The sequence below is a fragment of the Aptenodytes patagonicus genome, chromosome 2 (genome assembly GCF_965638725.1).
Source record: "Aptenodytes patagonicus chromosome 2, bAptPat1.pri.cur, whole genome shotgun sequence".
In the NCBI taxonomy this organism is placed as follows: domain Eukaryota; kingdom Metazoa; phylum Chordata; class Aves; order Sphenisciformes; family Spheniscidae; genus Aptenodytes; species Aptenodytes patagonicus.
This window is the reverse complement of record NC_134950.1, coordinates 143,836,220-143,958,115: the sequence shown is the minus strand read 5'-3', so window position 1 is coordinate 143,958,115 and position 121,896 is coordinate 143,836,220. Positions and strand designations below refer to the sequence as shown.

The 121,896-nt window shown below is 39.8% G+C and overlaps 1 protein-coding gene across 2 annotated transcripts; it reads right to left on the bottom strand.

The window, feature by feature from the left end:
• Nucleotides 1-304: 304 nt before the first annotated feature.
• On the bottom strand, nt 305-106,337 carry SLC25A13 (solute carrier family 25 member 13). 2 transcript variants are annotated; one of them, XM_076331463.1, is made up of 19 exons: nt 106,279-106,337; nt 103,898-103,912; nt 81,434-81,487; nt 77,263-77,405; nt 68,380-68,495; nt 51,858-51,997; nt 45,066-45,212; nt 43,355-43,493; nt 42,434-42,527; nt 42,173-42,257; nt 39,947-40,031; nt 39,329-39,487; nt 32,368-32,420; nt 31,233-31,313; nt 18,836-18,976; nt 6,439-6,577; nt 2,506-2,664; nt 2,335-2,425; nt 305-1,438 (listed from the first exon to the last, which is right to left on the bottom strand). In XM_076331463.1, the coding sequence occupies exons 1-19, from the start codon at nt 106,288-106,290 to the stop codon at nt 1,249-1,251; spliced, it is 2,043 nt and encodes a 680-aa protein (XP_076187578.1). In that variant the 5' UTR covers nt 106,291-106,337; the 3' UTR covers nt 305-1,248. The 2 variants fall into 2 exon arrangements, with proteins under 2 accessions (XP_076187578.1, XP_076187579.1); XM_076331464.1 differs by lacking the exon at nt 103,898-103,912 and having other exon boundaries at nt 106,279-106,330.
• Nucleotides 106,338-121,896: the final 15,559 nt, after the last annotated feature.

The window sequence follows — 121,896 nt, the reverse complement described above, 5'->3', positions numbered from 1 at the left end:
CTGGTTTTTGACTGAGGAAAAATTTCTTTTTTTCAGTGACATCTGCACCAACAGGTGTCTCTTCTACACAGGCGAATTCAGGTAACTTGTTCTCAAGCTGCAGGTGTTTTTACAGCCTACATGTCCAAATATTAGCTTTATCTTAACCTAACTTTATAACAGGAGTTGAACAAGACACTCGATGTACTACGCTATTTCCGTAACAGAATACCACGTGTGCATCTGTTTGAAAGGTTTATTTCTATCTTCATAAATACATAATTTTCTAAACACTGTGCAAGGCACCAAAAAATTAAGTAAAATCTTTTCTTTTAGAGTATTTTAATCTCTTTTGACTCAATGAAGTAAATAAGAATCTGAAACCAACTATTTGCCAATTACAAGCCAGCAGTTAAGGCAGGTACCATTGATACAGTGCATGAATTTTCTATTGCAGTCATTTAAACAAGCAGCGTTTTACTATAGAAGTGCATATACAAACTGAATTCCAAACACCAGCAACCCAAGATAGGCACCTAGTTATGAAATTTCCTTGTACGTGTAGTAGAATGCCAAAAGTTCTGCCATAAAGTGCAAAGACTATGGACAATAACACTTTCTTTTGAGCATTTTGATACCAGTAACATAATACAACGGCTAAACATTTATAAATGTGGTTTCCATTACAAAAACATGTTCCACATAAAAGCTTCATAATACAATCCAGAAACAGAATTTGTGCGTGTACATATTTAAAAAGTTGAAGCATACTGGCATACTTAGGTACCGGGTATATATTCGCTGACCTCTACAGACACGCACTAAGTTTATAACCAATTTACATGTACAGTCAAAATCATTCCGCTTTGAGCACCGTGATATCCACTGAGTTTTTCCATTTGAGTGACGATGTGCGACATCCGCCCTGGTAATCCGCAACCGAGCATTGCCTGTAAGATGATCTGGTTCACAGCTCTCACCCAGCCCTCCCCAATAAATGGAACCTAAAATTAGTGTCTTCCCAAGACAAGCACATGTCAGATGTGGACAAATACATTCATGGTCCCAAACTTAAAACAACTGGTAAGAATTTCACAGTGATCTGGTTAAGGAAGCACAAAGACAAATGATTACATTTAAGATGAAAATTGCCTTAAAACTCAAATGAAGCTAAACTGTTATATGTTGAGAAGCTAAAGGAACAAAGTATTAACCAATTAGAAAAGTGGCTCTTTCCCAACTAATAACAAAAAACCTACAGCAATAAACTTAGGGTCCTACTGCTGCAGCAGCCTTTGAGGTAGGTGGCGATGGCTTAAACCGAGGTAGGTAAAGTCCAAACTTGTTTTCAATCCCTGCAAAAGTGGCAACTGCCAATTTATAACCACCAACATGGTCAGGGTTAGGAGCAGGGAGCGTGATCCTAGATTTAGGAACTGGCTCTGATCCAGCTGGTTTTCTGCAAAATGATAAAAATAATAACTTAATTTCCATAGAGTAAAACCAGTATTCACAAAAATCTCCTCCATAAAGTGAGCTGAATGAGACATCTGAGTATACCTCCCAGTAACTAAATTAAATGCTACAATGTAATGAGAAATACCCTGTTTTAAAACCTTCTGCAACAGTCAAGAGCCTTCATGTTGATTGAGGACGGTCAAATCCAGATAAAATTTGTAGAGCATTAATCAAAACTGCAGTGTAGGGGAGCAGGGGTTTGTAAGTCTCTGCTGCAGTGCACAACCAATCCAGGAACCTAGCAGAGTTTAAGCAATTTTTGTGGTGGCTTTCAAACTACTGTCCCCAAAGCTTCGTAAATGGTCTGCAGCTGCTCCTGGGATCATGTTAAACAACAATATGCACATCCATCTGTATCGTCAACAAAGACAGGAGGCAGAGCTGAAGCTCCAACAAATAGGCTGGTGACACCTTTAGACTTGGTGACACCTATAGACTTCTTTGGATGGCAAATGCCCTGCCTAATCAGGGGCACAGCTCCTCCACCAAATTAATGGGGACTAATGCAGAGCGTATCCTGACCTGGCAGGCGTCACATTTCCCCTGCAGTTATATCCCCAGCCCATTATTTAGCTTCTCACTGTCTCCGTTTACACTAATACAGGTCCCCAGCTTGAAACATATAAAATGTGGTAACGTCTTGCTGTGAAACAGGTACTGGAGTATCATCCTAACCTCCACCAGTGTAGTGTGGCTTAAATAATATTTACAAAGCCTTTGCAACGTGTCCTCCGTAACAGCAAGACCCTGTCTCTGACATGTCAAGGAGCACCAAGACCCACACAGAACCAAGTGCAGCTTCAGGGTCCCAGACAGATTCAGACACCACATACTTACACTCCCCCGAAGTCCACGTAAAACCATCTCTGCAGTAGCTCGTAAGTCACCAGAGTTACACCAAACTGAGGAGAAGATCGAAATACACGAGCTTGAAAGAAAAGAAAAGAGTTCGTAAGTGACAAAAACCACAATTAGAAATCACGTAGTAATCAAAGCTCTTTCACACACCTCCTGCTCCTTTCCACAGAGCCTTTGGACCTTCCTCTCGAAGGATCTTCGCAAAGCAGTCTACAACGCCGCTGTAGGTGGTCTGTCCTGCCCGGGCTGCCACCTGTAGCCTTGTTTTGATCACATCCGCAGGGGTCACCAGAGAGGCTGCAGGCATACCTACACAACACAAAAATCATCAGGTGGGTACCACCGACTTGTCACATATGCTACACACCTTGTTCACCCAGGGGTAACCGTGCCTTTCATCCTTCTATCAGGAGAATCGAGCCACATTTGATTTAAGCAGAAGCTGAGAAGGAGAACAAGCAACAAGAGGCAGCTGTTGTGGACGTGGCTTCACGCAGAGAGAGCTTCTCCTAGAGGAACAACCGTATCCCATGCTTCCTGCCAAGCTGGGAGGCACGGGCTGGATTTTTTCAGCGCTAACCAGAAACTTGCATAGTTAAGAAGCACAAAGTTTTTGGAGGTGAGGTCGATCTTTCCCTTTCCTTTTCATGCCTCTCTGTGGTTCCTGGCATTCTGGTTGCACACTGTGCTAGAATAGCTTGTACACGCACCTCTCCCCCCCCCAATGCAGCAATGTCACTGAGAACCAGATAATGCCATGCACGCTCGGCAAGGCGTGAGAGCTAAGGTTTAAAAAAAGGGTCATTCTTCTCATTAGGAATGGCAGACTGCTCAGCTGCAAAGCCACAGATGACATCCTCAGCAGAACACTTGGAGGAAGATTTAAATTTACCCTGGCAGATAATCAACTGAAAGCAAAAAATACCAAATTACCAATGGGTGGTATTTCTAAAATCATTCGTATCCAAACTGGGGCTGCCCATGTTTAGAATTGAAAAAAAAAAAACCAACCCAACCCAAAAAAAAGCACCGAGACTGTACCCAGAAGACACTGTCTCTTATGGTTTTATTACTTTTCCGTTCTGCATCTGTTCCAAACCAACTTGGTCAGATGTAGATGCATAAATCTCCTTTGCTTTTTTTTTTAGGCTTAATAATTCTGTAACAACTTTTGTCCAAACCAACATGGTCTGGCTTCAAGCACCAGATCACCCTTCCTGCAGACTGCTCTGAGAGATGTAAGCGTGTGCGTATCACCAAAATAAGAACTCCTCCTCCTCTCCTGGACCCCCCAAAATAACACACAAGCTGAGTTTGCACAGTGGTCAGTCTGGCAGGCAAGTGCTAAAACCCGGTAAAGGTTTCTGAACTCCAGAAATGTTGAAATTCCTCTTTGCTTAGCCTTACCCACACCAGGATATTGGTTGAGTCTTCAGTTTAAAGCCGGACTTTTGTCCTTCAAAAGCCAACCAGTGTTTTCAAGGAAAACCAAAGGACATACTTAGAAACAATTCTGCTTACTCCACGTTGACTTCCATCTCCTTATCCCTCATTCCTTATTACCGAGGATATTTTGCAGTTAAAGATGTTTTTAATCCTGTTTTTAGGAGCTATGTGTACAGGACAAAAGACTTTACAGACAAATAAAAATTTACAGGTCGCTGCCGTGAGGAGCTTACAATTGAAATGAGACAAATGGCACAGCAGGAGCTGGCAATAAAAAAGAGGAGTGAGGGGAGGAGAAGGAAGTTCATGGAGGCAATAAGCGGATGGAGCAAATTAAGGAGAGATCCTGTAGCTGATATTAGAATCATCTCAGAAAATGCCGTGGCACAACAGGTTGAGACATCTGGTGAACAATGAAAATCAGAAGCAGATCAAGCTAGATGACATGCATGTTGCATGTGTCCCTAACAACAATGAGAAGGAAGAAAATATACCCAGCACAAGCAACACCCACTGGCAAAGGACGCAGGTGCGCATCTGAGCACAGCCAGCTTGAACATCCCAGCACCAGGGGGCTGTGGAAAGGTGGCGTTTCCCACACCCAGCCAGAGCTCGTGCACACGTCTGAAGTCCGATGACCACGTAAGATCCCCAGCCAGAGCAGAGACATCAGCCCAGAGACCGAGCCAGTGTTTCAGAGGTGGTGGGGTTTTTGTTTTGTCTTCCCCTTGACTTTCTTGTGGCAAAACAGCAGACACATATGCCCCCACCATGCTTTACTTGTACCCAATAAAAGAAATTCCTTGTTTTTGTAAACAGTACGATGAGTGTTAAATCTTTAGCAGTGTAATTTGCTCATGAGAGTTAACCTAGGATGGGATTCACAGGAAGCACTGGATAAAATTCACATTATAGCTAGTTTGGTAAGCCATATCAGCAACAATAAAGACTGCTTCTGTGCCTGAACTTCAAAGGGACGGTTATCTCAGTCTGCAATCACCTGACAATGGCTAGAAAGAGAAAAATAGGAAAATCTAAGAAATGACTTGGCTTAAAAATGCCAGCTTATGTTTCAAGTCTGTAAATATGATCTAAAGTTCAAAAATTGTTTTGTTCCATTAAAATGGGTGGGAAATAAGCTGGCTGTAAGCTCCTGTTGGGGGGCTTGGAGGCTGGCTCTGGTTTGGGGTGGGGGAGGGGAGAGGACAAGGTCTTTTTAAGCACCAGTCATTTGAACACAGCTGGTTTTCCTAGTGCCAGGTCGATTCCTCTGGACTATGAGCTACTGAATACTGAGCAAACCCAAAGATCTGAAGCTATATGCTTCAACAAGACAGACTAACTGATCTGCACCATCAGGCTTTGGCTATATCCTAAGCCCAGATACTGGCCACAAAAGGTCCCTGGCTCTTCAAGAGACACAGCCCTGTGTATAATCCTGACCAAGAACAGTCTCCCCAGGGAGAAGAAAGCTTAAAATCGAATGAGAAAACACAGCTAAACCACCAACCACCTATCTGTACTGGATTCATGCCACTCCATCATTTTTCTCACCCGGCACATCACAGCAGTCTGTCAGGGGCCACGCTGGAGGAAGAACTTGGCTGCAGCTCAGAGAGACCAAGCAGCCCCCAATGAACACGATGGAAATACCTGCTGATGGGAGCCCTCCTGCTTGCTACACACTCCCCCAAAGGTCTCGTTGCACGAATTTTCAAGCCCATTTTTTTCCTGAAGGGAAAACCTTGGACATAGCAGGAGCAGGACTCTCAAGCTGCCCTCTCCAGGAGGCAGCTACCAAATGGTGGTTCCCTTTGGGTGTAGAAGCTGGGTGCTGTGCCAGGGACCAGCTACGCAGCAGACACAAAGGCAAGCTAAGCCTACAAAGCCTTTTTCCTCCGTCTTTTTCCCTGAGGCTCTGGCATGCTCAAGTTAAACGCATCTGTGACAAGTTAAGCATGATTTGGCTCTCCTATCCACTATGTAGCAGACTAAAACAAGCAAGTGCTCAAGATCACGCTCAGCATCTCTGTCCTATCTGGATACAGTAGGAAGCAGCCACCTATAGCACAACAGAAAGGTTTTCAAGCTTTTCTGTTTTGTTTAATATAAAAAAAAGGTAATGGTAATATCCTTACAAAGCCAAGTAACTGCATGGGATACTGTGGGTAACAAGTAATGGTCATTTTGTCACAGGCTATGTCATTGTGTTCAGAGAGCTGTACTGCCAGCACGGCTTTTGGACTCCACATACCAAAATTAAAGATTCCTTTGATCATAAAGAATTTCACAAATGCCGTGATTTTATTTATAAACCATTTCAACAAAACTTTACCAGTCAGCCACAAACAAAAATGGCACAGGAACTTCACAAAGAAAGATGATATATGGTGACAAAACATCAGCACTTAAATCTTTCCCTTTGTTTTTCCTCCTGAATTTTGTGATTATACCAGGAACTTACAGTATCTTTATTTTTAACATTAGCTCACTCTACAGCATGGTAGCTTTCTGTTATTTGGGCATAAGGTTCCAAAATGCATATAGCTCTTCTGGGCTTTTCAAAGTTCTCACTGCCATAACTATTGCGCTGAAGGTGCAATACAGTGGCATGCAAAAAGAAATCTGGGCACTTACCAGCAATTGATCCAGCCAAGAGCAGACTTCCAGGGCTAACTCTCCCATCTTCATTTGCAAATGAAGCTTTCAAATGAGCATAACAGGGGAAGTAAATGGCAGAGAAGGGGATGTCACGCAAAAAACATGCCTTAGCACCCTGTGTTGAAAAAGAGAACAAAGTTTTGAGAATGAGCAAATTTAATGATGAACTATGAACACCAGAGAACAGAGCAACATCGTATTTTTTTTGTTTTGATGCAAAGGGCTTATAGAAAAAGCAATTCCTTCTCTCAAAATTTTGAGAGATCCATGTATTTCACCCTGCTGAGGAGTGTCTCTGTATTGTTTCTTGGTTCAGTAATTTCTGTCTGTGCTAGTTTTGGCTGGGGTAGAGTTAATTTCCTTGATAGTAGCTAGTATGGGGCTATGTTTTGGATTTGTGCTGGAAACAGTGTTGATAACACAGGGACACAGCCGGGACAGCTGACCTCAACTGACAAAAGGGATATTCCATACCATATGATGTCATGCTCAGCATATAAAGCTGGGGGAAGAAGAAGGAAGGGGGGGACGTTTGGAGTGATGGCGTTTGTCTTCCCAAGTAACCATTACGCGTGATGGAGCCCTGCTTTCCTGGAGATGGCTGAACACCTGCCTGCCGATGGGAAGGAGTGAATGGATTCCTTGTTTTGCTTTGCTTGCGTGCGCGGCTTTTGCTTTACCTGTTAAACTGTCTTTATCTCAACCCACGAGTTTTCTCACTTTTACTCTTCTGATTCTCTCCCGCATCCCACCGGGGGCAAGTGAGCGAGCGGCTGTGTGGGGCTTAGCTGCCAGCTAGGGTTAAACCACAACACTGTCATTGTATTTATCATGTCTACTTGTTCTCCCTCACTCCCTAGTACTGTATTTATTTGCTGGTAATAGAGAAAACATCGTATGTTGGAGTAAACTCTGATAACACCTTTTCAGAATTTTAAATAGTTGACATTGTAGCCATGTACCTGTAGTGGGAGTTTAGGATGTGTCTGAAGAAGACTGAGCCACAGGACAGGTCTGTCCCGTCTCATTCCCACTTACAATAAATACTTCAGGGAAAATCTATGCAGACATTGCAATTGATAATGCAACATAAATCGAGGGAAAGAGGGAAAGAGAGTAGGGCCATAACACTAACTCTTTCACAGAACAGTAACAGGATGATTTACCTGTGATTTTTGAAGTACAGGTGATCTGGGATACAGTTTGTTTCGAGTAAGTTTCAGCTCTTACTGTTAAATTTGCCTTGCTATCAATTTTCTAAGTGGTACAAACAGCCAACGAAGTTACCAGCAATATAGCTGGCTTCAAACCTAAGAGGGTGGCAAACAGGCAAGGAAAGTTTTGGGGTAGCAGCAAGCAATCAACTGTTTTTCAAGCAGGGGGAAAAGCCAAAAAGTCACTAGGGAAGGCAACCAAAATAAAATACCAAATAATATCCATTTTCCAACAGCAAAAGGGACTTGCGATCTGCCTTTCCTCAATATGGAGATCCAGAGGACACCAGAGCCTGAACATAGCAGGACTGAGACTGGCAGGAAGGCACAAACAGGAGGTGGCTTTGGAAAATGGCTAAAATCTTCCAAGCTTGAGAAAGAAATGGTTTGTGGATGAGCCTAAGCCTCTTCTCTTCGAAGCGAGGGTGGAGTTGTGGTGAAACTGTTCGAGGTTCATCCACGAGCCCTCCTGGGGTGCCCTTGTTACCGTACTTCTCTTGTACCAGGGCATGGCTCAGTGCCAGAATATTTCACAGGGGACATCTAATATCCACAGAATTTAATTAAATCTAATGATATGCCTGGACATATCTGTAAGCTTAGCTTGTACTAGAATAGCAGTTAAAATATAGTGCTTATCCAAGTTGGATGCTGGTTATCAAGCAAAGACGCAAGAGCTGCAAGGTGTCAGAGAAACTGAAAAGTTGCCTTTCAGTGAGGCAAGGCAGGGGCAGGCGAGCAGTGTGATGGCAAAACCAGGTCCTGCGAGCCAGTTCACAGGAGATGCTAGTAAGTGCAGTTTGCAGTCAGAGAATGCCTCCGAGAAAATAAAGATTTATCTAAAAACAGCCATCAGATCTTCTAGTCACTTTCTGTGTCACAGACTCAGTTACCGAGCACGGTGAGCACAACACGCTCTGCTCCAACCCCAGCTGCTTTCCACCACACTTTCTCAGCTTATTTCTTGACGTTTTCAGGCTGAGAACTGACCGCTTCCCCTGACAGTCCATTCGGAGGTTAGTGAGTCCTGCTGTTAAGACCCTTTGCCTTGCTGCTCAGCTGGACTTGTCTGATTTATGCTGCCAGTCGCTGGTTCTCGTTATGCCTTTCTAGATACACTAAGGAAAATGCCATAAAGGAACTCCAAGCGCTGCCGTTGCAGCTGCTCCGCTGTTCGCCCGCGCTGAATGGGGTTATCAGCCACGGAACAAAGCGATGCTGGGCTGGATTCTCCTCTCAAAATTGCCTGCAAATCCCATACACTTTACCTTGAGGGCACAGAGAAGGTGAATCTTTTGTATTCACGAGAGACACAAGAATTCTGGCCTCTCATGTGCAAGAGAAGCCCATTTTACAGTTTGCCTTTAATATTCACATAAAAAGGAAAGACTAGGGTTTTACCAAGTTCTGTATGAAAAAACAACTTTTTAATGATCAAATGTCTGTACTGTATTTACCTCACAGAAAAATTATGAAACTCACTAATGAAACATTCACAGACCAACATGGTTTCTTCAAAGATTTATTTTTAGAGCATGCTTTTCCTCAGAGCAAATCTCCTTGCTGCCTTCGCCCTCAGGGCACATTACTTTTATTTTCTTTGCAATGTTGCCATTAAACACTGCGCACATTTTTTCCTCCGCATTTTTTTCATACTCTGAAATATTTTAACATAGTTAAAATAACTTACAGAAATCAATAAACTCCAAATGCGAGCAACTCTTAACCCGAGCTGCTAATATTCCTCCCCCTTCATTAAGAGGCTCTTTTTCATGGGGCAGAAATGGCATATTGTTAATATCACTAATATACGTTCAGGTACGCAGAGAGGGAGGGATGTCCATCAACTTAGTTGGCTCAGCGTAAACAAAACCTGGATCAAAACTTGGATCCACTTTAATAATAACCCAGCTTGGCTCCGGTCCAGCATCGCAACAGTCTAAAGTTTCCCCCCATCGTTCCGTTTAAAGTCTGGGAAAGCATGTTTAAAAGCAGGCCTCATTTAACTTCAAGTTAATCATCCGCAACCAGCCTAGGCCAATTAGGAAGGCTTAGGGAGATTGGCCACAGTATCTTGAAAAGCAAAAGAAACATTTATTTTACTTCTTGCACCTTTTTGATGTGGACAACGTGCTGAAAGCCAAAAGGAGTTTTAATCAATCCCCAGAAAGCTGTAAGGATCATCCGCCCGAGTTTATTCTGGCAGCCAAGGTGCAGACCTGCCAGGCATGAAATTGTTGGGAGATCCTACACACCATAACATGCGCCTCCCTCACACAACAGCCAGTTGGCTCCCATCTTCAATCTCTTTAATAACCTTAAAGCTCTTAATCTCGGATAGTATCTCACTGAATAAACCAACTGAGGAAAAAAAACCCTGATTGTCAAAGATTCAGATAAATCAGCCCAAGTCAGTGCTGGGGCAGGTTCTTTAGCATGCTAATTCCTGCTTATACCAGCTCTACCTGCAAATAAGGCTCTAAACAAACTATTTCTACTACAAGGGGAGGGTAATTATACTGACAAAGGCACCTCTGTGTCGGGTTGGGCAGAAGGAGCCGGCAGGTCTGGGAGACGCAGGCTTAACCTAGTCTCCTGCAGTGAATGCACATTGTCTAGTGCAGGGGGAAAAATGCCAGACTGGGGGGACCTAGCAGCATTCAAGACAACAGTGGTGCACCTTGTCTGAGAGGGTTATTTAATGCTCCTGGCACCTGTACTTACAGCCACCCCCTCTTTTTCTCCTTTACAGGTTTAGAATTTATTTGGCATGTATAATTGTTATTTTGATCCTATAGCTACAAACAATAGGCAGCATGTCATTTCTTGATCATTTTGCATTCTTCTTGGGTTTTGCTACAGACTTAACCCTTTGGAATCAGAGCCCTAACAGCACCTAACAGGTTTTGTAATAGTCAGTCAAATATAACTGGCATTTGCTTTCAAGGGCTGTAATTTCTTCTACTGTAAAATGACATTGCCTTAAAAGCTGCTACAGGTTTTTATTCAGATATATTTATACCAACCAAAATATGAAACTGATTTAGCACATCGTTAGAAGAATAAAATGCTAATTTCAAATGCTGTGCCAGCAATTCAGATTCAGTTTGCAGACAAAAATTATAGCACTTCTTAGTTGGAAGGGCTTTTTTCTGGTTATTTTCAAAGAAAATTTCTGAAGAGCAGGTTCTCACACATGAGAACACAGTCACAAATAGGCATGGTGGAGGCAAATTAATGTAACTCAAAACTTTTACTACTCTGTTTCGTATGTTTATCATCCTGCTGTAAACCCACAACGTCAAGAGGTGAAATACCTCAGCTGTTATCAAAGAGACCAGGTGGGAGCTTGGTACACATCCTGTCACCTGAGATTACACTTTCCAGGTCAACACACCAGAAGCCTGTTTATGAAGTTGTCAAAAAAAAATGAAGAGACTTTTGGAAGCTTTTCTGACTAGTTTTGGAAATGTAAACTGTGTTGGCGATATCAGCCAAAGCACAAATCTGAGCTAAATACCTTCTAGTAATTGTAATCGTAAACATTACCACAACCAACGTATCCTTTCCTCAAAGAATCATTTACTACCGCATTATTTACCGTCTTCTTGGGATCACAGAGTAACTTTGTTGTGCAAAATTATGGAGTGGCACTGTCTATTATGCTGCAAAGCACTATTCAGAATGATTACTTATAAAAAGAGTAATATTTTATGAAACATTTTATGGCAGATATTATATGAATTTCTATGATGTACAAAATAAGTAGGTGTACTTACAATGTGTATTTACATAAGCGCTTTAAAGATGTCTTTTGAAACCAATAGAATATAAATTCAACTGACTTTAACGGGACTTTATGCATATTACTGTGTGAGACAGGCAGAAGACAGAAAATGTATTAGCTAATCTTGTACAATTACTTCAATATTCAACTGTGACCAGAAATTAAATAAAATCTATTAAAAATATTGAAAACCAGACATGTATCCTTTCCCATTTCTGCCAACATAAATGACATTTTGCGTTAGGTTAAATGATATTTTCCCTGACTGGGATATGTTGTCTCTATATTTTTAAGAATAGCTGTCATCTACAGAACATCTGTAGCTAAAGAAGAAGTTACTAGTCATAAGCTTCCATGCCCTGGTGCTTTCACAGCAACAATTACTGGCAGAAAGAAGACAAACAGAGGAAACAAATTCCTTCTGCAAAAGCGCTGTTATATGCCTCCCCAAAGGAGCAGCTGGGTTTTGAGAAGTACAATGTTTTAAAATACTTATTTACACAAGTAGTTCAGGATTTTAGACAAAGGCAGAAAAAATATTTGTTTTCTAGCTTTAAAGGACTACAGGGCTTCAACCCAGCAGTTAGCTTAACAAGCTGTATGTGTCAAATCTTTTTATTGCTGGAATTAACATGCATTTTATTTCTAAGATGCATATCATTACAGAATTGCTAGTATCTGAACACCCAGTGAAGGCGCAATGAGTCTGGGAGGAAGCTTTGACTTTAAATTATTGTACTTATTATGATGGACAATTAGTTGAAGTGAAAAAAAAGGTCTCTTCTTCCAGACTTACTGGTCTTTAGTCCTTTGGTGGGGAAGGAAGAGAAGGAGAGGAGATCTAAATTATCTGACCTGGACCTCTATGCACCGTGATAGCAATTTCCCCCCAAATAAAAACTTTTAGAGTTACAAAGGTACACTAAGATAATACTGATCTTCAAGGACAGTCTCCTCAAAGCACTAGGATGGTCCATTCCGCTGTGCAGAAGGCCGAGCAACCATGTCAGAAGGCCAGCATGGATGAACAGGGAACTCATGATTGAGCTCAAATGCAGAAAGTAAAAAGGAAGCAGAGGTGGGTATGGGCTATCCAGGAGAAGTACAGAACCACTGCTTGGGCATGCAGCAATTGAGTCAGAAAAGCCAAGGGTCACCTAGAGTTGGATCTAGTAAGGAATGTGAAGGGAGAGTAAAAGGGGCTTCTGTAAGAACATCAGCAGCAAAAGGACAACTAAATAAATTGTGAGGCTGTTGCTCAATGGAGGCAGGAAACCTAGTGACAAAGTACATGGAAAAGGCAGAGAAATTACTTTTGCCTTGCTTTTTACTAGTAAAATCTGCCCTAAGGCCTCTCAGCTCCATGAGCTTACCAGAAAAGTCTGCAGGAGCACAGCATTACCTACAGACAGAGCACTTAAGCCATCTGCACATACACAATCCATGAGACCAGAAGAGATACCTCCAATGGTGCCGAGATAGCTGGCTGATGTCGTTGTGAGGCTGTTATTACCTTCAAAAGGTCAAGTCAGTCAAGGGGGTTCTGATGGCTGGAAAAAGACAAACATCACACTCATCTTGAAGAAGAGCAAGAGGGAAGATCTGGGAAACTACAAGCTGTTTGGGCACACCTCTGTCCCTGGGAGGTTTATGGAGCAAATGCTCCTGGAAGCCATTTCCAAGCATATGAAGGGCAAGAGAGAGATTGGGAACAACCAATATGGATTTACCAAATCATGGCTGACCAACCTGTTTGCCAGACCTGTGGATGAGGGGACAGCAATGGATGTTGTACACCTTGACTATGAGCAAGGCTTTTGAGATGGTCTGCCATAGTATCTTCATGGCTAAATCAGTGGAACATGAGCTGTACTCTCAGCAGATCAGTGGATGATACTGAATCGGGGGAGTAGCTAGCGTGCTATAGGGCAAGGCTGCTATTCAGAGAGACCTTCACAGGATGGAGAAATAGGCTGACATGAACATCATGAAGTTCAACTCAGCAAATGCAAAGTCCTGCATCTGGATTGGAATAGCCCTATGCAGCAGTACAGGCTGAAGCTGAGTGGCCAGAAAGCAGCTTTGGAGAAAAAGTTTGGAGGGTACTGGTGGCCAAGTTGAGTATGGGTCAGCAATGCCTCTTTGCAGTGAAGACAGCCAGCCACACCCTGCGTTGTAGTAGCAAGGGTGCAAGGGAAGTGATTATTCCCCTTCACTCAGTACTGGTGAGACCGCATCAGGAGTCCTGTGTCCAGTTCTGGTCTCTCCAGTGCAAGAAAGACATTGCCACACTGGAGTGAGTCCAGTGCAGGGCCACCAAGTCAGTTGGGTAGCCCATGGTGTATGAGGAGAGGCCGAGGGAACTCAGTGTGCTCAACTCTGAGAAGACCAGGCTAGGGGGAGACCTTATTGCTCTCTTCAGCTACTTAAAGGGAGGGTGCAGGGAAGACAACTCTTCTTGGAGGTGCACAGTGGAAGGATTAGAGGCAATGGACAGAAGCTGGAACATGACCAATTCCAATCAGGCATTAGAAAAAGGGTGAGGGTTTTTTGGTTTTGTTTGTTTGTTTTAAACCATGAAGGTGGTCAAATACTGGGTCGGGTTGCCCTCATGACCTCCAGACTGGCTTTCAACACAAATTATTCTGATTCTAACATCACGTCTGCAAGCAGAGCTGAGCACAGAGCAGAGATCTCGGCAGAGTACTACTGTGAATTGTTTTGTGTCACTAGCACAGTAGAGCACCACGTTAACATGCCAATGAATGACCCAAAAGAATATTAATCTAACTAATACAGAAGGGCATCAAAACTACGCAACCCAGCTTCTCGGTGATCCTCAAATGGCTATTCATTTGGACTAGAATGCTGGGATAATTACGATCATAATCAATACAAGAGCCACTCAGCTGGATGCAAAAAGGGTTTACATAGTGTTTCCTTTGTTAATTTGTTGACATGAGACATAAGATTTATTTGTCTGTGCCTTGGTTTTCTCTGTTAATGCAAGACAGGAACACTGAAATTACCTATATCAGGGGTGTGTGGGCATTTTATTTTAAAGCCCACCGAAAGTGCTCCATAGGTAGAAATTAATACAAAATACAAGAATTCAAACAACAAGCAGTAGATCTTGTTAAGACATGCAGGAATTCGCCTCGTGAAGCTAAGACCGACATACGTAATTCTTCGCATCTGCTGGCTGCAGTTATAATTAATGAAAGTACATTCTTCCTCGCTGACTACTATATGGGACTCTTACAGATTTTCACCCGAATTTCAGCATAGAAGATTCACAGGAACTAAGCAGAGCATGCTGGATTGATCTATGGTGGTAAGAACAGCTTTCAAGATGATTTCTTTCTGAACTGGGAAAAGAGAATTTTCACTGCAGTCCTTGCAATGTGGTAAACGAAACAGCGCCAAAGCGGAGCAAGAGAAACAGAAAAGCCAGTGTGCAGCAGACTGGATGACCAGTCCTGATTTAAGAGGCTTATAACTTACAACACAGAAGTAAACTCACATTGAGGAGCAATGGAAACACTTCAGCTCTACTATGAGCTTGCAGACTGACTGGTAATGTTCTCATTCATCACAAAAAAACAACCGCTTAAAAATATCCGTGCTCCTATTTTGAAAAATTATCATTATGGTAATATTAGTTTCAAGTTAACATCATGTCTTCTGGGCTCCATTTTCCTGTTAAATATGTGATATCCCTCCATTTATTCTATCTCTGTAACAAGCCTATTTTCTCCACTGCTGGCAGCACAGACAAATCATTGATCTTTGCTCTCCATGGATTTCACTAGCCAACAGTTAGGTTGAGGGAATCCCTTTTCTTCCCATCTCAAAGCAAGACCTTTAAGGAAATTCTGTAAGCAACAGAGGATCCTGTCCCTCTGTACAGCTTCTTGTACCATCCTGCTCACTTGGCCTCAGCTAGACAGTGGCCATCTTCACCTCTTCCAGGGATGCAGACCTACAGGCACTTGATATCCATTAATCCAGACATCAGAAGTGAATTATTTGGGTGGTCAGTGGTGCAAACTGCTGTAGAAAACTGCAGTCAACCCTTCTTAGAGCAGTTTTACAAGAATTTCTAACAAGTCGAGTGGAAGAGGAGGAACATTATGGTCTTCAACCAAAACTGATGGAGTAGTTAATTTTTGTTGGTTTTGCTTTCTTTCGGCCACAAAAGAAAAAAAAAACAACAGAAAATAAATTCAGGCCATACCAAACAGAAAAAAAATGAAAACAAAAAATTTTGTTATCAACTATGAAATAAAATATTACATTTAAATTTTGAATTGTTAAACAACTTTTTAAAGAAAACTTAGGAAAAAAAAAGACATCCATTTATTTCAAATGAAAATTCCTGACAGAAAAAGTCTAGAATTTTGCTTTCAACACTTGCAAAAGAAAGTTAATCAGTTGGTCCTAAATCATGGCTAAGACAGACCAGTGTTCAAACAGCTGGAATACTTACCTGAAGGCACATTAAGCCTATAAACAAACTCCAAGATTCACAAATAAAACTGTTTTCTAAAACAAGTATCTATTCTTGTTCTTCTGCAGCAGTATGTATGGAGTCTTACTTAGATCTACTAAAATAAGCACATTCAGGGCTTGAGATACAAGCCTTGTGTCTTGGAGACACAAAAGAGAAAGCTAAAGCAAAGACTTAAGATGCAAATGAGTTGTTCATGTTATGAGTGAACAGCATGAAAAGTACTGAGATAGACACAAAATCCTCATTCCTGTTTTATAATTTTAAAGCTAATTTGACTCGTTAAGAGTACAAGCATTCCAAATGTACCAAGATATTTCAGTTATCATTTAGTAGAACATTTATTATTATTTGATGTTCACTTGGTCCTTATACTCACTAAATTAATTTATGAGAAGCACCACCAGAGAAGGTAGCAACTACCAAATCTAGTCTCGTCTGAAATTCATTTTAGACCATTGAGGTCTCTGGGTAGCATTTACTGGGGCTGGTCACTTTGATGCAATGAGTTATTAATCCCTGCCTGGCCTCACCAGCACTGCCAGCTTTAGCACAAGCATTCAGAAGACTGCTTTTGCCTCTAACACTGCTGTTCCACAAGCACCTCAAGGCAGTATAAAACTCCTCTGATACAGACTGAATAGCCATGAAGCTATTCCTCCCTTTGCCTGGGTACAAGCATTCTGAGGAGCTACAGAGTGAGCTGGTCTGGGTACAAAATAAACGAAGACGTAAGGAGGAGGAGGCTTTACTTTTAATGAGTTTCCTGTTCCAGATCATTATGTGGCTGCACCAACACTTTTGCTGGCATACGGGAGAGGGGGCAGATAGGATTGCCTTTTTTTTTTTGGCTATAGTGCCAAAGTGTTTGGTGGACAACAGCATAAACCTGCCCAATGACAGAGCTAGCCGTGACTAAGGGTGCACTTGGACATAAGACTTCTGGTGTGGCCTGCGCTCTGTTGGGTGGACGACTGTGATTGCCAGGTTAAATTCTCTAGTTTTGTCAAATCAGTCAAGTTTTTGTAGGCAATGAATCCAAATTGGACATACAAAAGGACATGAACTCAAGGAGCGGAGTGGAGGGGTGGAGAGAGACAGAAACAGAGACAACAGAAGAGTAGAAACAAAACAAAACCCTTCTGTGGCTTTTTTTGTGGAGGTACATGGGCTTAATGAATGAACCAACGAAACTGTGTAGCTTGTGATTAAGTAACTGCCTGTTTCAATGCAACATAGTGCTGTAACCAGCTCCTGTTCAGCCGTATTCCTTACACCAATATTCACCAAGTATCTACTCTAGAAAACAGAAACAATTCGTAATACAACCCAAGACATTAATGCCATTTAAGAATGGAAAAATGTAGCAAATTCTGCTCAGCCACCAAAAGCAGGTATTCAGGAAAAAAAAATCTAAAAAATGCTACCTTTAGTAAACTAGTTCATCCCTCTTTCTCGTTTTATGTTTTATTTTTACTAGTCCAAGTAAAAGTTAGTAGCTGCCCTCCATTCCTGCACAGCCTCAGGGATGCAGACTGTGCATGCAGATCCATGTTTTCAGTTGTAAATGTTGACCTGATCAACACCATAATGCCATTTACTAGGAGTTTACACAATAGCATCAGCTTCAGTCAAACACCTAAAAAATTAGCAACTCAATTTAAAGGGAAAAACAACTCCCCATTAAATCCCATTCAAACCTGCAACTTCTCTCCAGGCCAAAACATACATACATCTACTCGCAGGCAGGCTTCCTCTTTGTAATGTTAACAGAACAATTTAAAAGGATTGGATGCTTAAAAATGGAGATGGAATTTAAATATTGTGGAGAAGGGGGATGGGGCTTATTTGATGGTTTTTGAAGCATCTTCAATTTACAGTTCCACTGCTGTAAATAAGAAACAGAGGAATACTGCCTGCTGCACTGGAAATACTGGGACAAATGGGTAGTGTGAAAGCTTTCTCCCGAAAAGTAGGCTGCAGAATCTGAAGAAACACCACACAGTGCTCTGCAGTACATGGCATTCATTCCAGTTTTTGTTTCAATACTGTGTGTAATGGCTATCTCCAAGTACTCCAAGACCGTTCATACTCCCCCATATCTAGTCTCCTTCATCTAAAAGTAGAAGGTAGTATGTTAATCCTTTAAATTATTTGCAGCATGCATTCTATTAGATTCAACAGAAGATGTTTCTAATCCTGCTGCAGTCTAACATTAAACCTAACTTTACTTCTACATATTTACGTATCTATGTGAGGACAGTAACGTAGAAAGCAGAATTGTAGAGTTTGTAGTACACACCCACAAAAGCAGCTTTTTCTGATATTATTTGTGGCAATGTTCTTCTAAACTAGCAAGGGGAAGTTTGCTTTAGTAGTTTATTTTTATGCTGGGCTCCCACTGTCCCTATTTTTTCACTATTATCGTGTTGCAATTAATTCTCATCACCAGATTACCAATGACATCTGGGAAAGTTGCTGAATCAAACACAGAAGAGCAAAAGCACAGCTCCAAAACTGTAAGCTCTATATCATGAAGCAGATGAAAATAAGTTTATTTTTACACCAGGCAGAACATCAGGATTCACAAACTAATCCTCAATGAACAATACTTAAACCTGCTGAAGTGAGAAAAGAAATCTTAGTAAGATCCACAGGAACCACATGCTCAAAAACACGAGACAGTTTTTCCCTTAGTTAGAAATGCAAAATGAAGATATAATATCACGTAATAAGGAAGAATTTTTTTTAAAGTTCAATTACGTCCACCTATGAAAGTTTCTGAGAACAATGAAATGATGTTTTGATTTGAAATATTCATAATTGGCTTTTAATGCATGTATATATTAAAAAAAACCATACCTTGTAAAGACCAAAGAAGCCTAAGTCCCGTAATACAGTGAGAGCACTAACTCGTGGACCAGTAGTAATTTCTCCAGCCACCTGTAATCGAATCTTGACAATTTCCAGTGGATTGGTAAAAATCACTTGAGAACCTCCAGCCTGAAATTAAAAGTGGAAGGCAGTACATTAACCTGTTACATTATTTGCAGTGTACGTCCTGCTACATTTTTAATCCTGCTGCAGTCAGTTAAGCTATTAGCAGACAAGAGTTTTAGTATTAGTTAATAAACTGCAGCTCACAAGGTAAGAAACCTACCCGCCACGAGATGAGTGGTCAGGGAAAACAGAGGAAGCAGGTCAGCCACTGCAGGACACTGCAGTACATCAGACAGACACTAGCTCAATTCTTGCTGCAAGAATACATTCACCAACACCAATTTATGCAATACTGACAAGCCAAGAACATTGTAAAGCAAGTAATGAAGTGAAAAGAAGAATTAGTAACTAAGTAAAGAAACTGAGATGTGCATGCCAGTACTTAGGAAGTGAAAACATACTATTGAAGAGTAAAAGTCTGGCAGAAGCTTTTTCAATTTTGGCATGAGTTCTTAAAACAAAGAACACATGGATTCCAAAGACCAGAACTGCAGATACCTTTTGCATTTTTAAAACCCCACTGAACTACCAGTTTCAGTGCCATTAAATGCTGTTTGATTCAAGAGTCAGCTCCACATCATTTGTGCACCAGGTAATAAAGAAGGTCTACAGACCGAAGGATTCCATTACTCAAGAACTGCTAAATGTTTTAACATGTCAGTCTCCATTTGTTGGGAAGACATCACTCAACTAATTTTGAAAGTTAGTTTTAAAACACAACAGTGACAAGCATTTTAGACTCCCTGCTAGTTCTAGTAAAGTTCATCTCATTCACAATATGTACTGCAGGGCATAACCTTTCTGCTACACTGACAGATCCCGAGTTAAAAATTTGAAACAAGAAAAAAAAGGTAACATGAAGGTTACCTAAGTGTATTCAAAAAATACTCATTCAAACTCCATCTGGCCCAAATTCAACAGAGTGTCATTCTAACTTCTGTCAATTTCTTAATTATGTGGCACAACAGCTATGCCCCTCTCTAGGTTCTGAAATCACACAAACTATGCAAAGGGCAACCCTCACCCTCCCCACAACAGAACAAGAACTATTTTTTTCTAGAAGGTAATGACTAAAATGAAATCAGCTGCATTTAAAAGCACTTGCATCTAGCCATGTCTAGTATGTAAACACTATGTGCACATCTTTTTTAAATTATCCAAATGTTAAAAGAATTAATCATAGCTCAGATTAACTATCATTCAAAATAAAAAATATGCACAGTAATATGGTTTAAATAATGTGCTGAAGAAATGGCAAATCGCACGAACAACTATACTTGTCTACCACTTAGACTGAGCGTACACAGTGTGGTTACAAATTAAAGTCTTTACATAACCCCCAAAATATCCCAAATGTTTCCTATTTTGACCAGAAAAAGCATGCTCTTGTGTAACTCAACTGGTTTTGACTTTCAAATTGGCATAATTTAATTTAACTGCTTTTACCAAACCAGAATCCTGGTACATATAAAACTGCTATTCTTGTTGCCGTCAGAAATTAGACTGATAAATTATTTGGCACATACGTTGACTTCAGTTCTGCACTTAACTGAAACATATTAAGTAAGTAAGCATTCGAAACAAAAAATTGAGACAGTTTCTTTTACTTGTCTACTCATCTTGCAAAGTCTCAAAATAAAAAAAAAATCCTGGAAAGGTCTTTATGGTGAATATGTAATAAACATTTTGGTCTGTGTATTACAAATACAAAGCAATCCCACATGCCATCACACGTATTTTCTTCTTAAAAGGATAAAATCCTAATTGCAGGTGATAATATTCATTTGCAAGTTTGCTATACCACAGCCATCCTCTAAAACACACTACTTAAAAACTCATACCAACTGATCTATATTAGCACAAATAAACTACTTTGTCTCAGTATGATATTCTTGCAGTTAATTGTGCCATGACTCCATGGGAAGTGTTCCTTTAATTTTCACTATGGGAAAACCATATTAAAATTTAAAAGATGACAACAAAATTAAGTTTAATTTTATTATTATTATTATTGCACCAAAACACTGAACAATTTAAAAATCTATAAAAATGTTTATAAGTGAATGCCATATTTAAAGAAATCTGATTTTAAAGGAGAATAAAGGCAAATGATTTCTGAATTCAAACTAACGGGAAGTACTTCAGGTGCTAGCACATATAAATGTTTACGTTCGCATGTCCAACCTGGCTGCATCGTCACTTGCAGCATTAGATGTTTGTGGCTCTGGGTAAATCACATAAGACTTCCTCTGCTTCAGCTTGCTATTTGAAAAATGGGGATGCTATTGTTTACCCACTTCATACAATCAAGCTCATTGCATTCAAATTTTTAAAACACTGAGACCTGCATGTTTCTGGCATTACTAAAAAGACTATCGGTTTTGCTGCCCACAAAGGACGTCTGAAGAAAGACATTGGAAATTTCCAATGAAGCCTTTCCACAAAACTGTCTAGGTACTAGTCCAGAACTCCCTGAACAACCTTTGTCATCCTCTAAATTTGATCAAAGATATACTCAAAAAATCAAATGGTGAATAACTGAAAGCAATGAGCCCGACAATACCTGACAAAGGGTCTCAGTAGGAGGGTTTCTACCACCTGCCTGCTTTGCGATGGAGTGGAAGGCCAGTTTATCAACCAGTGCAGAGGCAGCTCTAGTGGTAACAAGTACAGTCGCCTGGTGGGGAGCTTTTATCGCCCTGTTATTTAACCATCTATGCTGGTAACTGCAGCTCCTTACTCTCAAAATGAGGGGAAAGCAAACTGGAGATGGCTACTATACTTTCTAATGAAATGATTTCTTGCTTGCCTAGTATTGGTAACTCCTATTGTGTTATTCATCATCACAGTATGCAAGTGTCTCATAAATATTAATGATATTTCCTCCCAGTGCTCCTGTGAGGAAAGTACAATGACTCCAGTTTTACAAGAAGGGGATTTGAGGTAAAGAGGTTAATTGTATGCCCAGTGTGTGCGTCCCCCTAGCTCAAACACACACAACTTCTAAGAGTCTCCAGATATCCTGATCTCCAAATCAGTAGCCTGAATCACAATAACATGGCTTCTGTCTTCTTTCTGAGTTTTTGCATAGTGAATGCAATGAAAGAAATCTCATTAATCTGGTTTTTTCCAGTCTCTTCAAGGTGCTAGTATAAACTGTTATGGAAAAAACAGACAAAACATGATCAGCACATCGTATCACCCTGCTCATTCATTCTGTTTGGCCAAAAGTTGAAGAACATTGCCTTCTTGTTTGCTAACTTTTGCAGTTGAAAGTGTAGCTCATCTCAAAATTTTAAAATATGCTCCCAAAGGTCAGAATTTGAAAACTATTTTTTTGGCCAGAATAAACACAGTTTAAGCTTAGGTTGCTCAAGCTTAATTATTTCTCCACTAAGTGTCACAAAAATCAACTTTATCAACTGTTTCATACAGATAGTCCCCAGTAATACCATTTTTTCTATACTGAAGTTACAAACTTGAATACCCTCAACTCTGAATTCCTTATCACCTCTTCCAATCCTTTTTTAAAGAAACAAATAATCTGACTGTAAAAGCAAATCTATTACTTTTCAGTTATTATCATAGGATTAAAATAAAACCTGCAATTTTGAGTTATTTATAGGAGTAGATACTTAGAGGTACTGCATAGATAATTATCTGTAAGAGCGCACATTATTCTGAAAGAATTTAACATTCGACCTAATCACAAGCACTTATGGTCTTGTTTGATGTAAAGCAAGAAAATAAAAGGTAAATACCTACGTCATCCAAGAACTCCTCATGCACACACAGCTTGAACTCTGCATGCCTATAAAATGTTCAATGTGCTTTAACACACGAACAGCTAGCTATGCATCCACACATGCGAATTTTTAAAAACAAGCTGGTTTTTTTTTCATTTTTGCAGTTCTTCAACTCTGCACTTGGTATGATATCACCCAACACCTCTCGATGGCAGTATAGTCTTGTGCAGTAATACAGTACTGTCTATCACATGCCTCCTTCTACTTTCCTACTTTACTGAACGGAAGGGAGAAGTAGAAATAGTTGAGGTATTTTTTTTTGTCCATGGGGAAATAAAACCCACTCTTGTAGTGAAAAAAAAATTAGTTTAATAACAACCACTTAACAACACTCCAGTTTAAGAAGTCAGAATGTTTTCTACTTCTTCACGTGTTCAAATTACCTTGTAATAAACTTTACCGGAAAATAAACAGATTTTCACCCCCGTCATTACACTAAGACAAGAAATTCCTGTTCTTTTTAATGTAACTGCATTTTGTGCCCTTATGAGATTAGATAAGAAATGAGCACACCAGACCCAACTCTCCTAGGGCATTCACATCTCCATTTGAAAGGTTCGGTGTAGGATCTGAAGAGAATACAGCTTGCAATTCAGGAAGAAAATTCTGTGTTTTCCATCCCAGAAGAAAGTACTAGATTCTTTTCCTTTCATTGCTACTGACCATCAACTGTTCTTGTGCCTCTAATTAACCTTATTACCTACTTCAAATCATAGCCTTTTTCCTGTTCTCAGCTATGAGCATTTAGGGTCAGTCAGCCTAGATCTTTCTTCTGCATCCCATACAACTTGTCACATATCATCTTTTCAGGTTTCATGGATGAAGAAAGGATTACTACTGCTATTAGAGTGTTAATATTTCCCAACAATATCACCCAGGGATAGCAATTATGGCAATTAATGGCAACCATTAAAATACATAAGCAACATATTATATAATTATCCAAAATCAACCTCTGCAAAAGAAATCGTCTACAATGTCTTGGTTACTCATTCAATTTACAAAAAGACAAACAGGTGCAAGTCCCAAAATTTTTAGTCAACTGTTTATCACATCCAGTCATACTGAATATCGTACGCTGTCCCAGGCCCTTACTCCTTGCCAGTTCCAGATGCAGCTTGTTTCCCCGTGCATTTGCTAGCATCCATTAATCCTAATTAAAGTCAAGGTTCCTAAAGTGCTGAGCATTGTACAGACACAAAATAAAGATTGTTCCCTGTCATTAAAAAAAAAGCTAAATTAAAAACGCACTCAAGGGATGCAAGAATGGATGAATTACCATCCTCATTGTATAATAAAGGGCAACTAAGGCATAGAACTATTAAATTATTTACCCCAAAATCACGTACTAACTCTACGACAGAACAAGGCTTAGAAGCCAGATTTACGGAGTGCCACTGCGGTGCTTCAAACTACCTCTAAAAGTCTTGGTGTTTGTATGGCAAAAGATCCCAAGAGCATCAGATGAATTGTGTTGAGTTGCTGCAGAGGTGATTTCACTACGGACTTGCCTGTTACCAGAAGAGCTACTGAGTAACAGACATCTGTCCAAAGTGACTGTTTTCCTTATAAATTTCAAAGGTGACAACCTTAATTATGCGATGCTGTATATCAAGGGCAAAGCATAGTGGGTTCTCAAAAGCTTGGTCCTGTGTTACTTTTTTTTGCGATAAAGCCAGGCTTCAAAAATCCAGACAAGCCTGCTCATGCTATTTTGTGTCCTCTCATCTGTGGTCCTATCTATACAGGACCCTGATAATGCTCTTTAGCAATGGGATTTCATATAGTAAATACCTTTTCTTCAGCTCATGAGGAGATTTCCTGAGCCCTCAATCATCTGCTTTTCACTACCCCAACCAGGCTAGCACAGAAACACTGTCATGCTGCTCAGGCAGAACTGTGTTTTTCTCCATCTAACCTTTCTTGTCTTCCAAGGACAGACTTCTCTTGGTCTGGCTAAGGTTTTGCTTTGGGCAGCTCGAACAGCGAACACTGCTAGAATCTCAGAGTCTTGTTAATGTCCAAACGTACATAAAATGTAAAGCAAACTCCTTCAAACGCTCACGTAAAAATGCTCATAAATAGAATTGCAATTAGTCTGAACAGAAGTACATTCCTGCTACTGCTTCAGACAGATTTCTAAGACTCGGATACAAGTTGTGACGATTTCCCTACAATAGTTTATTAATGACCTGGCTAAACAGAAACAAACAGGAGTATGGTTTGTTTATAAGCACTGACCAAGTCTGCAGTGGGGAAAAAATTAAAATTGTGGATTTGATATTTTCCACGTTACAGGTAATTCAGTTCTCAGAAGCCTAGCCAAAAAATCAAAGTGGAGCCTACTTGATTGGCATTATAAAAGCAATTAAGTTAGAGACCTGTCAAAGATGTTAACATTTGGCTCTGTCTGCTCTACTTGTCTATTTTGACTAGTTGTAGAATCATTTAATGATTTACAGACCTTTCAAGTCTTAAGGCATGATAGGTGTATTAAAACTGTGACCCATTATTTCTTGGTCACATCATAAATTACTGTGACATCATAAATATCTTCCTTTTTCTCACAGAAAGCTAGATTTTAATTCCTGATTTGAGTTTGAGGCTTTGTTTTTGGGTTGTTTTTTTTTAACCTGCACTGGTAAACACTAAAATATTTTACTGCCTGTAAAGAAGTAGTAATAGGAGAAAGGGATGTGTAATAAAATATAATTGTCAAAACAATTACATGTTTTAAGCTGCAGTGTATGTTCATATAAAATTTTGCAGTCATTATTTCTAATACAATAGTAAAAAATTAATACATTTTAAATGGGAAGAATATTAAGTATGTTTGTTGGAAAAAATTGGCCTTTTTAATAGTTCAGAATTGTTCTGTTCTGCAATCAGAAACATATCAACCTAAACCTATCCATCCCTCCTTGTTTCACAGTTTGAAAAAAATTCCCCTCTCTCTTTTTTTTTTTTAGGGGAGAAGGGAAATGAAAAGGAAGAAGAGAGGGGAAGCAAAAGGGGAAAGCACTTCGAATTTGTTATGGGAAAACATCTCTGGAAAAAAATTAGAATTAAATTAACTAATCCAAAAGGAAAATTCAAAATAGAGTGAAATCATGCTCTGCATAACTCCTTACTGCTTTCAGGAAAGGCCAGTTTAAACAGGTATGACTGGGTGAAAATTTCAGCAAACTATTTTTTAAAACATCCAAACCTGCAAGGAAATGTGGGGTGAGGTCAAAGAAAAGCAGGAACTCTACACCAGGAACTTCCCCGCCCTTTGGTACAACCTCTTGGAAAGGCTATCATGTTACTGTATGTTGCCTTCCTAAACTTCATTATAAGGCTTAAATCTAAGATTAGCTGAAAATTAATCAGAGACAATTAAAACAGAGCAGTGTTGAAACACAACAGGTTTGCAAATGTGAAGTTAAATTTAAGTCCGGATCTAGCTGGGGGTTTTTGTACCAAAAGTTTACAATTAGTTTAAATTATTTTCAGTGTGCTGAAAATAACTACAATTACAGTGGTTCAGAGGAGAAAACTATACTTTAAAAATACCTAATTAATTATAGTATATTCTGTTACATTATATTTATACTAAATAGACTTTAAATCTAATTAATTTATTTAACAACATAAATGTTATATAAAAAGAAAATAGCTTTTAATTTAATCAAGAAAAAAACCATGTATTAGGAGCTTCTGAACCTCTCCTTAAACAAGAAATGTGAATGTCCGGCTTTTACACACGCAGGTAGAACTCCCCTTGAAAGTAATGGAAGTTACATTCCCTGACTACAGGGAGAATAGACCTCTGAGAATAAATCTGTTAAGAGTTCAAGAGATGTATGCCATTTGCTTTCAAAGCTAAAATGAGCAATCATCAAGAACATCATCATTACTTAACTATGTCAATAAACTATACCAAAACTTTTCTGTGTGATAGCAGGTTTTTTTTTTATTTATTTTTTTTCAGATACACATGCAGAGATTTTTTTTCCCTGACATACATAACGCTCAGTTTCATTTCACCCTTACTCATAGCTCAGTGTTCCTGGCCAAATAGGATAGAATTTTATCAGATTTAGGTTTCTGAATAATGAAAGCAAGAATGACACCTTCAGTCTCCTTTAGCCTACAACTTAGAAATTTCTGCGAGTAAGATATCTAAGAAGTGTGGGAATTGCAGTCCATCCACCCTCTACCACTACTGCAATGCAACAAAGAAAATGTAGCTCAGATGTGGACTTAGCTTTATTACTCTCTGAAACATAAAATAAATGTTGTAAGTAGCTTAATAAAACTATTTGCACTGGATCGGTTATTTGGCACAATTCATCTGGAATTTCACATCATATTCCTTTATAAAAATTAATTCTGGACAGGATTTTGCACTTTCTAGATGAACTCCATCTTAACCGTATCTAATTTTTATGTTCCATAGCGGAGTTGAGGCTGTTCAAGCAGGTCCAATATGTTTTAACTTTACTACGATTACTATAAAGTCTCTAGAAATATGCCTAAAATTGTCTTGACAACTTAAATAAAAGCAGATCTGTACGGGGTCTGTAATTGTACTGTGCTACATGATTTAAACTGGCTAATAGTGAGCACACACTGAGCAGCTGGGAAGGAAAAGACTGTGTGTGCTCGGAAAGAGGAGGGAGAGCAGAAGGAAAGGTTAATAAAGCAAAATGTTTTTCCCTTTTCTTGCTGAACATTAAGCCTCCGATTTACCTATATACTTGTATTACTATATGCAGGCAAGGCAACATATATTATATAGCTATTTCTTTTTAGTCATGCTATACTACTTCTTCTGTTTTTATTAATATTTTGTATGTATTTTATGATCACTCTTTATTTTGCATCTTTGCATCTCTTTCCTGGTTACTTCCAGACACACAATGTAAATTTTTCAATTAAACGTGGAACTGCTTTATGTAAGGAACTAAGCAAAACGACTGTCTCACCTACAAGCTTAGTGTTAAAGGCAACACCTCAAAACCCCAAAAATAGTATTTATGCCACTTTTACAAATAGTTTTCAATTGGTTAATATAACTCAAAAATAAGAATAATGACCAGTGCTGTATCAAAAAAATCAGGTTACTTTTAACAGAAGCTTTTAACTGAATTAAGTTTAAAATAAGCAAGCAGCTAAACTCAGTATGACTAGTGATCATTTTTTATTTAAAATATAAAATAAATTGAAAGACCATGAAAAAAAGCTTATAGAAACTTCAAGATTATTGCCACTGAAAAAAAAGATTTCAAGTTGTACTTACAGCTTACCCAAGGGCATCCTTTTTTCAAAGAATTCCTGAAGGTAACTTACAGCATTAGCAGAAATCAAACCCAGCATATTTGTGCACTTTTTCATTTAAGGAGGTTAAGTCAGATTTGTGGTTTAGATGCTCGGCAGATCCTAGCTCTACAGTATCATTACACTATGTCTCGGAACTGAAGCTTTTTACTAGTCTAATAATGATAAGGGCTATATCGTATTTGCATGAGTGATGAGAGTCCTAAATGCATAGCAGAGACCAGAGTTCATGGTGGGTGTCAAGCATTGTGCAAATATGGAAGTTACATATATTTTTATGGGTAACAAGTACCATAGTCACTAGGAAAATTTCTTACAAACAAAGGAGATGGAAATTTTGAGTTAGTAATTTACATAACAACCCTCTTTAAGATTCTGTATAAAAATATAAAGGTTATACTTTTAATTATATTCTTGGGAGTCTCAAAAAAATAAATCTCAACCAACCTATCACTTTCATCTTCACATAATAAAAAACTATGAAACAGGCTGTTAACAGAACTAAGTGCCACAAGGTCATGAAGTAAAAGATCTTTTTATTTTCTTCTTTTCTTCTTTTTTTTTTTTCAGGAGAGAAAACAGTTTACAAAACAGAAAAAGACTTGTTCAATGAAACAATCAGCTTTAGTTACAAGTGCAAAAGTCAGCCATGTGTACTAATTCTCAGTAATTATGATGCAAAGCGAACTCCTTGGGGACTTAAAAGTCAACGCCTGGCAATGGTTGGGCAAACAGCAGAGTGGAGCTACTCAGGTGATACTGACCCCTCCAAAGCCCTTTGTGTTACTGAACAACCCGAACCATCCAAGTATCTGCTCGGTCCTCCCCCTCTTAGGTATTAATGCTATACTGTACTCACAGGCCTGGTATTTAAAACACTAAAATCTAGCATGCATCCCAGCACACAGCCCTTGCATAAGCAATGAATACACTCCAAGGAAACAGAAGCACAGAAGAAGGAAAATTTCACGTCTGTGTTTGTAACACAATCACAGCTGAGAATTAGATGCGGAGAGCGGAAAGGTGATAGGGCAGGTGTCTTTTATAAAATTCGACTTAGTTGGCTGCCCCTTTTTAGACTGACACATCATGCACTCCTGTCTTCTTGCCTCCCACATAAGCGATTACTACATTGTGAAATGAGGTAAAAATCCAAGGCTGAAAATTTTCAAAAGCATTCAACAGTGTCCTTACCGTTTCCACAGTGAAATCGCAGGTTTCACATTGGCTTAAATGGGGACAAAAAGTTAGGCCACTACAATGCTGAAAGCTATAGGAAAAAGCCTGTCTTTGGCATCTCGTATTTTATGCATATATTTACACCACGAGAGAAAAATTCACCCCAAAAATCTAGGCACCACTTGGAATGAGAGTCTCTGTTGCTAGTCTGAATTGGGTTTAAAATTACAAAAAAACCCAAAGACCACCTGCAGAAAAGACAAGTTCCAACCTATCTACCTGGCACTAGACTATGCCCTTAAGTGGAGCACTCCAGTTGAAAGAAAACTCAGGGCATTCTGCCACCGCATGTCTACTGCTACAACTTCATGCAGCATCTCATTGTTAATATATATTTCAAATACCAAATAGGACAAGCCAACATTTACAGCATGTTTAAAATACGTCTCAAGCCACCTATCTCTTAAAGCAGATACTTAGTTTACAATGAACTACTGGCAAAAAGCTTGCTGCAGCATTCTCATGAATGACGGGTCTCTGTAAAGAGTGCTTTTTGTACTGCATTGAAAAATTCACAGCAGTCTGTAAAAATAAAAACTCTAGATGAAATGACATTTTAAATGAAAATTTTGCTGAATTCTCTATGGCTGCTATGTTCATAAGACATTTTATTAGTGTAAGGGGCAAATACTTTTTACTCTGCAAGCATTTTATTGCATTTTTCCTTCACTTACAGCATGCTTTTTATTTAGGGCTTTAGAGACCCACATTCTTCTCTCCCCCCCCTTCTTTTTTTCTCCCCTGAATGCTCCTAAAGTTACAGAACAAGGGGATCCTACCTGGCAGTCTACAACAGGTCAGTGATCAAACAGAAGGAGCAGTGAGACAGCAGCCAAATCCTGCCCCATCTCCTGAGAATTACAGAAAGCCAGGGCTTCTCAGCCTGCAACGCAACCAAGCCACTGCACCCTGAGGCTCAGATAATCGTAGTACGCTCTCTGCAAGCACATACAGCACTAATCTCCGCACCTACTGAGGTTAAGACACAAGCATTTGTTTTTAAGTTGCTGCTCACTGTAGTTTTCGACACAGGTAGAAGCTGCTTAAAAATGTGACCTCATCTGTCTTATGACAGCAGAAACAAAGATAGACTGAAAATATACCAACATTGCTCTGCCCCAGTGATCAAAGCCGGTTTAAATAAACAGTGTTCTTTATCTGTAAAGTGCACTGGTCTTTGAACAACTATTCATTTTACCTAAAGTATTTACATTTGCTTGAACAAAATCAATACACCAGATAAAGTAAGCTGTAATATGAACAGACAGAACTAGACCAAACCGTGAAGTATTATCATTTACCCAGTAATATGCCAGTTGTTCATTAAGATACTACTTTGTGCAAGCAAAACACTCTTAAAAACTTAGTGGGTTTTAAATACAGCCTACATTCAGGAATGCATTATGTACTGAGTTAACATTACACAGCCTACGTCTGCTATGAACTCAAAGCAGCATGAGTAGTTTTTGCCATTTCAAAAAGCCAGTATCACTGCAAAAAGTGAAAATCAGTGGGCGCAATAACACATCAGGAAAGAAGTGACGTGGCAGAGTGGGTGCCACAAAGTAGTAACTAATTATTAACTTCTGGAAAGGTTAGCATGAATCCTCTTTAGGCCATAAGCTACAGCCAACATGAATAAAGACACATTCTTTATTAAGGAAACAAACTCTAAGCTGTGGGAATTATACAGCGCAGTTAAAAGGCACGATGCATAGAAAAATTTACCCTTTCATCAAGAACGGCTGGCCTATCTAGGAAAGAATTGAGATGCTCTAGTAGAGTCTGCTCTTGAACTGGATCTGTGGTTAAACAGAAGCCTTAGTCCACATAGTTGCTCTTACACACTGCACTTTCATGAATCTCATATGAAGGAAATTAAAGATACTTACACAGCCACCAGCAAGAATTTCTGCAGCCAGTGGGACAGAGCCATCTTTAGTCATAAACTTATCTCTCACAAAATCATTAACCTTAAAAAACAAACAGTTATGACAGCTGATAAATTAAAAGGTTGGAGAAAACACTCATCAGCTGCAAATTCTGTGCAACTGAAAATGCAAATACATCCATGAAGCTACCAAGCTAAAAGATATCAAACAAATCTTAGTTTTTATATGATATATTGTAAAGCTGACTATGTTTTACTTTCTACAAAGATTTGCAGCATAATTCAATTATTTATTATTGGAAAAAGATAACAATCACTAATTAAAGAAAATCATTATCTGAAAATTAATGATAAAATAATTTAAGATTTTAGAAATGCTCACTACATTTACAAATTTAAATATAATTTCAAATTAATATCAGAATGTTCAATAGTAAGTTTTAACACAATAGTAATTTAATTAACAGCATTAAGTACCTTTCTTTTTTAAAATGCACATTACTAGCTTTGGTGAATACTAGCTTATTGGTGAATAATCAATACATTAAGATTGGGTTATAATAAGAAATTTTTCAGTGCCTTAAAATCATTCAAGAAATAACAAAATTACAGAAGTAAAACAGGGAAAAAAATTCATGCAAACAAGTTCCTTTCTTACCAACACTTCACTACATGCTCATATTATCTCCTGCTGCGCTAGAGTTAAACATACAGGAACCACGTGGAGATACAAAAACAAAAGCCCTCCAAGTCCAATAAATAATTATTCACTTTTGCTAGGAAGTGAAACCAAAGGCCTGCACTACTTACAAACAAGCAGATGAGCTGAACAAGTTGAATAAGCTTGTTATATTTTGGAGCGAGTCCAAAAATAAGATTTCAGTAAGATTCTTAAAATGTACTTATATATATATATATATCTGCATGTGACTGGTATGCCACTTGTAATGTTCACAAGTCAGATATAAACAGTTGCTTTGTGGTTTTTGTAATTAAGTTTGTATCAAGCAAAAATGATGGAATACACTCTACCACATCGCTGACACATTAAGGATAAAAATCCTTAATGTGCTAATTGTAACTTGATGGACTTTACAACGTGGAGAAATGTGAAAACGATCCATTTGCAAACTTACAGTAAGTTTTATGGCCTTCTCTGGTGCTACTCCTAATAGCTGCGGTAACAGACCTGTAACATGGAAATAGAGAATTCAATGCATCGAGTAACTGGGTATTAACTAAACAAATCAACAAATATATGTAGAGATCACCGCCTAGAAATGGGCAATTTTGTGTTATTATATTTAATGGGAGTACTTAAACATTCCATTTTCAGAACAAACTTTGTGCTACCACTTCAAGCGCTACCACTGCCTATACGTATTTGTTTCTTTAGCTTTTTTAAATCCTAATCACTAAATCACTAAAAAGTGATATTAGCTCACTTTATGCTTAAACACTAATACAGATTTGCCAACTATGTTTCAGTACTCTGTCCTAGGCTAACTATTTTCTGCATCTTCACACAAAAATTAAGACTTTCTAATTAATTTTGTGAGATACACGATGCACCCACTTCAAAACTCAGGAGCGCAGTACCTTTTTCTGGCAAAAATAATGGCATTAGATGGCAGGACCCAAGGGGACAGGAAGGAAAATAATGCAAAACATTCAAACATGTATGACTGCATTCTTGAGCTCTGCCCAGCTAACTCACCAGTTCTTAAAACAAAGGAAGTTATGCTGCTTTCTTCCCAGGTATGGAATTTCCTATTTTATTTTGTTAGAAGTGATGCGCTACAGAACTGGAAGTGGGAATCTCTGACTGCCGGCTTCATTTGCTTGAAGTGAACGGTCGGTATTTTGTAAACTTTTGGACAATACAACCTAAAAATACGCAAAGCTTACCAACTAAGCCTGCGGCTAGAATGGTGTTGCAAGCATTCATCAGCATAACAAAATTAGGACACCATTCAGAAATGTGAGAAAATCACCCCGGCTAGAGTTCCTGGTGCAGACCCCCTTTGTTTTAGTAGCTCGGGCAGCACCTTTGGGTACTTTCTACAAAGCCTGACATTTTCACCTCTCCATGGTTTTATTTTTTGGGAAAGAGACAACAAGTAAGGTTCCACCTCTAAGAGCTAACTTGCTGAAAAGCATTTTCCTGAAGAGCTAAACGTCAGAATAACAAAGAGAAAAATGTACATGCACTGGATTAGTGTATTCTTCCATCCTGCTACCATCCATCATCTTTACTGGTTACTACTGGTGCTCTTAATAAGGAAATGACATTGGAGAATAGCACCATTTGGCTTGTGGTAGCAGGAGGGCCAGCCATATTTATATACTAAGGCCTTTAAAATTTTGCACCTGTATTAGCATTTTGGTTTTTCAAGTGCCAAAAAGAGTAATTAATTGCATATACAGCTGATGTACACATACACCTAATATTTACCCATGACAACAATGTTAAATAATGATCATATGGCTGAATATTCGAACAAAAGAATACAGTAACACTAAGTTCATATACAGTTGCTCAAAAAAAAGAGATTCTGCAGACCAAGTTAAATTTCAAAATTTGAATTTCTTGAACAGTTTTAGTTGCACAGGTGACTTGAATCCAGACTTCAATGAAAAACCATTAGGACAGTCAGAATTGTGTAATTAAATATTACATTTTCTGCAGCACTATGAAGAAAACACAAGGATATACAATGAATAGGATTTTTTCAGTTTTAGCCTTATACAGACAAAATTATCTTTGTAACTGCCGTGATATTTACATCTTGCTATAGGACATGTATGGCTTTGTATAGACATTATGGCTAATGAATTTGTATCTTCAGGGATTAAAAAAACATTCCATTTACTTTACAAGCACACTCTCTGATCCTAAGCCTAATCCAGTAGAATTAGAGCAGGTCTGTAAGCAGATATGTAATTCCAAAAGAACCTGGAAATCATTTAATTTTAAAATCACATACACATATACTACTACACCTAAGCTATATATAACATGACTTTGTAGTTATATCATATCAAATAAATTACAGAAAAAGACGTTCTAAGATATCAAGATATAAAATTATAAAAATAGTCCAGTTGGAGATCTGTATGAACCTCCAGTTTTGGAAGCAACATAAGCAGGACAAATCAAATTCATTTTCATTAGACCGATCTGACGATGGCCTTTTTACCATTTTTTGTTTTTCAGCTCCTAAGACTTTGCATTTGTAAAGGCACTTGTAAAATCGCAGGAAAAACATGTTTATCTTGGCACAAGGGTTTTTTTTCCCATCTGATCCATTCCTTTTGCACTCAAATCTGAATGGGACTGTTACGACTCAAAACTTTCCATAAAATGTCAATGTAGAAGAGAAAGATTAAATAGAACAGGTAGAAGTTACAACACCCCCCCCAAACCCAAAAAACCCAACTGAACAAGCAAAAACCCAGAGCATTTTTCTCTTTTTCTCTATTTCACACACAATTTTAAGGTATAAAAGTGCTTTGTAAGTTTAATTACAGATAATGCTGTGTATATCTACTGCAAGATAGCACACAGTATTCTAAAAAAGGTAGCATTAATTTTAATACTACATTTTATAGCCTTGCCAGATACCAGCTAGGCCAACTGTTTCCAGCAGCTTAGGAAGGTAGAGGGACTCTTCGTTTGCTCTCATACCTATGTAATAAAGCTATCTGTAAGTGGTACCTGTGCATTCTATACATTATGACTATCAAAACTAAATTATCTTTTCTTTATCCCTTTGATGGGAGTCCTGAAACATTGTTGAAAGATTTCTGAACATGATATAGGTGATAAGTTTTGGAAGAAAGAAGGCACATCAAGGGACACGTATGAAAATGTCATTTTTCTGTTGAGGTTATCTTGACACGCTGGGAATTTTTCAGTGTTAACTACACATTAGCAGATCAGCAATATGACACACACACAGATGTAGGACAGGCTTAGAAATATCTGACTGACTTAAAAATGCATGCCCCTCATAACATCAGAGAATAACATTTTGCTCATAGGCAGCCTGCTAGTATAGTATACAGCAAACATGTTATTCAACCCATTTTTATATATCCAAGGCTCTTTAGTAGCAATTACCACGTACCACTTCATATTTCACACACTATCGTAGTAGGACTCTATGGGAAGGTATATGTGAGAGAGAGCACCGAGAGCTGCATTCAGAGTTTACGACATCACACAAGCTACTTTCTGAAAGCAGTCTAAAGACATTGTGAATATACATGCAATAGCCCATCCAGCCCAGCTGCGGTGATGGCATTGAGTAAAAAAATCTTATTTGGCCAAAGTATTTTTTCAGACGTTCAACAGTGAAACTGTAGTTTCACACTGTGTAACAGACGCGCTTTTCCCTTCATATTAGAAAAACCCACTGACTGAAGGAGTTGTTGCTCAGTCTAGGTAAAATATTTGAAACCATTTGGACAACTGATAGAAAGGCAGTAACAGAATACTGCCAAATTTTTCTACTAGATGATTCACACAATAAATTGGACAATTAATGAGCAGTTGCCATTCAAGCACAGCTCCTTCAGACTGGAAATGGGGTATTTCTTGAAGATTTTGTGCTTTGACAGAACTTTGGGGTAGGAATATGCTTGTACTTCCATTCTACAAAAATGGTACTTCATTGCATACTTCTGGAGGAAAGTTTCCGTCATGGCCTTGTTGTATCATTAGCATGGGAGTCCACCAGTAATAATGAATTTGGATGATTAAAATCTAAGATTAGAAGGCATATGGAGTCACAGCAGTGCTAGAAGCACCATTGGAAGAAATAAAACTAACGAGTTCCTTAACAGTTAATGATTGCAGATAACAGAGTCTTCCACAGCATTTCCTGTCTTTTTCATCCTCTAGGAGAAGTGGCATTAACAGCATGGCTACTGAACATTTTCATGAGCTACATTTTATCTCTGGTACTTAAATTTCCCATAGAATTTCTATAAAGTGTAGGTGAAATGATCTCTATTACGTGCACTGCTTAAGACAGTGAAGCATTCTGTGACTTATTAGGTGGACTTCCGATTAAAATGATATTAAGAAATGTAGGTGACCTCATCAGTTGGAAGAGATGTTGACAAAACACAGCTTCCAAAATTTTCTTGTATTTGCATATATATAAATACCTGTGAGTTTCTAAATACGTATTTCAGGTATAAATGTAGACACAACAGTAAATTATAGGTATATGAGTATTCTTTTCAGCCATGCTGAGAAAGAAACGGATGAAAAATTTATCTCAGATGTAGAGTCTTAAAAAAAAATAAATCTAACAACACAGCATTCAAATAATGCATATTATAAAGATTCTACAGAGGTTTATATCATGTTTGGGTTTTTTTTTTAAAATCAAAGTATCTTCTCAGTGGAAACACTGATTATCCTTAGAACAAAATTCACATTAAACAAAATTTAGTGCTCTCTTTATATCCACAAGATGGTGTAATTTATCCTTATATGAGGTGGTGGTTTAGAACATGGTGGTTTTGCCCTTTTCAAGTTTGGAATAAAATAATGATACAAAAAAGAAAAATCAGTTCATTTCACCGGATGGAAATATGTGCCTTGCATTAAAAATATCATCTGAAATGGCTGAGTTCAGAGTAGGGTTTATAATTCCTGCTTGCTTTCTTGCAGCGCAGCATGACAAAGAGACCACCACTCCAAATGTTTCCACTATATTTTTTTTAAAAGGCTTTGCATCACTATTCAGCTAAGCAGGAGAACTCTACCAATGACTACTTCCTCCTCCAGTGGGGAAAAACCCCCACATTTACTTAACTCTGAACCCACCACAGTGTAAGAAAGAGTAACAGTTACCAATGAGCAGCAAAAAGTAATATACTCTGTAGTCTGTCTTACCTAGTAGTATTTAAGTAGTATTTAAGATTAGAGCGAGATGATTCTTGCTATAATTTTACTGCATTAAATTGGGTAAATATACTAATCTATAAAATGTTCCTTTCAAATTTTCTTGTGCTCTCAAGCTTAACCGGAAACCTTCATTCTGCACTCAGTTGCTCAACTTTCTCCAGCATGATCTCCTTAGAAATCAAGCAACAGTACAAATTTACAGAACTGCACAGAGGAAGCTCCACATTTTTAAGAAGTTTTCTCTATTTGACTCTTCAAAAAGAGAAGTTAAATCAGGGTGCCCTTTAAGTAGAGAATCTGTAGAAATGCAGGTCTCAATTTGTCTCTGAAATGATGGTGTTCTTTGCCATCACACAATTTCTACTATATAATCCAGAAATTAGATTATTGCCCTGGGTTTAGAAGTTCAGCTCCACCAAACTGTCTGAGATTTCATTATTCAGTACTCCTTGGAAGACTGAAAAGTAGTAAAGGGGATGGGGAACGGAAAGACGAGTTATACTGATGAAGGTTCCTAAAGTTCCCCAAATTTGGCAATAAAAAAATCACTCCAAAAGCACGACAAGCAAATGGAGTTAAGAATACACATTTATGGCATTTCTGAGGTTTGTTTTTCCAGGTGAAAAAATCACTGTGCTTCAGAGTTTCAATGAGACAGAAGCAGGTAATAGTGGAATTCTGCATATTTATTCTTTCAGGATCCTGGAAAAAGCAGACATACATTTGCAGGGAATACATTTTGTTCTTTAGCCAATAACGGGGACTTTTTACGATTCTGATTGCTATAAATCCTTACAAAATAGAAACCATGTCAATACTCTTTATTAAATTATTAGGCCTACTCAAAAAATTGCCTCAACCTCAGTCAATAATAACAGAGCCTTCCCATCTCCAACTGTGCTGAAATAATTACAAAGTCTGTATTTTGCGGAGGACCTACTTAGCCAACCTCCAGTAACTCAGGTCATATGTTAAAGAGAGCACATGTATCACACCACTTACTTTTAACGTTGTTTCACACGTTGTCTTATAAACTGTTAAGTTTTTTTTTCAGGTGCATATAGCTTTGCCACATCATAACAATATTTTACTGAAATCCTCCGTTCTTCATTCCTGACTCAACTGCTTCTAGCAATTAATTTCTGTCATTACAATATTGTTATTTTCAAAAGTTAAAAAATGTTTCTGAGCAAGCCAGCTAAAAATGAAATAAGTAACGCAAGTTTCAAATCCTCCCCAATGAATACAGCAGAGGGGGGATACGAGATCTCAGTAATTGGGATACCAGAAATATAAGTTGCTTTATCTCTGTGACAGAGAAGAACTGCAGTCTCATGCAGTTCATGATTCTTTATGACTACTTCTGCGTCACCTGAACTTACACCATTGATGCCATAACCGGGACAAGGACAAAATAAAAAAAAAAAGCCACCATCTAACTGCAGGCACTTACCTAAGATACCCAAAGTGAGGATGATTTACACCCTGAACAGAGTAAATGAGCTTTTGGAGCTCTCTCCACTGACTACAAAGGGAGCTTGGAACAGCTAACTTCATAACTTGGGTGTATTAGTTATGTATACAAAGCTAAGTGGGCTGAAACCCAGCTAATCTCTCTGGCTGACTCAACAGTGACAAGCTAAGAAGAGGTATACATAAAACTTGATAAAGATGACTATTCCCAATCATTAGTGAAGCACATGCAACTGGTTCAGAGAAACCTTTTTGTCACAAAAGATATCAAAAAAGGAGATCTGGTCAATAACAAGGTACCATATTTTCTCTATGTTTTTATGTTTTTAAATAGAAGGAAAACAGTTAAGAAAGAACACTGAAACAAAAAACCAAAAATGGATGATCTAACTTCTATCAAACAGGACAAAATATGCTTGGTACTAAGGACTGCTAAGGAAATGAAAACTTGACTAACAGTATATTTTTGCTGTAGGAAATAGATGAGGAAGGAAAGGACAGAAAGGTCCTACAGAAATATTCTCATTACAATAAGGTTTTAATTACTAAGAAGTTTGCAAACCCTTTACCTATAGCAGAATAGAAGCAAAAGCACAAACCAGGCAAAATTGAGGTCTTAATAAAATAGGCTTAAAAATCCAGAGCTCCACTGAACTCTTATTAGTATCTTATCATTAGTATATCCCACCTTTTAAACTTACCTCTATAAAGCCCAAAGAAACCTTCGTAACGTAGCACTTTCTTGAAGCAATCAAAGCTATTTTTATACATAAGCTCTCCCACAAAAGAGCCTGTAGAGCGCTGGTTTTGCATTCGAGTTTTTACCAAATCAATTGGGTAGACTGCAGTGGCTCCAACAGCTGCAAATAAAAATCAAGCTATAAGAAAACATGATTTTGCATTTGCAGTGTTTGACTGCAACTGTCATCTTCCACATTTATATCTCAAATATCAGTTGTATCTTTTTTCTCCATGATATATTCTGGATACATTAAACTACCTCCCACAGTTTTAACCAAAAGCACTTCCGGGCCCTACCTCATTATTAATCTGATTCTTCTGAAACTGGTTTGGTGACAAATCAGATAGCAACACCACCTGCAAACTCCAATGGCTCGTAAATTCCAGAACTCTCGTAGACCAGATGACCTCTTCCCCTTCAATCTTATAGTCATCCCATCCCTTAGACACGGCTTCAAGGGAAAGACTGAGAAGCCTTCCACACTTAAATGAAAGGCAGAAGGAGAAGAAGGGCAGAAGAAAAGAAGAAAAAACCCAAACATTGAAGAGGAATGTTCTTTTGCTCAGCCATGACTAACCTCCAGCAACTGAACCAAGGGCAAACCTGTACGCTGATTCTGCAATCTGGATGAGAACAGGTCGAGACAGATCGCCTGGAGCTTTCTGTCAAGGCAGGATTTAAAACAAAAGGAAAGACAAGAAAAATAATCAGAACATTGTATTTCACGAGAGAACATCTCATGATCAGACAGATATAAGTATAAAGATACCTGGAGAAAATCCTACAATACACTGAGGATTTTGTTTTCAATTATTATTTCTTTTCCACTGATTTCTAAGTGCCATATAATGTAGCCTCTTCAGATTGGAATAGCAAAGAAAAGAAAGACTGATACTACTCCAAAATCAGTGGTCCAAATGTGCATATGAGGGCACACATATTGCATCTTAAGTCATTAATTTTCTACAGCTAAAAGCAACTCCAGTTTGGAATTTCTTTCTACTATCACCAAAACCAGGTATACCTATTACTTCTCAGGCTATCAAAACAAGTATTCAAGCATTGTTCATACATATTAGCTAAAGGAGAATAACGTTTCATAAAGCACCCCCACAATTTCATTTTGCTCACAGTATATAAGTGCTAGATTCAACCCAATGAAAAATAAATTTCAGAAGTGCTTCAGATTTAAAATTGCTATTTAATGAAACAAAAGAATTAGGAAAACAAAGTTCTGCAGGGTTGTTAAGACACTTTTTGTAATACTTTTTTTTTAGGATACTACAAGTAAAAGGACAAAATAAAAATATGGATATATTTTTTCCTGAAAATGTGTTTAGGCTTCAGCTAATATTCCAGTGTGGCTGGAGTTGGCCAGAAAGTAAGTTGAAGGTATCAATGTAGCTGAATATCTTTTCAGTCTCAGCATCAAGCAGCTGACATCAAAAAGGAATTGGATGGAAAAATGAAAAGGTAGGACACAGATGCAGAAGAAATGGTAAGATTTAAGCAGGTTCATATGTCCTAGCCTCTTAAAATGGCATAAATCATACAAGCAAAGATAGTGGCCCCAAAGCAAAAATTGGAGAAGCTGCTACTTTCACCATCGCATTTTTGGCTACATTTTACTGCCACCTATTGTAACTTACATTACTTGATATTCAGTCCAATGCAAATGCTTTTAACTCCTTTAGGAGTCTTCTAGGAATAGATGGTGAGCTTTTGGGAGCCAACTCATTTGAATTAATCCCAGCACAGTCAACATTTAGTCACTGCTCAAACAAACAGAAAACCGCCACCCTAGATACTCTCTTGGAGCGGTGGTGGGGGTGTTCACATGTAGGGGAAGGAGGAGAAGAAAGAGAAGCAAAGGAGATGCATGTGTACACACACACACACACACAGAGGCCTGACAGTCCTAAAAATGTAGCCTGCATCAACTCATTGTGGTCAAACTGGCGTCTCCGCACAGACCCAGAGCAGGAAAAAAAAAAACCAACAAAAACCCCTTAGTCTCACAAGACACAAAGTTAAGACTGCCTTAAAATAGAGACAGAGAAAGAGAGAAACAGAAACAGAGGGTTAGTTTTTAATCTATCTGTATAGAAACTTGTGTCAATAAAAATATGATATGCTACAATAATATGAAAGCTAAAAAATCAACAGGTTTGACATTTAAAGAACACTCCTATTTCTTTTTGCCTCAAACACAAAAAAAGTTCATTTTCTGTTATACCACTGAAAGTCAATATCCTTTAGTTTTTGCAAATGCACAGAATATTAATGCTTTTACCGAAACTGTGATGGTAGACTAAACATAATCTCTTATATTTTGATATTCAGCAGAGCATAAGGCAAAGCAGAGAATACTCTGAAGCCGGGAACATGCACGTGTGTTCAGAACAAGGGCTGCCATTTCCTAGGCTAGATGCTGAATTTACCATCCATATTCGAAGCAGGAAGTCGTCTTTCCTCATTAAAAAGAACAGAGAGCAACAGAATCACAAAACATGAACACCTTAATTAGGTATACACTTAATATTTACTGAATAGCTGGATGACACTCATATACATTTTATCTTTCCAAAGTAAATTTACATTTAACCTGTCAAAATGCAGCACAGAGAAGAGATGGAGAGGACATGACACAGGTTAAAAAGAAATTCTAACAAGAAGGTATTCCTCACAGATATTACAGAACACAAGAGAAAAGCAACTTGGCTGACAACACAGAAGGAGGTTGGCTATCTATTTACCTGGCACTGAAAACAGATAATAGCATCATACTGGCTTCTGTTCTTACCTGCCTCTGAGCCTCGGCGAGGTTGTAGGGCAATGTCCCTTCCTCCAGAGGAGCAATTCTTTCGATATCAGCTAATGTCATGCGCCTGAGGAAATTAATTCAGCTTAGCGTTTGCTTAGAGATGGGTTTTCAGATCACAAGAAGTTACCTGCATGTGACCACTACACTACAATCTCCTGTTCCCCAACACCACCTCCCAATCCTTCCAAGAAGGAGAGAGGAGGAAAGGAAAGAGAGGAGGATAGATAATTCTCCACTTACCCCCGTGGCTCATATAGATCTGCTAACTGAAACAAGATGTCAACTTCCATGGGTGTAACCTGACCAAATTTCTGAGCTGCCAGAACAAACTCCTCTGCAACAGAATAAAAATACAGAAAAGAAAAACTAATCAAACCAGAACAAATAATCCAGAGCATCCCAGTGTTGCTTTATATTTTAGTATTAAGTAGAAGATGCTGGTAGGGGAGGGAGAAAGGGAATAAAAGTGACCCACCACAAAAGTGTTCCTGCCACTCCATAAATGTATGTTTTAAATGGTCTATCCTTCATGCAAATAAGTACAACTCTCTGGTCTTAAAGCTTAGTGCTATCAGCAGGATTTAGGATATTTGACATACGGTATCAATCAGTTGCGGGTCAGAGGGAAAAAAAATAAAAAGCAAACAGAAAAAAACCCCAAGAGTCAAGAGATGTGGAACTTTTCATGCATAGTCCCAATAGGCCACATTAATGAAACTTTGGCGTTGCACAGGGAATTCTCTATAAAAGTGGTTAGATATAGCAGATAACATCTTGTTCCAAGCTTGTAGATCAGCTTACTGTGCCGCCAATACAAGTTTATGGAATTCTTCAACTACCCTTGAAGGTCACTTTAATAGGCTGCCAATTTGGCAGGAGTCCTAGGAAGTTTTTTAAACTTTTAAATATCTTTACATACTTTCCTCACCCTGCCCCCACCGCCAGTTTACTAGGACCTTTTCCTGACTGAAACAAAATGAAAAACCTGGAGGGTGGACTCCAACAGGAGTGTACAAAACTGAGTGGTGTACCAAGGAATGCTAACAAGGCAGGCTTTCTCCCTCTCCCATTGATTTAAAAGCATACAGATGAGGTCTTTCCCTCCACCCACCCCAACCAAACGCCCAAGGAAACTTCCAGACTGCAAACATTTCTACCAACCCTTAGTGACTTCCACATCTTTTCTATTTCCAGCCAGAGTACTGTAGATCTTTCTAATGAGCTCCATGTTGTTAAGGAGAGAATTAAATCCATTAAAATAGGAAAAGCTGACCTGATGGGAAGTGGTACCTCCAGCAGCCTAGAGTAGAGACAGTAAAAGAAGAAAAGAGAATGGAGACTGTTACAAGACTAAGAAAAATCTTGAAATAAAGGTTTTCAAGCAGTGTTATTTTACAAGAGTGACAGTAGCGCAGGGTTGCTTTTTTAAAAAAACCTGCAAAATAAAGAAAACTATGAAAGATTCTTATGTTACTGAAACTAATCATGACCAGAATGTAAAACTCTCCCCACCCTACAAACCTAAACAAATACATATGCAGGATTATAACAACATAACCAGTAGTAATTTACAAAGTTCAAGTTTCAGTACTGCTTCAGTTGGAAATGTTTCATAAGTTGGCTTATTTCTAGTAATGAGGAAATCTACTTCTACATGTAAAGTACATTACTATACAGAAAATTTCAACAAAATCAAAACATATTCTGAAAAAGGTCAACTGAAACATTTAAATTCACAGGCATTTCAAGTTACGGAAAAACAGCAGTAAGCTCTCAGGCTTATATCAGGCAGTCAAACAAAATGGGAACAATAAGGCTTGAACAGTTATTCATTCTCAAATGAGAACTGAGCCTAAACCTTCATTTTAAAGTGGTATTGGGTCTGCACACAGAAAAATTATTGGATCAATTCCCTATTTAAAGTATAAGATCAGTGATCAAGCAAATTTCTGAAAACAATGCATAAGCTTGCCAAAATTTAATTGACCTTGAGGGAGAATAAAAAATCTTATCTTATGTTTTATGAGAGAGTATATGACCCAGGAAAGCTGATAACAAGACTGGGGAGAGAATCAAGGAAGAAAGTATCAGATCTCATTGTCAGTCCCTAAGTCTTCTGGCTATGCTTTTTGCTGTCTGCTTCTTCCAATATTCTGTCCAGAGTTTGCAGTTCTCATCACTTCACACATCTCCCTGGAATTCTCCCTTGCAAGTCAAAGCAGAACAGATTTCTTTAAACCTGGATATGGCCAGACTTTGGATTACTTGGAAAGTGCTACTACAAGTTCTCAAGACTAGAAACTGGGGTCAAAACTGAACGTATCTTTTTTTTTTTCTTCAGTGAAATTGCAGAATTGTAATATTTAATTTGGTTTATGCACTTCAAGCTGAAAAAAAGTGTGCACTCAAGTGTAACAACTATCAGTTAATATATAGTGAATGTCCTTGGGTGATGTTCCAGTTCATACACTTCCCCAGGTGCTTGGAAATTACACTCAGGAGCTTAGAATTGACATTACAAAGCAAGTTCTTTGAGGATGACTTCCTAAGTGGGATGCAATGGAATTTTGACATATTTGACACAGTCTACTATGACAGAATGACTGGAAATAGTCAGGCAAACTCTACATTTGTAGGCCATACTAAGGTTCATCTACATGCTTTGTCTTTTGTCTCAGGAGACCAGGAACATTGAGGATACATATTCTGCAATAAGGGTTAACTTCCATATTTGTACATAATAACTGCTAAACTTAAAAACATGCATCCATAAGCTGGACTACGTGCCACTTATAGTGGTCGAGATACATAAAAAAGAAATCCCATGTCTGTATCCCAGGTCCTTCCCAGTTGGGATACCAGAACTACTCACAGCTACTAGACATTCTTCTACAAATGGTGTCAGCATGTGTGGCCGGATAGTGACCATAATGTCCCTGAAGTCCATAGCTGTGACTCTTCCAGCCTGAGCATTGTCTCTCTGCACAAAAGCTTGTTTTGCATGTTCTAACTGTATCTCCTGAAAACATATGGGGGGAAAAAAAAAGTTAGGTTCAAAATCATCACTTTAATAGCTAGATTTTATATAATGCAATCCTACAAGATATCTCACACTTAACAAAACATGATTACATGTAATCTAATTTTAATTGGATATTGTATGTGTAACTTTCAGCCTTTTCTATTGGTGGCATATATGGTCTCTATCATTGAGCTCAATATCTAGGACAACCATCATGATTTCTCTGCTGTCTGGACATTAGGTCATGCAATTCATTAACTGAGAAATGGAGGGCACGTATCAACACACCAGTGCAGGTAATCTCCCACTCATGAACATTAAAGTGTTCCATGATGTGTATTAGCCAGTTTATTGCATGTGTCACAGCAGGTCAAAATACTTTCTGTAAAAGCGTTTGCTACTCCTTGAATGAGGACAATGCAATCATCAGAGATTTCCACATCGACACCCACTAATCTTGAAAGCATTCCCTCAAAAAGAATCCTCATTTAAAACATGAAGTTATTTGTCTACAAAAGACACCAGCAGTTTAACTTAGAACTCCCTGTATCGTGACTGATTAAAGATCAGTTCTCAATATTTCAGCAGTAGTAACAGGCAAAGATCAATCACAAGCATTATCTGATGCAACCACCTGATAATCTCATTTTGTGATTCAAATGTACCCCTGAGAGAAGAGGGGAGAAAAAAGGCATTTAATCTCTCAAAACTGTATCTTTTCCCACTGTGACCTTCACCCTTTCTTCATAAATTACTGTTAGACTACTTTATTCGGGTTTTTTTATTTTTCATTTAAAAGGAACAATCCTGCACAGATAGTAACTTGATAATACATACGAACTTTTTGTTCAGTTCTACAGGTTTGCCAAAACCAAAAATACCTTTTGGTGATGTAGTTAGACTTCCCAATCTATATTTCTTTGCTGAATGGGGGAAAACAAATCATTGCCATGTCCTCCCTTTAGATTTCAAGGCTCATAAAAACTTCTTCACTGGAAATACAGTGCTTAGTCTGAATAAATTTTCATAATCAGTTATTCAGAAAATGGAATCAGAGCAAAAGTATGTCAGCAATACTAAGCAAGTCTTGCAGTGAACCATGACACTATCCTATTATTTCCATTATATTTGCAAATATATGCCTTAGAAGTCATATTAAGCCAAGACTCAGGCTAGTCAAGAATCCCCAGCACGATGTATTAATGGTGAATATGATCTCCTGTAAGTTGATACTTATCTCACAGCAGCATTCAAGGGACTAGGGAGTGAAGGGCGAAAGGCAAATTCAGCCGGCGCAGGATCAGACCTGCCGGAGGCCTGCAGCCACCATCCCTCCTTCTGCTCATGCCACGGCCATTGATGCATGCTGCCACTCAAACCATGCTTGTCTTTTCATTTCAGCCTCCTGACCTCTCCAATTTTAGTCCTAATTTCTAATTAAATCACTGTACCCTGACCTGAAAAGTATGATGAAAACCTCCTAATATATTAGGCAGAAGGAGGAAAGGGGTGGTGGGGGGAAAGGACTGATCAATGTTTCAACACTGCGTTTCACTCACAGAATTATTCAGAAATTTCTGCTTTTGATGAGAAACGCTTGTGGGGGTTATAATTTGAAGTGTTACAATTTCAGTTCTGTCACGTTTCCTTTACATTACAGCCCCCTATGTGGAGGTGTTACAATTCAGCAATAATATTCACTCTGGCTGGATGCAGCCGTGTAAGCTCTTGCTTCACTCCAATTGTGACTGTAATTTCAAGAGAAATTTGGAAGCAAGCAATTTTGGGAGGTTTACAGTGGGAGGAGCACAAGAACACAAAAAAACTTTGTCAGCTTGAGGCAGGCAGCTACTCAGGAGGCAGAGAGCTCTGAAGAGGAGTTAGGTATAGTAACTCTTGTATCCCTAAATACTCACCACATAGCAGGTGGAAACGTATGAACAAATGAACAGAAATGTTCGTCATTAAGTGGCAGCATCACCAAAGAAAAAATAAATCTAATTTAGCAGAAGGATTACAGGAGAAACTGTGAATGTTGCTTTCTCCACCTTCTCTCATTCAATTTGTTTTAACCACTGAAACTGCTGGCAGTGTTGTGCTGGCAGAATCCAGCACTAAAATGCAGTAAAAAACCTGGACACCACTTGCAGAAGTCCAATCTGTTACCATCTGTGTACACCCATCAGCGAGTTTGGAGGTACGTATACCATTGGTGGGACCTTGGCTGACAGTGATGTCTCAGCCACAGAAACAAAGCGGGGCTCACGTTCCAGAGAGATACATTAAGTGCATGTTTCTTGTCATCACCCAGCTAATTGCAAAAAGGCTGTTAGTACTACAGTTGAGTACAAGCCAAAACACCCCATCCTCTCCTTGCTAACATGATTCCTTTCAATCTTCTTGGTACATGTGGAACCCACTAGAGAGAAGAATTTAATCACTTGGTTAAACACATGGTCAAGGACTCAGTGCTGCCATTTGCCCATACTCTTGTCAGCTAGGAAAAAGCCGCTTAGCTGTACATAGACAGCAAGACAAAACTCCGAACAGGATGATGTCAGTCTTCTGGAGCTCCCTATTCGCACCTCCTCCTTAGTTCAGAAATGAAATGGTTTAAGCATACTGCAAATAGATACAGAAGACTCATCCCACCTTCTCAGAAAGGTAGGGTGTTTTTTAGGCTATGGTTATTTTGAGCTGTGCTATGCATTTTCCAGTTCTACCGAGCAGAAAAAAGCACAGGGACCTTCAGCCACGTGACATTCCCAAACCATGACCATGGCAGCGACACAGCATACAAGAATATGCAGACCATTACATGGTAACACACTTAGTCTCAAAACTAAGTTTCTCCTATAAAGTCTGTCACAAAAAACCAGACAGATGTCACTTCTCTAATCACTGTACATTGCATACCAACGTAATAAACTCCTTAAAGTGTTTAACTCAAAAGAAAGGCTATCCATTCCCTCAGTCTCCAAGCTTGAAAGTTGAGACATCTCACAGCATGACTAACTACAGTTCAAAATGAGGCTCACTAGCTACTAGCAATTTATCAGGGAGATCTTTATGAGATGTTCGTAACATCGCCTATGCTCTGTATATGCAGCTAATATAGAAAATACCACCTTAAAAATAAACTGAAAAACAATAAATCAAAGTTGTAGTGTTTAGAGATGCTATCTGACTTGCAATAATTTTTGTTTCACCTATTTCAGTCCAATATTGTTTACCTAGACAGATTAAGATTTAAAGAAATACAATCCTCATTGCTTTGCAATACAAAGTACACATCCTAAAGAACCTTCTCCAACTAGACTTTCTGTAAACTTACACATACTTAGAAAGCAAGCTTCTCCCTTGATGCTGGAAGTCCAGAATTCTCCCAGGTAGCACAAGACTTTGTGAAAAATTAATTTGCACATCACGGCAGGCATGCTGGCACCAGAATTTTCATGAAATTATTTCCTATCTAGAGATTTTACCTCAGCTTTCACTTACAGCTCATTAAAAGCTTCTTTACTTTCCACTTAGATAGAAATTTATGTTTGGATTCCATCACAATAGATCTACAAGTCATCAGATACAGCACAATTCTTGCCACTGGAGTAGATCCCGGGGTTCAATTATAAAGAGTACTACTTCATCAACTAATATGCTGGGCACAAATAAATTCCCAGACAATGTGGAAATGGATTTACCAGGCCCACATATAAGCATATGTTAAAATTCATCCTGCAGAATAGATTTTACATGCTGAGAAAGGGGCCAATGTTGCTCTTAGTGAAGCAGATTTGCCACTTAAGTGATGATGGAACATGACCATATCCAAACAGATATAGATGTGACAGATATATAGTGGAGACATATGAGCTAATTTTAAGCTAGCAAAGTAAGAAGCAGGGTAAAACAACACACCTTGAGCTCTGGGTTGATGCAAATAGATTGTTAACTGTATTAGAGTCAAGCAGTTTGGAGGCTATACTTTTGGGCATCTCTGTTACTGTAGACAAAAAAAGTGCTGGCAGGATATAAATATTCAGAATCCCAGATAAACCCTTCTTATTTAAAGCCAGAAGAGATCCATCTTGTGCATGGATAAAATATATTCTTATTTACCATGTACCTTCAGCTTTGCCAGAAGTGATGATCAGCCCAAATACTGCAACAGATAATGAATATGTAACAACTTTATGTGGCATAATAGGACCCAACATGAATGAATTTGAATCTAGCTGGATTATTTCATTAAAAGTTGCAAATTGCATTGTACTTACAAAGCAGTACCTGAAGCACCTTACAGAACCATCTGGTCCATGTTAAGTGCAATGTAAAGAGCATTCACACATCAGGAATGCAGAAAGGTAATTTGGTATCCACTGTGGTCTCCTGCTGTCTAAGGTCCAAGGTCTAGACATCAGACCAAGAAGACTGACTCATGCACAGGCAGAATGTCAGAAAGAAAGGCTGAGTACTAAAAGTTACAGAGCTTAAAGGAAGATTTCTGTGCCTGTGAACATTAACTCTCCTATTTGTGCTGAGAGTCATTTCTGCGCCCAAACTTCAGTATCTATAATACAACGCTGCAAGGCAAGAATCAGCAAGGAAACCTATGTGTTTCAAAGATTTACAGTTCTAGAAAGTGGGTAAACAGATGTACCCAATTTCTGTGACTGACTGAGCATCCTAACAGACTGTACTGATAGCAGACAACTTCAGCAGAGTCTTAGGACAATTAATTTATTTGAAAGTCCTTGCTGCCTGCACCAATGCTGAGAGCATCTTTATTAGCAGCCTTAGAACTTTTCCTGAATGCATCTCACCTCTCTAGAGGACACCCACAATTGTCATCCTTATTCTCCATGTTTATGCTCTTCCTCCCTCTTTCTGTCCTATATGGATCATCACCAAAAGGGCTGTCTGGCTAATGAGGACCACTGACGTGTTCCAACACAACCTTTTACCCTGCACTGCAACTAGCTAAGATTCACTTTTGCAGTAGAGCCGGTAAAAAAAAACAAAACAACGAGGCGGGGCAAGACACAGCAAAACCAAATACAATTCTCCCCAGAATATGATCACATCCAAGAAAAGTCCTTTTAGACAAGGAAAGAGGAACATCCCTCCATAGGATGAGAAAGCCTAGTAGTTAGGACTCATCTCCAAAGTTAGAAAACTCCTGCCTCAGCTCTTGCTTTTCCTAATTCAAAGAAAAAACACAAAAGAACCCAAAGACACAAAGAAAGAACTCAAATCTTCCAAATACCCAGCCAAGAGGTTACGAGCTCTTTTAGACCTGTGGCTCTAACCTCCCTCACCGGCCCCCCCCCCCCCCTTTTTTTTTTTGGCAAAAAAGTGTCCTTTTTTCATTCTGGGTTTTTCTTCAGGTTTTCCTCAGATCTCTAAACAAACAGATACATGAGCCAAACAGGATTGGTACTCTGTTAAGACTGTGATTTTAATCCACTAAAATCAGGATACATGAACATCGGAACACATGGTCAGACACTTTTTCCTAATCAAGCGACACATTTGTTTTTTTATCCAGAAGAGGTTCTAGTTCACTATTCTGTCACAAAACTGTTCTATGTCTTAGCTACTTAGGAGTCACAATAGTCAACACAAAACCTAAGGGAATACGATTTAATCATGTGATACCTGACGTCCTCTTCATACAAAGTTAATTAGGCTCTGTTCTACAAAGTCAATTTGAAACATTTGTCTCAATAGCATTATCTTAATTATTCCTCATCAAAATGATACCACCTCCTACTGTGAACTAACATACTTGTGTAAACAAGAAAAAAAGAAACCTTGCAGTCTTGAAGCAGGTTCCCATTTTAAAACTCTCTAGTGTAAATACTAATACAGGCATTAAGTATTCAGAAGGAATACAAATAAGAAACTCACGTGTTTTACGACTTCAAGGATCACTTTTCCTACTGAAGACTATTTTTAACAGTACTGCTGAAATACAGATAATCTGTTTATTTTTTTATTAGAACAATATTTTCTGTAACAAAGTACCCTAAAGTGTGAATAGCCAAGAATTCCTTGCAAAAGAAAGACTGTATTTTATTCTCTATATACCACATTTCCCTGAGATACTTTTAATTCAAAAAAGGCCAAAAGTAAAGAAGGGTGTGGAAAGGGCTTGCAGCAAAACAACATCTTTATTGGATATCAGGACTGAATTAAATACAAATTTGGTAAACATGCTGTCTACAGACAGTACTTCTTCTTAATACCAGTGTGGTAACTGGGTCCAAAATGTTCAGTACTGTTATTTAGCATTCTTTGACTCATGCAATTTAAATATACAGGAGATTTTCAGACTTTGAGGTCTAGGTTTTTGATTTCACGTCTCTTGTCTACACAACAGTGTAGAGAAGATCACCTTCTGTGCACAGATGCCAAAAATGAAAGAAATGAAAAAAACCCCAGATAGCCTGAATCAGCAATTTTACCACAAGTATATCCTATTTATCAACACACTATTAAAGTCCAGCACTCTGACTGTAAAAGCCTACACTCATCTATCTTGCAACTTTCCTACCAGCGTGGTATTTGGTAAGTTTGCAAATACTTTGATTCTTGCATTCTTCTTATTACTCTTGAAAAACTGTATTGTATTAGACCCACCAGTAAAAACTGGGTGAACTCCGCATATGTTAGGTGTCTTTTTCTATCCTTTCCAAAATGCAGCTGTACGAATTCTGAATTCCAGTTAAACGGAATGTGTTGATGAATTGTGGTCTGGCCAAAAACTTGCTTAGCATCCTCTGGGAAGAAAAGAAAAATGTTCATTTAATAATAAAATAAAATAACAATAGATACAAGCATGTATTTATACAAGTAAAACAAATATGGTATTTTCTAACAGGAAAGCTACACCGTTCATACAAATTAGTAACATTGTAAAGCAAACCTGATTTTTTTGTTGACCAGTATCATAACAAATGAAAAGTTTTGAACACCCTCACAAATGCAACCTCTGAATAATCTCTTTATTTGTGAAGTTTTATACTCACAGCATTTGATTAGAAGAGACTCAACTAGATATTTCAAGTTTCAAAGTCAAGCAAGAAAAGATTAAAATTAAAAGACAATTTATAAAAAGATTACTAAAGCTAACCAATTTTCAGCACTATCTTTTCAAGCTGCTAACAATGAAAATTTTGTGTCACTATTATTCAGGCTTTTGTATTATTCACAGAGTTCTCCACATTCAAGCAAATCAACTACAAAAATACTAGTATTGCAAGATCCACTTTTCTGTAGTTACCTTACAGGAGCAGTGACACGCAGGACAGGGGATGGGGGGGACATGGCAGGCAGGAACACAAACGTATCACCAGCTCCAGCACTAAGCAGACTTTAACCCTAGACCTCTGCTACAAGGAGGGGGGCAGCAGGACAAGTTTGTTTGATCACACCTAAATGCAAGCTTCATACTTTAGTTCAGTTTAGTAGTCGTAACTGGGCAATGGTTTATTACAGGTTTGGCAGATTTTTTGGTAATACATGGCATTTTTGGTGAAGAAACAACTATTTGAAACACACCAAGTTATACTATCAGTAATATGGACCATACATTGCTGGAACTGGACTATACATATTTTAACTAATGGAAACAGCAACAAGATCTGAGGAAGTACTTGTCTCACACGACAGCGCCCACTTCAATGTGACAGTCTGTCTCGGCCAAAAATATAGGGCAAAGATATCTTCTGAAGACAAGCTCAGGGCCAGAGGTTCCCAACTGCTATACATCTTCCTAACTGACGTATGACTCCTCCAGCAACACCAGCCAAGAGCCAGTTCTTGTCTCCTGCTAGTTCCTGCAGGAGACACTCCCTACCCACAGGCAGGGCCAGGAGCTGGTCTCTTGCCCCCTTCACGCTTTGTGGAAGAAAGACCAGGAGCCCAAACGCAGAGCTCCTGTCTGTCTCTGCAAGCAGCAGAGCTGGAAGCCAGTTCCCAAGCACGGCTGGTGCCTGGGGGCGAGGAAATCAGCACAGCTTTGTGCCTGCCTGTGTGCAGAACAAGCTGGGAGCCGCCTCGCTAGAGCCAGCCTCTGCCTACCAGGCAGGCCTGGGAGCTGCCTTCCACCTCACCCCAGCGCCCCAAGCAATGGTGGGAGCCGACCCCTTGGAGCCGTGAGATCCCATGTCCTGCACAGGTTGAGTTCTGGCTTCTGGTTCAGCCCATGCCAGCCAGGCACAGCGGCTCTGCTGACCTGGGGAAACCCAGCCAGGGTGAAATTCCCACTTTCAGGCAAGGAAGAAGGAAAAAGTGAGAGCAGGGGTGGGATGGCCAAGAGCCAGGAAGATGTTAGGAAGTGCCCAAGTGAATGAAGAATAAAGACATAGGAAAAAATGGCCCCAAGGAGGTGAAAGGGACACAGACCCAAAAGCACTGCAGCTGGTGTTACCCACAAGGACAGCTTGTTCTAAAGCATGGGGCTGTTCATACTCTGAGATTCATGGGGAGAGCAGAGATGATACTGTGAACTTCTTCCCAACCCTCAACACAGTCAGTAGTTTCATCTTTAAAAACACACCACCCACTGATCCCAGGGAATCAGTGGTGAAAGAACAAGCTGGATTTAACTTACGAACAGAAAGACTGACCGCAGTTAACCTCAAATTCTTAAAATTCAGAACTTCAAGTCCTAATGTCCTATGAGAATTTTCTTCAAGCAACATCAGATAGTGCCCCCAGGACAGCATTGTTCATTCATGTCTTCAAGCTCCATCACAGCCAGCTTAGATCTCATCTGCCAGCATTCTCCAGGAGCAAAATTCTGCTCTCGGGGCAACAGGAGGGAAAGCAAATCAGTTCAGGGTGAGGCCCTGTCCCTCTACTGAATGTCTTTTATTTAGGATGCTTCCTACTGACACAGCTCAAAGCACCTTGCCACATGTCATTGGAGACCACCTCTGTAAAGCTCCTGCTTTCTGCCAGACTTCCTTCCCCACCCCTCAAAGAAGGGAACCAGCATGAAGAAGACAGACCATGTTGTCCGCAAGCAAGAGGAAATTAAGGCTTTCTCTTCCTGGTAGCAACCACTCTGCTTTTCCAAAGGAATGAAGATATTCCCGAACAGCTCCGGTACCTGTCTCTTGCACAGAAATCAGATGCTCATCTGCTTCCTCTTTCTCTCCGATCCCATCTCCTGAATTTCCCCAGAGCAAGACACTGATATTGTTTGGATGAGATAAGAACAAGTCACTGTTTAACCAAAAGCTATGTTTGATTGGACTCCAGATTTGTCTTTGTCAGAGAAAAAAGGTGCTTTCTTACTTGATGGGAGGTAAGAGATAGGAAAATCTTAGCTAGTATAAAAGTCTCAAATTCCTTTTGATGGGGCCAGGCTCCTCACAATCTTTACTTCAACTTGTTGACATATGAAAGTTACAGAGTATCCTCTGATTATGCCACTGTAATTTTATTTTAATTAGTTACCATACATTAGCTATCTTGAAGGAACAATGCATCTTGCTCCCCCAACTCTGTGCCTTGTAAACCCTCCTTAGTTGTGTCCCAAAAGAAAAAATCCAGCTCAAGAAAATCAAACATCAAGAAGTGAAAAGAATGGTAATTTCAGACTAAAGACAATGTTTAATTATTGGCATTATAAATGGCAAAGGAACTCTCAGCAATGGAACTTAAAACTTCATCAAGCCAGCTAGGAATATATCCAGGGCATTTGCATTCCCTTGTCTATTTTAGAGATTAAAGGCTACATGCATGCCTCAGGAGTTCATGTAAGTACAAATATCCTTCCGAACAGTCCAAGCAGGAGATGTACACAATTTTTGCTATGACTTGGAAAACACAGACTACTGCATTAGTGTAGGTATTTAGTACAATAGCATGAGAACTCCCTCTGCTACTTGATCTTTTCAAAATCATACTGTATATTGATGTCAGTATGTCTTAGCAACTAATACCAGGTGCTTTTCTGACAGAGTACATGTTGGATTACACAGTGCAGGTAGCTGACTGGAAGATTGCCTACTGTGCTTCTACTGATTCCTTGATGGCATGTGTCCTGGTTTCAGCTGGGATAGAGTTAATTTTCTTCCTAGTAGCTGGTACAGCGCTGTGTTTTGGATTTAGGGTGAGAATAATGTTGATAACACACCGATGTTTTAGTTGTTGCTAAGCAGTGCTTACACTAGTCAAGGACTTTTCAGCTTCCCATGCTCTACCAACCGAGAAGGCTGGAGGTGCACAAGAAGCTGGGAGGGGTCACAGCCAGGACAGCTGACCCAAACTGGCCAAAGGGACATTCCATACCATGGGACGTCATGCTCAGTACATAAAGTGGGGGAAAGCTGGCCGGGGGGGCCGCTGCTCAGGGACTGGCTGGGCATCGGTCGGCGGGTGGTGAGCAATTGCATTGTGCATCACTTGCTTTGTATATTCTTTTATTGTTATTGTTATTACTATTATTTTATTTTATTTCAATCATTAAACTGTTCTTATCTCAACCCACAAGTTTTCCCACTTTTCCATTTCTCTCCCCCATCCCACTGGGGTGCAGGGGAGAGTGAGCGAGCGGCTGTGTGGTGCTCAGTTGCTGGCTGAGGTTAAACCACGACAGCATGAGACATGGTACCCTGTTTGCCACTGCCTTTTTACACATACCTGGTACTTCCTTTTCACAACTATTTATGGTTCACAAACTCCTATATACACTCAGTGGACAGCATTTTTCCTCTTTCCTCGCCAGTCTCATCACCCATTCATCTACAACAATGTCACTGACTGAAGTCTTGTCTGTAGTCAGATTGCCTGATTCAAACATTAAAGACCATTCGTGCTCCATGAAAAAATCTTAAGTGTTTTAGCCTGTGATTTAACCATCAAAATGTATCCAATTACATACTAGAACTCACTCCAAGTTATTGTTCAGTTCTAACAGTATCATCTCCTAATCATTGAAGTCCAGTATTAAAATAAAAAATGGACAATTTTAAAATGTAGTTTCACCTTAAACCTGCAGCTGAAGTTCCATGGCTATCCACAAGTTCCTGAACTAAACACAGTAAAGAACAGCAATGTCCTTCAGTAGCCAGGAGTTACTTTGTTTGTTCAGACGTTTTTTTAAAGGAACCTGTTTCACAGAGTCACAGAAGAATTTGTGATGGAAGGGACACCTCGATGCTGTCTAGTACAACCTCCTGTCAAAGCAGGTCCAACCAGTTTAGGTTGCTCAGGTCCATGTCCAGCTGAGGTTTGAGTATCTCTAATGATGGAGATTCCAAAACCTCTCTGGGCAACTGTGGTTTGATCCTAAACCGGTATTTAATAAAAGCATCTGATAAACTGAAGCTTTTAAATCGATATTAAAACACTTTATTTGTTTTAGTTTTAAAAAGACAAAACATCAATGCTCCACTGTCTGGAGCTGTAAGAGCACAAGATCTAAAGCTAGCAAAAGATACAACCATTTTTGTGTTTGCATTGTTTGAACCAGAGCTGTTGGAAAGCAAGCAAGCAGGTTGAAGGAGAAGATTTTAAATATTCATTTTTAGAAATTCATGCTGTCATTTGTGTCCATCTTTAAAAAAACTAAACTTTGAAACTCAATTTTAAAATAAATTGCAAAGCTCTATAATAAATAATTGTTTTTCCCTGCGCTGCCTCTAATTAAAGAATAGATACCTTGGCATTGGTTTCTGATCACTGTACAAAAAAGATGTTCTATTCTCCCTCCAGGTGAACTGCCTGCTGGTTTACAGTGGAGGTTTTTTGTCCTTTGGGTCCTGGGGACTTTCTTCTCTCCAGTGTACTGATGTCTATGTTTAAATGCTTACTGTACAAACAAGTATACCGCATTCACATTTCCATACTGTGATTAAGAATTATAACTAGAAATAGTGAGTGCTTTGGAATAACCACAGACCCTCATGACACAATAAAGACCACTGGGTTCCCCAAGTGAAAATTATCTATTTGGAAATTTGAAATTGTAAAAGGAGCAAACTGCAAGTCATTCTCTCACTATATTTTACATTTAAGAAAAGAACTCAGAAATCCTCAGCTCCTTCTACACATTAATCAAGTTTATTGGGAGAACTAGTTGCACATGCCATCTAGTCACTTGACAGAACAAGCTACTAAAATCTTTACAGGCTACAGCACATAAATAGCTGATGTATTAAATCTGAAATTCTTTCAAATTATTTATTTGCACAAGTACCTAAATGTTTCATGCAGTGTCATCGTTCAGTCCAGCAAAGTTAATACTATCTCAACGCACAGCTAGAAAAAAATCTCATGATTATCTACAAAAATCCCACTCTCCTTACGAAATAGCTGCAACATTTCTGCAGAAAAGCTGTCACAATTGGCTTTATTTTATATAAGTTATATGCTATATACATTTTATATATGATGTATGTTACACCTTTATGCATTTAAGCAATTTGTGCATGGTATAGAAAATCTGTACCAAAACCTTGGGCCTTGATAAAAAATGAGATTTACCCTGATGAAAATGGCAATAGCAACTTCTGTAAAGGACACAGGCTACCTTCTGCAGAGAGGAAAACAAAAGACAAATTTGAAAAGATGTGAACTATCGTAAGTTAACAAAAGTTCTACATGCACCAATAACCTTTTCAAACCCTTCTGGCAGTAACTGCTTCTACATTCATCATACTTAAGGCCCTGAAGAGGAACACATGAGCATTATAGCTACAACTTGGATTAAACGAAGCAAAATTAATGCAAAGAGTGTGGAATAGATATTTTAGTATAAAGAGATAAGGTTTTTTAAACCGGAATATGCAAATCCCTGTCATTCTGCTCAGACAAAAGGTGATACCTTTATAAAATCATGTTTTGTTAATGGTTAAGCACTTCCGTTCATGCATTTGGAAACAATTTCCTTTAAATGGCTGTAACAAAAAAGTGCATTTTTTTCAAAGTCATTTAAAATAAATCCTACACAGAAGAAAAGGCAAAGAAGGAAGTCCAACTGGTCAAATTAAACTATTGATAAGAGCAGCTGTTTCACTATCGTGACTAGGAAACCCCAGCACCTTGACAACTGCCAAGCAAGACCTGACCTAAAGCTCAGCGGAGATGAGAACAGAATGATTTCCACAAATTTTGCAATGGGTCCTCATTGACCATTTGAAACAACTCTACATTTTTCCATAATCTTCATGACCCTGAGTGCACCACCAGGTTCTGCAACCTCTTCCCCATGCCCCACCCATGAGCATGTGGATCAGGGTCCGTGGAAAGAGGCGTGGGAGGAGGAGCTGGGAGAAGCAGCGTCGCAGGTCCTTGGTCCTCCTTGTCTGAGCCACCCCGCAGGGATGCCTGCACCTGCCCATGCACTTTGGTGACCCAGACCCCCTGACTTGGCTTCCCAGCCTGACCTCGGACCTGCCTCATCCCTGTGGACTTGTCTGGCGTTCGCTGGACTCTTGGCTGACCCTGGTCACTGTCACCAGACATGCTCTGCTGTCCTTGCTCAGGCAGCATGGGACTGCACCCCTTGCTGGGTGGTCTCTGCCCATGCCCCGTCCTCTTGGCACCCTCACTCAGCTGCAGGGTCACCTGCCTGGCAAAGCCGCCAGCCCTTGCTGCTCCCGGCCACAGAAAAAGTACAATAAACTTGTGCAAAAGCACATGTGTACAGAGATGTGCATACATACATGTCAAAAATACTCAAGTAATAATATTTTGTATTATCTTGTTTTACTGGAATTGTTTGGGTTTATCCAAGGTTTGGGTTGGCTTTTTTTGGTCTGGGTTTTTGTTTTGTTGTTTTTCTATTTACTGTTGTGAACTTTAAATACACAGCTAGTTAGAGTTTATTTCCATCCTTCTACGGTCTGGGACCAGGACTGTTCTATAATGATGACTTTTTATTTTGGAAAACATATGTCCACATCACATCTGCTCAGCTAAGATGTGGAATGATGTGTAGTCCAAGTACTTGGCTGGGTTGTCCATTTATCCCCATTCACCCAGAAGAGGTACAACACTCTGGAAGTACAAGCGCTACAATCACCTTCTTGATCTTCCTGCTGCTTTGTCAAGGAAATAGGTTGAAACAGTTTTATAGTGGCCATGCTGTAAATTAAGTAACACATTGGAATAGCTTGATTACTAAGGATTGCAAAGGAAAAGTACTCATCCCTTCAACTTCTCTCAACAAAGCAGTAAGAGCAAGAAAGGCTGTCACAGCCACCTTCTTCCACAGGTTAGAAACCCTGAAATAATACATTAATGCTGTATTTTCACTGCCTCTTAATTCCTTGCAAAACATGGACCACAACCTATTCTGCAATTCTGAATCAAAAAAAATTAAATTAGGTTCTTTCCTTCTTAAAATATTACTAGGAAGGTATCTGATAGAACACTCAAACTGCAGAGCACATAATTTGAAGATAAAGGGATTGTATTACACAACTCAAGAAGGGGGGTGGGGGGTTGATTTGAAAAAAGATAGCAGCTCAGGTCAGTGCAATTTATCTGTGCTCTGTCATGTGGCAGTGCTACTGTTTTAAAACAGATTCATTCAAAAGAGTGCAAAACCCTCCATTAGTGCACCCGATCCATTTAGACTAAGATCAGTTTCACCTGCACCTGAAAAATGTGGCTGCACGTATACACTTGCATATAAACACGTATAAAAAACTGAATTCACTTCTTTTGATAATTTTGTGTGTGCACACATGTGTAAGTGGTAGCTTATTTTTCTATAGGACTAGTTACTCCAAATTCAGAGAAAATCCCCAAAGACAAATTAAACTGAAGTAATAAAAATGGTAATTTTAACCAATTTAGCTGTGTTGAGCTAGTCCAGCTGTGGACTAGTGCTGAATTGTAATGGACAAGCAGGGGTTTCCACTGCTTAACATAAGCCAGTGTTGCTTGTGTGTAACCAAAGCTGTCTTATCAAATTCAATGCCTTCGTTTCCATGTGGGTAACTGAAATCATCATCTGGACTCATTTCTGTTATACCTATCATGGAGATGTTAAAAACACAGGACTTTCAGAATCCAGACTGACTCAACACCTTTCTTTGCCCTGGCAGGGGCTGACTTCGCTGTAGTTCTCCAGGAATACATATTTACTTCAGAATTCACATGATTGTTTCCTACAGCAGTTTAATATACCAACCGAAGTGATAAAAGCAAACTCCTGGCTCAAAGAAATTATCCTAAACTTTACTCTCCAATACAGACTTGAGAGGTCTATTTCTTTAACAGCTATTTTGCTTAGATAGATGGTATATAAAAAAAAAATCACTTTCTTGCAAAGCATTAACATACATTTTCCCCCACTTAAATACTTCAATTTCAAATGCACCACAAAATGTACTCCCACAACAGTACTGTATTAGTATAAAACTATTTTAGTTCAATTAAAATGTCTATCTACCCCCAAACCTACCTAAACTGTAATTTTCACTTTGAGCACTTCCAACATGTTCTCAGTTTTGTTTTCTTTTATCAGCTTATCAAATCAGGTCCTGCATTCCAAATGTTGGAAAAAAATAGTCATTAACTGCTAGGTAACAGCAGATTTTCCAATTTAGAAAACTGAATTATACACACTGCAAAAGTATGTGTATTTTGCTATCTGAAATTTCATATTAAAATTTGTAATAACAAAACACCTTCCTAGCTCTTAGGGCCTGCTGAAGTTTTTACCTTCTAATCTGTAATTCCAGGACAATTTGAAAAGGGGATGGGGAAAAAATTAAAATAAAAATCAAGCTTAAAGTGGTATACTGCTCCTGCCACAGTTTAAACATATTCTGGTGTGGAAGCTTCTGGTTCATCCCCAAATGCTGCCTAGTAATCATGTTGGGTTTTTTTTTTTCCACCAGGATATACAGCTGTATGAAAGATGGCTAACCCTCAGCTTACCGTTAACCAAAGAGTGGCCTCATATAGTTGAAATTTACTCTCAAATTGGCTTTTTCCCACCTTTTCCACACCTATTTTTTTCTTTTTAAGTAGCATGAAGTAGCAGCAGAAAGCACAATGGTTTAGCCATCTGAGCATGTAGTATTCTTGAATTATCCCACCAACTGGAAGTGCTCTCTGTTACCTCTATCTTTTAAAATTGGAACCGTTATTGTCAATCATGCAAATCTACAGTTAGCCTTTCATAAAAAGTGGATTTTTGACCCACTGAACTGGAACAGCTTCTGAGCAGTTCTTCTGATCTCTGACAAGATACCATACAACACGTGCATGCCAATCTGATATTGCTGTGCATCTACATTCAGTTGTTCGGAAAACACAGCTCATAAGTCATTAAAAAAGTTCCAAAAAACAAGGTGGTTCTTTTTGTAGTACAAACTGGTCATTTAAAGAAGTGCAATAAAGTTCCACATGTATCAAAAAATGGATGCCTTCACAATGGTTTTTCACCTCCAGGTAACATACTAACATCTGGAGCACATCAATGGAAAGCAAAAGCTTATGGTATTTGTTGGGCTGCCCTCGTAAAATGAATTGGTTGACTCGGCACATCTCCAGGCAGAAAAGAGACTGTACTGCGACAGCCCCAACGGAGTGCCAGCACCCTTCGAGGCAGTCACAGCAGGGCAGAGAAGCAGGAGGCTGGAGTCCCTCACTAAAAGTGGCTGCTTCCGTTCAGATGTGAACCACATCCATTTTGTGGTTGGAAGAAGCAACAAAGGCTGTATAGCACCTGTTGTACACAGAGATGAGATTAAGACCAGTATTGCTAACCTTTCAGATGTCATAAGTAGACTTTAAAGATGACAACAACCAAAAAATTCCCTAAAAGCCCCCAGCAAACCATAAAGTCCAGTATGAATCCTAACAAAAAGTTCAGCACGCATTCCCCTTTAGGAGAGAGGCACTAGCTACTGAACAAAACTCATTTGGTTATAACTTCACTGCCCTATCCAAACTTTTCAACAACGACAGAGCAGTCTTACAGGTTAATTTTACGTTAATGAACACATTATCACGAGAACATGCTTGTGCCTTCATGATTTTTCCCAGTCAAAAGATCTATGATAAGCTTCAAGTTTCAACCCTCTGCTGAAAATGTTCTCACTTTTAAATCCTCTTACCTTCCACCTGCTCTGGTTGTTTGTGCTCTTTTCACTTCTAAAAACTATGAATTCACTTCCTCATGACATATCCATACACTGTCCAATTCAGCTTCGCCCTGATCTTTGACTGAGATACCTGAGCACATCTGTTACCTCTGCTAAACACTGCAAATACCCCAAAAAGCAGGCTCTTTCCAAGAGTACCATCACTTTCAGCAGTTAAGACTCTGGATCCAAGCTTGTCTGCTTCTTCTGTCCTCCTTGGATGTAAGGGGAAATAACATGAATTTATACACAGAATATTGCATAATTGGCTTACAGAAAAGGTTTTCAACATTTTTCCAAGATGCAGTCCCTTAAAAATATTTCTACTTGAGCTGTGGATATCCATAATTTCAGTTTACTGGCAACAGCCTTACATTTCTTTATTACCTTTCCTGGCCTCCTTAGAAGTGAGGAACAAACTGCCAGAGCCCGAAGACCACAGGTTTGGAAAGCACTAGGCCCCATGAGGGCACAAAATCTAAATTTACCCCTTTTGCCCTGAAGAAGAATAATAAAAAAAACAGATCACTTCCACCAAGGTAAACAGCATAACCTGGCTAACTAAAATAAAATACCACTTTTGTTTTCTCCATATAAGATAGCCAGGGGTTGATGCACATGACGTGCGGAGAGGCTGATGGTATGGGGGTTTCTCAGCCTGGAGAAGGGCGGGCTAAAGGAGGACCTCATTGCTGTCTCCAACTACCCAACAGGAGGGTGAAGGGAAGACGGAGATGCACAGTGGAAGGACAGGAACTTGTTCCCAAGCTGGAACATGGGCAATCCCAACTAGGCATCAGGAAATTATTTTTCACTGTAACACTGGTCGAACACCGGTGTGTTGCTTGCTCATAGAGGCTGCAGAGTCTGCATCCTCAGAGAAATTTAAAACCTTGATTGGATGTTGCCCCCAGAGCAACCTGGTCTTGATGGCACTGCAAGGGCTTGAACCAGATGGCTGCCACAGTCCCTTCCAGCATAAACTGTTTGATGATTCTGTGATCGTTCCTTGGGTTTTGGTAATGAACAAGAGATATGCGCAGCCTTCAGCCTGATGTTTGTCAGTAGGCAGCTTTGATTTAAAAAAAAAAAAAAAAAAAAGACAAAAAAAAGACAAACCAAAACCAACAACAAAGAACAAACCAAAACACCAAATTTCAGTTCTGGATGACTTAGAAAACTCAATTGTGTTTTCTAGACCAAATGAAACACAACTATGTAAAAGGATGGAACTTTTCCTAATATTTAAAATGACAGATTTACTTTGTGACTAAACACGCTCTGTTTTACTTAGATGCCTTCATGAAAGTCTGCCTGGTTACATAACATTATAGTTAAAAGAAAAAACAAAACAAGAAAAACTTGCCAAGTTGACATATGTCTAGAAATTAAATTCTCTGAAAACAGTATAAAGAAGATTTCAAAAATTGTTTGGAAGCAAATAAATATACTAACAAGTCTACCTTACATCCTCTTTTAATTAAAACTGGCCATTATTTGTGCAAAATCCAGTACAAACAACAAAAAATATCAGAGACGAAACAAATTTTGCATTTGCCATTGGGATCACCATATCTAGGCAACTGTCATTTATAAACCAACAAATGTTTCACTGTGTAGGTGTAAGCTAACAGATCACTAGCTACAAATGGTTTCTAACCAATTTGAACCAGCAATGGAAATTTCACTGAGAAATACTGAATATTGCAATTTATCAAGTGATCAAAGCTTACAACCTCAGCAATTTATTTTGGTAGTTCAGATTTAGCTTTTCCTTGCTTTACATGGTATTGAGTGTACCAGGCTGGGCATCACTAAGCTAGGTGTTGTGCAAGGAAAAAAAAAGAATTACAGATCCCGTAAGAAGAGCGAAGTCAAACCAAGCAATTACAGGGCAAAGCATAAAATAAATAATCCTCTGGAACAAAAGCAAGAGCTAGCTCACACAGTCTGAACCTAATCCTTTGGTCAGGAAAGCAATTGTGAGACTCCTGTAATAATTCTTTGCATATTGAAAAAGTATCAGAGCATTATCGTAAGAGGAAAAACTCTGAAGCTCATCACAATAGCTGTAGAGCTATTTAAACCTCTGTTAAGAGCTATGTGCTTCCAGAAAGTTTACAAAGAAGTATTCAGGCAATTCAAGTATCAGATAAGCAAACAGGAGTGCTTAGTAAGATGTATCCTTAATTAATGTGTTTACCTAAGAACTGTACTGATATAATTAATAACAGAAGCAGAGACCCACAATAGCTGCTGTCTACACGTAAATAAAATTTTGTTTTGAGACAAAAGCAGAATACATTCCTTGATTCTGCAGCTGTTACGATAAACAAGCAACAACTTGGGGTTTGGGTTCCCCATTGCCTTCGCATTTTTGCTGGGTTTGGGGGGTTTTGTTTTGCTTTTTCGTTTTTTTTTAAATTAAAGGACTGACTTGTTTTACAGCATACTCATATTTCTCAAAGCAGCACAGCACAGCATCCATTTTGAAACAGCTTCAGGTTGAATTAGAGGACCTTTAAAAAAAAAATCCAAAACTAGAAAAACATAAGCTATACCACAGCTACATTTAATTAAGTACAAGAGCAAGAATTTCTGTCTGGTGGGAAATTCTACTTTAAAACAAATCAGAATTAAAATCTTCAAAGCCAGGTTCAACGCTGGTTGGCAGCACAGACTCAGGCAATCACATCTCTTTTTGTGCCTTTCCTTTCTCTGTGAGCAAAACCAACATGGACAACACTTATTTTGCCCTTCAGTAGGGCTGTGAGAACCAGTATAAGAAAAGGAAAGTTCCAGTCCCTGGATATCACCGCTGCGTTATTCACAGCTCAGAACTGTTAGCTCCCATCATTTCATTTATCCATCTGAAATTAGAGATGGAGGTTAAGACAACTTAGTTTTTAAACACTGACATTTTTACCCAACCACTTCGCCTTTTTTTAAACGCCATCTAGTAAAGAATTTCAAAGGGCTCTGCTTCTTTAATGAGGCATTAAAATACAGTCATACAACAAAAAAAAAGCAACTCTACTAAGTCTCTTAAACCCCTGGACTTACATTATCAGCTTTTATGTGCCTGTCAACACTCAACAGTAAGAAGCAATGGTTTGCTCTTTGCCTCGAATTTAAAAGCCGGCTAAACTTCCTCCCACTTTCCTGCTGAGAGCTTTAACTCCTTGCAAACTGTCAAAGCTTTGACACTTCAGCAGCAGATAAATCTACAACATGATGCAACGGCCAGGTGTATTCTCAGTCAGCCACTGCCCACTAATTTACTAGTGGCCATTTCATTCACCTCGAAAAGCAATAAACTAGAAATACTTCCCACCCACCCCCAATACACACACTGCTTGTGGACCAGCTCTTTTAAATAGATGCTAGCTCTGTCAAAGAACGAGGTACAGTTACCTTGAAAGAAATGAAACATTTAAAATTGTACAGATGTCAACATATGGTGAAAATGCAAAGGCATTTTCAACCCAGAAGCTCAAGTAAGACTGCAGCATTTTTCAAGAAAAGTAAGTGCAAAGTATTAAATACTGGAACTTCTTTACCCAGAACATTTCTCCAAATATCCACAGCCTGGATGTAGCATTCAGTGTAAAAGCTCATTGACGCAAAGCCCATTATTAATTTATTTTACAAAGGTGCCAAGCTAAGTGCACCTGTAGAAGAATAAGATTTAGATGATTTGCTTAGTAGAAAATGTGGAGTTCACAGCTGGGAAGCCCTATATTCCATTCGGTATAAGCTAAAATATTTATAGCATTATCTCAGTATACAGAAAAACAATGACTGCACAGATAAGCCATGCTGTTTTCTTACAACAATAAAATGAGATACAGACTTATAAGGCGATCCTTGAGATACTAGACTTAGCAGCAGTATAGTGAAAAACGATCCTTTCCCTTTTCTTCTGTTCCTTTCACACTGTAATTCCACAGTATACAAACCCCCTAATTTAAGTCTCCTAACCTTGATAAGGACTTGATCCCACTCTCATTCAAGTCAATGGAAAAAGATCTCATAATGAACCTCAAAGACGCATGACTGAGGCACTGAGTGGCAAAGTTACAGGATAGTATTGTACTAATTTATTTGTGAAAATATTAGGGGTTTTTTTCATAATGGGGGGAAAAAAGCTTTTTTTCTTACAATAGAAAATAGAAACTAGCTTTGTCTAAAGGTCAACCGTTTCTGCTGAGAATGCACAACACTGAGACAGCTCTCACATCCTCCCCACTCCAGGCGTTTGCTGGGGTGGTAGCCACAAGGTACTATACAGAAGTTACAAATGCATTTATGCTTTCAAAGGGGGAGAGGAAGGAATTAAAAAAAGCTATCTGAGGTTCTGCCAATGTTGGCATGTCTCCTCTTTCAAATACCTTAAATACAGCCTGGCATAGGAGTTTCTCTCACATCGCTAGAACGACTTCAATGGACTTCAAATGCCAAACAAATCCCTTGAATCACTGTGTCAAACCCCAAGGGAAGCATTTGCCAGCAGGAAAAATACAAACAAGAACGCCAAGAGTTAAAAAGTTAAGTTGGACTGATTCAGCATTCACATCAAACGACTACAGTTCTTCCTAGATTATTAACGAGCGCTCCAAGCAACTGGGGGCTCTGACGCAGACAAGAACCTGCACATCACAGGCATTCCAGGAACCCTGGTTTGTCTGCGCTGGAACAAAATCTCTGCAAAATATGCGCACCCTCCTGATTTAAAAGCATGCCGTCTCTCGTTGCCTCTCTGTCCATACACATGCACAAGACTGTTAGGCACAAAATACTTCCTTCATCAAGGTTACAATCAGCATAACTTTTTCCTGAAATTCTTTCAAATCTTTTAGCATCTGTAGTGATTTTTAAAAAGCTGTTCTAACAAGTAATACTGCAAACAAAAAGCACATCTTTCACAACCTCAGCAGACAACCAAAATAATGAAAAACCAAAACAGACACAAGAAGAGACAGCAAGTCTTCTCACCAGCCGCAACTTCAAATACAGATTTTTGGAGACGGTAGAAGGAATACAATGATGCTTGAAGCAATGGTAACAGGATCTTGTCAGTTCAAATAGAAAGGGAAGGGCTTTTTTAACTGAGCATAAAACATGTGTGGGGAATGCTAGCAAAAGACAAAGGACATGTGAACCATACATTTCGAAAAGACAAAGAGTCAATGTCATCCAACTTTCCTTTTAGTTAAAACTGTTTAACAACAGTTAATAAAACTTGAAACATATGGATAACGGTGTCCAAATGTAGCAGATTAGAAATAGAATTTTATCCAGTGTAGGTACTTAGGGCAAAAAAATCCCCCATACTTTTTGAAGTGCAAGCTCCATGCCTGAAGTTATTCAAAACTGCTAATTTCTGAATCCTTCTTCCAGATAGAATGACCCTTATCATTAGGCAGGTGGCAGATAGTCCTGCAGATATCAAAAGCTGTCTCTGTGGTATCTAGAAATAAACAGTCCCCATAATCAAGTTTTAAACTGGCCTGAGTATTTCTCATGTTGTCAGTGCAAATGCTACACCTCCAATGCACAGCTGAATTTTTGGGAGGTAGTGGGGTGGTGGGTAATAATGGATTTATTACTGTAAAATCTCACAGAAGAAAGTTTTAAGCCTTAAAAGGAAGCCAGCTTGAAATATAGCCAATTTAAACAAAAAATAATTCAGGGTAATCTCAGACTCAACATTCACCCAAGTCTTCTGGCAACTTTCTTGCGGTTTTACAATCATTTCCTATAGTCACCTTTCACTGCTGTTCTGAAGACCTGCACAAGCATGTTGGGGAAGAGAAAAAGAGAAGTGACCAGTTCTCCAGAGAAAACCATGAAGATGACCATGACCTTGACTTCATATTGTGCATATGTAAATGATTAAAAAAACTCAGCCAGAAAGTTGCTTGGCACTAGTGTAGTTCCACTACCAATCACTGTGTTTCCTATGGTAACAGAAGGTGAAACAGAGTTTAGCCTAAGGAGGGATTTTTAAATTAAGAGTGTACATTTAAGAACAACGGTCTTACCAAAAGTAACTTCTCCTTTGCCAGTCTTGTCAAACAGCTGAAAGGCTACTATGAACAATGCATCTGGAGCACACAGGACTGATTCAAATGCCACAAACTCTTGAAAGGATATCAACCTAAGGGATGAAGGAAAAAGAGGAGCTATGAAACCACTTGCTTGCAGAAAAATGAAATACAATATAACATAGATTATACAAAAGAAATAAGATCACAACCAAAATGTGTACAAAATGTTATCAATAGGGATTAAAATTTATCCTAAAATGTCCTATCACCAATGCTGTCAGGAGGCCTTTATATCGCCTTTAGATGGAAATTACTTTGTTGAACAGGGAACTATTCCTCTCAGCAAGTCACAACAGAACATAAAATAAGCAAAGCGCTCAGCCTGGCTACTCACCTCAGCTTTAATATCTAACTGAACTGCCCTCTGGGGGAGCCTACCTCCCTCCGCTGGCAAGACAGAGAGCCAATAAAGATATGAGTAACTTCCCTCAAGACTCAGTACCTAAGGCTTTTGTAAAGCAAATCCATTCAAGACCTACATGCTGCCACTGACTTCAGAAGGAACCGATCAGAATGTGTTATCTGTTTGCTAGCAACTTATTAGTCATCCATCACAGCCCTCCAGTCCTGCGTGTTGAGTCACAAATTTCAAGCAGTAGTCTGCACGTTCTTCCTCAGCCCAAGAGGAGTTTATTCAAATTCATCATTATAGCCAGGTTCCCAATACGTGAGCGCAGTAGCAGAGCAGAGATAAAAGCAGAGGTGCCCTTCCTTAAGTTAGTTAATAAGCAGAAATACATAATCAGACAATTTGGCATTGTTTCCAGCAGTAGATCTGATACTGCAAAGACCTTGAGCAGCTCTAATTTCTCTGGGTCACACCCAAGAGTTCAAATGGACTATTCTTAAAGAGGCAAAGGCCAACCATTCTTCTGTTTTGCTACTTCTTTAATGGCTAGGTTGTACAGTTTAAAATTATCTTCAAATGTGTGGCTGCAGGGCCTGCTGGCAGTCTGGGAGGTTTAAGACTGCCCTCTCTCGAGGCTGCTTTATGTCAGCGTAGCAAGTGTGTAGCTTTAATGGGTTCACATGGCAGTAGCTGGGGAACAAAGATTTATTTCTGAGAAGCACAAAATTCAGTGTAACATGTCAAGAAACACACACAAAAAGAAATTATTTATTTTTTTCGTATTAGAAACTAACTGTATCCTTAGGACTTCTACTCAAAATGACACTGCAGCCGGTTCAATGACAGCTTTCACTCAGTATGCAATAACAGCGAAGAACAAAGTGTTTGAACAGGTTGGAAAAGACATTCATTCCATCAAGTTATGATGACCCATGACTATACAACAATTTCCAGTCACCCTGTCTTAAGGGAATTAATTTAAAGTCACACACAAGTGTGCTTGCTGCACGTCAACAGCCAAACAGCCAAAGGGTAACAGAAGCTGATTTCCGTGAAGAACATGAAAACACAAGAAGATGAACAAAAGAGGACATAAAAAAAAGCATGGCACAGAGAAGGCCAAAAAGCTGTTCTACTTTACCTCCCTCAATATATATGCACTAAATGAAAGTAAAAGAAAGCATATGTAGAGTCAGAAATAGTCTAACAAATAATTAGCTCTGGGAACTTGCCACCATAGGTTATTATGGAGTGTGAGAAATAAATAAAAAGAAACCTCCTCAGGTATTCTTAATATTAAACTCACAATTGATGATGCCAGTAGACGTATAAGCATGCCTTAAGCTTTACTGGCAAAGAAGCCAATGACTTACTACATATGCACACATTAGCACATAGGCAGACCATCGAGTCATTTAGTTTAAGCTCCTTGGGAGCTCTCAGTACTCCCCACTGTTAGACACAGAATACACAGATACTCAGTCTTGAAATGGAAGAAAACTTCCATCTCTCCTAAGGCAAAAGAAATTTTAAAAAATGCAACATTTCCTTCCATTTTAAACCAATATATCACAACCTACTTAGTTTTGCATTTATGCATATTTATCGTTACTATGTGACTTACAGGTTATAAAAGCTCATTATTATCCATTATTGGTTACGTACCTGACAACTTCCACAACAGCAACCAGATACAAAGCACTGAATACTTCTGTCCCAAAGATTATAAAGCCCACACATAGAAAGAACAAAATTATTGGCATCACGGAGCCATGGTGGAATGGCTCCTATGATTGGAGTGTTGGGATGGAAGGATACAGGCTCTTTAGGAAGGACAGGCAGGGGAGACGAGGAGGGGGTGTCGCCCTCTATGTCAATGACCAGCTGGAGTGCATGGAGCTCTGCCTGGGGATGGATGAGGAGCCAACCGAGAGTGTATGGGTCAGGATTAAAGGGAAGGCAGGGACAGGCGACATTACGGTGGGGGTCTGCTACAGGCCACCTGACCAGGAAGACCGAGCGGATGAGGCCCTCTGTAGACAGACAGGAGCAGTCTCAGGCTCACAAGCCCTCGTCCTCATGGGGGAGTTCAACCACCCCAACATCTGTTGGAAGGACAACACGGCAGGGCATAAGCAATCCAGGAGGTTCCTGGAATGCGTCAATGGTAACTTCCTTCTCCAAGTGGTAGAGGAGCCAACGAGGAGAGGTGCTATGCTGGACCTTGTTCTCACCAACAAGGAGGGGCTGGTGGGGAATGTGAAGCTCAAGGGCAGCCTAGGCTGCAGCAACCATGAAATGGTGGAGTTCAAGATCCTGAGGGCATCGAGGAGGGCGCACAGCAAGCTCACCACCCTGGACTTCAGGAGAGCAGACTCTCCAGGGATCTGCTTGGCAGAGTACCATGGGACAAAGCCCTGGAGGGAAGAGGGACCCAAGAAAGCTGGGTAATATTCAAGGATCACCTCCTTCAAGCTCAGGAGTGATGCATCCCAACAAAGAGGAAGTCAGGCAAAAATGCCAGGAGGCCTGCATGGATGAACAAGGAGCTCCTGGACAAGCTCAAACACAAAAGGAGCCTACAGAGGGTGGAAGCAAGGACAGGTAGCCAGGGAGGAATACAGAGAAATTGTCCGAGCAGCCAGGGATCAGGTTAGGAAAGCTAAAGCCCTAATAGAATTAAATCTGGCCAGGGACGTCAAGGGCAACAAGAAAAGATCCTATAGGTACGTCGGGGATAAAAGGAAGATGAGGGAAAACGTGGGCCCTCTCTGGAACAAAATGGGAGACCTGGTTACCTGCGATATGGAGAACGCAGAGGTACCCAATGACTTTTTTGCCTCGGTCTTCACTGGCAAGTGCTCGAGCCACACCACCCAAGCCGCAGAAGGCAAAGGCAGGGACTGGGAGAATGAAGAGCCGCCCACTGTGGGAGAAAATCAGGTTCGAGACCATCGAAGGCACCTGAAGGTGTACAAGTCCATGGGACCTGATGAGATCCATCCGTGGGTCCTGAGGAAACTTGCGGATGAAGTTGCTAAGCCACTATCCATCGTATTTGAGAAGTCGTGGCAGTCTGGTGAAGTTCCCACTGACTGGAAAAGGGGAAACATAACCCCCATTTTTAAAAAGGGGAAAAAAGGAAGACCCGGGGAACTACAGGCCAGTCAGTCTCACCTCTGTCCTGGGAAGATCGTGGAGCAGATCCTCCTGGAAGCTATGCTAAGGCACATGGAGGACAGGGAGGTGATTGGTGACAGCCAGCATGGCTTCACCAAGGGCAAGTCCTGCCTGACTAACCTAGTGGCCTTCTGTGATGGAGTGACTACGTCAGTGGACAAGGGAAGAGCTACGGATGTCGTCTATCTGGACTTCTGTAAGGTCTTTGACACGGTCCCCCACAACATCCTTCTCTCTCAATTGGAGAGATATGGGTTTGATGGGTGGACTGTCCAGTGGATGAGGAATTGGCTAGATGGCTGCATCCAGAGGGTAGTGGTCAATGGCTCAATGTCCAGATGGAGACTGGTGACGAGTGGTGTCCCGCAGGGGTCCGTATTGGGACCAGTACTGTTTAATATCTTCATCAATGACATAGACAGTGGGATCGAGTGCACCCTCAGCAAGTTTGCAGATGACACCAAGCTGAGTGCTGCGGTTGACACTCCAGAGGGACGGGATGCCATCCAGAGGGACCTGGACAAGCTCAAGAAGTGGGCCCGTGTGAACCTCATGAGGTTCAACAAGGCCAAGTACAGGGTCCTGCATCTGGGTCGGGGCAACCCCCGCTATCAATACAGGCTGGGTGACGAAGATGTCCCTGCTCATTGCAGGGGGGAGTGGACTAGATGACCTTTAAAGGTCCCTTCCAACCCAAACTATTCTATGATTCTATGATTCTGTGAAAATAAGACAGCAGGCAACAAGACTCTAGAATAGGATTGTTTAGAATTAAAAATGTAAAATATCTGCCAACACCATTTTGATAAAGCCACTTTTTGTGTGAAACAACAATCAGCATACATCCTTACCAACAGATCCCAACACAGTGATGAGAGCACAGAAAAGACATACAGCACCTATCCCAGCAGAATCCTAGCACCACACTAATAACATATTCTATGTTATTAGGCCTGGATTTGATTAAAACTTCATGTATTAACACCGCTACAAGATTGTATACTGGTAGAAGCATTCTTTGTCAGTACTTGCAAGTAATAAATCCCCCTAATAAGTCAGAGGTAGATGCCTAAAATAACCCCATATCCATTTTTAAAAACAATTATTCATAGTACTAGGAAGATTAAAAGTGTACTAATTGTGTGGTTCTAGCCAGACTATTAAAGAAGAGACATTAATATCTGCTGTGCCAGCTGAATTCAAATTAACCCAATTTTTACATGTTAATTAAACCAGCTATTTTCTTCTTATTGTATTTTTGCTCCCTAAGTAGACTAGCCTGCTAGTGATTCCCAACAGATCTATTCTAACAACAATGACGTATTCATTTACTTCTATTATGACCACACAATACAGTAACTGAGCTGTAATTTTTCACAGTCAATTACACATGTGATTCTTAATGCTTAAAGATGCTGAAATAATGTGTACTACATAGCCATATGCTCACTTCTCTATACTGCACAAGGGTAGTTGCCTGGGTAACACATTTTCTCTCCAGTTTATCATCACCCTTTTGGGTTTAGCGTAACCCTTCACTGAATATCATTAGGTGTCATTAAACAGCACATATTAACATGGACTTCAATATACTACTTAAGAGTTATTTTATCTAACTAAACAAGTGCTCATTTATGTTACCAAAGCAGAGAAAAGCCTAGTGATTTTAACAGTGCAAAGAGAGGAAGCTGAAATGTTTATGAAATTTTACTTCAGTCTTGAAGATATCCTACCCAACTGGTCAAAGTCTTCCTTCACCTTCACATCCTCATTAACAGTGCCAACACTGCACACTTCATTCAGGAAGACTGAAAACCAGGTATTTTAAAAACATCCACATACAAGAGCTACAGTCCAAACACAACAACTGGGTATGGTGCAGCAAGACCACTATTTACTACCCTCTCCGTTCTTCCATGCTGCTTCTTCTGGTGCTCACACCCATGGTATTTAGGCACTACATAGACATGATGCATTCCCACCAGAGAAAGTCCGCATGTAGCCATGCAAAGAAAAAAAGCCATTACCTACTGTAATAATACATACAAATGCAATGATGAAGAGGTTTCTTCAGAAATCAATGCATATGTTTTTACTGTATCAGCAATTTAAACATGATAACATAATGGGACACAAATTGAAGCTACATCTATTATTTTACGCTGCAACCTAGGTAAACTAAGTATAGTGTAAATTGGTGCATTAGAGGATAAATTTATATCCAATAATAATGGAAAATGCTGGCATTTCCAAGTGTTATTTTTGAATAGTTTGTCCTTTCTAAAAATAAAGCATACAGCATTTCTCAGTAAAGTGTTAGTTACTACAGTCCAAACAGAGATGTGCAGTAAATACTTATTTTGTTAGACAGATGTTTAAAAGTACAACAAAAGACTGGAAAACAATATGTTATAGTAGGCAGGATGGAAAATGCCTGGCCTGTTGCTGATAGGCCTTGAGAAAGCCACTGTATTTTGGGAGAGCTTCTGATCCAGCTGAAGCCAAATGAAGCATTTTTTTTCAAGTAAAATTAGGAATAAGAAGCTTAAGGCTAGGAACCAGTCAAGGCTCTTAAGTTCATTTCATACAAACTACAGCCACGTGATATTTAAAAAAAATCTGTGTTATTACCAGTCGACTACTTTGAAAGGCTTCTCTGGCCATTGGCAAGAAAAGCATTTCCTTTTCTTAAAGGAAACCTTAAAAAGATGCCTCCATAAGAGGACAGAAGGAAAGCCTACCTCCAAATAACCCTATGCCCTGACTTAAGATGGAGGCAAAACTTGCTCCCATGGCAACAGATATTCACTGAACACAAGAGTCTGCCTTAAGTGGTCTCGTACCTTTGTCACACCACCAGCAACTCCTGTAGATACCCTCAAATCCTTAAGCTCTGGCAATGCAGGAATCATGCTAGAGCTACATGAGAGATTTTGTCCACAGCAACCACAGTGAGACTGTACATAAGAGCTACTGTTCTTTATACTTCACACGCAGGACTTCTTCAGTTCTGGTGTAAGCAACTCTTCGCCTATCTATTTGCTCTGCTCGTGAGTCAGAAGCTCTTGTGCTGTCTGCCTTTCACCCGTGTGACTTATCCATTTTAGTATTTCTCATTGATTACACTTGGTACCTATACCCAACTTTTCACCAAAATCAGAAGGAGTTAAAAAACATTTTTAAAAGTGCTAGGAACAACCCTGGTGATTCTGGGCTCAGACCCTTTTGGTAAAGAGTGGTCATGCTCACCAATAATGAAGAACAGACACTTCTTCAGAGCAAAACCGGGATCCAAGACAGTAGATAAATGCTTCTAGAAATATCCTAGCAGTATTTTTAGAACCGCACTACTTTAAGCCACTAACACTATAACAAAATTAACTTGTCATTGCTCTTGCAAGCTACCTTCTATTTTATACTAGAAATAAAGCTGAATTATTGAACAGACTCTCATGACCTTAACACGTGTAAGTCTCTAAACACTGACCAGCCTATTAAAAATGAACACTAACAAAAGCAGTTTTGTACTTCACTTCAAAACTGGGAGCTCTGGACTGCCCAGTTGGTAAGAATTCAACAGAAGACCAGTAGGTCTTATTGCCATTCCTAGGAGATTTCATTCCAGGAACCAAAAAGCAAGTGACCCTTGCTTCAGACGATCACTCTGCGAATTACTTTATACACCACTAGAACAAGGTACGAATGCCTGGCCGCATGGCAAAAAATGCTACAATACCAAAGGTTACAGAGATTAATGCTACTCACTTTCTGAACTTTTCTCCATTCTTTCACATATTAGTATAGCAGCTAAACAAGAAGACAGCCTGAATACCAGAAGAGACCCTCCAAAGACATGTTAGGAACATGCAGTCCCCTGTCACTGCACAGTGTGGACTGCAGAAACAGTCCTTACCCATGTCAGAAAGCGACAATTAGAAGCCTCAATACTACACCGCAAAACTCCTGCAAGATCACGCCAAGTTATGAAATCCCAAAATTGTCAACAAGTTCACATAGGCTACATTTTGTTCTTCCTGACACCAGCTTCTGCTTGTGAAGGAGATCCAAATCACAAGGTATGGATTATACTCTCAATCTTCTTATTACCAAATGGATTTGAAGCCGTGCAATTTGGAAAATGCCATTTTTGCAGGCATCGAACCAAAGGAAGAAATCTGAGAAATGTTTAATGTTTTTAGTCAAACACTATCTGAAGCCACCACTTTCTTGCTGCCATCATGCCAATGTTACCAACATAACCTGTTACAGAATTCTTTTACCGGGATAACAATCATCCCATTAACTTGTCTGCAAGGTTTAAGGTGTCTGGCTGCCAGATATATGAGGCTGGCTGAGGGAAAAAGAGAGCACAGAAACTATGGCAAAAGTTCTCAGTTATGCATGCATCTGTTCCCTAGGAAGCCTGCATTCTCTAGTCATGCTTTATTTACTCACATTTTGCTCTCTGCAACCACTGATATGAGTCATGCCTGAAGTTTTCTGGTTTCTAAAAATGCCATAACTACAGACTTTAAGTCCATAGCTAATTATTCTAAAGTTTCTCTAAAGATACTTTAAAGGCAGGGTTCAAAAAATGCATTTATATGGGTGAAGAGACAGCTTGCCTGGGCAAGTACCAAAAGGAAAAGCTAGGATTTCATTAAAGAAGGGGGAGGAAGATGGAGGGGTAGCTAATCTTGCCTATTGGCAAAGTCAGCCTTTCAAATGCAAACCATGTGCAACCAACTTCACTGCTGTCTTCCCAAGATTGCAAAGTGGTACCCTAAATACCTTAGTTGCTACTCCTCCCTCTTAAGGGAAAAAACCAGTGGCAAAAACCTTTAACAGTGCTATGGCAAAACAAAGCAGGGGCACTTCTTTCTACGAGCTCTTCCTACACCATCTAAAGTTATTTTGGATTGCTATTTGAATGTGTTTGTGACAAATACATAAAGTAAACAAAGACAGAAAGACTCGCGGAAGGAAAGGAAAGAGGGAGTTAGGGGAGCCAGCCAAAAACCATGAAAGGTTCAATGAATTAAAAATACATAGTAGACAGAAAATGGTTTGCTCAGCTAAACAGTACATGCAGCCCAAAACATTGTTTCTACAGTATCTACTTAAAAGATACTGTATTCCTTTATGTATCTGCAGGCAAAAAAAAAAAAGCAAAACCCAAAACCAAACCCCACCAACCTTCAGGGATGAGATTGTTTTGGAAGAATGGTTTTGTATTTTTTAAATGAACAACATAAAAAGAAAAAAAAAACCACAAAAAAAACACTTACCCATCTTTTGTCTGATCCACCACACCTGCAAGGAGCTGTACAGTGCTTGCATTAGGCAAACCATCTCCAATTATCTTCAGGTACCGTGTGACAAAGTCATTTGGAGACATGAAGAATTCCCCATTCTTCTCCACACTTGCATACTGTTAAATGAATACAATATTTAGTGCCTCAAATACATCTTTCTCCAGGTATTTAATACCACTATCCATAGTTTCCAGTCAGGAGCAGGCTTACGTTACAACAGACAAGACAGTTCTGCTCTGAAGAACCTACAGCCTACACCCAAACAGGAGAGAGTAAGTGGGGAGTTACTCGAGCAGCTGAAAGCTTGGCTTCCCAGCCAGAAGAGTGGCAGATATGTAATTACTTGTTTACCATGTCAACAATTTCTCCATGGTAGTCTAGAAAGAGTTAATACTCCAGTACCGAATGCTTTTTTGAAGTTGAACAAGAAGCACACGTGCAAACATGTACGTGGCACCTCCGGCCCACTGAAACTATAACAGCAACAGGATACTCCAGCATATTTTGTTTATCTGAAATTACTGCTTTGGGATGAGAAAGTAGGTTTACACCTATGAAATGACTTTACAGTGCTAGTGGAGTAGATGATCCCCCAGGAGTGTCCACCTGGGGGTGCTGTTCTGGAGGAACTCCACCGCATCACCTTGAGCCACGGCTGGTCTATAAGTAAAGGAGAACCTACAGATATATTCCTCCTTGGTTGAACTGCTGAAAGGAGGCCAGAGAATAAGCATTTGCAGAAAAATGTAAGAGAAAGCAAGACCTTGGACACTTCAGCATACTGCAGAAACAAGAAAAGGGGTCCGAGACCTTACCAAACACCACCGGCCTACCTTACTCCCGCTTGTTACCATAGTTACTGGCATACTACTCCAGAAACAGCACTCAACAGACCCAAGTGTATTTGCTCCTAAGGGAAGCCTCCAGTAACATGTTACATATCAAGGAAAAGGAATATTAAAATATTTTGAAGATAATAAAGAAATAAATAAAATTGCCTTTGTTACCGCCCTTACCCTGATTCCTCAGTCATTCCTCAAAGTTTAAAGCCCTCATTTTCTGTAGAAGGATAAACTTGAAATCAACCCTAAAAATGTTTTTCAAGGAAAGAAAAAGGATAAGGACAATAATTAAGAGGAAAAGAAATGCCAGGCAACATTTGCAGAACCATGTGTTGGCTTTAAGGGAAACAGGCCTGTCTCAGGATAACAAATGTGCACTGAGAACAGGAATGCAACTGTTAATTTCTTATTCTCTTTTAAGCTAAGGTAGGATGATAAACCATTGTTGCAGCTCCCCACAGAGCATTATCCACCCTAAAGTAATAAATAAATTAGATGCCTATTGCTATTTTGTAGCGTACTTCAAAGACGCATGTTTTGGTTTACATTGCTATTGCTCTGCTAAGGAAAGGAAACTGCCAGGTTTCATTTCACAGAGCCACACTGGTGCCTGCAGAGTACCGTTATACCTGCTGTAGGCATATAACTCTCAGAGGGATGCCAAAGTGTAACAGTAAGTAGATTATTTTATTCTAGTGCTATATAAATACAGTCTTCAGGTACAGCAATATCTTCAAGAAACAAGGCTTCAGAGAAGCAAGCCCAAACAAAACATAACTTGCTTTGGCATCTATATATTAGTTAGCATTTAAGGATTCGTGTTTCAATAGACACTGTTCGTAATGCAAGCTTTCTAGTTGATATGCTGCAAGGAATTTTCAACTGTATACTTTTATAAGAACTAGCAGATCAATTGATTTCGATGTAATCATTTGCAGGGAGACAGAATCTTTCAGAATCCCAGCCTCAAAAACTTTTAACACAGCTGCTATTGAGAAACAAATCAAATAAGTCAGACAGCCTATGCTTCTATATTTCATCTTTTTCTTCCAGGCTAACCCCCTGCTAGGGCACTCAATAACAGAAAACAGCACAAGGTTTCAGTGTCCCCCTGTTTCTTGTCACTGTGATTTACTAAAGTGTATTTGAAATCCAATCACGTACTCTATACTACATATAGAAAATGACCTCAGAAAATGTCAGCTTGATCACTTTGACTAAAATCTAATCTCTTAGGGGTTATGGTAGAAGACTCAGAAAAAGTAGAGTTACTCTTGGAAATTATCATAACAAAAAGAGAAAAACATCAATTCTATTGGTTTTGGAGGAGAGACATTAAAAAAATGGTTCTTTACAATTGTATTTTTCCCCACTTTGGCAATTATACCCACAGAGAATTTGATATTATACAATAGTACTTAATGGCTTTTTGGTAACTTATTTCCATACATTTTAGATAGTCAAGTATTAACCAGTTCAACCCCATTTTAAATAAGATTTACAAACATTTTACTGGGGGTTTGATGTATTAAAAATGCTAAAAGTTGACTGTAATCAACTGTATTTAAACTGATAGCTTCGCATTTATTTCTACACAGTGGCTACCATTCCTACCTGGGAATCATATTTTTTAATTCTTAATTGAAGTAGAAAGAATTGCTGTCAAGCAATTTTATAAGTGAAGATCCCACAATCCGCAGAAGCAACTGTATCACTTAAAATCATCTGAAGCAGCTTAATTAACACTCTGGCCATCGCTTATCTGTAGAGCACAAAACAACATACCACATTCACTCATCCTTTTTCCTTCTCAGTAGTAAGCTGCACGACAATTTCTGTATTACACTGAACAAAACATTCAGCTCGTATTTCATTACTCCGCTTATTGAGACCCCTTCTTTAAGTGGAAGGGGAAGCAGAAAAGGATGAAGAAGGAGCTGGAGGTGGTATTTAGTGTGCTCAACTATGACCCATTCAATCCACTAAAACTGAAAGCTGAGGGAGCTACAATCTTCAGGAACGCAAGAGAGGTGAATACCCACAGGCAGGTAGGAAACAACTTTCACACTATTCTCAGCAAACCAACCAACCCCCTCACCACAACTGAGTGCTGCCTCACATTGCAGAAGGGACCAGGCTTCTCTCTACCATGTTTATTCCCCTCCTCAATGCTACCATCTTCTTGGGTCAACGGTCTACTCCCTGTCTGCCCTTTCTGCTGCTCTTCAAGCATTTGCCTCTGAAAATCCCATTATCCCATTCTTTTTCAAGACTCTTTTTGCTCTCCTGACAGATACAAGTTCCAGGACTTAATAAGTTAAATCCTGGCTTTCTTAACTGAAAATCTGATTTCAGAGCTATAAATACTGACAGTATATGATAAAACTATAAATACTCGCAATATACATAGTGACACCTACAGATATTGTTAATAATAGCTCACAAGGGACAATGGAAAACATGCTAAGAAGTGCAGGGAGCGTGGGGCCTGACGCTGGAGAGAAGGAAGGTGGAGGGAGGAACTCTGAAAGGTATGAGCTCTCTTAGGCACTCAACCCCTTCATAAAAATAATTCAGATCCAACAGCTCCCTGTAGCACTGCGGCACCTATCTCACATATATTCTCCAGACCCACTAATTTCTGTACTCGTTTTTCATACCAGACTACAAACTAATACAGACACTGTACTAATGAATCTTAGGCAGGTTAGGAATAATTATTTAAATTTAGGAAATGGGTCAAAGAAAGCTATATTCCAGCAAAACTCTAAAGCACACTTCGCTCAAGTATACAAGTACACGAGTAATTTCATTGCTTGCATACTTCTACAGCAGGCAAACACAGAAGGAATTTTAGTGAAATAATAAATATGGCCACCACTTCACAAGGTGAGCTTCCCAACACTTCTACAAATTAGAGAAGAAGAGATAACCCTGAAAGAAGGAAGGAAGCAAGGATGGGAGAAGAAAGTTTACCAAATGGTCTAACAGCAAGATGTCTACACGTACATTTTACCATGTGTAGGAACAATATTGAAACTCCCACCCCATTCTCCGAACAATGTGGTTTTTTTCTAAGATAGTAATACTTCTTCTGAGTCAATACAATAATCACTCAGGAATCTATCTGACTTCTTGGTGAGCATTGTTCAATTCTGATAATGGTATTTAAGTCTAACATGGTAATAATACAGTGAATGATTAATGGTTGGAAAAACTATCAAGAGTTGTATGCTGCAATAAAGGAGCAAAAGATACGAAAAATTTAAGCAGAAAGAGTAAAATATTTACTTTATACGTACCTTCAAAAATATTGTTTTCAACTCAGCTGGATCAGCTCTCTTGGTTAGAGCCACCTACAGGTAAATACAATTACATTAATATGCATAATTTATACAAAAGATGTCAAAGTGTCATTTAAAAGGAAGAATTCAAACAACAGAACAAGTGATGAAAGTAAATGTTCACCTTAGATAAATTAGGTACTGCTTTAGCTGGCCATGCTTATTTTACTCAGTTCACATTTACACTAAGTTAGTCATCATTTTTGTTGTAACTGCTTCCCTTATGCAACCCTGCAATTCTTAAACAAGCACACATTAACAAGTCATAAAGATATTCAAGTATCAAATCTTTTCAACATACCTCTCTGCTGGGATTCGGCATTATACCATCTTTACCATATAGATTTTTATACTTCCAGCATCTTTCATCTAAGGATTTCAGAGTACCGTATGCAGCCCCCAACTGATAGATAGCAAGAATAAAATGCTCAGACTTACAAACTTGTCCAAGAAAGAAACTCCCTAAAAGACTGAATTCCAATGTAATTATTTGGTTTACTGGTACTCCTACCGCCTACTTTCAACATTTTAAACTATTTAAACTTACAGCGTAGACCTTTTTGATGAGGTAAATTCAGAAAGCACAGTATCTAGATTTTTCTGCAGATCACACAACTAGCCAGTTCCAACTAAAATCTAGGTTACATTTATCACCACAAACCCAAAGTAATTAGCTTTTTTTCCCCAAAAAAAACACTGAATTAAAAAATATTCTATATCCACTATGGAGTAAGCCCATCAGTATTTTCCTTGTTGACATACTGTGCCATCCATTTGCTGCTTTTGGCAGAAAGTGGATTCATCCCCTCAGTCTGTGCCTTCTATAGAGTTTCCCTTTCTTTCTCCAGGATACTTTGATAAAATCTTGCTTGCCAACATAATAACCATCATCTGATAAGTCAATTCAGCACATCAATCTCTTTCTATTTAAAAAAGTATTACTTTGCAAGCAAACCTGGATTTTCAAAAAACTTGTGAAAACGTTTCTGTAATGGGGAATGAACAGCCAAAGGGCAAGACGTAAAATCTTACCCTCACCGAAGAATTAAACATCAGAAACGTTATCAATAAAACATGACTCCACACTTTGTTGACTCGCCAGAGCAATGGCAGACTGTAAAGGCGAATGTGACTGCAAGTGCATTTCTAGTAGCACACTAGACTACTGCCGAAAATGGTAGGAGTTTGTGTAAGTCTGTTCAACAATATTATACCCTCACACATACATTTAATGAAGAATCTTTAGTAAGTTTTTCCTCACCCAAAAGGGGTCATCTAAAAACAAACAAAAAAAGACAAAAAAAAAAAAAAACCACAAAAAACCCCAGAGTATTTTAAGAAAAGTGTATGAATAAGGTTTCTCATAAAATTTTAGAAGTTTTTTTAAAAGGCAAAAACCACACCTGAAGTTATGCTAGGTCTCAACTGACAGAGTTCACAGCTGGAGTCCCAATTCCGTGTTTGCACAGAAATCCGTGTGGAGGCAGTTGTAAAAAATCAAAGTGTAATCGTGAAGCTGGGAATCTAAAATGTGTATTTTCTAAAGTACAAGCTGTCCTAAATGTAATCACTGTTTAGTAAGCAGAGATTTAACCCCATTTGTAAAAATCTGGTATTCTAGAGCAATTGGGAACTTTGTGGAAAGAAGAAAACCCCAACATTTCTATACTGCTGCAATGCAGAATCTTGCCACTATACAGGCAAACAAAAGACACTTCAAACATCTGTATCCATTAAATACATAATCGGTATCACACTTAATCTGCCTTAAAGTTTAAATTTTATGCTTTCCCAGAAATCTAAGCCTAAAGAAACCAGGGATGAAAAGAACAAAGGAACAGGGTACATGCCGATGGCTGAACCTCCACTCATTTTCCTTTGGTTTCACTCACATTAACCATCTCGGGAAACTCGGAAGACAAAACATGCTCACAGCCCAGCTGCCATTTTTCAGCCCCTTTTTGATTATGGGGGGATTTGGTTGGGTTTTTTTTACAGCAAGTTTCTTTCAAACCGTACACTGAAAGACAGGCTAAAGCTGGCCAGGTCAGCATTGCAGACCAGCAGCCCAAGCAGAAGCTGCAGACCACATCTTCCCCCTATTTCCTGCAGTCTACTTCGACACCCTTCCATTTCCCAGGAAACAGGAGAGGAAAGGGATGGTTAGCACTGCGTCATGGGTTTGTTCATGTGTCACCCACCAATCTCCATTCTGAGAGGTCTTTTTCATCCCAAGCAAGGAAAAGAGCCTCTATGACGTTACGTTACAGCTTCAGGAGGACCAATGGTAATGCAGCCATACCAGTGCTAAGAGGAGAAGTATTTAATTCAGCCTTTCATCCATCCCCAGCTGTGGGTGAAGCTGAAGCTGCACACACAGACACGAGAACTGATCCTGATGACAGGCGTACCTAGCAGATTCCCCTTCTGGAAAAGGTCAAAATATCACTTTCAATATCATTCTGAAAATTGTTCCCAGTTATGTTAGCAGTTGAAGGTGGGCTAAGTAATCTGATGCCAAGACTGCAAGCCAACAGGTAGCATGCCTGATGAAAAGTGACCCACAGACACAAGCTGCTTCTCCTTCAGTCAACTCAGGTGACATTTACTGACTTTCATATAACTGGGCTTAGGTGATGTGTTTTGTTACTGGAAAGACTTCTCCCTTCCACTTTCTCCTCTCTCCATAAAGACAAAAATCAGCCTGAGATAAAACCATCTATGAGCTGGTAGGCATGACATCTCTCTAATTGTGTGAGGAGGCATTTGATAAAGCAGATCTGAGGGAAATAATGTTTGCTACTGCTCTCTACAAAGAGATGCTTTGTAACAGACACTAACACTTTAAAAAAACCAGTAACTTTTATTAAGTAAGGTTCAGTGAAGAAAGCTCTCCAACAAACAACATCTATTTTAAAAAAAAACAGGAGACAAAATGGAGTACAGAAACTGAAGTGCAGGATTATAACAAAGTCAGGACATGCTGCAGAAAAGACTGGGATAACATACAGAAAATGTCAGCAGGGATTTGCATTCCTAAAGTAGGTACTTGAAAGTTTTAGCCAACACGTGTATATGTGCACTATACTGTATATGAAGAACCAGCCAGCACCGTACATCTCAGGCAATATAAGAACCGAATTTAAAAATGCCGAATCCCTTCCACTATCAATGACGTTCAGCAAAGGGAGACAGAGAGTGCACAGAGAAAGGGAAAGCTCTGTAAGTGAGGGCCAGTAACACACACGGGTTGATTTGCACACTGGAGCTGTTCCTATCTTTAGACTCCCTTGCACCTTGATCTTAATTTCAGCCCATTTTCTCCAGCAGGGCTCTTTTCTCCTTGTTGACTTATGCTCGATTTACACTGACACGCATTTTCAGTCTCACTTCCACCCTCAACAACAAATGCAAACAGTCTTCCCAGAAAAATATTTCTGTACAGCAACACAAGAAAACAGAATCTACTGGGAATCAAAGAAAACTATACTACATTTCTAATCAACTCTATTAATATATTTGTCATGCACAAGGCAGAAGGAACAAGTTGTCAGATGGTATGTGATATCAAAAGATACAAAAGGACTAATAAAGTAGTGAGTGTGCTCCACCCAGTAAAGAACAACAACATGGGTGGGCAAGAGGGAAAAAGGGCAGTAGGAAAATCAGAATTAATGCCAATATAGCATTAACGTAAGTCTGACCTTGTCACCTTTGTGGTAAAGATCACTCTAGTAGCCACTGCTTGGATACAGTAGAAAGGTGATGGGGAACCAGGAACACTTGGGTATTGCTACAATATGCCAGAAAGTTTATTGGGACAACAGCAAGTTCTAACCAAAGATAAAGAGATAAACATCTCTAATACTGTTTCTTCCTCACAGTTTAACCTGAATACAGCTCAAGTGTGAAGGAGAAAGTTGACGGAGGTAAAGATGTCCCCCTCTACCTCATTATCTTTAAAAACTCCAGACACAGAGCAGGTAAGACGCTGGAGAGCAGCCCTTCTCCAAGCAGCGAACCGGAGCTGTGGCAGGGCTGCCTCACTGCCGGGCACTGGTGAGCTCAGTCTGTTTAATTCTAGAGAACACCATCTACAGGCATGTACAAGAGAAGATGTTTGATGAAAGGCCTAACAAGTGATCACAAGCTCTAGTAGCTTCATGTTGAAATTAAGATTTTTTTTTTAAAGTTCTTCCATTCTTAAACAAGACTAAAGAATGCAACGTATTTGGCACCACTGAAAGACCTCAAATCAAGATTGAAACCTCATGTCTTCTAGAGGTATTCTTCAGTTTCATCACAAGTTATTGAGTCCACCTGTAAGACTCAAACACATGTGGCCCAGTTTATGTAAGAGGTCGGATTAGATCATCATAATGTTTCCTTCTGGCTAAAAGTATACATATACACTCAAAATGTGCGACTCCAAAGGAGATCAAGCCAGGGTTTGACCTTACATTCTTGTTTAAATGAGTGACTGCAGTATCAGAAACCAGTTGAAGTGCAGTTACTGGCCAAGTTTGAATTCAGACCAGAAACCTTTTAATGCTGTGTATTATGCTAAAACAACACTCCAGTTTGTATTTTAATGCAACTAACTCGCTTACATTGATGAGAATCACCTTCTTCCATATTTACACTAATACTACCACAAACATACACAATCATTCTTCTAACCTAGCAACTTGCCTTGGTCACTCTTCCTCACCACACACAGCATCGTAAGTTACAAGTGTTCTGCATCAACATCTGTCCAGAGCAGTGTCTCCTGTTTCAGCTGCCCCAATAACCACTTCTTGTTAGCCCAACATGCTTCAGCATATTCTCACCTCAGCAAAAGCACAGTTGTTCCTTTTGTACGACAGAATCCAAGTAAAAGAACTCAACTGTGACCTGAAATGGAAAGCAATCTACGCAGAACTCAGCATCACGGGGAAGTTTGCAAGCAAGATGTGGACCAGCACACCAAGCAGGGAACCAGACAACTGCAAGGAGAGCTGGCACAACATGCAGACCAAAAAGACCTTCTTGCCAGACCTCCCTAATGGTAAGCAAAGTATTTCTCCTAGGAAAATATAATCAGATGGCATTTGGCATACCTACCCAAAGGCTTAGGGTAAGAAGCACTGTAAGAGAAGCTGATAACTACTAAGCAGGTACTTCTATGACATTCAGTCTGATCAGTCAGAACACAGTCAGCCTTGAGACAAACACATTTATTTTCTAAAAACAGTTCTCATCCTCAGAGTCAAATGTTACAATTACATTTTGCAAAAGTGTAACCCTACACTAAGTAGCAGTTACTGCATTCCTTTGTCTAATAACACCTAGCTAAGCTAAGAAAAAGAAAAGTTATTAACACTAATCAATAAAGTCTTCTTGGATCCTACAGGCTGATTCAGTATGCAGAGCTACAGAATAAACACTACTGAAACTAGAGAGTTGTGCTGAGTCTACCCCACACAATGGTAAAGCAGAATAAAATTTGCTAGCTAAGAGACAGCAAATCTCAAGCAAAACTATTTGCATCCATCTTCACTCTGTCACAATTATAAATCTCTGGGCAATTCCCAGTCCGGCTTCTGCACTATGATAAGTGGAAGCCTCACTTCCCCCAAGTGCATCAAAGCTAACAGACCTACTTTATTGGGCAATTACCTGCTAGCTTTGATCCTACTTTCAAAGTCCCAAAGCAAATGCAGCTGGCTTGTTCATAATATGGTTCTCACACAAGGAGATTCCCAATAAACCACAGTATTTTTGCACACAAACTGATTGGGGACCAACACACAGTTATCAATTACATACACACAGGAAAATGCTTGTCCAGTTTGTCCCATGCTTCCAAGTAGGTACGGAAACAAAGGTGGGAGTAGTATATATCTTAAGGAAAACTGCTACAAGAATTTCCAAGAATAGCTAATTAATGCTATGTAAAAAGACTTTTAGACTGTGTACTTCTACAATTTTCCTACTTAAAGACCTGGAAAACAGAAGGACCATAAAACTATCCTGATACTAAGGTAAAAATAGCTAGGCATTATCATTGCTCAGCAAAATTGTTTCACTCTGTGAAAAACAGAAATTTCTCTTTCACTTTTCATGTTGCTGTCAGAAAAAGCTCAGCTCTCCAATCACTTTCTCTACCTATCTATCATAAAGTGCTACAGTACTTTGCATCAGTCCATCTTCTTCCTCAAAGTAATATTCCCTATTGTCTCATAGCTCCTCTACAACACATTTTTACTCAGATGATCTTCAGGACTGTGATTCAGATACACAAGCAAGCTACTTTGCTATGGCCATTATGTAATATTAACATATCCCAATGTATCCCAGCAAACTAGAGCTCACCACTCACTTGAAGAAATGCAATAATTATACATAAGATATATTAGGGGTTCTTCAGTAAAAAAGTTTCTTTCCAAGTGAGCTACTAATGAGAATGGTCAAATGACATTTCCATCAACTCATGGGTATTTTTCAAAAATACCCCCCTCCTGCTCACCGCAGATGGATGGGATGATAGATGCTAATATAACAGATACTTTGCTCTCCCTTTTGCTTCCTTACACCTTTTGGAAATGGAGGCGTATCTAAGCATTATGAATGTCAACCTGCTAAAATGTATTTGGTGGCTACCTCAGCCCAGTTTATAGACTTTCCCTTTTGATTCTCCCAGGGCTTGTTCTGTTACAACAGTGCTACTGTACAACCAGTGCATTGACCATAATAAGCTCAAGACATCAACTGCCTCATGTTCATCTTCCAAACGCAGTCATCCCACTGCTAGCAATTCATCTTCTAGAGCTAAACTTCAGGCTTACATCTGGCAGGAAAACAGTCATCTCACCCAAAGAAGCAAAGGATAAGAAAATTCTCCAGTGTAACAGCAAGATCAAAAGTAATTCCTGGAGGAAGCAGAAGATTAGATGCCTGTTATCACTCAAAAATTGTCAGGGAGAAGTGGCAGACTATTAGGGCAGCATGAATTTTATCTGGCACCCAATGTTATTAGCATAAAATATGTATTTGGACCAGGATTAAGCAATGGGTAAGCCACAATTAAGACAGAAGGTCATTTAACACCATGGTTCTCACAAGGTGGCACCTTCAGGAAGCATTGTCTCACAGCTATGCAGAGCACCAGTGAGCTCTGGGAGAGCCATCACTGAATGCAACATACAAACTACTAACAAGCCTCTCCAAGGTCCCCATGCTCATGGTGTTCAAGGTTCCCAACAGCTCACAGCTCAACAGAGACAATCACTCCTGGTTTCACCTGGCTCCTAGCTCCAGCCCCCACCACCCAAATGCTCACTCTGCCCCTGGCATGGCACAAAGCAGCTTTTACACCCTAAAAGATCAGGTGCTTCTACCAAGACGAGTCAAAAGCAAAAGATTAAAAACAATAGATATGATGCTGTACCACCAGGGAACTTCTTGAGAGTCCTGCACTGCGCCTGACACTATGCAGTGCACACAGCAATGTAAAAAGAAGTGTCCCACACTTTATCTGATACCTTCATAAATTACAGAACCAAAACAGCAAACAATGGCAGGAATAGACACCCTGAACAGTGTTACAAAAGGTTTCTCTGTGATTTTCTCTCCCGGATGTCAATGCAATGGAAGTTATACTGCGACACAAGGTCCCAGTGAGTGAGCACGGTCGTTTGCAGCAATAAACAAAAACCTGCTGCCCTTTGAAGAAAGCAAGCCTGGAGCAGTGCCATACAGGGGTATCGTAACAGAATGATCTGGTCTTAGATAACTACTAATTCTGTGATAAGGAAAAAAAAAAGGGATGTGCAATCAGTGCCTATAAACTTGTGGAAAGGTCTGTCTCAAGTTGTTGCTAGAGTAACTGTTGTTATTTGTGACTTCATGCTTGTGAAGGAGCAAGTGAAAGAAATACGCTGGAGAAAAGTTCCTATACATTACATGTCTTGACTAATAATTGCGTGACAGGAATTATGTAGGAATAACTGACAGGTAAATGTATTTTGTTTCGGTATTGTGTTTTCTTCTTTGAACACAGAAGTTCACTTTTCAAGAGCCTATTTATAATCAAATCCATCTATTCAACTCTATTCAAAACGCTACACCTCAGCAGCTCAAAGAACTGGGAAGGGTGTGGGAGTGGGCATGAATCCTATGTGTGCATGGATCCAATTCTACAACCTTAAAAAGAACAAAAGACAACTGCACAATGGAAACAGCATCACACACATGAAGCAAACTTATTAAAGGCTATAAATGATGGGACTCAAAGAAAAGGTTAAGTCCTGCGGTCAGGAACCTTTCCTTATAGCTAACAAAAATAACAGCAGCATCCCAATACATACTTGGGCAAATAATAACATTGTGCTACTTGAAACAATAAGAAAAAAAAGCATAGGTTCTTTTTTTCTTTTCTTTTTTGGCTGTACAGCAGTCAGCACAGTGGAGTACTGGGCTATGGGGAGCATGCCCACGCTCTGTGACAGCTGAAAGAGTCACAGTAACTGTCAACATTTCCCAGATAAACATGCTAGTCAACCTCTGACTATGGAAAATCTGGACTTTCAAATAACAAAGTATCTCTCTCTCCCTTAAAGATTTTTACCTGTCATCTCAAAATACATATGCCAAAATACGAGTTTGCAAACATGCTCTCTTTTGCCTGCAAGCAACGGTATCACCGTTTGTCCAACTCCCATCGTATGGGTTTCAGTTTTAAATTATTAGATCATCTCCCTGAAGACAGGGCAATTACAAAGTAAAGGCAGATTAACATTTTCTTTCACAATTCTTACCTTCAGTATTAACAATAAACAAATGCTTGGTGCTTAAATATTAGCAGATTACACAGTTGCCACAGGCCACTGTGGGCGTGTGACCTTCATTCTTGCTAAGGACCTGAACAGAAAGTTGAAGCTATCAAAGAGGGTACTTGGAAATAATTTGCAGTTTCATGCAGGAGTATCAAATAATCCAATGAAGACCTAAATCGTTTATATAAGGCAGTGACTGTAATACTATGCAAAAGAGTTCACAGAAACTCTCCATAATTTGCAAAAGTTTTAAGATACCTGACAACAATAATTAAAAACTTCTCATCTCCTTAAGAAACTGCGGAAACATTTCCAGCATTTTAATTAGAAACTATTCTGATTTTAGCTTGAATGATTTTGGCTTCTTATCTGTGAGCCTATTTTGTTACATATATTTGCATAAAGCAATAACTGTTTCATTAAAACATTAAATTTACTTCTGCTGCATAGCCCCCAGAATATTTTTATGAGATCATTTAGTTGCAGTAGAAATTATGATGATGTCAAACTGAGCATTCTGATTTAAAGATAGGAATTAAAAAAAAAAATCCTAAAATTACTTTCAGGCAGGCATGTTCAGCAGAGAGGAAAACAGAATTAAAACATTTTTATTTGCCAAGAAAAGGATTTCCATTTTCTTTGAGGGCACTGCAGCTAAACTAAAATCTAAAAATGCCGGATTAACCAAACACGGAGCAGAGTTTAAGATGCTAGAGAAATTCTAGCACTATTCTTTCAATGTTTTGTTAACCAGGAGTTCTTCCATTTCATTCCCTGGACACTTGGGTTGATGTCAGCACCCTGACATCACCAAATAAATTCAGAACAGTACGTTTGCCGCCCCATGGTATGCTACTGGTATCAGATGGCAATGTAGTTCCCTTTTTGCCATCAACTGTCAAAAACGTAGTAGAATTCCAAAAACTTCTTTCTGACCAGTTGACCAAGCCCTTTGAAATGCAAAAAATTAATGCTTTGCCTCATGAAAACGCTGGGTGATCACTCAGTGGTTACTCCTCACAGCCTTCACAACCTGTGCCAGCCCAGGAAGTCTTCAAACAGTGAACAGAAAAGCCAGGAGACCTCACACTAGTTTTCATTATATATCCCTTTGTTTAATCGAACTGTGGGTCACACACAACACAAAGTACCCCCAGGCTTTCAAAGCCACAAAAGAATTGTAGACACATATTCTGTATAAAACTTTCTAAAAACACTGAAGGAAAATAGTATATTTGACAGTCTTCTTCTGCATACCTTGCTAAGCTCCTTCCATGATTTTCAAAAGTTCAGTGCCCTCTTTTCCCTCCTTCCCGCCCCACCTATCCACAAGAAAAAGGGAAAAAGCTGGTTTACTATCCTTAACATGTCAATGGCACACAGAATAAGGAACTATTAAGTGCTATTTTAATTATACAGTATTTGGGTTGAATGTTTACACACTTAAGTATTCTGGTTTGGGCTATTCTCATAACTGAGATACTGAACCTACCGGTTACATGTAATGGAACACCAAAAGCAAATTGCAAGAGGCTTACAGTCACTACCATTTTTCTTTACTGTGAGAAGAAAAGAGAAGCCCAAAACTTTTCTAGTACAATGTTCACAATGCAGAAAAGACTGAACCCATTGCTTCACACCAGTCAGCCTTGAAAGAAAAGATGCAGACCAAGTAACTGATTTGGGCATGTGAACAGAGTAAAAGCAATTGTAGAAAGTTTGTTGTTGCCATGTTTTTCTTCCTTTTGAACAGCATCAACATGGGACTAATTCATGATCTTTACAAAGCAGTTTCCAGTTAGACTGACACACAATGGCAAGCAGCATTAGACAGGTGAAGTGACAGGAAGGAGGAAGGCTGACTTGATGTCAGTGACAAAAACTATTTTAATGGAAATGTGAAATTATTCAAAAATTTCTTCCCCTAAACACGTGAAGATTTCTCTAGTCAGATTCAGACTGCACAATGGGCTGAGAGCAGGAATCAGCCAGACACAGTATTTTTACATATCGCATTTTTTCTAATGGCTTTTCATACTCAGTGCCTCACTTACAGGTTTCTTCTGCCAAAGATCTGTTAAATCAGTGATGTTCCATCAAACAGTAGTTGTCAAACATGATAAAGACCTACAATAATAAAATACGTGACCAAGAGGTTTTAGTAGCCGAGGATCCAGGGAAGAGTGGAAATAGGTTGCATTTCCAAGGCACAGAAAGATGACAATAATAACAAACAGCCTGCTGTTTGTTCAGTAATACTAATTTTCAGACCTCTTTTCTTCTATCCTAAAATCAGACCTATATGTATCAGGTCATGCAATGGATGGATGTGACAGGAAATTCACGTAACAAAGGATAGATGATAATGCTCGACTGTTACTGCAGAACACACCTTTCAATTAAGTCCTTTAAGTAGGGAGCCTCCCACCCTGCTACTGATACAGGACAACATCCTAGTCTCTCTCCCGCACCGTAACATCACACACTAGACCAGAGACTCGACTAAGAAGCTGTAGTGGGCAGCTGGCATAAAAGAACTGCAGAAAAAATGCAAAGCAACACCACAAACACGCAAAAGTAGGAAGAAGCATTAAGGCAGGAGATCTCATTTCTCAGTGTAGGAAACCATGTGTGTACACGTTTGAACACAGACCTCCAAACCAGAGTTGTGTGCACAGGCGTAGAATCTTTGTGTCATGATCCTGCTGACGGCCTTTTATGTTTTGGAGATGTTACCTGCATTTTGATTAACAACTATCAGTCTTTGATGAAAGATGTAGTCAGATGCCGCTCAAGCTACTCCAACACTAAATAATTTGCTCTAATTTATTCCTTAAAAAACTATTCTAATTCACTGCTTTGCTTAGATAAGTGGGCACATTTGCTAACTTCCCAGAATTAAATATCCGTTGACTGAGGGAAAAACCCAAAACCCCAAATAAGTGATGGTTCTATTGGCTGACAGAGTTTAGGGAAGTTGGGATAAGCAACAGCAACTTAAATATGAAGACAATTAGAATTTCTTCCTCCTACTGGCTGGATGATTGGCATTTGGCTCGGGATCATCCTTGTGAAAGCATCCTCCCCTGTAGACTAAGTGCACTTTTAGGCAGTACGCAAACACTATCAGGAAGAAGGTAGAAAAATGTGTGCCCTTCTATGACTCCATATTCTGAAATGTACAGACATTTTTTCCAGTACACAACATCAGAAAGAAAAACAAAGAACAGAGAGTGCTAGTTGTTGTTCTCTCCTCATCTCCTTGCAAAGCCGGCACTAAAAAAAGACTCCAACCTGCCAAGGAACCTTCTTTGAACCTTCCCTTTCCTGCTAAGTTTAAACTTATCCTCTCAGATAGAAATGAAGCTCGGCTCCAGGAAAGAACATTTTTAAAACTTCAGTGAATAAAGATCAGGTAGTGTTCACCTACAGAAACTGAAATATGAAATAAATACAAAATTGTGCATGAAACTGGAAAAATCTGTGGTCAATGGCATTTTATACAACAATCTGAATTCCAGTAAATCAATTTCAATTATGAAGGAAGTACCAACAAGATTACAGTGTCACAAATGGAGAGAAAGAAAAAATAATCTCTATTGGGGAAATAACAAATGGAGTTGAAATATATCAAATCACTGTTCTTGTCCTTTTCCCAAAGTTTTCAGTTTAAGAAAAATTTGTTCAACTATAGCAGAAATATTCAGACTTTGATCCCATATGCTTCCCTCCCTGAGCAGTTCCACAACTGCTCAGAAAAGTTATGTTTTAAATTTGCTCAACAGCTGTTTAGCTCAACAGCCAAGGCTTTAATACTCCAGAACACTAATTACGTAAAGGCATCTAAGGAGGAGGGAAAAAAAAGTCAGCTTCTATCTATTTATAAGGTTGGCTAATAACTATGGTCATCTAGCTACACAACACCTTCTTCCGTATTCTAGCTTTGGAATTAAGGTTGCTTTTTGCAATTCTTCAATTGCCCTAATCATCAAGGTCATAAAAATCATAGTTGGAAAAAGCATATTTATTATTCTTCTGCTAGGTCCCCGTAATTGCAAAAATAACCTTTAAAAGCCTTGAAATTTTTACACTGATGAGAATTTTTTTAAAAAGTAGACTTTAAGGGTATATTATCTTCACATGGGATTGATTTACAGTGGGACCTGAAGATTGCAAGAAAATTAAAGATTACATGCTAATACCCTTCAAGTAAAACTATTTTCTCAATATTTCTGTTTTGAACAGAAGACATAATCAAGTTCCAGCTATATAATTTGTGGCTAATCTCAATATAACCTAACGATAGTTCTACAGGTAACTACAACTCTAGGATTATCATTGCTGGCTTACCAAAACTTAGACCTTAGCAGGTCAATTTAATTCTGTATTCTGGCAGCTTTTAGAAAATAAGATATGCTGGTCAAAAAGCATTTAATGTGCTTTAAAAGGTCAGTTTCCAAAAGACTCTTCTTCCATTTACAATATATCATTAACCATCTGCCTCCCTGATCAGTCTGTTTTGCTGTCAGACATTCCTGTCCCAGATACCTGAGAGAGGCGCTGGAGCAGTACATTCTTTATCTGCTTTCCATGAAGCACTGCACTTCACAAAAAAAGGTGATCCTACATGTCTTAATAAAGACACATCTCTGCATTTCTCTCCACATTACATCCAATTTAATTAATCTAGCAGTATGCAATAAGATGCAGTGTCAACATCTTTTTTCACTATTTGCACCTATTTTTAATCAAAGAGAAGTAGCAATAATTCAAACAGCACTAATATGGCTGGGGAGTCTTCACCTGTCCTAAGGACAATTTGTGGAGCAAGAATTAACAGTTTCAAAAGCAGTTATCTGTCCTATTCATTGCAATCACAGTCACCTAAAATATTAACAGTAATAATGCCAAAAATGTGGAAAGACTAAGGAGACAAGACAGGCTCATATGAAAATCTGCAACATCTACTGAAAACAAGAGGCTATTGGGACACTAGTTGACTGAGAGCTTGGGTAAGAACCAAAACTGTCTCACCTTCTCAGCTTCCACAGCAAACACTGTGGTGTAACTATGCCCCACCTAAAACCAAATGAAGCTCTTAACTGATGGTATGCCCCAGACCCTCCAGAAAGCCTACATCTAAATTCAGTAAACTCAAGCGATGGTGCTTGAGAAGGAACACAAACTGTCAGGCATAAGAAAGGCTGCTGTGGGTATGAAAACACTGTCTATCCCACAGACAGGAGATGTGGAGAGTAAAGAATGGAAACATATTTCAGAATAACTAAAGCAATCACAAGTTGCAGTGGTATTATTTATTACAACAAACTCAGATTGGATAAGTTTTCCAAATATGATATCTGGGTTAAAAAAAACCCACAATGACTCCTCCCATAAAAGGTCCCAGGTGCCTGTTCCCAGAGGGATATAAACCTCCCTTCAGGTCTGGTCCAAAGCCTTTGAGATTGGGTCTCCTGCTGAAGAGATGAGCACAGTACCAACATTATTTATGCTAACATGGGCTGGCTGGTAGGGAGCAAGTCTGAGGTGATGTGGAGGTCATAGTCATAAAGGCAACAGTAACCTAAAACACAAATGCATGAAACCTCTTTGTAGCTAGGCTTTTCATCTTGACCTTCGTACATTTTAATATGGATAATTCATAAAATGCTATAGTGCTTAACAATTCTTATGTGTACCAATAATTCAAAAACTACCAAGCTAAGAAAAAAACCATAAGGATCACTGCATCGCATGCAAGGTTCCATCATCTTCACCACTAAGGTCACTCCCCTTTACTCTCCCAGACTTCTAAAGGGAGAAAAAAGCCTCAGGGAGTTAGAATTTCACCAGCTGCCTGACTCCTACAAGCTAAGACTGCAGTCATCTTCTCTGTGTGTTGAGCTAGAATTGACCAGCACTGTTAGAAAAACGTGTAGGGACCAGCTAGGCTAATCAAGGCAAATACAACCATAAACTTGCCTAAAACAGAAGGCAGTTATTCCTTCTACAGCAAGGTCAGTTCACATTTGAATACATAAATAAGCCAATCAGAGACACATCTTTTAAAAAACAAAAACAACACAACACTAAACCATTTGCAAGGGCAGTCTGATTTTTTATTTCTGCTTCCATAGAAAATTCACATCACAGTTTTCCTTTTAAAAATGCTACTATCAGTCCAGTTACTGGGCTATATATAGAAAATGGGACAAAAGACTTCCAAAGAGTTTAGTATAAATATTTAAGAGAAACATGGTGACAAAGTTTTCTTGGTATTTGTCATGGTTTAACCTCAGCCAGCAACTGAGCACCACACAGCCGCTTGCTCACTCTCCCCCCGTCCCAGTGGGATGGGGGACAGAAATGGAAGAGTAAAAGTGAGAAAACTTGTGGGCTGAGATAAAAAGATTAATAATTGAAATATAATAATAATAATAATAATAATAATAATAATAATAATAATAATGATAGAATATACAAAGCAAGTGATGCACAATGCAATTGCTCACCACCTGCCGACCGATGCCCAGCCAGTCCCCGAGCAGCACCACCCCCCCGGCCAGCTTTCCCCAGTGTATGTACTGAGCATGACGCCACATGGTATGGAATATCCCTTTGGCCAGTTTGGGTCAGCTGTCCTGGCTGTGCCCCCTCCCAGCTTCTCACTGGCAGGGCATAAGAGGCTGAAGAAGTCCTTGATTAGTGTAAGCACTACTTAGCAACAACTAAAACATCGGTGTGTTATCAACATTGTTCTCATACTAAATCCAAACCACAGCACTGTACCAGCTACTAAAGGAGGCTTATAAAAAAGATGGCGGCAGACTTTTTAGCAGGGCCTGTTGTGAGAGGACAAGGGGGAATGGCTTTAATCTAAAGGGGGGTAGATTTAGACTAGGTAGAAGGAAGAAATGTTTTACGCTGAGGGTGGTGAAACACTGGCACAGGTTGCCCAGAGAGGTGGTGGATGCCCCATCCCTGGAAACATTCCAGGTCAGGTTGGACGGGGCTCTGAGCAACCTGATCTAGTTGAGGATGTCCCTGCCCATGGCAGGGGGGTTGGACTAGATGACCTTTAGAGGTCCCTTCCAACCCAAACTATTCTATGATTCTATGATTCTATAATACTAGGAAGAAAATTAACTCTATCCCAGACAAAACCAGGACAGTGTTTCAGTTCCATTTTTTACTTTTCCTCTTCTGAACATTTAAACTGACTGTTGCTCACTGGCATTTAAATAACTAGTGGGTACATTAGTTGACCAAATAGTTCTATGACAATCTCACAATTTTGCCTATGCAAAATGGGGTTACATCCCCAAGGCTACATTCTTGCACCGCACCTCTTATGTTTAGGGAAAAAGCCCTAGCACCTCTGTGGTTATCCCATCATGAGCCAAGCATGAAGGCTTGTCAGCGAACGAACCACCTGGTCCACAGAAAACACCATAGACCTCATTTTGGTAAAAAACAATTCCTTCTCATTTCTCTGCTGAGCAGTGGAAAACGCAAAAATATCTATAAATGCAAGGCAGTAAATAGTCCTGTGGTCGTAATACAAGACAACCCTTCACAGGTTTCCAGCTTAAGGTATTTCTATGCTCAGTGTTACATTAGAGCATGCCATCCACATAACTCTTTATGCCGCTTTGCTGTGAACCATATTAGGGAACTAGTCTCACTTAAAGCAAACAAAAACAATTTATATTAAAAAAAAAGCTGGGCTAATTTTGCCAAGTCAGTTACCCACTCTAATTCACCCTGGCACCATTACATTACCCTACTATTGCTATTGAATGTTTAGTGATACTCAAGTTGAATCACAGCTTCAGGGTTACCACTGAATTAAAAACACAGCAACCCAGTGGTTCCGGAAACAAACAGGTACCTCTCCACGCCAACCCAACCAACAGAACAGCTATGTGAGTTCAGCCCTGGCATCAGAGCAGGAAGACAATCAGTCCAGTATCATGAAGGCAAAAAAGGCAAAGAACCAGTCCCTGAGGCCTGATCCAGCCTAGTCTAGGACTCAAAAAAAGAACCAATAACCTCCTAAAACTATGGAAGTAGTGATGATAGTAAGAAGAATTTAAAATTATTTTAAAAAGGTTTGGCTGGGCCTAAGTCTGCCAATCTAAGTCCCTACAAATAAAACATGTGTTTGTCTGTTTGCAAACTCCACTTTGCTCGGCCTCTGAGGGTCAGATCCATTAGCACGCTCCACTGCCTCAGTCACAGCATGATGCAAAAAACAATCCATCTATGAGCAAAAAGGCACATGCGATTTAAGATTTTTTGGATTCCAGAAGTTCCACCAAGGTGCACATCCAGCACCGCCGCAGCCCTGGCTGAGCACGTACAGACATTTCAGACACACCGACCAGGCCTCCCCACTCCAGCCCAGCAACCATGCATGCAACACGTCTAATGTGCATTGGCAGAACTGTATTAAGCATGAAGCACAGCAACCCTCCAAAACTGTGGCAGGTGGTTATCATTCATGCATAATGCACAAATTCCGCTGGCAACAGAGAATCCAAATTCCCCCCTCCCAGCTGGGTGCCCTAATTGCTAGCAACTGCATCGGGTTCTGGTCAACTCCCCTGTCCCCCCAGCGCCCCTGCCTGAAATAGAGATGCAAGCCTTGCTGTTTGAAGATCCTCCTGGGAGATCCCCATCTTTTTATTTCCCACTGGCTGACTTAGATACTCCCTAGTCAGCATGCTGGCTGTTGCGATACCTGTTCCTGGACACCTCAGATTGGAAGTAGAATTAGGAAACCTAAGCCAAGTGGATAAAATTTACGCATGGAGATGTTGATCTAGAGAACACCAAAAAGTCTTCTTAGCCTAAATGCCAGGCTCTAGTTTTCACATGGCCAAGAGTAAGCCAGTGAGTAAGGCAGATCTTCAAGGAAACCCCAAGAGTGAGCTTACTGGTGAACATAGAAACAGTTCTTGCAGGCTGCCTAGGCATGCCAGACATCAGAAGCATATGAATCCAGCAGCTGAGGTTAAGCACCTCAAAAGTATCCAACAAGGGGAATTTGATCAGGCTTGTGACAAGCTCTATTTCTTCTGTTTCTTCTCTAAATGTACATAGTTTGGTGCACACATGTGCACTTCTCTGCTCTCTCTCAAATGTTTCTTTTTTTCCATCTTTAGAGAAAAAGAAAAATGCTGACAACCCACTCCTTATGAGCAATTTCATCCTTTAACACACTGGGGTTTGTGCAGGCCAAGTAACATTTTTGGTAAGGAATATAATTGCAATTGCACGTTTCTAAGGTATTGTAAATAGCATGAAATTATTTTAAAATGTTATGAAAAATGCATTTGCAGTGTTCCTTTAAGTGTTTTAACAAAGCTTCCGTTGAAATTGCTTTATTCCAAAGCAATCGAAGATAGAGTATTTTTATAAGGACCTCTTTATCTCCCTGCAAATGACGGAGATACAGATACTTTCCAGAAAGAGAATGCACCAGAAAATACGCAACCTTATGCTGTACTAGCCATAGTTACCTAGCACCATAAAACATCAGCTGCTCTGTTTCTGAAGATTGTGTCGTAGCTGAAGCAAAACAGCACGATTAAGTCACAGTACTGCTCAGAGGCCTTATGCAAGTTAGGTTTGGCGCCATACGAACATACAGGCTCTATTCAGTACGGTCAAGCCATTCTATAGCCAAAGCAGCAGCAACTCCACAGATCAAAAGCAAAAAGGAAGCTAAAATTAAGCAGCACATTCATGCCATCTTCCAGGAAATACAGTATCACATACCTCCTTGTCATACTCCTTGGACAACATAGATAATAAATAAAATAGATATTGGCCTAAACAAGCTGTTCAGAAGACACACTGTTATCATTCAGGGCTGTAAGATTGTCTACATTACAGGATTAGGAGGAGTGCCTTTAACATGTCATTTGAAGCACACTTGGAAGAGCTTCTCTAACCTCCTGGGACACAAAGCTGCATAGAAAGAGGAATTCATCTCCCGATGCGGTAAGATCCAGATAACTTAAAATACTTTTCCATGGGCATCACAACAGACGGAGACACACATGAGTACATGTAACTGTTGGGTCCAGTCACACTCTCCCGGAGCTGTACATGAAGCGAGGTCACCCTGCAATTCCTCTTACAGGGACACCATAATGGAAAAGAGCAAGTTTCAAAAACTTTTTAAAACCACTGGCAGTTGCAACATGCGATCCCATCAGTATCTCTCTAACATATTAAAGACATAAATCAACCTCTTTCACCACCTCCTCTCACCCCCACCTTGCTCTGATAAAGAAAGGTGGGGGGAAATAGTAGTACAAAGAAACAGATAAACTCAACTAAGACAAAAAACGCAGTGTAATAAAGCTCCTTTTCAGGGTATCTTGGCGTTCACTGCAGAAGAGAGCTGTAAGGACTTTTTCCACAAGAGAGTTGCTCCACGAGTGGCTTCCCTGGGATTATTCTTGCCAGCGGGCCCCGTAATGCACTGTGCACCTTGTGGGATTAGGACTCAAGCAGTCCCCTAAGGGTAAACGTCATGAGCAAAGACTTGTGCAGTAAAAGAAATCAAAGGAAACTAAACACATAAACAATGGCGGGGAGGACAGGGAAGGGGAGTAAATGATTTGCTTTCTCCTCTGTTTCAGTTGCAGTCATCATGCATGCTACTTTGTACTCAGAAAAGGTTTGAAGTTATCAGCACTCATGCAAATTCAGTGTCCCTTTATCAGGCAAATTCTGATCTCTTAAGAAGTCAAGATGCAGTAATAAGTCATAAGCGGCATAAATACACGTTTTTTCTGAGGGGGAAAGTGGAAAGACGAGTCTTATGATACATAAGGTATTTAAGAATTTACACACTTATGCACAGTTCCAAAATGTAACTATACATCAGCAAGTACCACTGGACCTGTACAGACTAGCAATAGGACTTTCTACGTGGATCTTACACGGTGCTATCACATCCAAAAAAATTACCATGGTGCCATTAAGGGTCATGACACTATTAAGTCTACAGTACACAAACTCAGTGATGCTTCAGGGAAACAGAGATCCCTCTCTCCTTACTCACCAACCACTTTCCCCCCACAATTTTGATCCCACTGAGTGGCTGGAGCCTGTCCGTAAGGGACTCCACTCCTTTCACGGACACAGTAGCCCATCGTGATGCTAGGATCCCTCACCTGTTCCTTTCTGAGGGCCCATCGAATCCACATGCAATGCAATGCAATTCTTCTCTACCATTTTGCTGGAGGAAGGGAAGAATGGCATCAATACGGGCAAGAAGAGTGAATTCAGTTGTTCCCAGGCACATCTCACCCTACTGTTATCACAGGGGAAAGGAGCACAGGAGAAGGAGCTGAACGAAGAGGCACGATGGAGCTGGATGATGCACAAAGGAACACGCTGGGTATGCACAACAGCAACATAACCGACGCGGCATGGTGGCACCAGCATCTAATAGTTTTGGCATTGTTTGGAATCACGTTCATTTAGAATTGCACTGCCATGGTGTTTGTATTTCAGCCATTGCTTATGCAGACCTCATGAATTCACATCGCCCAGTGCAGGCATTGGATCATTTCTGCACACAAAAAGGCCCATAGAGCCAGGGCCAGTGGCATCAATCCTTCACAGAACTCCAATTAATTCAGTCAAGGTGATGCATCTTGCAGGACTGGGGTGTTCAGTGGGAAATGTCTGACTATATTAACACCAAGACGTACAAGGAGCCTGAGACGGGGACTAACTATTTTTGATATGACAAGGTTTAGGATTTTAAAGGTAACTACGGCAGTAACCAGAAAGAACATGTAACTCCACTGATGCAGCTTCCATAGTAAACAGTTCCAGAAAAACACAAGCAGGAAGAGAATAAAAAATTGTTAAATATACCAAAACTGCATAACAAATTTTCTTTACCTTGCATTAGAAACATCCCAAATATTGTCATGTAAGTAAAGTCAGCAACAAATCTCTTTGTGTTACCTTATTGATATACTTCTGACAATCAGGCATTTGTTCTTCAAAAGACTTATGCATGCACTTAAAATCAAGCATGCAAGTAGTCCCACCAGGTACTGATGTAAAGTTCATGCCTTCACTTAAACAGTCATTTTACAACTAGCTTTTTTAGCATGTGATATTTGTGTTCACTTTGTTCATAACAGTAATTTTTAAATAACTTATACATTCTAGGTAATGGAGACAACCAGTATGGATATGCATATGCCCAATGGATAAAAGTTCACACATGCACAAAGAAACAATTACATTAGAAAAAGAGAGATACACCACAGTATTTAAAAATCATCTTCTATATCAGTACTGTGCAGTTCAATACAAGTATCAAAATTTATTCACATGCTATCCATAGCAGAGATGAAGTTTAATGGGGTACAAGTGCTTCCATGCTAAGCCCACAGTTTTTACACAGTTTCTAAGCTTTAATTTATCTACTGAAATTATTCAAGTTTGGAATTTTCTTTAATGCAATTTTTAACTGTTTTGAGTGTGGCTTAGTGGTTATGAAATACAAAGTTTAAAAATATTACATATACTAGCTCCCATTATAAATATCGGTTTCTGACCTTATGTTGAACGGACAAAGTAGCACAGTGGCAAAGGCAAAATCAGCTATGGAAAGAGGTCTCATTGAGAAGTACCTTTAGAACTTCCCACTGAAAATAAGTTTATATTTTACCAAGCAGTAGGACTTTAAAAAGATAGCAAGTCACACTTTGCACATGCACGATACAACAGCTATGCCCAGAACTGTGTAGCAGTATCTGGACCAAGGGTAGCTTACATTCACTCAACAGGCACAGTTAATTTTGCTGTAAAATACACACCGGGTGAATGGCAAGGGGCATTAGCTAGACTATGTAACTTTAGAAGTAGCTGGCTAAAGGGCAGAAAAAACATTGTGATTGCATTGTTAAACACTCAAAATGAAGAAATAAAGCATGATACACTATGTAAAACATCATTATTGCCCTGTACATGTGTTACCATAAAGACTTTCCACATAGCCTGTCTTCTGTGCAATTCAGAAAAAGAAGACAGTACCTATGATGGTAATTTAGTTACCAATGGGGTAAAAATCTACTGGAACATCTCACCTGCAGTTTTAACTGGCAATTGGTGCAAATATAATTTACAGTGCAGTTTTCACAAAACACTTTCAGAAAACGTTTTCAAAGATTCAGAAAAGACACTGATGTGCAATATACATTGTTTAAAACATTGTATAAATTGTAAGACACTGAGTAGCATACAATGAAGAAAATTAAATGGCACTGTAATGGACATTAAAGATTCTGTGCATAAAAGCTTTGCCCATTTCTTGATACCTGAGTGCTTAACTATGCAGCCTTAACAGTATCCCATTTGGGTTTTCCTTTTGACAGACTGAATTCCTACAGTCTGCTTAAAATGTCAACATTTGAAATCTTGCAAGCGAAGAACAATTGCATTCAATCCCAAAGCCTCAAATGCCTAAAAGGGTGCAATTAAAAAATTACAGGAAGCGGTCATGCAGGATACTGGCAAGGAAAAAGTACTGAAGGGATTTTAGAAAAATCATTCGACTCACCAGTCCATTGTTTGGCTGAGGTGAAAAAGGCAAACATTACTGAGATGCATCAGTGAGGAAGTTAGAACACAAATCAAGGCCCGTGCCTGCAAGCACATGTGAATAACTTCAGGCCCAGAAGCTCTCTTTACGTGGCAAAGTTATTCATATGTGTGATTGCAGAACCTGAGCTCAGACATTACCGTTAAGAGTACAAAATGCTTACATTTTGCCACTGACTTCAATAAAAATAGAAATTCATCTGTGTTTAACAGTAACTATTTCACCTCAAGAAGATAAAAACCCTTCAAGTCTCACAACGTAACTTAATAATTAATCCATTCTAGCTGCTCCCAGCTCTACTTTTTTTTTTTTTTAAATGTAAGTCCCAAAACACATTCAAACCTGCAGAAGCTATGTAAGGGCTGTAAACCCTGCAGTACAAAGTGCTGTTATCTCTGTCTTGTAATGCACCAAGGATGTTTACGACACTAGTGACAAGCCATTGTTCTTTTCATCAGGTATCTCTCTGCCAAGCTTGATGTAATCGGAAACATACTACATTCAATTCAGTTTCTCCTTAAGTGTTGAGTCTTTTCAACATACGCTTGTAAAGAATTTGGTGATCTGAACTGTGTAACAAGCCAAGCCAAAAGAAAAAGGACCCCATGCAAATGTGTAGCATGGAGCACACTTGTATACTACCGGATTAGACAAACACTAACTACATACACAACATTTTTTAAGTGTATGTGAGTAGTATGGATTCAAATGCATTGCGGATTAAGAACTGCTGCTTGGAGAGGAAAGGTAAGTAGATGGTTCATAAATTCAGTGAATGGAAGACTTTTAAGTCTTTTAATACCAAGAATTTGGTAAGATGTAACTGATGTACTGCGTGTACGAACCAGTGGGCAATCAAAAAAGAAAAGCTAGACAGGACAGCTAAGATTTATAAATAATAAACATAAGATTTGGGGATGACTGTTTCATATACCCCAGCAGAGGAATCACATGTTGCCCAATCCATTAAAACAATATGCATTTCAGATAACCTAAGTTCCTAGTGAGGAAGGTGTTGACAGGAGCAGCTCTGTCATGGACGCATTGAAATAAAGGAGCGTACAACTCTGGCCAGGCTGAGCCCACATGTGCTGCTTTGCATTCTTTGGAGAAGTTTTGTTTTCCAATGTTTTTTCGATACAAGTTTCATCACCGACTTCAAAAAAAGCAGGATGTGGCCCAATTTTTTTTATAAGTCTCAGTATTCAAAAAAGAAAATGAAAGCCTTAATGAAAAAGTAGTAAGTTTTGAAACACCAACACTACATATAAATTTATCTGCCATTAGGAGTGGAATACCTATTTTTATATGGCCTTGATCCAGCTAATGGCTAATTTTTTTTCTGGGATGGAAGTGTATTATTAAACAATTGATGAAAGTATTTCAATTCATTTATCCTTCTGAAATGGCAGAAAAGCCTAACTGACAGGTATCAATCTGACAGGAGAGCTGAGAGACATGAAACCGGTTGGAAATAATAATCAAAAGTGAAAACAGAAGGTAAAAACGGGTATATGGAGAAAATGGGAGAAAAAGCAAAAAGGGACTATCACGCTAAGGCCTGCAAGTGGGGCAGGGCCAACATCAGTGCCCGCTCTGGGCACGGCGAGCCCGACAAGGTCCTGACCTCCCAGCTGCTGTCCCAAGGACCCACCGCATTCTCTCGTCCAAAAAATAAGTGTATGTATGTATATTTTTATGCATCTATATATTGTGTGTGTATGGCGGGGTGCTTACTGAGGCACAGCTGGGCCTAACAGCGCTCGGCAGAGCCGCGGCCGGGCCGGGGCGCGGGTGCCCGGCGGGGCGGTGCGCGGGCCGCGGCAGCGGGCCGGCCGCACCGGTGAGGGCCGCACCGAGCCGCGGCGGCGCCGGCACGGCGGGACTAGCCACCTCCCACCTCCCCGGCACCGGGAGGCGGCCGCGCAGTGTCACGCAGACGGTGCATTACAAGCAGAGAGCAGGCCCGCTCCCCGGCCCCGGGGCTGGCAGGTGGGGATCCCCGCCGCGCCGCCTCTGTACCCGCCGGTACCGAACCCCGCCGGCCGGGAGGCCGCCCCCGCCGCGGGCGCTCGGCGGCCCCGCAGCCCACCCCCCTCCTCCCCCGGGGCCGGCGGCGAGGAGCCGCGGAGCCGCGATGAGGAGGAGGAGAAGGAGGCGCCACCCGCCGAGTTTCGCCAAGGACAGGCCCGAGGTCAAACCCGGCAGCCGCCCGCCGCCCGCCTCCCGCCGCGGCCCCTTCCCCGCCGCCAACGGCCGTGCTGGCGCGCGCCGAGAGCCCGCCGCCCGCGCAGCCGCCGCCCGCGCCGCCTCCCCGCCCGCCGCCGGCGGTGACTTACCTTGGCAGCCATGCTGTGCCCGGCGCGGCCACCCCCTTCCCGTCCCTTCCTTTCCTCCCCTCCCCTTCCCTCCCTTCCGACCGCGGCAGGCAGCTTCCCCGCCTGCGCACCAGCCCGCCAGCGCCGGCCGTCACCGCTCTCCCAGGCACGGACGGGGCGCTCGGCGCCGCCAGCCCATTGGCTGCACCCCGACCGGCCCGGCTGCAGCCCGCGTGATCGCCCGGCACGGCCCCGCGGGCGCCTGCGGGGTCCGCGCTGTGCGCTGAGCGAGGCGAGGCGGCGGGAGATGCGGCCTCGGGCACCGGCGGGCCGCGGGCGTTTCGGGGCGGGCACCGCCTCACCCCTGTGAGGGGTCCGGTTTACCTCAGGTTTTCGCCTCAGTTTACGGCTGACGGCCTAGCAGCCTCCGAGTTGCCTCAGAGGGACTCCGGACTCCGAGGGGCCCTGCAGCCCCTCCGGCCGCTGGAGAGAGCCCTGAGTGACCACGCCGCCGATTAGTGACTCGTGCTGTTAAGCCGAGGAAATGCCCCCAGCGTGTTCGGAGGACGCCGGGGCAAGCAGCGGTAGGATGCCAAACACCTTCACAGCAGCCATGCTGGTGTTGCGCCTCTCAGCAAACCCTGCTCTGCTGCCCAGAGCTTTCTTTCCCGCGAGTCAGACTGCTTGCTGTTCGAGGGATGTTTCATCCAGTTGCTGTATCCCAAGGCTTCATTCTGGGATGTCCCAAGAACGAGCCGTGCTTCCAACCAAATTTTGTTAATGCTGTTTTAGTTCCTAAGTCAGCATGAACATGACACGTAAGCAGCCCCACTAGAGTCCATGGCTGTACCCAGGATGACCACAAGTATGGCACACTCAGCCTCACAGACAGTTTGCAGACTGTCTACAGACAGCCTGTCTGGGCATGTTTGGCTGCCTAGCATTTGGCATGCAGGCCTGCGGCTGTGACCAGGGCAGTGCCAACGCCCGCTCTGGCTGGCCTCGGGGCTTCTGGCTCCAGGGGGGATTTTAGGCTGGCCTGAGGTTGGTAGTGCAGACAGGGAACTTGTCACGTGCATATAGCTAAAGGTTGCTTATAAGAGTAGCTCAGGAGTGAGGTTTTGCATTTATAATTGGGCATCGAGTTAGTTGTAGCTTTGAGGTGGATCTTCCAGCACTTTCCCTAAAGTGAATTTCGTAAAGATACTAAAAAGGCAGAGGATCTCAAAGCTGGATTTATTACAATATAAACCAGAACAATTAACTAATTAATTGTCTTTAATTGTCTTAGAGGGAGACAGTAAAGAAATTAAAAGGATTCATAAATGCATCTGCCCTTTCCCACTATATATCTTTGCAGGATGGCTCTTTCTATGTTTGTTTTCAGTGCAATGTGTTGACGACTTTCTGGTCTCCTCTGTGTCCCTCGGAAGTTTCTTCCATCACCTGTGAGGCCTGGCAGCATATCTACCTCCTTTGCTTCTCAGCAGTCTTCCAGTCTCTGCCTCTTGTAAAACCCTCCCACTTGCTGGATTCTCTTCCTTTTCTACCTGTCCTGCATCCGTGTGCCTGCTGCACGTGCTCGGCTGTTCTGTGAGACAGCACAGCCTTTCTCTTCTTGCTGCATCTCCCTGACCTAGAAAACGGCAGTTAGAGCAAAGCAGACTTGGAGCCTTCCTCCAGCCGCACCTTTTCAAATGAACAGAAAAAACAGTTTATGTAGTGCCTATCTGCAAACAACTAGATAAGTAAATACTGTCACCTTGCCATAAATGAATAGATAATAGTCCATTTATAAACAACAAAAAACAATCTCAGATTATTTTAATAATACCACTAAGAAGAGAAATATTACAGAGAGGAAATAGCATAACAATTGTCTTAGAATACAAATACAACATTCTGTGAATATACAGAAGCCAGGATATTTAGATGTGAGGCTGAAAGTCTGTCCTATTGAGCTTTATTTTTGTGAAAACAGGCTTCAATGGGATTTTTTTTCCATATAAGACTGCTAAGAAAATTACTACAGTTCTCTGTAGTATACTACAGTTCTGCAGTATACTGCAGTTATACTGCCACATGGTCTTGAGCCAATTGCCAAGGAAAAACACAAGCAAAAAACCTGCCTATGTTTCAAGTAGACTGATGGTGAAATTCAGAGAGGTAAATATGAAAGGATGACCCTTGAAAGCCTCATTCAGCTGCTCCCTAAATGTGACAGAACCTGAGCTCTTCTAGCACTTAGAATCATAGAATCGTTTGGGTTGGAAGGGACCTTTAAAGGTCATCTAGTCCACTCCCCCTGCAACAAGCAGGGACATCTTCAGCTAGACCAGGTTGCTCAGAGCCCCATCCAGCCTGACCTTAAATGTTTCCAGGGATGGGGCATCCACCACCTCTCTGGGCAACCTGTGCCAGTGTTTCACCACCCTCAGCATAAAAAATTTCATTCTTCTATCTAGTCTGAATCTACCCATCAGATTGGACGGGGCTCTGAGCATCCTGATCTAGTAGAAGATGTCCCTGCTTATTGCAGGGGGGCTTGGACTAGATGACCTTTAAAGGTCCCTTCCTATATCTAGTCTGAATCTACTTCATTTCCCAGCCTTCAAGAGCTCCAGGTGCCTCAATTCCTGAGCATGCCTTCAGCAGTGCCTTGGTCCCAGCAAGGCTGGAAGGTCATTGCCTAGCTTACATGAAAACCTGTGTGCAATCAGCATAAAGGGTTTGGCCTGGCAGGTCTCTGACCGTGTCCAATGTGCACATACAGGCCCAAGCTCCTTATCTTCATAGAAAAGGCAGTGAAGGCTAATGTCCATTTTTAAAATGGCATGTGATATGACTGTAGTAGATTACAGCACTCTCTTTGGCTACATAAGCAACTTGTTTTCAAAGTCCACTGTTGACTGAGGTTAGATTCAGGCCCATGTGTCATACTCCTTTCAGTACGTTTTAACCACAAAGCCATAGACTGCTCTGGGGAATAGAGGAGGAACATTTTTCATTCTTTCTAGTGAAGCTGTGTCATTGTGCAGAGGAGAATCCAAGATCAGCTGGACTGGAGAGAAGTGTGACTCTTCTGTATGGTAAAATGCGATGGGATGAGGGTAAAATTGTGAGTCAGTTTTAATTACAAAACATATAAGCATTTCTTGGAGAAGTTAGGAAATTGTGTCTCCTCAGCCAATGGCTTTTTCTGTGTCGTATATGTAATACTCACAAAACAGAGCACACAATCATTCCAGGGCTCCCCTCTGCAATGAGAAACGACCTAGAGTTGGCTCCTTGTGCCCTCTTATGATACAGGGAATCTTGAGTTTGTTTGTACATATGGGGACAGGTTTTACAGGAAGAGCTGTTGCTTGTTTCTGAAATAAGCCACAACCTATTATCTGGACACGGTCCTTGAGGTGAAAAATTAGGCTTTGATTGTTTTCATGTAGAAGAAAGAATGAGAGCTGATTCACTACTTGGTGTTGTAACTATTAGGGTATTGTATAGCGGGGCAACCATATCTCAATAGGCACATATGATCTTTGCTGAGCTTATTAAAGATTACCCTGGGGAGACTGACAGCATGGGGCTCATGATTTTTTAGACTTGATAACGGACTGAGAAAGGGTCAACATTTTCCTGTTGACTAGTGTAAGGCAGAGCTCAGTGTGCTAGCTATTTTGGATCTTATTCTGACATTCATTACTCTTTCTATGATTTCTCTTACAGTGTTCTGGATTTTGCACTGGCAGACAGATGCCTAAAATGTAGGCTTTGCAGTATGTAGCTTAAAGGCAAGAAAATACCTTCTTGGATCTGGAAAGATCTGAGTGCATCTGGAGAGATCTGGAAAGGACTGGATCTGGAAAGATCAGATCTGGAAAGATCTGGATGCACTGAGTACCTTGGTGAAAGGCTGAGGTAAAGCAAAGACTGACCCAAGGCCCTCAGGACCTATGATACTATCCAAATTATTGAGCTGTTTTCCTCAGTATACCTTCTGTCTGCCCCACAACGTAGTAATTGTCTTCCAGGCAGCTTCTTTTGTGTTATACATACAGCAGTATGGATAGTGTGCCATATGTTAACTTACCACAAAACTTGCACCAAATATGTCTTCCTATAAGCATAGCTTATAGTAGAAATGAACAAGTGGCCTCATTCCTAGTGGGAAAAAGCTGAATGTTCAAAAGAAATGAGCACAAGGTTTTCCTGAGCAGATTTTGTTTAAATAGTTCTTAAAACTCTTCATTGACTCCTCTCCCTCAGTGAAGCCTCAAGGAAAGGCATGGAGCAGTATCCCTTTCCTTAGGTCAAGGGTTTGGTTGGGGTTTTTTGTTGTTTCTGTGGTTTTGTGGTTTTTTTTTAATAAAGGATGTCTGGCTGATGTGTTAGCACATCAGTTTTAGTGAGTCTTAGCCAAGAATTTGTGCTCACACAGTAGGCCTAACCCTGAGAATTTCTCTAATAAAATAAAGTATGACTCAGTTTGAATGAGTCATTCACAATTCTTCTTTCTCCATTTGAAGAATATTCACAGCAGATCATGATTTCCTCAAATATATTTGCTGTTTTTCTGGTTATTTTATAATATTGTCTGACAATTGTCAATGTTTCCTTTTTTGCTGTTGTTTTCTTAACATATCACACATATCTGTAATTTAAACTCTGTTGTTCATCTGTGATTGCTGAGGAGGTCAGCCAAACACGATCTTGTTTCCTGTTCCTTAGAACATAAGATTTTCAAATACTTCCACATGCATGTCTAAAATTCATCGTCTATCAGTGTTTCTGCCAGTGAAAAACCAGACTGGTCATTTAAATAGTTCAAGGAAAAGTGAGCATAAAAACAGCACGTAGAAGTATGAATTCATTTAAAAATCCATAGAAATGGTAGTATATTTTCATGGCTTTCCCCTCTCAAAATACGACACTATCCCCTACTGTGTGTATTACATGTACCAGGAGAGAGTGGAATTCACAAAGTTGGAAGGAGACAGCTATGATTCTGTCTTACGGCTGATAATGGCATTTACACAGACATTACTGTTAAAATGGAACCGTTGAAAACGCTTTACCAGGGCTATGTTTTAGAAATGCATCTGAAATAAGTCAGGAAACATTGATGCTGATGATGAATAGAGGGGTTAATTCTTCTGTTGGTGTAAATCAGCATAGCTGGTAGATTTGTGCTGATTTACATTGGTAAAGCCCAGAAAATAGAGGGGATATATGACAAACAAAAGATGCTATATTTATTTCATAAATGAAAAATACTTCGTAACTCAGGCACACCATTGGCATGAATAAGTTATGAAAAATCTTCACAGCCAAAAGAACATAATCATCCTTCATGTATAACAGATTTGTTTATTCTGTAAAGATTCATTTCAGTTGATTAATTATCAGTATCTGCTGATGGTGGAGGTAACAAGCTATCTCTGATGAGAGAATCATTTTAGGACATGCTCAGAATATTTTATCACCTAGCACAAGTTGTGTATGCTTAGAATATTTATCATACTGTGTACTAATAGTATCACATTTTTAAAGCCAAGTACTAAATGTAAATTATATTACAGATATAGGAGTTATCTATATTTTTCTTGGTTTTTTTTTAATAAGGAGTATATTAAAAAAACAAATGAAAACACAATAACAGTTGTGTTTCCATGTCAAGTGCTGAATTGTGCTGCTGCATTAAATCATTGTTATTCTGAACCAGTAAAAAATTTGCATAAGTGCCAATGCCAGCTCCTAACAATACCATCAGAATTGTTTCTGCTTTCACCAAATCCAATCTGTACCAGCTACATTGCACGCTCACTGGCCATTATTCACAGATAGAAGTTAACAAGATGGAGGTTTATCAAGGGGTAAATTACCTTCTTTTTCTTGCAATTTTATTTATTAAGTAAACAAAATTGCAACACCAAGTTAAAATGCCAAAAGAGGATTAGATCTTCTCAATTCTGAAGCATTTATGAAGAGGAAAAAATTAAATCTGTCAATCACTGCAAAATAAAGAGCAAAAGTAGATCAGATTTTCAACACAGTATATTAATTTGCTATTTATAAAGTTAACCTAGTCACCAAAATACCTAGAATGTAAAGCATTATCCATAACAAGATAGACTGAAATCTGTTAATAAATCCATCTGCCAAAATCTTGGTCATATTTGAATAGCCACACTACTTTAACCAGACTTTACTCAGAGAAGAGACTAAGCATCATTTAACAGAACATGTGTATGTCTATGAAGTGTATGTATGAAATGTCTGCACACACTGAATGTACATTGTGTGCAAGAAGACAGCTGGATTTTAATTAGCCAAGACTTTGCAGAAAGTAATAGAACCTCTGCAACGTTTTGTACAAAGCACTGACTTTCTCTTAGCTTCAACAAACGTATGTGTTTGAAAATATAAACATTTGGTCATCTTGAAACTCAGTGTTTTCTTTCATTTTCCAGCCAAAACCCATCATTTTTTATTTTCCATGGAGGTGCAACATTTATTAATTATTAGTACACATTTCCAGAGGACCCACTATGAGCTAGTCTTTTTCCACAGCTCAAGAAAGATGATCTAGCTCAAAGTCCATTAAAGCCAGCTGGAGCTTTTCCATTAGTTTCGGCATTTTGCTTAGACTCTAAGAATATCACCCACCTAGGTATTTACAGCTCTCCATTATCAGCGTATCCCAGCTTTTGGTATTTGTTTTGTTAAAACGAGCTGGATAAAGACAAAAGTTCAAAAGGTTTTTAATGACTTACAAGACTGGAAGCATTGTTAGCAAGTGTATATACCTAGGGAAGATGATAACTTCTAAGTATTTGGAGCACTTGTTTTTGATTTGATTACCAAGAACAGCAGATCACATTGCTTTTGTATGTATCTGGTCAAAAGTCAGCTGTTAGCCAGTTTCAACCAGGCCTGAGAGAAAAGTAACTCTCTCAGACGTATTACATTCCTCCAGATTTTGTAAAAAACAGCAGCCTGACAAAGAATAAAGAATTCTTATCGCTCCCACTGAAGGATAGACTACATTGCAAGTTCATCTCTTAATAGACTCCAAAGAATCCATGTCCAAAGAGAGAGGAAAGCCTAACCACCGGGGAAGATGTCATCCCAGCTACTGGAATCTTTAAACTCCAGAAGGATCCACAGGAAATCAGACTTTCTGGGTTGCTCTGCTCACATAGTTGCTTGTTTGGTGGATTGTTTCTCTCCCCTTTTCTCCTTTCGTTTTGTTTGTTGTTGTTGTTTTCAGTTTGGTTGGAACAAGCCTTGGAGAGTTGGGAAGAAACCATCTGGATCTATGGTTTCATGCTTCAGCAGCAGGCATGATATTTCAGGACGAGTTGTATGATCAGCAGTGACTCAGTAAAAACATGTCGTGCAGCTTTTGTGTTCAGTGTCTCAGAGCTTTCCCAGCCAGATTTCCACACTCTACATATCAAAAGGAGATTTTAGGGGCTTTCTGCTGAGTTCCTGAAAGTTGAACTGCAACAGATGTTTTGATTGTTTAGCCCACTATTTCTGCGGGTAACAAAATTTAAACAATAAATACAAAAAATCAGTTGCTATGCTTACTGAAATCAATAGGAAAATTCCCATCTAATAATATGATTTATCCTCTATTAAATTTTGTGGGTGGATAGTGATGTATGAGGCAGAAAAGAATCCAGCTCTTTTCTCCTTCTCCACTGCTTCTACTACAGTAACGGGGCTAATCAGATGTGAGTCAGCAAAGTGTCCTTTTCCAGGGAGAGAGGAAAACTCGCAAAAGGGAAAAATTTTTTCATCTCTGCCGTGGTGAAGAGAACAACTTTGTCATGTACCGCTTTGCTTGTTTGTATTAATACAGAGTGACTTAAAGTGCACATCATTGAAATGTTCATTGCCTGGTGAGGGAATCCATTAACTTAGCCTTCTGGAGGAGCATCAGAGAAGTAGTCATAAAATGCACTCGAGTCCTGTGTACTTTCCTCTTTTTCTGGTGTTTCCCTGTCAGTGCGAGTATGTACAATCACCATAAGGCTCATTACTAGATTCAGCCAGCTAACACAAATAGTTAGGGTATATTGATTGAGAGAATACATACAACTTTTGCTACTGAGATTTGAAAGCAATACCCTTCTTGAAGCCTTGGCCACAATTCAGATGCTAAGATGATAACCAGCACTGAGGAGCTACAGGTTGGTTGTTCTTCCATAAGGGACAGGCATTTTCTTTGAGAGTGGATCCACTCACTTTCATTTTACCTCTTTGAGACTGGGCTTGATGAGGTCCACAGAGAAGCTGAACCTGAAGAACGTTTGGAACTTCAGAACAGTATTGCTGTCTACTTAATAGTATGGCTTGTTGGGGGAATTGTATCTTTACGAGACTCCTGAAGGAGCCTGCTAGTATTGTTATATTGTTCAGAAACCCATATAGAATAGCACTTAGCAGCTGGAACTCTTATAGTGAATGAGACACATCTGTCAGACTTCTTGGCTCTGGGCAGTTGCAAAATGCAACACTTATCTCCCACCCTGTCAGGCTTGTGTTCATTCCCAAAGACTTCCTAGGTATCTAGTGGAGATTCTGGTCTTGGTTTATTTGCCCTTAAAAACTAAGCAAACTAAGAGCCTTCTCTCTATTCCCTTGTTGTACTTGATATCAAGTAGGAGACCCATATCCTGCAAAGGTTGAGCATAAGCAGAAACGACTTTCAACTCCAGAACATGCTGTCCTTTTTATTCTGAAAGGCCTGAGTTTGCTGACCTGCAGTGCCTGTTGCAGAGCCCATTTTTCAGTACTTTTTGGACAAGAACCGAGGAGATGAGTTCTGATCAGTTTTTGTGAGATTGTCTATCTCACTTTGCATTGGCACATTTTAAGTGAAGCTTAACTAATCAGATCTTTTGAGAGTCTTATTAGTCCAAGTCAGAGCAGTATCTCTGGAGGAAGGACAATATTCCATGAGTGATTATGTAGAAACAAGCTGAGCCCGGGCATTTAAGATACCACTGTATTTCAGGGAGGAACTTTAGATACTTAGGTCAAGTATCACAATAGCTGAACTTTCAGTTTCCCTTCAGGCAGATCTTCTATATTTGTGCTGCTAAAATGAAAGATACTCACTTCAGTGCCGCCAAGTTTGAAATGTTTATGTAAATCATTAACATGAACCATTTATTCTGACCACAGCTACATGGTCTAAAGTTGATATTTGGAATCTGTTAATCATTACTCGTCAGCTACTTGGTGCATATCAGAAGGTGATTTCAAGCGCTCCTGCCAGCTTTTCAGAGGTCAGTACCACTGGCTCTCTTTGGATAACTAACCTGCATCCAGCTTCTGTTAGAGGGTCTGAAATGCCTGGTCAGGTCTTTTTCATAACCTGTCTAGTGCTACCTGAAGAAATATCCTAAATTCTCTGGGTCAGATCCATGAAGGAGTGATGAAATGTTGGGAAAGTGATCTCAAAGCTGTGTTTTTTCTTGAATAGAGTCTGTTGACACTGGAGCCCCACAGAAGCCTCCCTGTATGGCTCTGTAGGCTCCCAAGGTGATGTCTCTGCTCGGGTCCTTACCTGGCCCATTCCTGTTAGAGCCAAGCAGCTTAGTTCATAGCTCAGCCGAGGTCTTGAGGGCCAGAAACTGGCACTCCTTTGCCTCAGAGGGCTTGATCCGGCAGGGACTTCAGACACTGAACAGATTCTCACACAGCGTGGCTTGCAGTGTGAATTACAGCCAGTGAAAGCTTCAGAAATACCTGAAGAAGGAAATGGCAGTGCCCCCACTTGCTTGGTGGCTACCAATTTTAATTATTTTGCTCTGGTGCAGAAGATAATTCAGGATCATGGAACACATTAAAATATTCTAGTTCTTGAAGAGACTGTAGTCCAGGGCTTGTATTTTTAGATTTTTTTTTTTCCCCAGTCATACACAGGTTGGTATTGGCCTTTCATCTGCTACCCTCCTGATAACATATTGTCCCTGTCTCCCTCCTTTTCATATCTTGGTCTCTCCCCCACAGCTGTTCTATGTCCTTGGCTACTCCTCATGAAACTCCTTATCTGACCAATCGCTTTTCTGTCCTTGATCCTCATGTCATTCTTTCTGCCACTGAGCAGCCTTTCCCACTCTGACTAATTTCTAATCCTGGTATTTGCAACCTCATCCCTCTTCAGTTGATCTGGTTTCCTTCTTAGCCCAGTGCTTGAAGCCCTTTGCCAACTCCTTTGACATTTTTTCAATGGCTCCTCTTCCTCAGCCTCTGTTTTCTGACCTCAAACTCTGCTGCTGTTTTCCAACATATCAGCTCTGACTTGCTTCTCGTGTGCCCTGATTGAGCCATTTTCCCCTCTTTTGTGCACTGGAAGCAGAAAAGAAATTCCCTAATTTTAGTTTGGCTCTTAAGTGCTGTATTAGCCAACAATAGCAAAGAGTAGTCATTCCATGGAAATGCAGACAGCCTACATCCTTCAGCTGCTGGCTCAGCGTAGAACAAATATTTGAAGAATTTAGGTACCAACCCTGAGCAAACCATTACTGAGAATCTGCAGATTTCAAATTTTCCAAACTTTTCATCTTGTCCAAATTAAATCATTTTACTGGCATGAGGTAATAAAAAGCACATCCCTAATACAAGCATTAGCTGTCTATTAGTTTTCATCCATGTGTTCCAAAGTATGGTGGATGCCACAGCTAACTTTCTGAAAACTTTTCTAGCATTGAAAAAACATTATTTTCATCTTGTTCTTCAAAATGACTGCATCGGTTTTGCTAAAACTTTAAAAAAAAATGTCACTGTGAGCCAGCCAGCTACCATGGAATATTCTGGCCCAGAGTGATGGGTTAATATGTAAGCAATTGAAAATAAGATCTTATAATGGAAAACACTGAAAAAACTTCATACTTTATCTCCAATTGTATGATGAATAAATTATTTGTATAATCCCATTTTTTTCTTTATTGCATTCTTTTTTGAGACTTAGAATGTAAGTAGGTACAATTAGAAACAGTACAACAGCAGAAAAATAAGTGTGATTGCTTGTTTTATCAAAATGCTAGCTGAGAGATTCCACTTGCTTGGAAGAAAAGGACAGGTTACAAAAAATAGCTCAGAGAAAAAAAAAGTATTTTTTGTCAGAATTAAAATGCTTTGTATGTTCCATCTTCTAGAAAGGTAAATGACTGCACAGAATGGGCTATATAGACAGTCCTGACATCCCTTGAAACAATCATTGATCAGACACTGTGAAGCCTTAAACAGAGGTACGTTGGTCCTTAGAGAATGACAGAAAATTAGAACAGATTAAGAATATTTACTTTGGCAAGACAGAACCAAAGTTTCTGAAGCAAAATGGTTTTTGACACAGTTGTAGAAGTAATCGTGTAACAGTTGGAAGCATTCCAACTAGAAATGGGATTTGTACAAATCACTGATTTCTTTGTTGCCTTTTGCTTCAGCTGGTATCCACTTTCATTGCTGTAACTATAATGTAGAACTAATTGTAGATGTAGCGTGCAAACGGATTACAAATTTATATTTGCAAATGCAAAAGAAATATCAATTCTACACTACTGGGAAAAATAAAAATACTTACTTGAATACAACGTTTGATGTAAAAGTTCTGATCCCAGATTAAAAAAAAAAATCTTATAGATTACAGATATTATTTCAACACTCATGGTTTAGCAGTGTTCTGTAGAGATACACTGTTTCTTAATGGTTTTATCAGGGAATTCATTCCTCATGATGAGCAGTACCTTAAAGCATAATTAGTTTCGTGGGGGAGAGTGGTGCCAGTCCTGAATTTAGAAGTTAGGGTTCATAAGGATCACAGATCCCACCTTTAGGTTTGCACAGTCCCTTTGCTGAGTAAGTCAATGACTGCATTGACAATGTGCACCACTCATTTTTAGTGGGAACTGAAGTTTCGACGTGCTGCAGTAAGTGCTGCTTACAGTTCTTACAACTGTAAGAACGTGCTGAATTCTTACAGTTCTCTAGAGTGGAAGTCACATACATATGACTGTTTTCATCTGATGCCTGGGGGAAATTCTGAGTTCAGGCTGCAGTAGTCGTGCTGGATTAGCTGGAAGTTGAGGGGAAAGATTTTTAATAGATGCACAGAAAAAACCTGGTTGAAGGCTACTGCTGTTGAAGAATATATTTAGCCAAGAATAAACCAAAGGCTGAACTGAAAGATTTAATTGGTTAATTATAGATTAATTAATTATAAATTATATAATGTTCACTACTGCTCAAGAAACAAAACAAAACAGTGCTCTAATTTTAATCTGAAGTCTTTGTCATTAACTGTAAATCCTAGTTCTCATTAATGCAAAGCATATACTCTTGCATTATAGAGATGTATTGGTGCTTCTGAGAAATTCAGTTTATCTTCAGTGTATCCCATTTTGTAAAGGACCACTTTTTAAGCTGAAGAACATTCCTGAAAACTTGTCTTTTTCTTCTGAATGTTTTTCTGCAATCCTTTCTGCACTGCTGTGACTTTTTTAAGCTGCAGATCTCCAGCATTGTTTTCCAAGAGAAGCTATTTCCGTGGCCCGAGCTAGTGAACTGTGCAAAACAGGCCACAGAGCAGGAAAAGGAGAATGAGCGTCTGAAGGAAAACAACCACAACTATGAACAACAATTGCAATGAATGAACCGGGGGAGTCTGAGGTTTTGCAACTCTCTCAAACTAGCCTTTAGAAAGCAAAAGTAGATTCAGGTCACAAACATGTTTACTCGCTGGGACATTTTTGTGATGTGTATTTTCCTTGAGGTCCCAGGCAGGCAATTTCTGCCAAGGGCTGTATGACAGCATAAGCAATCGCTTAGAATTCAGATTACAGTTAAGGATACTCACAGTGAGATTTTGTTAAGGAAACTAATCACAGTCTCCAGGAGCAGATCTAGTGGCCTTGATTCATGCGAGTTAAAATCCTTCTGAAGTCAGCAGGATTATTTGCTGGAGTGGAGAAGACTCTAAAGAAAAAAGAGCCATTGATCCAAACCCTCTATACAGTCTACAGCTTTAGATAAAGCTGATTATTTGCCCACACTGTATGTTCTGGCATTTATAGTAGTTGACCACTGGCTATGAGAATGCAGTCACAGGATTATCCTCCTCTTTACTCATGTCTCTCCTTCTTCACTCGTGTCATACCTTAGTCATAACTGATTCAGGGACCAACTTACAGAAGTGTGTCTCTTCAGCTGAATAATGATGAACTCCAGCATCTCTCTGGTGATTTGCTTTGAGCTTTCCGGAGACAGATCCACATTCATATATAGGATCATGTCTGCTTGTCTAAAAACTGTCTGTTGTAAATCCTAGAGAGTGAAGATAAGAAGAGCGTTTAAACCATTTTCATCCCAAGAATAGGACCATCCTATTCAGTTTCTTAGTGGTTTGTCTAGTCCAGCTGGAACGGGTTCAGGTGATACAGATTTCAACATTTTCCTTGGAAACAGGTAAGAAATTCTGCTATTAGGAGAACTTTCATAATATTACACCTCCATTTTGTTTTGGTTATGTCTGCATTTCTTTTGCCTGTTTCCAGCTATGGCTCGCTGAAACTTGTCATCCATAGGGATTCCTTTTTGAGGTAGAACAACAAGGGGGGAGAGGACATGTGCACGGAGGGAATGGTGAGGAAGTCCCTTCCGAAGTTTATGAACTTGACTCCTTTGGGTCTACGGGAAAAAGAAGTAATGGTGAGCAGGAGGGATGTATTTTAAATGCTGGTCTGTCTACTTCCTCTCTCCATACAGGCTGGTGTATAACACTTTGTGAGATTAAAAGAAAAGCGAAAAATTGTTGCAAAAGGATACCTGTTCCTTTTAGCCCATTCCATCTCACCTAGATTCCTTAGACTGCTTTCAGCATCCTACTGTAAACATCAAAGTCCACCAGGGAGAAAACAGAAAGCAGGAGCAAACAACATGGTAGGTTATTAAGAATGAAAGCAGATAATAGTCCTTATACTATTACTGGAATGATAGCAGGAATTGTGACATTTGTGATACAGTTGCATTTGTGGATATCTAACTGTGGATATCATATTTGATTTCCATCACATTAATATCAAAACACTGATCAAGCGAAAGCAAGCAAAAGCCAAGGTGTTAGAGGACAGAAAAGAGAAGAGTGTGAGGGGACACTGAAAACAACTGAAGGTGTTTGCTTCGTGAAGGACATGGTAGTTGTATTGTAAGAAAAGGATTGTTCCAGAAAAAAAAAAGAGCTTGGTAGTCTCTGTTTTCTCAAAAATGCAAGAGCAGACTGACTTTCAAAGAAATTGAAAGGCAATAAATCTAAAACTGCAAAAAGAGATGCCCTTTTCAACTGCACATAATTACATTTTAGAACACACCAATACAAAATGCTACTGCATTAACGTACTCAGTAAAAGTCCAAAAGGATTATTATTTTTTGTTATGAATCCTAAGGAACCCATCCTGTTACATTTACTAGAATAAAACTGTGTTGAGCCCACAATTTGTGTTTGAATTTCAGAAAATGCTGCTGGAGCCAAGAGAAGATAACTTCTCTCCAGTGATTTTTTCTTTCTGGGCTTTTTTTTTTTTTTTTTTTTACTTAAAACTGTGTTCTGTGGGTCATTTTTATTATGATTTGAAAGAATGACTACTTTTGAGTAATAAGAATGCTGTATTGCCTCAGATAGAAAGACTGTATTGCTGTGCATACATCCTGAAATAAGAAGTTCTCTTTTTATATTGCTTCATCATTTTTTCCCCTCTTTTGGATGCTTTGTTCATCAGATAGTTACCTCTTTAGATTTGGGTTTGATTACAAACATTTGCATGACTTCAGAAGAGCTTTTAACTTTATGATCTCTTTGGTTCCACTTTTTCTTAAAGCTCATGGGTTTCTAGCATTTGAATACTCCAGTCTAGGTCTTCAGCTGTTCTTTGTTATTGGTCTTATCATTCATTCATTCCATATTAGTAGCAGTGACTCCAGCAGAGATTGGGCCTTCACTGTGTTAGGTGTGATATAATCAATCAGTAGGATTTTAAAAATGTATTTATTTATATAGAAGGCAAAATTATAAATTTTAAATTTTGCCTTCTCTAAAAATATTAGAGATCCGCTTGTCATTTTCTTTGTCTTTGAATATCACTCTGAAATAACTTCCGTGGAGTGTTTGGCCCTTTGGTCACAATTTTTGTTCCTTCTAGGTTGGGTTTGAGCCATGCTGATGGGACAGGGGTGTTGTACTGCTAGCATCCGCATTGGAAAATATGATTATATTGCTTCTGATGCCTGAGTTAGCTTGTTCGGAACAAGCAGGGATCTCTTTACCTGGTAGTACATTATGCTGTGTAAGAATAACCTTTATACTGATATAAAAGGGATTTTGTTCTGTGGAATTATCAATAGGTAATTATTAACCGTGTTCATTAACGAGGAACTGTTGTGATATGCCCATTTTAGGCACACATTGGCCCTTCTATCATCACATCACGTGAGACGCTTGTAGCCATGTGGCTGTGTAGCCCCGGTTTGGCTCGTTGTCTCCCTGGCCTCAAGAAGCCTCAGCTTCTCCTTTTCTCTATTTACAAGGTGCGCTCAGTTTTCAAAGGTGCACAGCTCTATGAAATGTCAGA

Excerpts from the sequence above, each read along its gene's own strand:
- SLC25A13 (XM_076331463.1), bottom strand. Across the intron at positions 2,665-6,438 it reads CTTGGCTGGATCAATTGCTG|GTATGCCTGCAGCCTCTCTG; the intron begins GTAAGTGCCCAG and ends TGTGTTGTGTAG. Across the intron at positions 2,426-2,505 it reads TCTGTGGAAAGGAGCAGGAG|CTCGTGTATTTCGATCTTCT; the intron begins GTGTGTGAAAGA and ends TTTTCTTTCAAG.